This window comes from Oncorhynchus mykiss, chromosome 8 (genome assembly GCF_057628025.1).
Source record: "Oncorhynchus mykiss isolate SJ-2025 chromosome 8, ASM5762802v1, whole genome shotgun sequence".
NCBI lineage: Eukaryota > Metazoa > Chordata > Actinopteri > Salmoniformes > Salmonidae > Oncorhynchus > Oncorhynchus mykiss.
Genome location: NC_143029.1, coordinates 17,974,670 through 18,118,848, shown reverse-complemented (window position 1 = coordinate 18,118,848; position 144,179 = coordinate 17,974,670). Strand labels below are relative to the sequence as shown.

At 42.2% G+C, this 144,179-nt stretch overlaps 1 protein-coding gene across 5 annotated transcripts; it reads left to right on the top strand.

Moving 5' to 3' along the window:
- Nucleotides 1-48,361: 48,361 nt before the first annotated feature.
- Nucleotides 48,362-128,194, top strand: LOC110529510 (ephrin type-A receptor 7). Of its 5 annotated transcripts, none has more exons than XM_036984909.2 (17): nt 48,362-48,602; nt 50,313-50,377; nt 51,391-52,060; nt 68,881-69,036; nt 76,664-76,999; nt 107,292-107,416; nt 108,510-108,678; nt 109,336-109,447; nt 110,328-110,383; nt 114,056-114,169; nt 114,613-114,798; nt 116,325-116,386; nt 116,560-116,769; nt 117,094-117,243; nt 119,264-119,457; nt 123,816-123,971; nt 124,250-128,194. In XM_036984909.2, the coding sequence occupies exons 1-17, from the start codon at nt 48,509-48,511 to the stop codon at nt 124,362-124,364; spliced, it is 2,970 nt and encodes a 989-aa protein (XP_036840804.1). In that variant the 5' UTR covers nt 48,362-48,508; the 3' UTR covers nt 124,365-128,194. The 5 variants fall into 5 exon arrangements, with proteins under 5 accessions (XP_036840804.1, XP_036840801.2, XP_036840803.1 ...); XM_036984906.2 differs by having other exon boundaries at nt 117,028-117,243; XM_036984908.2 differs by having other exon boundaries at nt 114,044-114,169.
- Nucleotides 128,195-144,179: the final 15,985 nt, after the last annotated feature.

Genomic DNA, 144,179 nt, shown 5'->3' with positions numbered 1-144,179 from the left:
GAATGAGGAAAAACATGTTTATTTACACACTGAAAGCAAGGATCTTTGCATTCTAAGCTGTCCCAATATACAAGACGAGAAAATGGGTGCTTGTGCATATACGTGAGGGAAGAGTTTATTTCACCTATCAGGGGACGTCTGTGTGTACGGAGGGTTCCAAACATTCACCCTGCCTGGCTGTAGGACCTATTTCCATTCCAGACTGGCCACACAACTCATAGAGGTGCTGATAATGGAGCAAAAAAAATGGACAAATCACTAATCTACCCTATCTGAGGCAGATTCCGGTGTTGAGTGTGTGTCTCCATGTGTTAAATTGGCCTTGCCCCAGCCTTCCCAAACGTCCCTGTAATCCTGATAAGCGGTACTAACTCCCACCTACCACCCCAGGCCATTCAGCCCTCCCAGCAGCACTCACCCCCTGCCGGTGGTCATGTATTAATCGTCCCTAGTGTTCCATTTGAGAGGAGCGTCACTCCCACAACCCTCCTAAACCCAGCCCCCCCTGCTCTCCTCTGCTCTCCTGCTATCACTCTCACAATAATGTGTTCCCCCTCAGTCTATCTGTCGGGGAATTGCACTCTCTCCTGGTGACAGCCTCTTCCAAATGGCTCCTTGATAGTTGGATATCTCTGTGCCCAAATACGTCCCCCCACACACACTGTTGTGGCCTTGCCTCCAGCCCACAGCTCGACGCTGGTCATCTGTCTTCCTCAAATCTATCTAATGGTGTTTTTCCCGGCCTCTCCATGCCACACCGACAGGTCTTTGAGGGGCTGAGAATCCGATGTCTCGTTGTATTTTTAGAGTTGCGCAGGAATAGATGAGGAGCCATGAGTGGGAATGGTTGCAGGGTGACAGTTAAAATGTGCAGAATGGCTTCCAAAATGTTAATGATCTCCCAGAGAAATTTAGAGCAGTTTACAAGATGTGGACACATCGAAAGTCAACACGAATAAAGAAATAATCTGTCACAAAGGCATAATTCTGGTGTTTCAAGGAGGCACATTCATTTTTACACTGTGAGTATATATATATATAGCTCGACTTGGGATGGAGAGGAAATTCATCATTCATAAGCAAGCAGGTAAAATGGACTTTCCATGTAGATCCATATGATATGCGTCAAAGGGATGATCTACAACTAAAAGTGTTACATTAGTCAGCAGAAATGAAAATATGAATATGTCTCTTAGGAAGGGACTGTAGCTGCTGGTTTCCTTGTGTTGCAGTTATCCACCAGACCTCTTCTTCTAATCTAAACCACAACACAATCTGTCTGAGACTCAGGCCAGACTCCCAGTGACATCGCTAACAAATACATCAACGTCTGATCGTTTCACAAAGAGGAAGACAGGAGAGAAAGGAATAAATCAGCAGATGCAAATATTGACCTAGCTCCACAATTGCAAATCAGTTGCAAAATAGAATGACAGTCCCTACTATAATCTTTCTGGTAACCCCAGAAGGCAAAATAACTATCTTTACATTTCAAGCAGTAACCTTTTATCTAGAACAAAAATCTAAACACAGCATGTAAAATGTTGTTCCCATGTTTCATGAGCTGAAATAAAAGTTCCCAGAAGTGTTCCATACGCATAAAAAGCTTATTTCTCTCCAATTTTGAGAATTTTGTAAACAAATTTGTTTACATCCCTGCTAGTTGGCATTTCTCCTTTGCCAAGATAATCCATCCACCTGACAGGTGTGGCATATCAATAATCTGATTAAACAGCATGGTAATTACACAGGTGCACCTTGTGTTGGGGGAAATAAAAGGCCACTCTAAAATGTGCAGTTTTGTCACACAGCACAATGCCACAGATGTCTCAAGTTTTGAGTGAGTATGCAATTGGCATGCTGACTGCAGGGATATCCAACAAAGCTGCTGCCAGATAATTGAATGTTAATTTCTCTACCATTAGCTGCCTCCAACGTTGTTTCAGAGAATTTGGCAGTACGTCCAACCGGACTCAGACCACGTGTAATTGTTATGCGAATATTTTTATTTTTTTCCAGTCTCCAGAAAATATATTTGACTGTGCATCATGTTTATGTCTTGGTAGTGCCTCTAGCGTGTTTGTTATGGGGAGTGTTGTGTTGTAATGAGAGCACCGGAATGCTGCTCTCTGGTACATTGGAATGTTTATGTGAAGATATGACTGGATATGGAAAGGTCAAAATGTCAGTCTCTCCAGGGGAGCTTCCAATAATAATTTGCGGAGATGGTTGGATTCCACTCAGGAGCAAGTTGAAAGGAGAGAAGGGGGCAGAGGTCACACACACGATGAATAATCAGTTAAAGGTGAATTACAAGCGTTACACATATTTGCCAAACAATATAACTTTCTTAATTGAAAATTGCAGCATGAACATACCCTTGCGAGGGAGTTTGGAAATGGCCTACTTCTCTCTGCTTGAGTAATGGATATGAGAGTGGCAGGTTCACAAAGGCCAAACAGTTATCGGAGCCTGCCAGCAGTAGGTAAAAAGAAGCCATTTTTAATTGAATGTTAGAGTCAAGCAAACTGAAGATGACTTATGATCTAAACACTTTTGAATGATTTTGTTTTGCACGTTTAAATTACTTAAAGCCTGTCTCTAGCCTATCGAGTTAAATATGAATTATCTGCCTTGGGAAAATCACCTATCAAGCTAAAATCAAACACTTCAGTTACTCCGTTTGGTGACAACAGAACATTTGGCTACCCGTTGTTTTCTTGGAGTCATTGGAACTGTGGTGTGTGGGTTGAGGTTATGACGAGCTGCTGTCCCTCAGGCAATGAAATGCACTGCAATGAAATGCACTGACAATCTCCAAAACAGGCATTGTTATGTGGGATAAAAAGAGGTTCTGGCAGGCATTTCATGACACCGAAATGGATTTCCTCTAGCTTTAAAGAAAGAAAGGATTATGTAAAGCAGGGATGGGCAACTGGCTCCTTTTGTAGGCCGGCCGATCAATTTCCCAAATATTATTATTGTTATTTATTTTTGGGGAACTCATCATTCGGGGTCTCAACTTACTGTGAAGAGTTAGAATAGTAGAATACACAAGGTGCAATTTCGAATTTAGGTTGTTCATCAGCAGTTTTTCTCTTGTTATGTCAGTCACTGACAGTCACTCAATTAGCCCACATCGGTCGACATTTTTTAGATTGGTAAACTAGTCTCACCAGCTATCCAAACCTGTAGTAATCATGGTCGAATTATCGACCGGGGGCCCCCATTGATTTTGTTTGCACTCTCACTCAGATATCATATTAACATGGCATAAGTCTGGGAAAAATGTGTGTGTGTGGGGGGGGGGGGGGGGGGGGGGGGTCAACAAATGAATGTGGCTACGCAGACTACTGTGGCCCCACATGATGTGTTCAAATTTTTTGTGGCCCGACCCCCATCAAAGTTGCCCATCCCTGATGTTAAGGATATCTAGCTACAGATACAAAAGATGTTCAGACAGAATTGATCATGTCATCTTCACCTCTATTCAACTTTTTGGAATCTTGGAATGTCCTCTGAAATTCTTGTTTTTTGGTTCCAACTTGAGACCGCTGAAGGGTCAGGGAGACGGAGATACTTCTAGGATAAACTATGTGACTAATCAATCTCAAAGGACTGAAGATTACCATGGAGGAATGTTTCTCTGTTTCTTAATGATGTGATAATTGATATTACCGTCCTTTTTCAAGGTGACCTGGAAAACACATACATTTATACATGTGCAAGCACATGCAAGCACACAGGCACACACATACACATAGCAAGTCACATATAAAAACATGACATCTTTTGTGCCTTTCAGGCCTGGACATCCTTGACATTCTGATGCTCTTGTTGATATGATGATTGTGGACTATATCGAATGGCATGTTTGTGTGCCCACATTTCAATAACCCTACAGAGGACCGGATGGCAGTCGCTCACATCTCATCTCGGGGACTTGCTCTTCGCAATGTCATTGCCGTGTTTATTGTCAGTTCCGTGACTGACCCTGAAGCTCATCTACATGCCTCTGCTTTGCACATCATTTGTGTTGACAGGATAACAAGCGTTCGTGTCCATAGTAAACTAGCCTCCACTTCAGCCCTATGAACGACATAATGTAACAGACAATCTGAGGTAAGGTGAGGAGATGGATGAAGAGAGGAAGGATTCTCAGGTTGACAGAACAGAGACGTCGGCTCATACATTATTTTTGATATAAACAAAGTTGACATGTGAACTCCAGAAGGCTGAAGCTGTCAGTCAAACCTATCGGATCCTTGACGTTTGCTGTGACAAGACACACCGACGAGGGGACATCCAACACCTCACACCATCTTTAGCCTACACTCACTTTCTTCAAGCCGCTAACCCTACATTCAACTTAGTCATGAAGTAAACAATGCAGTATTGTGCGTCCTCATGTAACGCTTACCATAGCATAACGACAAAGATGATTGTTATTGATTGTGTTCGAAAAGGGCTGTGCAGCAGGAGGACCAGTGAGAACACCTATAGAACGGAACAGGGAGGCTTCCTCGTGAATAAATCAATCTGGCTCACACTGGGAGCTGTTGTAAAGCAGTCAGCTTCAATTTCATTCACAAGGCTTCCCGGCTGACCCCAGGCCTGTGTTTACCTGACTGCTAATTGGAAGACCTGTTTAAACTGCTGCAGAAATGATACATGACCCTTCTCAGAGCAGCTACAATGTGCTTCTGCAGAAACTGCTCTATAAGCACATACTGTATAACAGGTGTGGATTGCTTTTGTGTTGTTGTTGTTGTTGTTTTGGTAAATCCCTTACATTGGCTACATAGAAAGTGCTCCAAAAGTATTGGGACAGTTTTGGCTCCGTACTCCAGCACTTTGGGTTTGAAATTATACAATGACTATGAGGTTAAAATGCAGACTGTCATCTTACATTTGAGGGTATATTCATCATACCGGGTGAGCCGTTTAGAAATTACAGCACTTTTTGTACATAGTCCCCCCATTTTAAGGGGCCAAATGTGTTGGGACAAATTAATGTATATGTGTATTAAAGTAGTCAAAAGTGATTAGAAACATATTCTATTCTTACTTACAATAAAAGTGACTCCAAAATGACACATTATTTACCATTCATTTCTATTGTGCACAAAATAATCTGACACACAACCATAACCAACAGAAAAATGTGCATCTAACAAGTTTTTAGAGTCACAAGCTTGATATAATCAATGCTGTGAATATGGGACCAAATACTTAACTTTTGATTACTTTAACACACATGTAAGGGAATTTGTCCCAATACTATTGGTCCCCTAAACTGTACAAAAAGTGCTGTAATTTCTAAACAGTTCACCTGATATGGATGAGAATACACCCAAATTAAAGCTGACAGTCTGGACTTCAAATCCAAAGTGGTGGAGTACAGAGTCAAAACAACAACAAAATGTGTCACTGCCCCATTACTTTTGGAGCACACTGAATGTGGAGCGCAGTGCATTCGGAAAGTATTCAGACTTTGTCCACATTTTGTTACATTACAGCCTTATTCTAAAATTAATTAAATAAAAACAATGCCTGCCTCTAAGGTGTATAGAAGGCCATATAAAGTTAGTGAAAATCTTGTCAGTTGAAGATGTGAACATATGCTTTGTACATCTGAACTAGACATGAAGGGCCAGTGAGGATGGAGGGTGGATCTTAGAGTCCTGGGGGCATCATTGACAGCAAGAGGGAGAAGAAAATGGCTGCATGGTACATCAAGAGTCTCTGGTGTGAAACATGAACGTGTCTCGGAGTGTAAACTGAGATTTTCATGTTTCCTGTGACCCAGGCTTTCCCCCCGTCCAGCCACACTCAATCACCGCTGAAGAGCGAAAAGCAGAGGGGAAAATCTGTGGAACGAGTATATTCATCCTCCAGTGAAGAGCACCGGGCAGGGAAGGGTCATCTGATGGCGTGCCCATCCATAGTCTGCTGGGCTGGGTGGACATACATTCCTGAGTCCGAGCAGGAACCTGCCTCTGTCCATTGAATCTAGGATCACTTGATAGACACCGATTTTAAATACAGTAGTTCCTTGGCACATGGGTGTCCACATCACTAAGGACTTAACATGGTCCACACACACCCACACAGTCGTGAAGAAGGCATGGCTGCACCATTTCCCCCTCAGGAGGCTGAAAAGATTTGGCATGGGCCCTCGGATCCTCAAAAAGTTCTACAGCTACACCATCAAGAGATCATCTTGACTGGCTGCATCATCGCTTGGTATGGCAAGTGCTACAAAGGCTGGTGGGGACAGCCCAGTACATCACTGGGGCTGAGCTCCCTGCCACCCAGGACGTATATATCAGGCGGTGTCAAAGGAAGGCCCAAACAATTGCCACCCAAGTTTCTATTCCCAAGCCATAAATTTGCTAATTAGCCAGACTGCTAAATAGTTAATTAATGGTACCTGAACTATTTCCAACGACTATCTTGAACTGACCCTACGCACACTCACTAGACAATATATATACACCATATACACACTCACCAGACAATATATATACACCATATACACACACTCACTCACTCACTCATTCACTCACACACACTACATTGACACTCCCACAAAAAACCCACACGCATCCACATACACAACATACGTTCCACACACCAGTGGAGACTCCTCAGAGGAAGAAGGGAAGGCCCATCATCCTCAGTCAATTTCATAAAAATAAACATGGTAAAACATTGAAAAAGTTATCCTTTTTAGATAAAACTATACTAAATATATTCACATCACCAAATAATTAAAACACACTAATTTGCAGTGAAGGTCTACACTAGCCTCAACAGCACTCTGTAGGGTAGCACCATGGTGTAGCCAGAGGACAGCTAGCTTCCATGCTCCTCTTGGTATGTTGACTTCATTAGAAAACCTAGGAGGCTCTTGGTTCTCACCCCCTTCCCTAGACTAAACAGTAATTATGACAACTTCCGGAGGACATCCTCCAACCTATCAGAGCTCTTGCAGCTCTTACATGTTGTCCACCCAATCAAAGGATCAGACAATTAATCTAATACTGAAAGCATAAGCTACAGAGCTAACTAGCATTGCAGTGCATAAAATGTCATGACTAGTAAACTCAAAGTGGGAAAAATACAATAGTTTAATAGTTTTCAATAAATTAATTTATTCAAAAATGAAAGAGAAGCAAGAGAGAGCGAGCGAATGAGACAGAGAGATTTCGTCATTTTTTTTTCACTTTTAGTTTCACTCACTTAGCTAAAAAATGCAGGCGGCTAGTTTAGTTACTTAAACAGAGGGATGCTATGTTAGCTAGCTGGCTATGACTATCCAACAAAACACTGGAACTCTTCCAAGTCAAGGTAAGCTTTTGGTTTTATTCATTTATTGCCACGGGGCCCGCCGGTGTAACTGCTTACTGACTATACACTGTAATGTTACTGCATGATTGTAGCGGGTTTACAAATGCATTAGTTATATTAGCTATGTTGACTAGGACATTACTTTAGCTAATAAGGGGACAATGACGTAGGCTGTGTGTAGCAGTTATGACATGGTTTGGCCTGGAAAGGTTTTTTCACCTGTTCACATACAGCTGATGTGTTGTTCATTGAAGTCCACAAACAAAGGACAAATATAAGAGGAGGAGGAGAGTGCATAGAGGTGCGAAGAAACTACCTGCCCTCCAGGACACCTACACCACCCGATGTCACAGGAAGGCCATAAAGATCATCAAGGACATCAACCACCCGAGCCACTGCCTGTTCACCCCGCTATCATCCAGAAGGCGAGGTCAGTACAGGTGCATCAAAGCTGGGACCGAGAGACTGAAAAACAGCTTCTATCTCAAGGCCATCAGACTGTTAAACAGCCACCACTAACATTGAGTGGCTGCTGCCAACACACTGACACTGACTCAACTCCAGCCACTTTAATAATGGGAATTGATGGGAAATGATGTAAATATATCACTAGCCACTGTAAACAATGCTACCTTATATAATGTTACTTACCCTACATTATTCATCTCATATGCATACGTATATACTGTACTCTATATCATCGACTGTATCCTTATGTAATACATGTATCACTAGCCACTTTAACTATGCCACTTTGTTTACATACTCATCTCATATGTATATACTGTACTCGATACCATCTACTGTATCTTGCCTATGCTGCTCTGCACCATCACTCATTCATATATCCTTATGTACATATTCTTTATCCCCTTACACTGTGTACAAGACAGTAGTTTTGGAATTGTTAGTTAGATTACTTGTTGGTTATTACTGCATTGTCGGAACTAGAAGCACAAGCATTTCGCTACACTCGCATTAACATCTGCTAACCATGTGTATGTGACAAATAAAATTTGATTTGATTTGATTTGATTTGAATACAACATGGCTGCTATGAAAGTGAACTGTGTTTATGCATGATCAGGGGTATATTCATTCTGCCCATTCTGTTGAAAAACATTTCTTAAACAGAAGCAAACTAAACAGGGATAAAAATACCTGAATTTGTCCAATAGAAACTCTAATTTGCAACTAATGATTACACCCTAGAAAAGCTAGATGCAGGTAAGAGTGTACAAGGCGGTATTTAATGTGTTACTGTCCGTCCATGTGTCACTGTCTGTCATCTCAAATTTTTCTCTCGACCTGTGTGCACCTACGTTGTAAACTTTCCTTCATAGGCTAGATTGTTGCAACCTCATGAAGGGTATAAGGAAAACTAGAGTATCATGTCGTAGCCTAAATCTATCACTGTTACATTGAACTGGGTGAAAGGAATATGAATAGTCATCCAACATGCTGTAATAGAAATAAGGCCATGCTCATGAACAAAAAAAATGTGCTTCTTCATCATAAGAGGCACTGACCACCACTGACACACACACATAACGTATACACGTATACCGACACAACACACACACACACACACACACACACACACACACACACACGTCTTGCTGCTACTGCTACTGCTCTGTTCTTTATTTTACTTTCATTATTATCTATCCTGATGCCTAGTCACTTTACCCTGCCTTCATGTACATACAGTGCATTTGAAAATTATGAAGACCCCTTCCCCTTTTCCACATTTTATTATGTTACAGCCTTATTCTAAAATTGATTAAATAAAAACAATTATCAATCAACACACAATACCCCATAATGACAAAGCGAAAACAGCTTTATTTTACATTTTGCAAATGTATTAAAAATAAAAACAGAAATACCTTATTTACATACAGTACGTATTCAGACCCTTTGCTATGAGACTCAAAATTGAGCTCAGGTGCATCGTGTTTCCATAGATCACCCTTGAGATGTTTCTAAATCTTGATTGGAATCCTACTTGTGGTAAATTCAATTGATTGGACATGATTTGGAAAGGCACACACGTTTCTAAGTAAGATCCCACAGTTGACAGTGCAGGTCAGAGCAAATTGGGGGAGAAGTGCCTTGGTCACTCCGACAGAGCTCCAGAGTTTCTCTGTGGAGATGGGAGAACCTTCCAGAAGGACTACCATCTCTGTAGCACTCCACAAATCAGCCCTTTACGGTAGAGTGGCCAGATGGAGATTCTTGGAGATTCTCTGGTATGATGAACCTGCTCCAGAGTGCTCATGACCTCAAACTGGGGTGAAGGTTCACCTTCCAAAAGGACAACGACCCCAAGCACACGGCCAAGACAACGCAGGAGTGGCGTTGGGACAAGTCTCTGAATGTCCTTAAGTGGCCCAGCCAGAACCATGACTTGAACCCAATTGAACATCTCTGGAAAGACCTGAAAATAGCTGTGCAGAGACACTCCCCATCCAACCTGACAGAGCTTGAGAGGATCTGCATGAAATAATGGGAGAAACTCCTCAAATACAAGTGTGTCAAGCTTGTAGCGTCATACCCAAGAAGACTCAAGGCTGTAATTACTGCCAAAGGTGCTTCAACAAAGTACTGAGTACTGACATCAGCCGATGTGACAAAGTGCAATACAGAAACCCAGCCTAAAACCCCAAACAACAAGCAATGTAGACGTAGAAGCACGGTGGCTAGGAAAAACCCCTCAGAAAGGCAGGAACCTAGGAAGAAACCTAGAGAGGAACCAGGCTCTGAGTGGTGGAGATTATAACATTACATGACCAAGATGTTCAAACGTTCATAGATGACTAGCATGGTCAAATAATAATAACCACAGTGGTTGTAGAGGGTGCAACAGGTCAGCACCTCAGGAGTAAATGTCAGTTGGCTTTTAGCCGATCATTCAGAGTTAGAGACAGCCGGTGCGGTAGAGAGTTGAAAACAGCAGGTGCGGGACAAGGTAGTATGTCTGGTGAACAGGTCAGAGTTCCATAGCCGCAGGCAGAACAGTTGAAAATGGAGCAGCAGCATGACCAGGTGGACTCGAGACAGCAAGGAGTCATCAGGCCAGGTAGTCCTGATGCATGGTCCTAGGGCTCAGGTCCTCCAAGAGAAGAGAAAGAGAATGAGAAAGAGAGAGAAAGAGAGAGAGAATTAGAGGGAGCATACTTAAATTCACACAGGACACCAGATAAGACAGGAGAAATTCTCCAGACACAACAGACTGACCCAACTGTAACGGTCGTCGTATGAAGGAGAGGACCAAAGAGCAGCGTTGTAAGTGGTCATCTTGATTTTTAATACGAATAGTGAACACTGAAACAAAACGACAAACGAACAGTCCTGAACGGTGAAATAAAACACAGAACAGAAAATAAAAGAACTAAGGTCAGAACGTGACAGTACCCCCCCCCCCCCCCCCTATAGGGGAAGGTCTGGGTGGGTGTCTGTCCGCGGTGGCGGCTCTGGCGCGGGACGTAGACCCACTCCTTCCCCACGTAGACCCACTCCTTCTCCTTCTCTGCCTCTTTACCCGCCTCCGTGGCCTCTTTAACGCAGCGACCCTCGCTGCCGACCTCGGACTGGGGACCCAAGCCACGGGTCGCGAATGGACGGGAGACTCTGGCAGCACCGGACAGGTGGGAGACTCCGGCAGCCCCGGAGTGAAGGGTGATTCTGGCAGTTCCTGGCTGACGGACGGCTCTGGCAGCTCCTGGCTGACTGATGGCTCTGGCAGCTCCTGTTTGACTGACGGCTCTGGCAGCTTCTGGCTGACTGGCGACTCTGGCAGCTCAGGACAGACGGGCGACTCTGGCAGCTCAGGACAGACGGGCGACTCTGGCAGCTCAGGACAGACGGGAGACTCTGGCAGCGCTGAGCAGGCGGGAGCCCCTGTAGGAAGGAGATGGAGAGACAGCCTGGTGCAGGGGGCTGCCATTCCTGGTTGAATGCTCCCCGTAGCCAGGCCAGTGCGGCAAGGTGGAATAGCCCGCACTGGGCTGTGCTGGCAAACCGGGGACACCATGCGTAAGGCTGGTGCAATGTACACCGGCCAGAGGAGACGCACTGGAGACCAGATGCGCTGAGCCGGCTTCATGGCACCTGGCTCGAGGCCCACTCTAACCCGGCCGATACGAGGCGCTGCTATGTATCGCACCGGGCTATGCCTGCGCACCGGGGACACCGTGCGCCTCACGGCATAACACGGTGCCTGCCCGGTCCCTCTCTCTCCACGGTAAGCACGGGAGTTGGCACAGTTCTCCTACCTGACTTCGCCACACTCCCCGTGTGCTCCCTCCCAAGAAATGTTTGGGGCTGCCTCTCAGGTTTCCAGCCACGCTGCCGTGCTACCTCCTCATTATGCCGCCTCTCGGCTTTCGCTGGCTCCAGCTCTGCCTTGGCTGTACCCAGGGTCCCTTGCCATCCAAGATCTCCTCCCAAGTCCAGGAGTCTTGAACCCGCTGCTCCTGGGTACCACGCTGCTTGGTCCCGTTGTGGTGGGTGTTTCTGTAGAGGTGTGTAATTTTCTGGACTTGGCACCCTGTGTTTTGGGTAGTCACATTTACTCTCCACGCCCTGTGTTGTTGGGATTGTCTATTTTTGTGCCATATTAAAGAGCACTTTTTCCCAGTGGAACTCTCTGCGCCTGATTCCTTCCTCACCCACCTAGTCCCGCGTGACACCAACCCCCTGCCACATAAACTATTGCAGAATAATTACTGAAAGCTGAGACAGGAGGGGTCGAGAGACACGGTGTCCCGTCCGACTATGCCCCCGGACAGGGCCAACCAGGCAGGATGTAACCCCACCCACTTTGCCAAAGCACAGCCCCCACACCACTAGAGGGAAATCTTAAACCACCAACTTACAACCCTGAGACAAGGCAGAGTATAGCCCATGAAGATCTCCCCCACGGCACGAACTCGAGGGGGGCGCCAAACCCGGACAGGAAGATCACGTCAGAGACTCAACCCACTCAAGTGTTGCACCCCTCCTAGGGACGGCATGGAAGAGCACCAGTAAGCCAGTGACTCAGACCCCGTAATAGGGTTAGAGGCAGAGAATCCCAGTCGAGAGAGAGGAACCGGCCAGGCAGTGACAGCAAGGGTGGTTATTCGCTCCAGTGCCTTTCTGTTCACCTTCACAAAAGCCCAGAAAGCCCTGCCTCCAGCTGTTTGCTTAGAATTTCTAGGGACAATAAGGAGGCCTGCATCTTGTGACCGTAGCGGACGTGTAGGTATGTACGGCAGGACCAAATCGGAAAGATAGATAGGAGCAAGCCCATGTAATGCTTTGTAGGTTAGCAGTAAAACCTTGAAATTAGCCTAGCCTTACAGGAAGCCAATGTAGAGAGGCTAGATTCTAGCAGCCGTGTTTAGCCCAAACTGAAGTTTATTTAGTGCTTTATCCGAGTAGCCAGAAAGAAGAGCATGGCAGTAGTCTAATCTAGAAGTGACAAAAACATGGATTCATTTTTCTGCATCATTTTTGGACAAACATATTCAGATTTTTGGACAAACATTTTCTGATTTTTGCAATTTTACGTAGGTGGAAAAAAGCTCTCCTAGAAACAGTAGATCAGGGTCCAGAGTAACGTGAGGTCCTTTACAGTTTTATTTGAGACGACTCTACAACCATCAAGACTAATTGTCAGATCCAACAGAAGATCTCTTTGTTTCTTGGGACCTAGAACTAGCATCTCTGTTTTGTCCGAGTTTAAAAATAAAAATGTTGCCTCCATACACTTCCTTATGTCTGAAACACAGGCTTCCAGCTTCCAGGGAGGGCAATTTTGGGGCATCACCATGTTTCATGGAAATGTACAGCTGTGTATTGTCTGCATAGCAGTGAAAGTTAACAGTATGTTTCCGTATGACATCACCAAGAGGTAAAATATATAGTGAAAACAATTGAGGTCCTAAAAAGCAACCTAGAGGAACACCGACATTTCCAGTTGATTTGTCAGAGGACAAACCACCCACAGAGACATTCTGATATCTTTCTGACAGATAAGATCTAAACCAGGCCAGAACTTATCTGTGTAGACCAATTTGGTATTACAATCTCTCCAAAAAGAATGTAGTGATCGATGGTATCAAACACAGCATTAAGATCTAGGAGCACGAGGACAGATGCAGAGCCTCGGTCTGACGCCATTAAAAGGTCATTTACCACCTTCACGAGTGCAGTTTCAGTGCAGTGATGGGATCTAAAACCAGACTGAAGCGTTTCGTATAAGACTGAAGCATTTTGTATACATTGTTTATCTTCAGAAAGGCAGTGAGTTGCTGCGCAACAGCTTTTTCAAAAAATGTTGATAGGAATGTGAGATTTGATATAGGTTGATAATTTTTTATATTTTATAGGTCAAGGTTTGGCTTTTTCAAGAGAGGCTGTAATACTGCCACTTTTAGGGAGGTGTTTATTATGTTCAACATAGGATGGCCAAGCACAGGAAGCAGCTCTTTCAGTAGTTTAGTCGGAATAGGGTCCAGTATACAGATTGAAGTTTTAGAGGCCATGACTATTTTCATCAATGTTTGAAGAGATATAGTATTAAAAAACTTGAGTGTCTCCCTTGATCCTAGGTCCTCACAGTTTTGTGCAGACTCAGGACAACTGACCTTTGGAGAAATATGTAGATTTAAAGAGGAGTCTGTAATTTGCTTTCTAATGATCATGATCTTTTCATCAAAGAAGTTCATTAATTTATAAAGTGAAGTGAAATCTATCCTCTCTTGGGGAATGCTGCTTTTTAGTTAGCTTTGCGACAGTATCAAAAATAATTTGAGAATGGTTCTTATTCTCCTCAATTAAGTTGGAAAAATAGGATGATCGTGCAACAGTGAGAGCTCTTCGATACTGCATGATACTGTCTTTCCAAGCTAATTGGAAGACTTCCAGTTTGGTGTAGTGCCATTTCTGTTCCAATTTTCTGGAAGCTGGCTTCAGGGCTTGGGTATTTTCTGTATACCAGGGAGCTAGTTTCTTATGACAAATGTTTTTGGTTTATTGGGGTGTGACTGCATCTAGAGTATTATTCAAGGTTAAAATAAGTTCCTCAGTTAGGTGGTTAACCAATTGTTGTACTCTGACATCCTTGGGTAGGTGGAGGGAGTCTGGAAGGGCATCTAGGAATCTTTGGGTTGTTCGAGATTTTATAGCACAGCTTTGATGGTCCTTGGTTGTGATCTGAGCGGATTATTTGTTGCGATTGCAAACACAATAAAACGGTGGTCTGATAGTCCAGGATTAAGAGGAAAAACATTATGATCCACAATATTTATTCCACGGAACAGAACTAGGTCAGGAGTATGACTGTGGCAGTGAGTAGGTCCGGAGACTTTTTGGACAAAACTCACTGAGTCGATGATGGCTCCGAAAGCTTTTTGGAGCGGGTCTGTGGACTTTTCCATGTGAATATTAAAGTCACCAAAAATGTGAATATTATCTGCCATGACTACAAGGTCCGATAGGAATTCAGGGAACTCAGTGGGGAACGCTGTATACGGCCCAGGATGCCTGTAAACAGTAGCTATAAAAAGTGATTCCAGTGAGATTTATTCCAGTATATCTTTATTCCAGTGAGATTGCTAAGGTGAACACCGCCATGTTTAGTTTTGCCCAACCTAGATGGGAATAGCTGAGCTGACTACACTGACTGTGCTAGTGGCAGACTCCGCATCGTTGGGAAGGGCTCTTAAGCAAGCATTTCACGGTGAAGTCTATACCAGTGTATTCCGCCCATAATACAGCACATCCCATTAGCATCAACCCTGATGATGTGCACGGTCAATAAATGTAAGGGTTTTCCTCCTCCTCTTCGTCTGAGGAGGAGAAGCGAGAAGGATCGGAGGACCAATGCGCAGCGTGGTAAGTGTCCATGGTTGTTTATTTAAGAAAACATAAACTGAACACTATGAATACAAAAACAATAAACGTGAAACGAACGAAAACCGAAACAGTACCGTGTGGCGAACAAACACAGACACGGAAACAAACACCCACAAACAAACAGTGAAACCCAGGCTACCTAAGTATGATTCTCAATCAGAGACAACTAACGACACCTACCTCTGATTGAGAACCATACTAGGCCGAAACATAGAAATCCCAAAATCATAGAAAAAACAAACATAGACTGCCCACCCCAACTCACGCCCTGACCATACTAAATAATGACAAAACAAAGGAAATAAAGGTCAGAATGTGACAATAAATCAGATTTGCAAATATCTAACTTAATCAGCACCTTTTTGTATTTCTACAGGTAAGTCAATTAAGACTCAATTCTTATTTACAATGACGACCTGTCAGGGAGAGGGCGCAGCATGTATAACACACAAATACAGTGCCTTGCGAAAGTATTCGGCCCCCTTGAACTTTGCGACCTTTTGCCACATTTCAGGCTTCAAACATAAAGATATAAAACTGTATTTTTTTGTGAAGAATCAACAACAAGTGGGACACAATCATGAAGTGGAACGACATTTATTGGATATTTCAAACTTTTTTAACAAATCAAAAACTGAAAAATTGGGTGTGCAAAATTATTCAGCCCCTTTACTTTCAGTGCAGCAAACTCTCTCCAGAAGTTCAGTGAGGATCTCTGAATGATCCAATGTTGACCTAAATGACTAATGATGATAAATAAAATCCACCTGTGTGTAATCAAGTCTCTGTATAAATGCACCTGCACTGTGATAGTCTCAGAGGTCCGTTAAAAGCGCAGAGAGCATCATGAAGAACAAGGAACACACCAGGCAGGTCCGAGATACTGTTGTGAAGAAGTTTAAAGCCGGATTTGGATACAAAAATATTTCCCAAGCTTTAAACATCCCAAGGAGCACTGTGCAAGCGATAATATTGAAATGGAAGGAGTATCAGACCACTGCAAATCTACCAAGACCTGGCCGTCCCTCTAAACTTTCAGCTCATACAAGGAGAAGACTGATCAGAGATGCAGCCAAGAGGCCCATGATCACTCTGGATGAACTGCAGAGATCTACAGCTGAGGTGGGAGACTCTGTCCATAGGACAACAATCAGTCGTATATTGCACAAATCTGGCCTTTATGGAAGAGTGGCAAGAAGAAAGCCATTTCTTAAAGATATCCATAAAAGGTGTTGTTTAAAGTTTGCCACAAGCCACCTGGGAGACACACCAAACATGTGGAAGAAGGTGCTCTGGTCAGATGAAACCAAAATTGAACTTTTTGGCAACAATGCAAAACGTTATGTTTGGCGTAAAAGCAACACACCATCCCCACTGTCAAACATGGTGGTGGCAGCATCATGGTTTGGGCCTGCTTTTCTTCAGCAGGGACAGGGAAGATGGTTAAAATTGATGGGAAGATGGATGGAGCCAAATACAGGACCATTCTGGAAGAAAACCTGATGGAGTCTGCAAAAGACCTGAGACTGGGAGGGAGATTTGTCTTCCAACAAGACAATGATCCAAAACATAAAGCAAAATCTACAATGGAATGGTTCAAAAATAAACATATCCAGGTGTTAGAATGGCCAAGTCAAAGTCCAGACCTGAATCCAATCGAGAATCTGCTGAAAACTGCTGTTCACAAATGCTCTCCATCCAACCTCACTGAGCTCGAGCTGTTTTGCAAGGAGGAATGGGAAAAAATGTCAGTCTCTCGATGTGCAAAACTGATAGAGACATACCCCAAGCGACTTACAGCTGTAATCGCAGCAAAAGGTGGCGCTACAAAGTATTAACTTAAGGGGGCTGAATAATTTTGCACGCCCAATTTTTCAGTTTTTGATTCGTTAAAAAAGTTTGAAATATCCAATAAATGTCGTTCCACTTCATGATTGTGTCCCACTTGTTGTTGATTCTTCACAAAAAAATACAGTTTTATATCTTTATGTTTGAAGCCTGAAATGTGGCAAAAGGTCGCAAAGTTCAAGGGGGCCGAATACTTTCGCAAGGCACTGTAGGTTAAACAATATGATACAAACAACAGTCAAAAATGCACAGTCGGTAAAACAGTCAGTAAGACGTTCAGTAATAGGAGTCACATGCAGTTATCAATTAAAACCACAGACTGTTTATTTTTTAAAGTATGAATGGGCACAAAAGAGCTTGGTTCCAGTGATCAATACAGTAGCTCAGTAGAACCTGATCAATAGAACTCTAGCGCATTCTCATTCTCACTGTCACTCTCATTTCCTACCTCTCTTGCTCTCTCTCTCCCCCTCTCTCGCCTTCTTTCTCTCCTACTCCCACTCTCTCTCCTTCCTCTTTCCCCCACTTCTCTCTATTGTTGTCCGGTGGACGGCCTGGAGAGGTGACTTGCTGCAATGGCACATACACTACATGAAAAGTATGTGGACAGCTGCTTGTCAAACATGTCATTCCAAAATCATGTGAATTAATATGGAGTTGGTCCCCCCTTTGCTGCTATAACAGCCTCCACTGAACTGGGAAGGCTTTCCACTAGATATTGGAATATTGCTGCGGGGACTTGCTTCCATTCAGTCACAAGAACGTTAGTACGGTCGGGCATTGACGTTGGGCGATCAGGCTTGGCTCACCGCAGTCGTTGATCCAATTAATCCCAAAGGTGTTCGATGAGGTTGAGGTCAGGGCTCTGTGCAAGCCAGTCAAGTTTTTCCACACCAATCTCGACAAACCATTTCTGTATGGACCTCGCTTTGTGCACGGGGGCATTCTCATGCTGAAACAGGAAAGGGCCTTCCCCAAATTGTTGCCACAAAGTTGGAAGCACAGAATTGTATACAATGTCATTGTGCTGTAGCGTTTAGATTTCCCTTCACTAAAGCTAAGGGGCCTAGCCCGAACCACGAAAAACAGACCCAGACCATTATTCCTCCTTCGCTAAACTTTACAGTTGGCACTATGCATTGGGGCATAGCATCTGTCGGACTGACAGATGGTGATTCATCACTCCAGAAAAAGCGTTTCCACTGCTCCAGTCTAATGGCCGTGACCTTTACACCACTCCAGCCAACGCTTGGTATTGCTCATGGTGATCTTAGGCTTGTGTTCGGCTGCTCGGCCATGGAAACCCATTTCATGAATCTCCCGATGAACAGTTCTTGTGAAGATTTCGCTTCCAGAGGCAGTTTGGAACTCCGAGGACAGACGATTTTTACGCGGTATGTGCTTCAGCTCTTGGTTGTCCCGTTCTGTGAGCTTGTGTGGCCTATCACTTCGCTGATGAGCTGTTGTTGCTCCTAGACATCTCCACTTCATAATAACAGCACTTACAGTTGACCTGAACAGCTCAAGCAGGACAAACTGACTTGTTGGAAAGGTGGCATCCTTTGACAGTGCCACTTTGAAAGTCACTGAGCTCTTCAATACGGGCCATTCAACTGCAAATGTGTGTCCATGGAGATTGCATGGCTGTGTGCTCAATTATATACTCTGGTCAGCAAGGGGTGTGGCTTAAAATGCCAAATCCACTCATTTGAAGGGGTGTCCACATACTTTTGTATATATAGTGTAGCTGTGTTGCGTTGTGGCTGTGGGGAATGGGCCTGTGCCAGGGGTGTCTCTGTGACACACAGAACAGATGTCGTACACTAACAAACAGCACAGTGTGGCTACAGCCTCCTGCAGCGCACCGAACCTGTACTGCTACAGCAACAAGAACAGGAAGCCCCCAGACCTGCAGCTGCTGAAGGGGAGACTCAATCCCCTCACTAATCTGCAAAGGTGATTTGTAAATCACTTCAGATGTTGATGTGTGTGCACGCAAATATGTGTGTGTGTCACTTACATTGTTTCTTCTTTTACAGGTTTGATCATTTGATATGTGCTTCATGTGACTTTTTATGTTGGCATACAGAAAGGAAAGGAGACATTGCATGTAGCATGTAGTTCTTTCAACCAACAGTCTTTTGTTACAAGCATATTCAACATATTCCGACTTTGAAGATGTGCTATTGATGTAGTATGCACTGTGAAGTGTATAACCTACTATAACCTACCAAAGGAAAAACACACTTTTTGTTGTTCTTTTGATCTTTTTGCTACTCACACCATTTTTGTGGTGCACTTTTAACTTTTAACGAAGTTGAAATAACAAGCAATGATGTTAGTCACCAAAGAGCTAAAGACCCGACTTCAATAGTAGATCTAATTTCATCAACATCACCCCCACTATGCTGAGGTTGTTTGTTACTTTAATTGTGGGGTTGAACTGTAGTTAAAACAAGCACAACACACAAACACACCCCACACATAAACACACAAACTGATCTCCCTGATACAGACCCAAAGTAAAACGACTTATTGAGTATCTTTGGGTTCGGCCTAAGTGCATAACAGTGCCATGGGCTTTAAATTAGACACAAACAGGCATTTCATTTCATACCATGATTATTTCAAAGTCACATCCCTTTAAAGCAGGATTATTATTGGAGTTTATGGATAAATTACTAATAGAAACGGGTGCAGCTTGCATGCATTTGAATTATTCCCCCGACAGCAGGGGATATAAAAACGACTAATCATCCGCTGCCAAGGGGTCTACCACCTCCAGTAGTGGAGCTTCTTCCTCTCCTCACTGATTAGTGGAGCTCTGCTGGCTAACGTGCCATTCCACATTGGTACTTGAAATGTGGCATGCAGCACGGCAGTTTAGCTCTATAAAGCAGTGGTACGTAGGCTGACTTGTAATTGTGTGTTTCGGCCTCTCTCATTAGATAATGTATACAGGAAAAAACATGATGGCTGGCCTGAAGAGCATCCCATGCTTTGATCTGATACCAGTGCAGAGGCGGAGTGCTTGCCGGTGCTTGTTAGATGTGTGCTGTGGGCAAGTTGGTGCATTAAATATGTGTCAAGCTTTTTGTCTTCCTGTGTATGATCATGATATAAGCATCATTGTAAACTGGGTGGTTTGAGCCCTGAATGCTGATTGTCTGACAGTCGTGGTATATCAGACCGTATACGGCAGGTATGACAAAACATTTATTTTTACTGCTCTACTTACATTGGTAACCAGTTTACAATAGCAATAAGGCATGGGGGAGTGTGGTATTTGGACAATTTACCATGACCAAGGGCTGTTTTAGGCAGGACGCATCGTGGAGTGCCTGGACACAGCCCTTAGCTGTGGTATATACAGTTGAAGTCGGAAGTTTACATACACTTAGGTTGTAGTCATTAAAACTTGGTTTTCAACCACTCCACAAATTTCTTGTTAACAAACTATAGTTTAGGAACGTCGGTTAGGACATCTACTTTGTGCATGACACAGATCATTTTTCCATCAATTGTTTACAGACAGATTATTTCACTTAAAATTCACTATATCACAATTCCAGTGGGTTAGAAGTTTAAATGCACTAAGTTGACTGTGCCTTTAAACAGCTCAGAAAATTCCAGAAAATGATGCCATGGCTTTAGAAGCTTCTGATAGGCAAATTGACATAATTCGAGTCAATTGGAGATGTACCTGTGGATGTATTTCAAGGCCTAAATTCAAACTCAATGCCTCTTTGCTTGACATCATGGGAAAATCAAAAGAAATCAGCCAAGACCTCAGAAAAATATGTAGACCTCCACAAGTCTGGATCATCCTTGGGTGCAATTTCCAAACGCCTGAAGGTACCACGTTCATCTGTACAAACAATAGTACGTAACTATAAACACCATGGGTCCACGCAGCCGTCATACCACTCAGGAAGGAAACGCGTTCTGTCTCCTAGAGATGAACGTACTTTGTTGCAAAAAGTGCAAATTAATCCCAGAACAACAGGAAAGGACCTTGTGAAGATGCTGGTGGAAACAGGTACAAAGTATCTATGTCCACAGTAAAACGAGTCCCATATCGACATAATCTGAAAGGCCGCTCAGCAAGGAAGAAACCACTGCTCCAAACCCGCCATAAAAAAAGCCAGACTACGGTTCTCAACTGCACATGGGGACAAAGATTGTACTTTTTGGAGATATGTCCTCGGGTCTGATGAAACAAAAATATAACTGTTTGGCCATAATGACCCTCGTTATGTTTGGAGGGAAAAGGGTGAGGCTTGCAAGCCGAAGAATACCATCCCAACTGTGAAACACGGGGGTGGCAGCATTCTGCTGTGGTGGTGCTTTGCTGCAGGAGGGACTGATGCACGTCACAAAATAGACATCATGAGGGAGAAAAAGTATGTTGATATATTGAAGCAACATCTCAAGACATCAGCCAGGAAGTTAAAGCTTGGTCGCAAATGGGTCTTCCAAATGGACAATGACCCCAAACATACTTCCAAAGTTGTGGCAAAATGGCTTAAGGACAACAAAGTCAAGGTATTGGAGTGGCCATCACAAAGCCTTGACCTCAATCCTATAGAAAATTTGTGGGCAGAACTGAAAAAGCGTGTGCAAGTAAGGAGGCCTACAAACCTGACTCAGTTACACCAGCTCTGTCAGGAGGAATGGGCCAAAACTCACCCAACTTATTAAATTACATTTTTTAATTTTTGACCCAAGTTAAACAATTTAAAGGCAATGCTACCAAATACTAATTGAGTGTATGTAAACTTCTGACCCACTGGGAATGTGATGAAAGAAATAAAAGCTGAAATAGATCATTCTCTCTACTACTATCCTGACATTTCACATTCTTAAAATAGAGTGGTGATCCTAGCTGAGTTAAGACAGGGAATTTTTACTTGGATTTATTTTTAGGAATTGTGAAAACTGAGATTAAATGTATTTGTCTAAAGTGTATGTAAACTTCTGACTTCAACTGTATGTCATATACCACAAACGCTGAGGTGCCTTATTGCTATTATTAACTGGTAATCTGTCACATTCTAACCATAATTATTTTGTGTTTTCCTTGTTTTAGTGTTGGTCAGGACGTGAGCTGGGTGGGCATTCTATGTTGTGTGTCTAGTTTGTCCGTTTCTATGTATGGCCTGATATGGTTCTCAATCAGAGGCAGGTGTTAGTCATTGTCTCTGATTGGGAACCATATTTAGGTAGCTTGTTTTGTGTTGGGGTTTGTGGGTGGTTGTTTCCTGTCTTTGTGTTCACCAGATAGGACTCTTTCGGTTTTGCCACGTTTGTTATTTTGTGGAGTGGAGTGTTCACGTTATCGTCTTTCATTAAACATGTTGAACACGAACTACGCTGCATTTTGGTCCTCCTCTCCTTCGACGGAAGAAAGCCGTTACAGAACCACCCACCACAACAGGACCAAGCAGTGTGGTAACGGGCAGGAGCAGGAGAGGCAGCGATGTCAGGATTTCTGGACATGGGAGGAGATCCTAGACGGGAAAGGACCCTGGGCACAGCCAGGAGAATATCGCGCCCCAAAGAAGAGCTGGAGGCAGCGAAGGCGGAGAGGCGCTGGTATGAGGAGGCAGCATGGCAGCACGGATGGAAGCCCGAGAGTCAGCCCCAAAAGTTTATTGGGGGGGCACACAGGAAGTGTGGTGAAGCCAGGTAGGAGACCTGCGCCAACATCCTGTGCTTTACCGGAGGGCGAGAGAGACCGGGCAGGCACCGTGTTATGCTGTGGAGCGCACAGTGTCCCCAGCGCGGGTGCATAGTCCGGTGCGGTACATACCAGCTCCTCGTATCGGCCGGGCAGAGTGGGCATCGAGCCACGTGCCCTGAAGCCTGCTCTATGCATCTGGTTTCCAGTGCGTCTCCTTGGGCCGGCATACATGGCACCAGCCTTAAGCATGGTGTCCCCGGTTCGCATGCACAGCCCAGTGCGGGCTATTCCACCTCGCCGCACTGGCAGGGCGACCGGGAGCATTCAACCAGGTAAGGTTGGGCAGGCTCGGTACTCAAGAGCTCCAGTGCGCCTGCACGGTCCGGTCTATCCAGTGCCACCTCCACGCACCAGCTCTCCGGTGGCAGCCCTACCGGTGCTCCCGCCTGTCCAGCGCGGCCAGAGCCTTCCTCCTCTCCAGTGCTGCCAGAGTCTCCCATCTGTCCAGAGCTGCTAGAGTCTCCCGTCTGTCCAGAGCTGCCTGAGTCTCCCGTCTGTCCAGAGCTGTTAGAGTCTCCCGCCTGTCCAGAGCTGCTAGAGTCTCCCGCCTGTCCAGAGCTGCTAGAGTCTCCCGCCTGCCCAGAGCTGCTAGAGTCTTCCGCCTGTCCAGAGCTGCTAGAGTCTCCCGCCTGTCCAGAGCTGCTAGAGTCTCCCGCCTGTCCAGAGCTGCTAGAGTCTCCCGCTTGTCATGAGCCGCCAGAGCCGCCAGTCTGCAAGGAGCCGCCAGAGCCGCCAGTCTGCAAGGAGCCGCCAGAGCCGCCAGTCTGCAAGGAGCCGCCAGAGCCGGCAGTCTGCAAGGAGCCGCCAGATTCGCCAGTCTGCAAGGAGCCGCCAGATTTCTTTTGTGTTTTCCTTGTTTTAGTGTTGGTCAGGACGTGAGCTGGGTGAGCATTCTATGTTGTGTGTCTAGTTTGTCCGTTTCTATGTATGGCCTGATATGGTTCTCAATCAGAGGCAGGTGTTAGTCATTGTCTCTGATTGGGAACCATATTTAGGTAGCTTGTTTTGTGTTGGGGTTTGTGGGTGGTTGTTTCCTGTCTTTGTGTTCACCAGATAGGACTCTTTCGGTTTTGCCACGTTTGTTATTTTGTGGAGTGGAGTGTTCACGTTATCATCTTTCATTAAACATGTTGAACACGAACTATGCTGCATTTTGGTCCTCCTCTCCTTCGACGGAAGAAAGCCGTTACATAATCATCTTATATCATCGAAATGAAAGTCATGTTGGGGTGCTTGTCTTGGGGCGGCAGGGTAGCCTAGTGGTTAGAGCGTTGGACTAGTTCAAACCCCCGAGCTGACAAAGTACAAATCTGTCGTTCTGCCTCTGAACAGGCAGTTAACCCACTGTTCCTAGGCTGTCATTGAAAATAAGAATTTGTTCTTAACTGACTTGCCTAGTTAAATAAAAGTCCCCTGTTTTAAGATGATACACAAGCAACCTTAATCTCACTGAAACGGGGGCTCCCAATCAGCTAGGTAATTTTCTCCGAACACAGATATTTAAACAAGCTAAACGGTCTGGGGTTTAAATCAGTAGATATAGATGTGAACTTCAAAATAGCCTGCGGTGTATCATGGTCCCAATGTGATCAGACGTTGCCATCAACGTTGTAAGACTCTTTGCTCGCAAAGGGATAAAAGACATCTGACAATGCAGCATGAAAATTATCATTTTTCTTAAAATATCTGAACTGGATAAAAAAAAAGAGATTCAATAGCTTCCGCATGTCTCAAGGACAAATTCAAAGCCTCCGCCAACATAATAGTTGAGAATGCTCTGGGAGAAGTCATTGAATCCAATACATATGCATAAAGTGAAAGACACTCAAACTGTTTGTGATTCACTGTGACCTTGAAAAGGCAGCCTGTTTAGAATCTGCCAATACTTAACAACCTCCAGCTAAATAAGGTCAGATGGTGTGAGCTTGGCATTGTACTGTACGTAAAAGACTGCAAGAAATAAAAGACTGAGGAGGTTGTTCAAAAGTTTGAAAAATCTCAATTCAAGTAGTTTATTGTGAGTAACAAAAGAGAAGTTATACAATCCTTTCTATTAATTCAACATCTCCCTATGTGAACCTTGATATTGTTGATATGACTTTGTAACAACCCCCACACCTAGTTCCCTCAGTTCACTCTTTGTACTGATCTTCATAACTCTGATCCTGAAACAAACTTGGTGACATTGTGCTTTGTTTCCTCAGGGGCACGCTGAGGGGACATATTCTATGCTATTTCAGCTCTGCATGTCTCCAGTGCTGAGGCTGGGTGGGAGGCTACCTGCAGGGCAACAGATGAGATTGCTGATATGCTGTTCCAGAAGGCCCATGCACCCCCCTTTGAGCCACCAGCAGACCCCTGTCCTCTCTCTGCCCATACATTTTGAACGGTTGCAAGGGATTATGGGTTCATTTGGCCAGACATTTAGCTCTCCAAAGCCGCTCCGTCCTCGGACTGGAGGTGCCTCGAGAACATGAGCCCTTCTGTACCAACCCTGCATGCTAAATGGGGATGGGGACTCAGGAGGCAGCTCTACTCCATGACAATCCCTGCCCCGGAGCTTGACGGGGTGTCAGACAGTCAGCCCAGGTGCCACAGTGGCTCAGCCCCTCTCAGAGCTCCAGACAGGGCCGAGCCAGGCCTCTGACATCCTCAGTTTATGTGGAGAGGCTCGGTCCAGACACACAGCTGACCCCATGCCCTCCTGTCCACTATTTACCTTCAGGTGGCCACACTTCCAAGAAAAAAATGGGATTTAAAAAAAAACTCACGTCTGCTTTCTTTTAGGTTTTCAAGACAGAAATGTGAAATTGACAACAATGGGTTAGAAAACACCTCATCTGACCCTGTGGGCCCAGTGGGGCTCCCAGACTCTGACTGGAGATTTATTTTATTTAACCTTTATTTAACTAAACATTTTCTTCAGGCCAACTGAGCACACACACATTCAGTATTACCTGGATGGGATGGGGAGAAAGGACACATGAATCACCATTGAAAATATTAATGAACACTGCTCATGGGAGAATAGCTGAATTGGCACCTTTTTCCACCTTGAACTCCTTCTTTACTATTAGCTTAATTTTACATTATTTCAAACATTTTATTATACAACCTCACATGCAAAATATATGAAAACACAATATAATATATTTAAATAAACTTGACCTTTGAAGATGGGTTTAAAAAGAACGGACAGCAATTAAAGACAAACACTTCTGGTTTAGTGAATAGTGTGCTGTTCTTGGTGCGCATTAGTGCATGTGCAATTATGGAGAATTATTCAATGGGAGCGTAATTATGCAAAGCCTTTTAAATGACAGCCAAATCTGTTGCATTATGTTCATTGTTTTGCAAATGTGGTTCATGATTCCTTTCTCTGTCTTTTGCTTAGCAACACCTATTTAGTATAATTTAAACAAACTTTGACATGGGCTTTTGACAGTGGCAATCTACATAATCACAAATGTCCTTCTGCACTGGGTATTGGCTGGGTAATAGCTGTCCACTGGTGATATTCCATATGTGCATTCTTCAATAATAGCTCAGCTATAATACAGATCTACTATACCCTCTTGTTTTGAAAAATATATTTATAACAAACCTAGCATCATTTTGCCATAAGCTGTAGCTTATCCAGACAAAATGCTTATACTAGTTAACATGGCAGTTTTCCAAAGAAATTGTAGGCTACTGTAAATGTTGTTTTAGAAAATGTAATGTTTAGGTGGATACATGAGAGATCTCTCGAGGTTGGATTTCACTGTCATTTAAAAAATGGAATGGAATCAGTAATTACGTTGGTACACAAATTAAAGGATGCAATTGAGAAAACTACAAAGCTGTCATAACACATTTAAATGGTATTTGTGTTTGAACAATAATTGTAGAAGTATGTGTATTTGCGTTTATGTCCTGATCTGTCTGAGATGCACAGAAAACTAGAGCATAAATCAAAGCCAAAGCAGTAGATACGCCTATATGGGCTCTGAAAGCAATTTGTTTCACCCTTAAACGAGAAATGTTTCAAATTGATTTCAAATTGTTAAACAGATGAAAGGGAAGGTGAAAGAATGAAAGTAGATAGGAGTATTCTGATTGTCTCATGGCAGAACTGAAATGTAAGTCAAAAGGGATCACCAGTGTCCTCAAACGGTGCTCCCAAGGGGTCAAAGTCAATAACGTATTACATGAATTAAAATAGCCTCCTCCGTCCCTCACTGTTCTCTGCTGGACAACAAATAGCTTCTGATTTTTTATTCATTGGTTTCTATCAGAAAGAGATAGTTGGTAAAGAACGTGTCAGAAACTCTCTAGTAGGACATACCTTCCCCACAGAAGGAGAGACCCATGCTGAGACCCACTGCATTGGACTTCAGAAACTCTCTAGTAGGACATACCTTCCCCACAGAAGGAGAGACCCATGCTGAGACCCACTGCATTGGACTTCAGAAACTCTCTAGTAGGACATACCTTCCCTACAGAAGGAGAGACCCATGCTCAGACCCACTGCATTGGACTTCAGAAACTCTCTAGTAGGACATACCTTCCCCACAGAAGGAGAGACCCATGCTGAGACCCACTGCAATGGACTTCCTACCTCACAAAGAGAGAGAAAATCCTATTTCATAGAAAATCTTAAGCAAAGAGCACAAAAATCCCCATGATCAAGCGGCATGGTGTGAAAAAGAAAAACACTCTCTGGTTATGAGCTGACAACACAGTGCCTTTATTTAACATGGTTTTCATCTGTGACCGATCTCACCATTTATTTCAGAGTTGCACCTCAGATCAGATTGTGTCTAACCTGAGCAGCGAATCCTCGTGAATTGGCAGCTTAGAACGTTTTACACCATCGCACCATGAAATGGGATGGGTGCCATGCTTCCAATCCACCACAGATATGTTAGGTTCTGCCTGACAACATTTTTACCACCCAATAGGGGGACTTCAATGGCAGACTTGACTACCATTACACCTGCAATTCGAAAACCTTTTGTACCTTGTTGTGAACCAACCCATGGTTTAATCAAACTGCTTACCTGTAACCTTTTGAGTTTGCATGGACAATACAAAGGGTGTATATAGCACCCTTTTGGGAACCATACTTGATACTCCATTACAACTATGTTATAAGAATATGAATGCCAGTTCTCTATACAAAAACATGTAAACAATATATGCGCAAGTTAGCATTCTACTACCACTAGCAACTCCATGATAAACTAAGACAATTGTGGTGAAGTGACCTAGCTATGTTTCACCATTACGTTTTAATTACCTGGGTGATTTGATTCACACTGCCCATTGAGTTCCAGACTTGTCCCCGACACAGAAGTTGTTAAAGGCCTGGCTGTGATTTATTTAGCCAATTAAACTTGGGGATAATTAGGCAGAGACAATGAGAGAAGTGGGCAGGGAATTTGTCCAGTATGCAAAGGTTAATGATAAGCCTCTTTGAGATAAGTGCCATGTGACCAGTTAAGACTTCAGTGTAACGTCTGATCCTACACCCACAGACATTGTCGTTGTCGTGCTCTGGTCTCCCAGCTCTAGCTGTGGATCTATTAGCACTGCTGCACAGGTCAATAGTTGCTTCATTGAGTTACTGAAAATGCAAGGGTCCAGACAGAGGCAATAGAATGCCAGATCCAGACTACTGTAGTACTTCCACACTTTATTCACTCACACTTATTTGGACCTCATAACTAACAATATTTTTTGAATAATGCAACCTGAAAATGTAATTACTGTGTTAAGAGTATCTTAAATAACTCTCACGGTACATCAGACACACCCCCTACCCATTCCAACTGGCGCTGGCTTTGCTGATAAATACTTTGTTGAGGGTAAATGTACTTGATATGATTGTGATGTGTTGTTGTCTCAAGTAGGTATCTTAAGATGAATGCACTAATTGTAAGTCGCTCTGGATAAGAGTGTCTGCTAAATGACTCAAATGTAAGATACGTAGATGTTACTGATCCATGCTGTACGTGTTGGAATTCACCATCACCAGACACGTGCTCTGCTGTGATGGTTCCCTCTATGATCATGGTGTAGAGTGAGACTGAACACTGAACACTGAATCAAGGAGAACAGGCACCGTAAAAGTGGGACAAATATTGTGTGGTTGCATGACATACATTAAAAATAAACTGTTACCATTTTATTTCTCATCCTGCTATGGTAATTGGTAATAGTCTGTGAAGGAGCTCTGAAAATACAAGTGACAGATGTGAGTCAAAGCCAGGTCTATGTCTGAAATAATCCCTGGGAGCGCTCTGAGACCTCTCACCACTTGCCACCAACAGATGGATCTGAATTAGAGAAGATAAATGAGAAATGACTTGTACTGTATGAACACCGTCCAGCACACAATACAACACAGAAATGTTATCCATGGCATGAGAAACAGACCTGGAATGCTGGTTCACTATGGGGAATAAGTAAACCCACATTATTCTGATATGAAACTCAAGCCCTGAGAAAAGAATAAGATCAATCATGTCTTTCATGCTTTTCTCCAAATGCAGGATGTTACTAGTCTGGTAGGCCAGTGTCAATGACAGGTTGTATACTATAAAGCACTGGTAGCATGTACATTGAAACAACACACAAACCCAAGAACAGGAACAAAACGTCTACACTGCGTCATGGCTCAGGAGCCGCTGGGAATGCAGAGGGGGATGGCAAGAGAAGAATCCCTGGATGGGGAGAAAAGAAAACTGGGCCTGTTAGTCTGTCCATTTATACCTGCTGGGAGAACTGGTGAGGGAAGTGATCCTGTAAGTCTACTCTGTTTTGCCTGCACCTCCCACCCACATACCTCCCTCCAACCTCCTCTGATAGAAGCAGCAGTCTTTGCAGACCTGTGCTAAACAGACAGCCTATTGTAGCCCCTTGCCCTTCAGGCTACGAGCTTTCATCGGTGGGTTTGTCGTGCCCAAACAAAAAGGGGAAGTTCTGGGGTCGTTACACACAGAGACACAAGGCTTTGTTTACTGTATGACTTCCTAAAAGCCTCCCAGCAGAATTGGGTCGACCACCGTATTCCAAGTCAGTGGCAACACTCCAAAGATAGAGAGGGGCTTCTTCGAGGACAACCTATCATTGCCTCATCATTGCTCAGGGTGTATTACTGTAATTCACATTAGCACATTAGGCTCTCCTGATTTCAGTCTAAAAGGGGATAGACAATGAGTAGCGTTTTCGTGAATAGAGGAAATCAGAAATAAATTGTTCGAATTCCCCCCAAAAAACTCTTTACTGCATAAATTTCCGTGGAATCATCTGTGTCCGTGGAATCATCTGAATGTGAGTAAAAAATATGATTTGTGCCAGATGCCTCCAATAAAATGATAGGGGATTTTTTGCCATTTTGTAGCCTACAGCAATCTACTCTAAGTATTCTGTTGGAGATTCTGATTATGACGGTCATTCAATTAGGTTTGAAGCCACCGATATTTCATCAACATCTCAGTGGTTTAGCGCCATATTCCCAGGTGTGCTAACCATACACAGTACCAGTCAAAAGTTTGAACACACTTATGCATTCAAGGGTTCTTCTTTATTGTTACTATTTTCAACATTGTAGAATAATATTGAAGACATCAAAACTATGAATTAACACAAATTGAACAATGCAATAACCAAAACAGTGTTAAACAAATCTTCAAAATAGCCACCCTTTGCCTTGATGACAGCTTTACACACTCTTGGAATTCTCTCAGCCAGCTTCATGAGGAATGCTTTTCCAACAGTCTTGAAGGAGTTCCCACATATGCTGAGCACTTGTTGGTTGCTATTCCTTCACTCTGCAGTCCAGCTCATCCCAAACCATTTCAATTGGGTTGAGGTCGGTTAATTTTGAAGGCCAGGTCATCTGATGCAGTACCATTACTCTCCTTCTTGGTCAAATAGCCCTTTCACAGCCTGGAGGCGTAGGTGTGTTTTGGGTCCTTGTCCTGATAGTCCCACTAAGAGCAAACCAGATGGGATGGCGTAACGCTGCCGAATGCTGCGGTAGCCATGCTGGTTAAGTGTGCCTTGAATTCTAAATAAATCACAGACATTGTCACCAGCAAAGCACTCCCACACCAATACACCTCCTCCTCCATGCTTCACAGTGGGAACCACACATGCAGAGATCATCAATTCACCTACTCTGCGTCTCACAAAGACATGGCGGTTTGAACCAAATATCTCAAATTTGGACTCATCAAACCAAAGGACAGATTTCCACCAGTCTAATGTTCATTGCTTGTGTTTCTTGGCCCAAGCAAGTCTCGTCTTCTTATTGGTGTCCTTTAGTAATGGTTTCTTTGCAGCAATTCGACCACGAAGGCCTGATTCACGCAATCTCCTCTGAACAGTTGATGTTGAGATGTGTCTGTTACTGTCAGGTTCGTTGGAATGAATATCGGACCAAGGCGCAGCGTATGTTGAGTTCCACATAATTTTAATGAATGAAGTGAAACTTAGCAAAGACAAAAAACAAAATAAACAATAAACTAACAATGAACCGTGACTACAGAGATGCTACGTGCAATAACTCAAAACACATACATTCAAACAATTGGGAATCATACACAAACCCCAACATAGAAAATTAAACCTAGAACCCCACATAGAAATAATAAACTAGACTAAAACCCGTAGTCACACCCTGACCTACTCTACCATAGAAAATATAGGCTTTCTATGGTCAGGATGGGACAGTTACTAAAACTCTGTGAAGCATTTATTTGGGCTGCAATCTGAGGCTGGTAACTCTAATGAACTTGTCCTCTGCAGCAGAGGTAACTCTGGGTCTTCCTTTCCTGTGGCGGTCCTCATGATTGCCAGTTTCATCATAGCACTTGATGGTTTTTGCAATAGCACTTGAAGAAACTTTCAAAGTTCTTGAAATAATCCGGATTGATGGACCTTCATGTCTTAAAGTAATGATGGATTGTCATTTCTCTTTACTTATTTGAGCTGTTCTTGCCATAATATGGACTTGGTCTTTTACCAAATAGGGCTGCCTTCTGTATACCACCCCTAACTCATCACAACACAACTGATTGGCTCAAACACATTAAGGAAATAAATTCCACAGATTAACTTTTAACAAGGCACACCTGTTAATTGAAATGCATTCCAGGTGACTACCTCATGAAGCTTGTTGAGAGAATGCCAATAGTGTGAAAAGCTTTCATCAAGGCAAAGGGTGGCTACTTTGAAGAATCTCAAATATAAAATATATTTTGATTTGTTTAACACATTTTTCGTTACACCATGATTCCATATGTGTTATTTCATAGCTTTGACGTCTTCACTATTACTCTTCAATGTAGAAAATAGTAAAAATAAAGAAAAACCCTTGAATTAGTAGGTGTGTCCAAACTTTTGGCTGGTACTGTACATTACATCTTCAAAACCATTTAGCACATTTCATAAGATGGTGATCATGTAAGTTTGATCCTGTTGAATGCCCTCTAAAAATCCAGAAATTAATGTGACATGAACATGAAAATTACATATTTAGGTTACACTGAAACTATGGTTATATATGTAAATATTTGTTATTGCTGGTATATTTTTTTAACAAGGTAGACGTGTTTGTAAATGTGCTTAAAATGCACTTCATTAAGCAAGATGGAAATATGTTACTGGCTGGATATTGTATCTGTGTTTTATACTACCCTGCATAAAAATGTTGCTGAGTTGCAAAAAGCTTGTTAGAAGGTCTACCACCTCCACATACTGTAGCATTCCCACTGGAGAACTAGCCATCTAGGCTGTCGTCAGTGTCAAATAACCTACCCTCTACACTCATGCTTTTCCTAGCTTCATGCTACCAACGTACAGGGTCACAGTGAGTCTACACAGACAGTACACACAGAGAGTTGCACAACTTTTTGGCCACAGAATTGTGTAGCAGTTCCCTGTGTCTGAAGTAGGCTGTGCTGCTTAGCTTGTAAGTCTTCCTAACACGTTTTAATATTCCATTACAGCTTTCTATTAGCAAATGATTCCTTACGTACCAAGAGCCATATATTTAGAGAGTTAGGCCAACTTTAAGAATTTGTAATATTGTACTAATTGTAGACTTTCAGGTACATTGCATTGTTTAAACATTCCCCATATAATGTTAATGAGGAGCTAAGATGGCTACCATAGAATGTTGAAGTGTCATGTAAATGCATCATAATGTAGAAACCGCTTCGGCCCAACTCTCTAAATCCATGGCTCTGAGCATACCCTGTTTGGTATTTGTTAAGAAAACAATCCCAGCAATTAAATGTAAGGAGAGGGAATCAAAAAGACCACACTATGATTTTCTGGTTTTAACTAAGAAAACTACAGTTGAGATGATATGGGCAGGGTTCTAACGGAATGTCTAAATTGTTTCGTTTTCCAAGACATTAAGAAGATAAATGATTGTGCGTGTCTGTTGACGACATGGGATATGCGGTATCCTGACCTGAAGTCTACAGTTGCTATTGCCAGAAGAAGTGAAAGAAAAACAGGGAATGGAAAACCTATCTGAGTGTGTGATTGCAGTGCATCCTGGGTAAGTAAGACAACAACTGGACCCCTTTGACAGCTTGCACTTTTATATCTGACAGGCAAAGAAAGGGAATTATGTGGAAAGAGAGAGATATCAGGAGGTTCTGAAAGATGAGGAGATATAACAAATCAAATGCAGAGAAAAAAATAATAAAGACAAAAGATAAGACCAGAATAATAAAGATAAAAGATAAGACCAGAATAATAAAGATAAAAGATAAGACCAGAATAATAAAGATTAGATGTAAGACCAGAATAATAAAGATAAAAGATAAGACCAGAATAATAAAGATAAAAGATAAGACCAGAATAATAAAGATTAGATGTAAGACCAGAATAATAAAGATAAAAGATAAGACCAGAATAATGAAGATAAAAGGTAAGACCAGAATAATAAAGACAAAAGATGAGACCAGAATAATAAAGATAAAAGATAAGACCAGAATAATAAAGATAAAAGATAAGACCAGAATAATAAAGACAAAAGATAAGACCAGAATAATGAAGATAAAAGGTAAAACCAGAATAATAAAGACAAAAGATAAGACCAGAATAATAAAGACAAAAGATAAGACCAGAATAATAAAGATAAAAGATAAGACCAGAATAATAAAGATAAAAGATAAGACCAGAATAATGAAGATAAAAGGTAAGACCAGAATAATAAAGACAAAAGATAAGACCAGAATAATAAAGATAAAAGATAAGACCAGAATAATAAAGATAAAAGATAAGACCAGAATAATAAAGACAAAAGATAAGACCAGACTAATAAAAAAGGTAAGACCAGAATGTCCCGCTCATGCTCTTTCTTTCTTTTCAATCAATGAACCTATAAAACTAGAGCTTCCAGTCCGGCATTATTGAGACCTATGAATACAGAGGCAATGTAATCATGTAGATTACATTGGTGCATACAGACAGTATGAAGTTCAGCAAATAACAGCAACACATTCATATTGACCTGGCACCCTGGCACCATTAAGCAATTACCAGCTAATGACTATGTTTGTGAAGGCCAGAGGGTTAGCATCATTATGTGTGTAGTCAGCCGCAACGGTCAGCTCTGTCTGACCAGTGAGGGAGGTGTAAATAGATGTGACCTGCATATACATATTTCAGAAAGATGTTCTCAAAACAGAGGCATTAAGGAAAAGCAATACACTATAATCCACAGCATGCCTGTGCAGGACAGAACTTCTGCATGTTCAACTGCACAGACTTGATTAGAGTCATCAAATAACGGAGATAATAACAATACATTTAGGATGATCCTCATGCCCTAGCATGTACTCTATGATGAAAGGCAATCAAAGTATTTAAATATAAGCCATAGATAGCCTTACATCACATTCTGCACATGCATGAGCCTATAGCGAAATGTTTATACAATCTTATACTGAACAAAAATATAAACACAACATGCAACAATTTAAATGGTTTTATTGAGCTACAGTTCATATAGGGAAATCAGTCAATTGAAATCAATTCATTAGGCCATAATCTATGGATTTCACATGACTGGGCAGGGGCGCAGCCATGGGTGGGCCTGGCTCCCAAATGGATGGCTCCCAAATGGATGGCCCTCCCAGGCCCACCCATAATTTTTGTTCAGTGTATAAAGTCTAGAATTGCACCACTATGTAGCTGAGTGGGATTATATGAGTTTCATGTGGTGATACGGCACAGACACTTACGACTTGCCCAGGGGAGTAGAAAACAGTTATTTTGCAAAAGCAGCATGGGACAAGGAACATTCCACTAAACAATGTCTGTTTTCCCCTGCATCTTCATACTCTACATGAGGACATTTATATACTGTAAGTGATGATTAGGAGGGAATGAGGTCTAATAACTGTCTTAGAATGTCACTCAAGTGTCACCAACTTGACAGTAAGTACGTTATCCCCCCAAGCCAGGGAGACATAAATGTCTATTGAGCAGACCCCAAGCTGGTGGGGCAAATCCCCATGCCATATCTATTACTAGGAATTTCAATTTAACCGCAAATATAACTTTACATCCATTTAAACCCATAAAGTGCACTTTAGAGCTCCCTTTATTATACAGTGGCTATTATTAAGTGAAACGCTCGGAACAGGGAATAATTGGTACTCTGGTTCTTCATAACGTTGAGTTTTCTAATCCAGTAATGTTGAGCTATCTCTGGGAATTAAAAGTGTGTCTGTTCTTTTTGTGCTTTGTGTCTTAGAGTGCCAGTTTAGATTTCACATGTTGAATCAAACATTTAAGAAGATGTGAAACACAATCGTCGCGTGATTTAATTATCTGATAACATTGTATAAGCTATGCTTTTCCAGTTAAATCCATGTATCTGGATCTGTCTTGTCAATCCTGACCAGTGCCCGACCACTATCTCCCCCTTTTCCCAACAGTCCTCAGGGTCATAAAGTTAAGCTGTCTTTTGTTTATCATTTGATGCTTTCTCTGGTTTCTTCCCTTTTGGTCACATATGATAATTTACTGATTTTTCTCTCATTTTGGTCACATATGATAATGTCTGTTTTGGCTGTATGTCAACCTCTGGCTACACATTGAAAGTGGGTTATTATGTATTTCTATATGTATCTTATTTAAACAATATTTTGTTATGTGTTTTGTATCAACGTGTTTGTGATCTGAGACAGAGGTCAAATGTGTGTCAGAGAAAACAGGCCCCATAATTGTTTTCTTCTCTAACAAGATCAGCTTTAAACCATAGCTCTCTGATTATTTTCTCTTTGATGAGATGCAGACCGTTGTTTAGTATCATCTCTTGTTTTGTTGCTTTCTTGTGTGTTAAAATATCTTTATTTCATATTCAATAGGATTTGTTTTGCTAGTTTTTGTTATTAAAATCGATGATTAACATTAATAAAATCCTTAACATCACATTTACATTTCATAATACAAAAGGGATTGAGAATTGATTATAAAGAAATCAAAAAACAAGAATCTCCCATTGTTCACCCCTTCCTCGTTTCATTTCAATAGTTCTTCTCCCTTTTAGTTCCATTTAGTTCCGTTGCCTCCCGGTTGTTAGCTTGTGCTACGGTATTCATTTCACTTCCTATAATGAACAAATAAAATGTATAAAAGTTCCACCACTGACATTCCTTTTACTCATAGCCCACGTTTTAAACTTGGTCAACTTCTTTTAGATTTTTCAGGCAGAATTTTTGTACAAAAATAATATTGGCCTTGTCTTTTAAAAGGGTCTCTATTTCTCCTTCCGATTACTGCTCAACTACTATAAAGGCCATGTAGATTACTTCAGAATGTTAATTTAGTGTGGCATCATCAACAAATACAGGGTGAAATGCTATGTAGGGGTAGGTTTCACTCCTTTCTTTTTCCATTACATGTACTGTAGAGTGACTTCGCTTAGCAGGTTGAGCAGGCCGCATTGATTTTTTGGGGGACCGTTTTTGTTCACCAGAAGCAATTTGCAGGCCAAATTGCTGGGCGATATGGACAAAAAGTCATACCACAATAAATTAACCCATTGTATATACCATATACAGTGGGGAGAACAAGTATTTGATACACTGCCGATTTTGCAGGTTTTCCTACTTACAAAGCATGTAGAGGTCTGTAAAAAAACGAACGAAAACGAAACAGTTCTGTCTGGTAAAGACACAGAGACAGAAACAATCACCCACAACTAAAATGGGGAAAACAGTCTACCTAAGTATTATTCTCAATCAGAGACAACAAACGACACCTGCCTCTGATTGAGAACCATACTAGACCAAACTCATAAACACAACATAGAAAAAAGAACATAGACTACCCACCCCAACTCACGCCCCGATCAAACTAACACAAAGACATAATAAAGGAACTAAGGTCAGAACGTGACATTCAGCCTCATTTACTGCCTTTAAGTTATTTTTATAGTTCACTAATATGGAATGGCATTCCCATAGGACATCTCAAGTGTTGAAAATGTACTGGTATTGTTGTGGGGCAGCTCACAGACATATGCATCTGACACCGGTTTGTTGATAAAATCACATTTCTGTCTCTGAGAGTCTGTCTCTGCCCGGGTGAAGTAAAAAAAATGCAAAGCACTGAAGAAACAGTAATCATGCCACATAATTTATCCCATGTTTAAACAGTAGAAGGCTCTTATTCATGCCTTGGGTCAAGTAGCGAGAAAAGGAGGGAAATCGTCAGAAAAACCTTAATATGCAGTGATCCAATTAGTCAGTTCAAATAGAGTGATATGAAAACTTATCTTTACTAAGCATTTTCCTATCTGTTGTGTAGTTCTATTCAGAGATAACAGAGAGGAAGGATAGCAGGAAGGATTGTAGGCATATGTAGAGAGAACGTATTGTATTGCGGTGTTCTCGGCTACTTGTGTAGGCCATTGGAACCAGAGTACGATGATTTGTCAGTGTATAAAGGCAGGCTGTTTTAAGCTTGAGTAATTGTCATAGCAATAATTTTAAAAAGTACACTTTTTTATATTTCATTTAATTACACAAAGAACAGAAGTTGGAATGGAAAATTATACACAATTGAAGACTAATGGAGCCTCAAACGACACAACAGAGGAAAAAACAAGCATTGATTGATGTGCTCACATTAAAGTTAAGCTACAACGATACTTGTGCTTTCTATTCAAGCATGTTATTTCATAGCAAGTGGAAATTAATTAAAGCTTTCAAACTATCTGCAGTATGTACCAAAAAACACTGCCTTTATGCACCGATTTCAAATTAATCTGCCGTTTTACCCATTGCAAATGGGGATAGAGTCGGTTTGCTTTCCGTCCATAATTTTCCTTTAACATTGAAGTTCCAGTACTTTTCAGGGAAGCCCTTCAGTTCTGCTTGTGTCGTGTAAGTTCGTCCTCTGCGTGCTGGTTCCTTAGAGGTCTGCCTTACTAATGACTGGGTCAGTGCCTGTGTCATGGGTCTTTGGGCTACCCCAGACATGGCAGGATTCTTGGAGTGACAGATGAAGACATCCAGACACCCATATGTATGGAAACCATGTGGTTACTCAGTTCCTCCTTCGTGCTTCAGGAGAAGCAATTTGATTGGCTGAGACAGGATCATTAACGTCTACCTGTATATTTTGGAATGGTGAAAAAGACCCGCCTACATAACTTCAGTTGTTTAAACAGCTGTCACTTTGTACCTGGAAAAATTATGAACTATAGGGTCACTTTGTCCAAGAATAATATCACAAATCAACCGTTTGCATAAACTGTACAAGGAAGGGTAGGTCATTCTTGCAGTCAATGATTAAGTCATTGAGATGTAGAGATACATAAACCTTTTCCTCCTTATACCTGACTATAAATGTGATCTTTATATCCTCTGAAACACAGATGACAGCACATGGTGAGAACTGACATTGACAGATTCCCGCGCAAAGATCAGACTTCTGATATAATCTCATGATATGCTGTGGAGTTTCAATGTTAAGACTGAAAGAATATGAAAGGATGAGGCGTGACAATGACACTAAGAACCTATAAGCCGCCAATTACTGTCCATGTCTCATGCAGCCACTGTTCAATGAACAGTACATTTACAACACCCTATTCGTTATCACTTTGCTTGCCACCCAGTGTCATATACAAGGATATAACCATGTCATAATATGTCATAACAGCTGACATCAGTTGTCATAACCTGACATCATTTATATTTACACCTGTTGTGACATATATTGCGTTATTTTATGGCTGGTTATGACATACTGTAAGAGTGTCAAAACCCACATTAATTCAAATTTGTTTTTTCCCTGCTAAGAAGTTTCCTTTAAAAAAAAAAAAGTTTTTATCTTAGATCCTTTGTAGATGTTGTAATGAATTCTCTACAGTCATGTTTTTTTTCGTCATATTTTAAATGACTTCTAGAAAATACACTTTATGACACTGTCATGATCCATTACGACCATCCTGTGTCGCTTTACTTGGACTAAGAAAATACACTTTATGATACTGTCATGATCCATTACGACCATCCTGTGTCGCTTTACTTGGACTAAGAAAATACACTTTATGATACTGTCATGATCCATTACGACCATCCTGTGTCGCTTTACTTGGACTAAGAAAATACACTTTCTGATACTGTCATGATCCATTACGACCATCCTGTGTCGCTTTACTTGGACTAAGAAAATACACTTTATGATACTGTCAGGAAGGATTATGAGCATCATAACTATATAAGCCAGGCCTATCATGTACATTCCCTTATTTATATCAGTCAACAGTCAACAAGAGGGTGTCTTGTCCTGCTCCTGAAATCTGCTCCTGCATTCATTCCAGCAACAGAGCATTGGAGTAGGTGCATGCCTGACATCAATGTGTGCTCAATTACAGTGATAATTTAACATGGTCAATGTCAAAGACGGTTATAATTTATATCATAAACATACTGTTGACACGTATTGTTACTCACCTGGAGGCCCGCGGGTGATTTTATTTGGCCCCCCAAGTTTTCTGAGCAAAAGATAAATAGATAAATAAAATACGTGTTGAATTTTCATTGTTGGACATAAAAAACGGTAAAAACACCAGGAAATCAGCTATAAGTGATTTTAATTTGGGAAATCTGACAAATGTAAGATGTGATCACATACAAATGCAAGCAAAGTTTGAAATCATAATGTTTTAGTCCAATATTATGTCTGTTTGGGCTTCTTGCAGTCAATTTGCAGTCAATTATTTGTAATTATGTTCCAGCTCCCCTACCATGCGCTCAAAAAATAAATCGTCCCCCAGGTGAATGATCCCTGGTGTAATGGAATGTTTTACCTTGTGTGGTAAGTTTTGTGGGTTTTGACGGTCTTATGGAGGTGTCATAACCAGTCATAAAATAACACAATGTAAAACTATGTTTGTCTGAATTATTGCAGAAGAATAGTGGGTAACACTTTATTGACACCCAGCGTCGCAACACGTTATGACACGGTCATAACCATGTCATAATATGTCATAACAGCTGACATAACTTGTCACAACCTGTCATAGCAGGTGGAAATATTTGGGTCATGACAGTGTTATGACATATTATGAGATTGTTATGACCTTGTTATAACGTGTTACGACGATGGGTGTCAATAAAGTGTTACCCACTATTCTTCTGCAATAATTCATGCAAACATAGTGTCTATGGTATGTATTGTATAATGTAAAGTGTTACCATAAATGTATTAATAACCTGCTGCAAGACTTCAGCACGGTATGTGCTGCAAGGATTCTGTGGTGGGGAAATACACTTCACGTATGAAAACTCATCATTTAAAGTTATCGTTATTCGGCTGTTCATGCAACGACGAATCTCATTTTAAAGACAAAAATAGGTACAGGTTGCTGGGCTCAAATCAAGGGATACGTCCCAAATGGCACCATATTTCATAGTGCACCCTACACCCTACATAGTGCACTACTTTAACTAGAGCCCATTGGGCACTCGTCAAAAGTAGTGCACTATGTAGCGAATAGGGTGCCACTTAGGACACATCCAAAGCCTCTCTCTTTCAGATATTGCAGCTCTGTCAGAGTGTTACTGTATGTGTCACCAAGATCCAAATGTGGTAACAGTATAGCATTACTTGACTGTCTCTAATAAATCAACTACCTCAGAGAGAAAAAAGCAGCCAGGGAGTCAGTTAGGATTTCCATAGCGTGAAATAGTAGTCGGTGGCCCCTCTGAATCTGAAGGATGCCCAGCAGAAAGGTGTTTTATTTGACTGTTTCTCCAGCTGCCTGCTCTGAAATGCTGACGGCATCCACTTTGGTAATGGTTGGCCTGCCTCTCCCAGCATGTGCAGCCAGCCAGGCAAACGGCCACCCACAGCCCAGACAGAACAGAGCCTAGCCCAGCTAGCCGTTGTCAAGCAGCCATTGCTCCTGAAAAATAATATATGTCCTATCCTCCAATTATGGTTTAATCAGGTCCCTGCACAATATATCGACCATTTCTCATTCCTTTAAGCATTTTTGTTTGGAATATTGCAATCGTATCCTCTTGTGAACACAACCAAGGTTATTTCTCCACTGTCTCGTCCTTATGGGACTGGTATTTGCCTTCAATGTTATTTTTGGCAAATATTTGGTTAGTTTGTCAATTGAATATGCTTTTTCATGAAGTGTAAGGGCTTACTCTGTAACGAACTTGCATAAAGCCTAAACTTGTCTGAAATGAGACATTGGGGAACTTGGTCAGTGCAACAGTAGTGTATTGATAGGAAAATCAAAGGAGTTCAGCATAAACAACAAAATAATGATTCGATAATTAACAACAAATTAACTGAAAACCTTAGTCCTACCAGAACCTCTGGTTGAGTCAAAGTCCAAGTCCAAATAAATGTTTGTATTCCAATGGAAAAACCTTTGACGGACAAAATCCAGACGGATTTAAAGTCCCAGATATAAAGTCCATAATCCAACATAAATTGAAGTTGATGGTTCTGAACTATTCAATTTACACCAAAAACAGAGGAATATGGGAGTAAAAGAGACCTGAGATCCATTTGAGCAAACAATGCTAGCTCTCATTTTCATTTTAGGCTATCATGGTAACACACGTTACAACTCTACTACTTCATTGCAATTGACACCAAAAGTGAAACTCACCGATTCGACAGACTGTAATTCTTTACTGCATTAAGCTGTGAGATGGTAAGTGTAATTTCAGAAGTTTTGTCCTAAAAAGCCAATTAGTACTTACAGTGCTCCCTATCCCTCTCTATTATGAATTGAGCGTCTTTACCCATGGAGAAAAATGGCCAAGCTCCTTCATCTGGCAAATCAAAGCAAAATAATCCTACGCTCTTCAGATTTTGCAGAAGCCCCGAGCTTTCAGATAATGAACTAGTGGCCTTGGGAAGAACCTACTATCATTAAAACATCAATTGTCTCATCAAGAGTCTGCTACTTTTTCAGCACTACTTTTTCCCTTTTCTCAGAAAACCACTATTTTTTTTACCTGTACAGATATAGGATCTTAATTTGATCACCCTGTTGCAGGATAACTTTCCTGTAATACAATAATTCAACTGTAAAATGTGTAGTGTATTTGAGGTTTCAAAATACTTCTGAAGTTTGTAATTTCAACTTTGAAATTTCAGACTTGATTTTTCATTACGAAAAACGTATCAACCCGTACAAAAATGTCCATTAATTATAATCCACATAATAATTCACACTTCCTGTTGCTGCAGGATTATTTTCATGCTGTAGAAAACTGGCTCAAATTAAGATCCTGCAACTGTATGCCTTGACTCAGAAAGGAGACAAAGTAAGAGACCAAGAAATAAATCCTTTAACCTGTGAGACACCTTAATGAGATGCCATTGGTTTGCTCCAAAGTTTCGGCTCAACTTCAGATTTAGTTAATTTTTCCTGCAGGAAACAAAAGGCATTATGTAAGCTTTAAAGGGATTGGCCCCCATCTAGCCCTGCTCTTCTGTTCCATTTCATCTCCTGATTGGGTTAATTCTTGTTTTGGGTAAAGGAGGAGGCAGAAGTGCTGAGTGAGCGAGAGAATGGCTTTGAAGCAGGGCCCGCCGTGCCATGCTGCCACTGTACATACTTTGCTCTACCGGTGTCCTTTCTCTGCTCAGAGTACACAGGCTGAGGAGCCTCTCTCTCCATCTCTTCTCTGTCTCTTTCTCCTCTCGCTCTCTTCCCCCCTCTCCCCATTTTCTCTCTCTCCCCCTTTCTCTTCTCTCTCTCTCTTTCTCTCTTCACATCACCATGTGTCCTTTGTCTCCACACCACTGTCTTTGCCTAGTTTTCCTCACCTGTACTTCTCCATTTCTCTTGCTCTCTCTCTTTTGCGCTCTCTTTTTTTCTCTGTGTGTGTGTGTGTACATGTTTGTGTGCGTATGTGCGTGTATTTTGCACCACCTCTCACTCTCTTTGTACTGCTTCGTCATTTCCCATCTCCCCCTCTGTCTATATGTACTGCATTATGTGAAACTCCCTCCCATTTTCTCCCTCTACTACTCTCTCTGTGAAGCCACACTCCTTCATTTCTCCCTGTGAACATCAGTTAGAGACAGAGAGAGAGTGAGAGAGAGAGAGAGGAAGAGAGAGAGAGAGAGAGAGAGAGAGAGAGGGGGAGAGAGAGAGGGAGAGAGAGAGAGAGGGAGGGAGAGAGAGAGAGAGAGAGAGAGAGAGAGAGAGAGAGAGGGAGAGAGAGAGAGAGAGAGAGAGAGAGAGAGAGAGAGAGAGAGAAAGCCTCACTATGCTTCTTCTGACAGCCATGTAAACCCCAAAGTCACACAAGTTAACAGTGGCATATTTTCACATGCTAATTCACGTGCCCTGGGAAGTGTTGGCATGCAACAATGACTTATCTCCGAGTTAACGTACACCACTAGCATATTAATGCCAATATAAACAATACTCCAGGGGTAAATTACACGAGTTGGGCAATACCACCTACATGTATATTTTTATCAATATGATTTATTATTATTTCACATTTGGGGTGTTTAAAATGTCCACTTACTGTAACATGAAAGGGCAAGACTATAAATGCAAGCTAAATTAAGGCAAGCAAGCCCCTAAGGGTGGTAATGTATTTGCATGTTGGTTCTAAAAAACATTATTTTAGAACAGTCATCAAATGACCTCAAGAACACTCACCTCTAGACAAGACATTCTCCTGGGACAATGTGTATGGTGGTATTAATAACAGTAAAATTAAGGGCGAAGGTGAACATTTTAACACATGCTAGACCTACCAAGCCAAAAACGTCACATGGTTGGATAGATAACAACTACAAGATAGATAACCAAAGTCATGGGCAGAGGCGGACTTACCATTAGGCAACTCAATTGCCTGAGGCTTCACAGTGGCCTCGTGAACTTGGCATAATTTCATTTATTTGGTCAATAGTAATATGCATTAACCTGCTTCTTGCAATGAAAGTATCTGTCCTGTCCCTATTTCGCTGCCTGCTCTCACTCTCCCCAATTTGTGCATGGAGTGAAGGGAGAGATCAAATCAAATCAAACTTTATTTGTCACATAGACCTTACCGTGAAACGCTTACTTACAAGCACTTAACCAATAGTGCAGTTCAAGAAGAGTTAAGAAAATATTTACCAAATAACTAAAAAGTAACACAGTAAAATAACAATAACGAGGCTATATTACAGGGAGTACCGGTACCGAGTCAATGTGAGGGGTTAGTCGAGGTAATTTGTACATGTAGGTGGGGCAGTGGCGACACGTCATTCAGGGCAGCGCCCCACCTGTTTTGAGCCCCATATTTTAAGAAATAAACAATAATAAAAAATATAGTTTTTATTTTATTTTTTAAATTGGGGGGGACTTGCCTATTTTGCATGCTATTTTGGCCTTAATACGTGTCACATATCAGTTTGCAAATAATGTAAAAAACATATATATATCATTGAGTTAATAAAGCCGCATACAAACATGGTCTCTTTTTTGTTTTCTTGAGTAAGGCAGCTCCAAAATGCAGGTGTTTCAGCCTAGATCAGTGCTTTCTATGGTGGTGGGACAAGCCAAACAGAAAATAGGAGCATTGCGCCGTGATTGGCTCAGTGTTCTGTCACTCATGGGGACACTACGTCATAACCAATTCTGAGTTCTTAGTAAGGGTAGACATTGAAATGTTTAAGCCCTTTGGGTCCTGCCATAGAGTTACATTATAAGTGCCTTTCCAAAAAGGCTCAAGGTCATTGGCCACAAATAAAATGATGTCAAATCACATGTTATATGTACAGCAGCTTTGATTGGGCTGATCATGTCAACATCTTACTTTCAACATTTCAGCTAGCAGTCATCATCATGAATCAAGTCGACAATCTGCTGGCATATCATTTTTAATCCTTGCCATATGAAGAGAAATTATAGATGAAGAGTATCGGTGCTCATTGGTCATTGGACAGTAACATGACACTACAAGTTTGCCACGTTCGTTCGTAGAAATGGACCAAGGTGCAGCGTATGTTGAGTTCCACATAATTGAATAAAGAAAGTGGGTGTTCTGTGTTCGAATCTCATCACTGACAACTTCAGCGTTTTAGCTCTTTATTAACTTTATAACTACTTACTACATTTTAGCTACTTTGCAATTTCTTAGCATGTTAGCTAACCCTTCGCCTAACCCTTACCTTAACCCTTTAACCTAACTCCTAATACTAACTCCTATTACCCAACCTTACCCCCTAACCCTGCTAATGTTAGCCACCTAGCTAACATTAGCATTAGCCACCTAGCTAACTTTAGCCACAGCAAATTGGAATTCATATCATATCATACATTTTGCAAATTCGTAACATATTATACAAATTGTAATTTGTAACATATCATGCGAAATTAATGATGGATGATGACAAATCAATACATTTAAGTGAACTATGTTACGTCTATCCCTGAGTCCAGGATGTTATAAGTAGCCAGTCACCAACTTCTCAGCAGTCGTCAGATTGCTTTTGGTGAGAACCACATAATTCAGTCCTGCAGGGAAAGAAGCTAAAAAAAAGTGTTTTGTAACTGCCTGCTGATGACGACAGTGTGGTTGGTGGAGGATCAGCTTTCACTGGAAGGGAACCAGAAAATAAATGTTGTATATAGCTGTATAATAAACTATTGCGTATGTGTCACTAAACTTGCAGTTACTCTTGTGAATTATTGGTCGCAGATGGTAATTTCTTCTCAGGCTTTATGAATTGTTTCGGTTTTGGTAGGCTACAGTACATCCACTTGCCTAATGATGTCACATTCATTTCCAATGATATCTCAACAACTAGGGGGTTCCTTAAACAGACTGAATGGGAGTAGTAAGTGTCTGTCAGTTCACAGCTTGAAAGAACACTTGGTTTTGCAGCAACAGCTGCATCTAACCCTCTGGCCACTCTCTCATTATTGTTTCCCCATATGATGGACAGTTGGACACCTGTTTCAACATAAGTTGCTATAATTTAAATATTATATGCAAAAATAGGATTTCATTGCCCAATCTACACCATTCAAAAATGATGATTTATGATTATTTATGTGTACCTTTCATCTGTCACATATATATGGGTTCCTGTGTAATAACTTATCCACACCTTATTGCAGAGGATAGGCCTAGTTGCTGCTGATAGCTTTACTAGAGCTGCGTACCAAATGGCATCCTATTCTTTATTTAGTCACAATTCACACCCTGAAAAGGGAATAAGGTGCCATTTGTGACACAATCTATTAAACAGTGAACACTACCACTACAACAATAAGTCTTCCCTTGTGAAGAGTGTCACTTCCACATGACCACTAACCACAGCACGGCTATAATAATAAGAACCCAATTAGAGAGTGCCATGGTCACAGTAAGCAACAGATAGTAAAAACAAATAGAGGTAATGCATCTTGGAAGCTTATAATGACCTGAGATCTGACCCAGAGTGACAATTCCTTGGCATAATACAGAATATGGTTCGATGGATCATGGATATTCTATGATGTATTAATGCCGGAATGTTAATATTGACATCATAAAAAGACAGCATTGTGGTTTTTGGGAAACTACTTGTAAATGTAGAAAACTTTATGTATTGTTTACTCTTTGAATATCCTTGTGATCATTTGTCTATTCTAGCGATGGGGAAGCTTTGTAATGCCTGAGCTTGTCACGTGGGAATCAAGCCAAAGATTGAGACTGAATAACAAATAGCCATGAATATTCAAATGTCTTTGAAACAAATCCAACAGACAGAGTATAATGACAGTCAGTGGTACAGTAAATAAACACAGTCAACAGGTCTGAAATGATGCCCCACTGAACATAAGAATTATTTTTCAAATCAATGATTAAAGTCACGGTTTAAATTATTGAGATAGACTATAACTATAAATAATAAAACATGCTGTATAATGAAGGTAACTTTAAGACATTTAAATGATCTAATAATGAAGGATACAGCATAATGCATTGGTGGAACACGTTTCCCAGGTGAAGAGGATTAAGACTAATTTGCATAATAAACATGTCAAACAAAAAGTTAGGTACATAAAACTTGAATGTCTCCTTACATCCATTCATGATGTACATAGTTTATTAATCAATATTTGTGGGCCATAATTACAGCTGATTTTACTTGGTAGAGGTCAATTGTGATTAATTGGTGAGCTGAAACACATGTTGTGTATGTAAAGGGTTACTGCGTTCCTCTTTTACGCTTTAATTTATCAGTGATTTTCCAAATCAACTGAGCAACGGGAAATTAACGTTACACTTTTTAATTGTGTTCTGTGTTTATCTTGATGTAGAGCGCTACTTAGAACCCCAGGATGCAGTTAGTTCCATCTTTACTGTAGCAGTTTTCCATGCAGCAACACAACACAACATAAGGAGTCAACTCATCTCCTCCTAATGCCCAGACTCCTGTCTTAAGGTGGCCTTCTCAAATCAAATTGTATTTGTCACATGCGCCGAATACAACAGGTGTTACAGTGAAATGTTTACATTCAAGTCCTTAACCAATAATACAGTTTGTTTTTCTGAAGATGATGCACCCATTGTCTTTACTCACTCTTCTAAACAAATACATGGGACATTACAGTGAAGTGGTGACATGGTGAAAGTATGGTAACAGTTTATAACAACATTATTTGCCCAGATAGCCCTTCATCTTTTTATATTTATGTTGTTATTTCAGGGTAATGCACCACATACTTTGGATTAGAGTTTTTTGGTTTAGGCTATGTTAATGTAGGCTGATAACTATTTGCTTTGTCTTGTATGGAAGGAAAGTTTCTTACCATCATCTTACCCAAAGCAAAGAGGTCCATCTTGCCCAAAGAAGACTGGACTGTAACATTGACTAAAACCATAATTCATTAAATTATCCTGATGAACAGCCTCTGCAACGAATGTATTTGTCACAATGCTTGCACAGGATACTTTTCTACCAGCCGCGAGTGGATCATTCTTCTGTCAGTCTAGTTGAGTGACATCAGTTGTGTTACAGTCCACGCCCAGCAGATGCGGATGCTATTTGAGTGAGACACGGCAGGTTCTCGTACATAGAGCTGTTTTAGCGTCGTCAATGGGAAGTGCACGCCAAGGTGGAAAAGCGAATACTGTCTAGCTAACTTCCATTTACAACATGGGTTCTACGTCGATTCCGTGTTTGTGGATTACATTTTGCCTTCATTTATGTTGTTTGATGAACACTGGAAAAGCGCAGAATGCGAAAGAAGGTATGTAATAAAGTTTGATAACCTCTCATCATCGCCTCATCCAGGCTACATCTCGAAAACTGATCGGCAATCGCGCGTAGTGACATCCAGAGAAATAGCGCGCAGTAGACTATCCTGCGATTTTGTTGCTTGCGCACGAATGATCATTCCTGTATTTGTTAAATGTTTAAAAAATACAATATGTCAAGACATTAGTTCAATGACATTACAGTGTTGTTAGTCAGTGGATTGCAGTCTGGACATTACACAGCGTTTGTGTGACAAACGACCCGTCGTAGGCTATTTTAGTAGGCTTTTACGCGTGGCACCAAATCCAAAATAAGGCTCTAAACGGACGATGGTGAAATTGTTGTTTTCAAGGCTAAAATAGTCTACATTTAGACTGTCATTCCACTCAGTCTCATATCATGACTTGGGATAAACTTCCAAGATCGATGGGTAAGCTAATACCAACCCATTCACCCTAAGTATGGTACACATTAACCCTCCTTGTCATTACAGGAGTTCATGTTTGAAAGACCTGAAATGAGTCTATAAAAACTGACATGCACATAGCGAGAGCGCACAAGGAAAGTCTATATCACAGACACGGAGAGATAGCAAGATCAAGGTATACTGTTTATATAAATGAACTAAAGGTTAATTTTGCTAATTGACCTAATAATATAAAAAATACAATTGGAAGGAGATAAATAATATTAAAGTATTGCCAAGTTGCTGACCTTCACTTTTAAGGTGATTATTGTATTCGTAAACACACTGTAATGATTCTGAAATACAAACTATTTTCGAGTCTGTCTGAAGTTTGAAACGGTCTGTGTAAATGATTTAATGCATATGGGGCTATAATATCTGATCGCATGTCTGATCAATAGATTGAAATTATATTTAGCCTATAGTAACTCTGCTATTAAACACTTTATTTCACGGCTCTGCGTTCAAGGAGAGGAATCGGCAGTACGCTCTGAGGCTCTATTCGGGTGAATGAATACAAAGTCTACTCGCTAATAATCTATTAAATGCATATATATATATAAATATTATGTTAGATAAGTGACACTTTTACACCAAATTCATGTTGCCGTTGGTAGACTACAGCCGAACAGTTTTAGGATTATATTTCTGTTGTCAGTGCGCCTGTCGCCCATGGCACAGCAAGGACTCGTGCATTGCTTTTTATTGTCTTAGATTTACGTATAGAGGCAGGTGTTCTTGTCTGACCCTATTGCACCAGTATGTATGCCTCCATACTGAAAAGACACAAACAGATAGATAGGTTTTAAAAAAAAATGCAATTTTACCCCATGTTTATGTGGGTTGTAGGCTTCATGAAACCCAAAGTTGTCACAAATAACACTTACCATTTAGCTTAATGGAGATAAAAGCTGTCCTTAGTCTTAATAGGAAGGGTAGCCTACTGTATGTGACATGCGTTTATCCAGTAGTCTTCAATGTGAAAGCAGTTCTCAGGCAGTGCCATTGAGGTAAAAAAATATTGTCATCAAATCAATACCCTATTGCACAGCCTGTAATTGTTCATTTTCATAGCTGGCTGCAGAAAATGGGTCATGTGTATAGTCATCTAGCCCTCACATACTGTATCAGGCTGTAGACTTTCATAGCTTATTCATTTAATAATATTTGTCGAACTGACAGTGGCACATACAGAGATTTAATCATCTGCTCTACCATTTTATTTCCTGTTGCTAGTGATTCTGTTGGATTCCAAGGCACAGCAGACAGAGCTGGAGTGGATATCTTCTCCTCCTGGTGGGGTAAGTGGGACACTAACTAGCCTACACCTCTGAGAACATATAATACTCCAATTAACACTATTCTTTCCAGCGTTACCATGCTCTACCTCAATGGAGGAAAATCTAGATTTAAATGTGAAATTTCAACACGGTCCAGTATTATTATGTCTTTCTGGCTGTGTCATTACCATGGATATGTGCCTCTGGGTCATTACCATGGATATGAGCCTCTGGGTCATTACCATGGATATGTGCCTCTGGGTCATTATCAGTTGCACTATCCAGAGGCAAGCTTTTTAAAATTGTCATAGTGTCGGACCGAGTTCGAGAAAGGCCATTTGGGTGGGGTGTTTGTTTATGTTAATTGTTGTTAATTGTAGCAGTCCTGAAAATCTATAGGATGGGTGGCATGTAAGTGAAGACATATTGATTTTGTTTTTGATGTAGCCCAGGCCTCAAGTCACCTTTCCATAATAGCCTGTCCGTAAAGGTTTTAAAATCTAAAATAACAACATTTAAATAATAAATAAATACAAATCTAGCAATATGACTGGAAAGTAATCGTAGTTGATCCATTTGTTTTTATGCTTATCAGATTTACTTATTTGCTATATTAGGAATATCTAACTTTAGGCTTATCTCTGTTTTCTAATCTTTCTTTAGGTCTGATTTCACAATAACACTGCAGAGGTTTATGGATTTAGTTTAATAGTTCCATACTCATTTCCAAATACTGTAAAAGCAAAATGGATGACCAATTGTTTTTAAAGTGCTCCAATAATGGAGGTCTTTTCATGCCCTATGTTTTTGTGATTTCATTTAGCTAACCCAACTTTAGACAGTGTTATTACTAGTTGTTACACCTTGTACACGTCTTTATTATTATGTTAAAACACTGTATTGACTCAACACCACAGTAGGACACAAAACCAGCCAGTATTTACATTGTTGTGTTTTGATTTCCTTGCAAAAGTATGTTGCTGTTGAGAACCAATCCATATAAATGTACCAAACTTGTGCTCTGTTCTTTTCAGTGGGAAGAGATCAGCGGGTTGGATGAAAACTACACCCCCATTCGCACATACCAGGTTTGTCAGGTCATGGAGCCCAATCAGAATAACTGGCTTCGGACTAGCTGGATAGAGAAGGGCGATGCCCAGAGGATTTTTGTGGAACTGAAGTTCACGTTGAGGGATTGTAACAGTCTACCCGGTGTGGTGGGCACGTGCAAGGAGACATTCAACTTGTATTATCAGGAAACCGATTCGGAGGTCGGCAGGAATATACGAGAAAACCAGTACGTGAAAATTGACACAATCGCAGCAGATGAGAGCTTCACTCAGGGGGACCTGGGAGAGAGGAAGATGAAGCTGAATACAGAAGTACGCATCATTGGGCCGCTGTCCAGACGAGGGTTTTACCTGGCCTTCCAGGATGTAGGGGCATGCATCGCTCTGGTCTCTGTCAAAGTTTATTACAAGAAGTGCTGGTCCATCATTGAGAACCTGGCCACTTTCCCAGACACTGTTACGGGATCAGAATTCTCCTCTCTGGTCGAGGTCGAGGGCATGTGTGTCAGTGACGCAGAGGAGGAGGCCGATAACGCTCCCAAGATGCACTGCAGTGCAGAGGGAGAATGGCTGGTGCCTATAGGGAAATGTATATGCAAAGCTGGATTTCATCAGAAGGGCGATGCATGTGAACGTGAGTGCAGTTATATTCATCTTGCTCTATCCTCTCTATACGTCATTTTCATTAGTGGCATAACTTTTTCTATCCTCTGCTACACTGCAATTTTCAATATGGAAAAATATTATTGTTTTAATTAGGGGAAATAGGAAACTTATTGGTAAGCAGAAAATGTGCCTCATTCAAATGTAAATGTTTAGACTAGTTTTTCTCTTTGATTTATGGTTTTGCACAGGGTCACCCATGCCTAAACAACAGAAAGAATCTGTTCAGTATTTGAGTTTTTAATTATACAAAACAGGCAAAGGACAATCTAGGCCACATTGAATAGTTGTGGTGGCAAATAAAATTAAATCAGCTGATTTGAGGGCCATATTAATGATGGATAAAGTATGGAGGCCTGAAAATCCTCAGCGTAATAATTGGAATCCATGTTAATTGTTTGGTTAGCAGGCTCTTAATTTATAGCCATGGTTCTGTTGACACTGGGATTAAATGATAACTTGCACTTCAGTTTAGCTCAGTGCTCCTCGGTAAGAGCACTTCCCTCTCTGGCTGGCTGCTGGCCAAGGCAATCACTTGCAGAATAGACAGGTCTGGAGGATGTCCAACCAATCTCAGTATTCCTCTGCCCCTTCCAAACAACCCTGACAGAGAGAGAAAACAAATAGCCGCCATACTGTGGCATTTAGGCCCCAAGATATTTATGAAGGGCCCTAACAGGAAACACAATTAAAGTCACTGCGGATATGCATTTTGTGTTGTTTGGTCCTAGCACCATGCCTCGGCAGTTAGCATTAAATGCTTTATGTCACTCTAATTGCACAAAAGATTATTTTCAGCGGCCACCTGACTTGTAAGATAACAATCACTGTGGATTAAAGGGGAACTACTTAAGTCACCGAGTTTAAGTGCTCTGTCTTGTCAGCCAAGCTTTTTTTCTTTCACGGAATGGGCAGTGTCCCTCTAAGCAGCTTATGAGGGGTACTGACCAGTAATAATTAAAGGAAATGTGTCTCAGGACAAACTAGAAGTCCAGGCAGGCTGGCCACTTTCAGGCAACACGTAGGCCTCCACCAGAGAGGTAGGTCTATACCTTCTACCATGTGAAGTGCACTTAGGTGATATTATCAAAAACAAACAAAAATTGGCTCTTGAGTAATGTTGCTCTAAAATGTGGCTAGAGGTTAGAGCTTGTTCAACACCCGGTGAGTCCTTTTTTGTGTAGTCGTTTATATTATTTTGGAGCAAACAATGTAGCATATATTACATCAGAGCTTTGTCTAAAAGTACCAGCTGAAGCCTGCTCTTCTGCTTGTAAAGCAGGCCTGTTAGAACTGAACTGTTGCCCATTCGAGGCAATTAACTGGTCCAACTACTGTGCCAGCTAAAACTGTCCTTAATGAGGTGGAAAACATACCCACCTGTGTATGAGTGATTCAAATCCTTTCTCAACATGGTAACTTTATAAGATATTTATTTCCATTGGGGCATGGCTGGCCATTGTATTGAGGGGTAGTTCATCTAAATAAAATGAACATCTTACTGCAGAATCAGCAGCTTCTCGCAGAGATCTGTTGATATTAAATCGCCCATTCAGTGGTTTCTCCTAGAGCAAGGGGAAAATCCAACAGTTTTCCATCGGTTGAACACCACTTCAATGGGGCCTAGAATGGAAGAGGGTTTTGTCCTCTGTAACTGCCCCTTAGCTACAGTACAGCTATAATACTTGTGTTGGAGTTTACTCAGTCTTCACCCAGGCCTCTCTTTTAGCATCCTGCTTGCGATACTGTGACTTTCTATATAGAAAATAGATACACATTCCGCTCACTGTCCTATTTTCAATATATGCAGTATCCTCCAATTGTAAAATGTCCATCTGTGAAATATTGAGCAGAAGGCTGCAGGAGGAGCAAGTGAGTTGAGCTGTCAGTCATGTCATTCGAGGACTAGGAGCCCCCCCTCTGTGAATGCAGAGGCCTCCTCCAAAACGTGTTGTGATCCACTCATTCATCACCGTCACTGGAGAGGGACTGCATGTCTTTCACTCCTCTCCCTCCCCGTCTCTGTCTCTCTTTAACTATTTTGTGGCATCTGCAGCACTATAAATACCTGTGTTTCTCTCTCTCCCAATGTTAGGAGAATCAGTGTTATGGGTGTTGAAAAGGGCACATTTTAAGTGTCCTGCAACGTGCACAGGGTTTATTTGCATAGAAGTGTGTGGTGCTAAAATAGTGGCCATTCAGAAATGGAGCCACTGAGTCGTTACGAGAAATAGAGGGCCCTTGTGGACAGACATTGGTGTCTTTGTTTTGCCAGGAATGTAGGTTGTCCAATTTTAACACATCACATAATTATACCCTAAAGCAACCGACTCTTGAGAACTGATGAACTATTCACCTGTTCAACTCTTTCTCCAGTGTGGGAGGCCTAGTCTCTCAAGTAAACAGATAAAAACACAACCTTATCCCAGCGCTATCGCTACATGCTAACTAGATGATTCATGAGAGGATACAGCATCCTGCAGACACTGACACCATCCATCTTGGTGTGTCAGGAACTCAGACAGTGGTTAGTCTACGGCTGATTGATGGGCTGAGACCCCTGAGGGAAGGACCTAACTGTGATGCGGTTGACCACACAAGCCAAGGTGTGTCTGTCTATGTGGAGGGGAGAGGGGCACCAGGCAGCCCCAGCTCCAGGCCCAGGCAAGGCCACTACTTAGCATTTCAAATGAAGCCAGGAGTCAGGGGTCCTCATGCATCTTGACGCTCCTCCTGATTGATAAGGTGTGATTTTAATAATGCTCCAAATGGCCGTCCTTTACAACCGCTCCTGAGCTTAATTATTCAAACGGTGGAGCGCACAGAATCCCCAGGAGACACAACTGGATTGAAATCACTCAAGATTGAAATAATTTGGTGATGGACGGTGGCTAGTCTTGTCATCGCCCGTGTCGGCTAGCTTCTGGTGAAAAGCTGCATTCTTCCACAGCTTCAGGGTTGTTCCTGTTTTTGTTTGTTTGACCTGGCAGGTAGCACAGTGATAGACTGTGGGGCCATTGTATCTGTTGCTTTGAAACACAAACATGGTTGACAGCTAGCATCAAGTCTCAAAATGAATTAGTTTCGTTTTTGGGGGGGATTCAAATAAATAGTATGTAGGCTTATACAAAGTGTTCACCAAGCCTTAGATATTACTAATATTTGATATGGAGATTTACATTTTTGATTTGTTAGAAGCTGGAGAGACACATATCGACAGAAACAAACACCCTCACATACTTACACACCCCATATGTATAGTCACAGCGTAATAGAGTATGTGCCTGTTTTGTCCAAGGAGAACAAGTCACTGGGAAAGAAATGGTAGGCTTTTATGCAACAGAGCACTTCTAAGCACATTTTTAAGTCCCCTCTCTGCCTGCTCGGGGTGTAAGTGGGGAAAAAAGTGTTGAGCTTATGTAATAAGTTATTGATTTTCCTCTTAAAGGAAGATTGAAGTGTAGAGCCACCGGTCTACAAAGCTCCCAGAGGAGACAACAGACAGAGCCTTCCCTCCCTGCCTCCCTCCCTCTCTGCCTTTCTCCCTGACGCACGGTAAGGTGCTAAGACCCTGGGCCGAGTCACTTTCCCCCACATGCCACAGGGACACTAAACGGCAAGACGTTGTCATCTGACATAGTGTTCCCCTGTCCGATCGGATCCCTCCCAACAGAATGGTGGCTGAGCAATTACAAAAAAAGACATCTGTGCCACAGTTTAGATAGCCAAAGGAAAATAAAGCCCGCAATCTCAAGAGGTATGGAACCGGGGATCGATGGAAGTGTCTGAACCTGTTAGTGCAAGTGGAGATGAGGGCTGCTGAGGCATGGGGAGGGGGCTATTGTTGTGCGGGGAGAGGGGGCCAGAGAGGTGACTCTTCTGATGAACAAGGGTCAACTGCTGCGATCATCCATCTTCCGTCTTGGCAGTGTTCTGTCATCCAGGGCGCTCACGTTACTAAGCACAAAAGGCAGGCATCCATTGTCCAGCCCGGCCTTGTTTGCAGCCATGTGTAAATTAAGTTAATATTCACTGACCTTAAGCGTAGCCAATGAGAGACCCCAGTGTCACCTTGGAAATAACGCCATCTGACACAAAATAGCAAAGGTCTCTCTTTTAGGGTCAACAATGTCTACCCACATATCTCTTCTTATTGTCCTCTGTTGACGTCAAAATGGAGAATGTTTACTATGATTCTGTCTATAGATGAAATTCAACTTGGGTCTCTAATTTGGCCTGACAGCTCAGATTTAGTGACAGATCTATAGATGAATAATGTGTGTCAGTTAGTTAGCCTCCATTTTGAACTAACATGACTCAGAGTGCTTAATACGAATATTAGGTATGGTTTTGCCCCATTTGATTAACTGGTATTCAGCTAAGGGGTTAAATACATTTCATGTAATGGTGTCTTCTGGGCAAGTTGGTGTGTCCCCACAAGCGTTAAGTGGATTATATTTTACTGTCCTCTGATTCATATTTATATATACATGATTTAGTTCCAGCAGCTTATCAAGCGAGGTGAAAGAAAAACCTATTACCAATGACCAGGCAGCGAGCAGCAATGTTTCAGGGAGACTTATTCCGGATATTTTTAGGTCTGGATTTTACACCCTCAATGTACCCTCAATGTAACTTTTATCTCTAGGTATAATATCTGCAAGAATGACAAACAGTAGGGACAAACGTTAAAGATAATAGAGTTTTCGTTTGATTTGATATAGCAGCAACCCAATATGCATTATGTTCGAGTAAAGACAACTAGATTCAGCCGCGGGCCGATTTGTTTCAGAGCGGATGTTCGGGGGACCGGAACATAATTATAATTTGTACACTGCAAATTGACTAAGCCCAAAAATAGATTTTATTTGAAAATAACAATAATTGTATAACCTTGATAACATTGAGACGTGTTTGTGAATTTCCCTTATTTTTTAAAAGTGAGAATACTTAAGAACAGATTTACTCAATTATTATTATTATTTTCTGAATTCCTGGTGATTTTACTGTCTTTTCTTACCCAACACTAAAACCCCCAAATATTTTAGTATTGTATACTGTATGTGTTTTTAATGAAAACTGTGGGGGCCGGGGGAAAAAGCATGGTTGCCGACCACTGGATGTGAATCAATGCATATGGGCATATTCTATTTTTGCATATGACTTTGAAACAAATATTTACCATGCCTAAATGAAATGGAAATGAGTGAGCCCCGTGAAACTGTTTTGTTTAGAAAATGAGGCATTTGTATTTCATTTCACATGTTAAAGTTTCCCGCAGAATGTCAGGCCTGGCAGCGTTGTGCAGCTAGGAGTCTTGTATCCAGGGAAACTTTGATTTTTATTATTTTATTTCTCATTCGGAAGTGGTGGTGTATATTTAAAAGGGAGAGACATTGTATCCAACATTAAAATGACTACCCTGTTTATTATAGCTCTCCACATTTACAATTTAAACCAATCTGTGCTCTTTCCAGTTCTCTGAGGAAGAAACTATGATTCAGTCTACTAATGAGAAGCAGAAGAAACTGCCTTTTTCTCATAACAAGGGATTAAAAAGAGCAAAGGCACTGCACAGAGGAATACAAGCTACTTTGTGAGGCAGGCAATGAGTGTGTTTCTGTGCTAGGTTATTACTAAATCAAAAATCTAAGCAAATTCATTGTATAAAAATGAATAAAACAGCCAATGTTCTCTTGACTCAAGCCGCCTGTTTTTCCCCACTCCAAATAATTTGATCTGCTCACGTAAGCAAAGCAGCACAGTGGTACCGCTTATTCAGATGCAAAAAAGCATGTTTGTTCTAATTATCGTGATTATTATAATCCATAAACTCATGATTAGCATTTGTTTGAACTGGAACAGCCACGGACCTGAGCTGGGTTTAGATGTGGTGTGTAGTTGGTTGTCAGGACAGGATCTGGGTTTAGATGTGGTGTGTAGTTGGTTGTCGGGACAGGATCTGGGTTTAGATGTGGTGTGTAGTTGGTTGTCAGGACAGGATCTGGGTTTAGATGTGGTGTGTAGTTGGTTGTCAGGACAGGATCTGGGTTTAGATGTGGTGTGTAGTTGGTTGTCAGGACAGGATCTGGGTTTAGATGTGGTGTGTAGTTGGTTGTCAGGACAGGATATGGGTTTAGATGTGGAGTGTAGTTGGTTGTCAGGACAGGATCTGGGTTTAGATGTGGTGTGTAGTTGGTTGTCAGGACAGGATCTGGGTTTAGATGTGGAGTGTAGTTGGTTGTCAGGACAGAATCTGGGTTTAGATGTGGAGTGTAGTTGGTTGTCAGGACAGGATCTGGGTTTAGATGTGGAGTGTAGTTGGTTGTCAGGACAGGATCTGGGTTTAGATGTGGTGTGTAGTTGGTTGTCAGGACAGGATCTGGGTTTAGATGTGGTGTGTAGTTGGTTGTCAGGACACGATCTGGGTTTAGATGTGGTGTGTAGTTGGTTGTCAGGACAGGATCTGGGTTTAGATGTGGTGTGTAGTTGGTTGTCAGGACAGGATCTGGGTTTAGATGTGGTGTGTAGTTGGTTGTCAGGACAGGATCTGGGTTTAGATGTGGTGTGTAGTTGGTTGTCAGGACAGGATCTGGGTTTAGATGTGGTGTGTGTAGTTGGTTGTCACGACAGGATCTGGGTTTAGATGTGGTGTGTAGTTGGTTGTCAGGACAGGATCTGGGTTTAGATGTGGAGTGTAGTTGGTTGTCAGGACAGAATCTGGGTTTAGATGTGGTGTGTAGTTGGTTGTCAGGACAGGATATGGGTTTAGATGTGGAGTGTAGTTGGTTGTCAGGACAGGATCTGGGTTTAGATGTGGTGTGTAGTTGGTTGTCAGGACAGGATCTGGGTTTAGATGTGGAGTGTAGTTGGTTGTCAGGACAGAATCTGGGTTTAGATGTGGAGTGTAGTTGGTTGTCAGGACAGGATCTGGGTTTAGATGTGGTGTGTAGTTGGTTGTCAGGACAGGATCTGGGTTTAGATGTGGTGTGTAGTTGGTTGTCAGGACAGGATCTGGGTTTAGATGTGGTGTGTAGTTGGTTGTCAGGACAGGATCTGGGTTTAGATGTGGTGTGTAGTTGGTTGTCAGGACAGGATCTGGGTTTAGATGTGGTGTGTAGTTGGTTGTCAGGACAGGATCTGGGTTTAGATGTGGTGTGTAGTTGGTTGTCAGGACAGGATCTGGGTTTAGATGTGGTGTGTGTAGTTAGTTGTCAGGACAGGATCTGGGTTTAGATGTGGTGTGTAGTTGGTTGTCAGGACATGATCTGGGTTTAGATGTGGTGTGTAGTTGGTTGTCAGGAACTGAGCTGGGTTTAGATTTGGTGTGTAGTTGGTTGTCAAATCTGGATTGATGGTCCTCTTTGCCTCGTTAGGTTGACCTGGCTGTTTCTCTGTGGAGCAGCGCGCACATCAGCACGGCCAACTGAGGCCAAACGGACGCCTTTGTGTGTAACTGGAGCCCACGGGGGCTGGCCCGCTGTAGGGAGACTAGTGGCTGGTTTGAAATTGTTCCTGTGTTCCAGTCCTTTCTGTCACAGCAGTGGGTCCATGGGGATTGGAGTGGGGTGGGGTAGGAGGGAAAGCGGGGCATGGGGAGAGGGGTGCGAGGCATTGGCACAATTTGGAGATAATGCTTGGTTGCTGACTGGGGACATTTTAAGCGCTGATTCGTTGTAGCTGCAGGGGGCTTTGGGTCGGGGTAGACCTTTGGGCCCTCTGCTTTTATCCCGAGAGCAGCACAGTCTCTTCTCTTCAGTGTAGAAGTCTTTCAGCAATAAGAGGTCCTCTTACATCTAGCCACGTCCTCCATTTAAAGGTAGCCAGCCGCCCGGGCTAGCTGCCCTTAAGACTTTTTTCTCCCGTCGCCATGCAAGTTTAATGAACTAAACAAAAGACGATTAGGCAGGGACATTTCCATGTCACTGGAAAGTCATTTGGAAAGCCCTTACCCTGCATGATGAATTAAAGAAGTGAAGACCTCGCTCTCTCTCTCTCTCTCTCTCTCTCTCTGGAAGAGGGTGTACTTTTGTACGGACACAAGGTTCAGTTTCTGCTCATGCGGAACCAACGCTATAAATTCTGTAATGATTTAATGTGAAAACGTCCTTCATTTTCCACCTGCAGACCCATGCGGTAAATAAGTGTGATAGCTAAGTGAGGAAACAGGTGCTGGGGTTTATTGTTGCTTATTTCAATTTCTGACAACATGCGGTAGCTCAGGCTGTAATGCACTAGGAACAGATTTGAAAAGTTTGTGAACTGGTTGTGAATATTGTTTTTTTCACACTTATCATGTGACCTTTGTTATCAATGTGACATTTACCAAAACAACTGTACATATTGATTATTGAATTTATGTATTGGCATAATTATCATCACACCCGATACAATCTGTTCTCTTCCAAGCCTTAGTTTTTAATATAGATGCCTTGGTTTTAGGTTTGACACAAAAAAATTGAGGCTAAAGATTCTTCCTTTGGTGTTGGGAACGACTAAGTGGAGCCAACAAAATGGGAATGTCAGAAATATAATGTATTCAGCAGTAATTGCACAGCTGATACATTATCCTGCTGTTTTACTTAATATAAGTTAAATCAGTTAATTTTTCTGTTATATTTCATTCCTAATTATGTGTATATTTCTAATTATAAAATGAAAATACTTTAAGATTTAAATAATATTTAGGTAGCCAGAAAATATTTTTGGGACTTTTAAAAGTTTGATCAGTAGGCTAGCTAGCTTTGATCTTAGCTCGGTACGTCCAACCAGACACTTCCTCAGGAGTTTGGCTGTTTGGAGGCCAAAGCAGTGTGCCATCCAACACAGTGTAAGGGAATGCTAATCTTCTCTTTGTTTCTCATAGTAAAGCTACTTATCTCCCCTTAAGCAAAGGTAGCACCGATGAATGGAGGCGTTGTCTAGGTGTGCTGAGTACACGCATAGCCAGGCACAGCCATTCAAGCTATGTGTGGTGTGGGCCTATGTGGGAAGAATTAGTGACAATATGATCGTTTTTAGGTTTTTCAGCCATTTAATCTGGTCTTTCTAGCTAAAATTCTTCATCTGAAAGTTTGTTTAGTTTTTTTGCTCACTGTAGCCTTGTTTCCTCTCTCCTTCTATCTCCACCCCTCCATTCAAAAGCCCACAGGAGGTGTAGGTGTTTGAAAGTAGCTTGTTTGGAAGGGGTTAGACATTGAAACTCTATCCCCGTCCCCTGTGAAGAGGGTTCCAGCAGGGTCTCAGTTCTCTCTCCCTCCTCTCCTTTGTGTGTTGTGCCACTGTTTCCAGGAGCTGGGTAGGCGCCTCGCCTTTCAAAGGTGGGAGATTAACATGTCTCGGGGCAAAAGCCCAACTGTTCAGCTTAGTTTCTCTTTCTTTTCTTTCTTTATGGATAAAAAAGAGGGAGATTTAGTAGAAAAGTGCAGTACGCTACCTCAAGATTTTTTTTTCTCACAGAGGTGGAGAAGTCTAAAAACACCTGTTGCTAGGCGGATGCTGTGAAATTACTCGCAAGATTTACTCCATGGGAAACAAGAGAGGTTGTTGAAGAAAAACCAAAGGGCATTAGCGTAAAAAAAAAAAAACAACTGTGTAGAGTACACAACATGTCAGTAAACAGAGCTTGATGGATGTCCTAACACACTACTTGCCATGGCAAAAACACCCATCTAATCAGAGCCACACAGTATGCAGAAGAACCCAGCTTCTCCAGGGCTATTGACATCCCTCTCCAACAACACAGTGTCACGTTCATAATTATATATTATGCCCTCAGAATAAAACCCAGTCATGGACCTAAAGCAATGATTCTGGAATAGAATTTCATGGCTCTGTGAACGTTGAGAAGCAGGGTGTTTTTAAATTACTAGCAAAGAATGTCCCCGGTAATATGAACATTGAGTTAGCAGTATAATGGAGTTGATGAAACAACACCTCGCAGGGTGAATAGGAGATAAATGTGTTTATGCTGTGTAGCCAGACAACGGAGCACTGAGGTCAGATCAAGCAAAACAAGGAAGAAGGAAAAGACTCTCGGAGGAAATGGATTCATAAAAACCAGCCTAGACAAGCTTCCCATATTTTGTGGGGCCGGTGTTTATAGTTGATATTTGTAAAGACATTTCCCTATCGTAGCGGCGGTGGCGACAGAGACTGTTTAAGGAAAGGCAATGGCGTTTTGAAATTAGAAAATAATCTGTTTCCTTTATCGTGTTTGACCTGCTTCACCTGGCATACATCAGTGAGCGGAGCCCGGTCTGCCTGGCTGTTGGTCCTGTCGACTGCAGCTCTCTCCCTAGGCCTCCTTTATCACTCTAATGGGGTGCTATCTCTCTAAGCTTCTCTCTCACTCCGGGTCTCTGCGGCCTCCACTCACCGGCCTGCCGACTCTCACATTCTTTCTCCATCCATCCTGACAGACACGCAGGCTGGTTTAACACATAATCAGGCTGGATGAGAGGGTGGCCAGGGGGAGGCCCGGCCCTGTCAGGGCCCTCAGACTAGCCCACACCAGTCCATCTCACTGAGGGTCAGGAGAGCTGGAGCACCACCACCAACACACACCACCACCACCATCACCACACTCACCACCATCACCACACTCACCATCACCACCACCACCACGAAAACCACCATCACCACTACCACCACCACCACCATACTCACCCTGAAGTCCCCTCTGTCCTCAGTAGTTGATAGGGAGAACTAGCCTGTTTAGACCCTGATGTCCCCTCTGTCCTCAGTAGTTGATAGGGAGAACTAGCCTGTTTAGACCCTGATGTCCCCTCTGTCCTCAGTAGTTGATAGGGAGAAGTAGCCTGTTTAGAGCCTGAAGTCCCCTCTGTCCTCAGTAGTTGATAGGGAGAACTATCCTGTTTAGAGCCTGAAGTCCCCTCTGTCCTCAGTAGTTGATAGGGATAACTAGCCTGTTTAGAGCCTGAAGTCCCCTCTGTCCTCAGTAGTTGATAGGGAGAACTAGCCTGTTTAGAGCCTGAAGTCCCCTCTGATCTCAGTAGTTGATAGGGAGAACTAGTCTGTTTAGAGCCTGAAGTCCCCTCTGTCCTCAGTATATTATATGGAGAACTAGTCTGTTTAGACTCTGAAGTCCCCTCTGTCCTCAGTAGTCGATAGGGAGAACTAGCCTGTTTAGAGCCTGAAGTCCCCTCTGTCCTCAGTAGTCGATAGGGAGAACTAGCCTGTTTAGAGCCTGAAGTCCCCTCTGATCTCAGTAGTTGATAGGGAGAACTAGCCTGTTTAGACCCTCATGTCCCCTCTGTCCTCAGTAGTTGATAGGGAGAACTAGCCTGTTTAGACCCTGATGTCCCCTCTGTCCTCAGTAGTCGATAGGGAGAACTAGCCTGTTTAGAGCCTGAAGTCCCCTCTGTCCTCAGTATATTATGTGGAGAACTAGCCTGTTTAGATGTGGGGGTTATTAGGGAAGTGGAGAGTGTTGTTTCCCTATTTCACCGACTCTAAAAGTGAGGTAAAACTGTTGCTTTTCTGGAATGGTAAAACTAGCTAGAAGGCAATGGGCCCTTTATGAAATGCGATCTGTCAATCTAAGTGGAAGATTAACCGAAGGAAAAACTCAAGTGCCCATTGCGTCACGCCGAGACATTAGGAATAATTATCATCTGGTAAGGCCACAGGAAGCGATATGTCAGCCTGTCACAAAATGTCAGCACAGGATGAGAATCTCATCTATCCTCTTTCCTTTTTCTGCCTCTGTGTCCTTTACCCAGATTGCCATTCAATTGCCAAACATAGAGAGCGTCTGGATGGAATTGAAGAATGTTAAGAAGCCGAGCTCGGAGGAAACAGACAAAGCAGTATCTTGAAAAAATTGAGAATTTAATTTCTTAGTGTGTGTCTGTTGGAGATAACGGCTTGTTGTTTCATCCTCTCGTGGCCCCGCAATGTGGAGAGTGATGTGGAGAGTGATTGAGACGTCCTCAGTATAGGGAGTCAGTCAGGGCATATTCCTCCCTAACTGTGCTCCTAGCCCCAGAGTGAGGCCTTTCCTGTTCTATCAGTACAGTGCATAAAATTCTGACTGCAGACAGTTTTCCCCCCCCCATCGCTGAATGAAAGCGTTTGACCACTGTAAGGTAAATGACAGATGCTGTCTGTTGCCCCTCGCTAAGGAGCCTGGTGGAATGTCAGACTTGTATTTTCAACCTCAGCCCTGTTCTCTAAAGACCGGCTAATTTCGCAGTGTGGTGTAAATAAGGCCTGTGTTGTCTGTCCCAGCTCCTTCTCCATGTTTTTTAACCCACCGTCTGTGTCAACAAGCACAGCATGTTAACCTAGCCTTTATCTGAGTGGTAGTGTAGGGCGGGTGGCACAAAACCAGACATTTTCAAGTAGTCTCTGTACTTTTTTCCCCCACGTATGAGTTTGTATGTCGGATTCGGCGTCAATGTAAAACGCAATGGATTATTGTGAGTCAAGAGATGGACGTGTACGGTGCTCTAATGTGTTTCCGTGTCAGTGAAGTTCTCAAATACTGTATGAGAGGCAGGCCGGGTTTGTCCTGATATTACAGACAAGCACTAGAGATTAAACCCAGGGTAATTATACAGTGATGTGTTATCCCCCCCCCCCCCAAAGAAATGTGTTGCTGCAAGGGAAAAACGAGGGGGAAAAAACTATCACCCTCTTTTACCGAATGCTTCAACATCTCCGTTAAAGAGTGTGTTTTCAGCTGATGATGCCAGGAACAGGATCTGGCCAAAAGGGCCTGGGCTGCTGGGACTGGAATGCAGGCTCTGGGATGGCTGTGTTTGTGCATGTCACTCAGTGCACTGTGAGAGAGGGCTGGAGAGGGAGAGCCAGGGCGAGCCCAGAAAATGGTTACCCATGTCACACAGCTGTTGGATTTGAGGCCCTAATTTGCCGCCTTGTTGCTTCTGTAAACATTTCCGGATGCCAAAGCCGGTCAGACACGTTGATAAACACAGGGGCCCTGATGACAAAACAAGGAAAATAATGTCTTTTTTTCATGGAAACTTTAACTTGGAGTACTATTTACTTTTCAAATCCCTGTGGTTCTAGTGGCTGAGATAGCACTAATCTGGGCCTGCTAGCTAGCGACGTGGAGGCTCAGCCTGGGAACATGGTAGCCAGGCAGCCCTGGGCTCAGCTGGGCCTCCCCTCCACACTGCTACACTACACTCAAACCTAAAGGTAAACAGACACACTGGCTTATCAGAGTGTTTAAACAGCCATGCGTGGTGAGAGAAGAGAGGAGAAAGCAGCCTTTCAAACAGCACCGTTGGCCAATCTTTAACTTGCCTCAAATGGACTGCTCTATGTGATCACAGACACGGGCCAACATGTGAATATTTACATAGTCTTATCAGAGTATGGTATAGCGCATTATGTGTGTGTCTTTGCGCAGGTACATTGTTTGCACGTAAAGTCTAATGTTATGGTAGATTGGTAAATTAGAATATGTGTGACTAATATGTTTCGGCAGGCAGCACACAACTCTAACCAAAGGCACCTCTCTCACAGCCTTAAAATCCTGTTTTCAATTACTAGCTATCTCAGCTAAAGTAATGTTAGAGCTAAAATCATGTATTTTCCCACCCTTTCTCCGAATAATGTCTTGTTTCATGAGGCTGGTGAGATAAATAGAGAGTGACAGGGCTTTTATGTTGCTGAAATGGGGAAACCCCGTCCCTCGCTCTCCTCCACGCGCTGAGACGGTGTTAGAATGAGGAAACCTGGGTTCCCTTATCCTCTCTATTTTAGATCTGTCACAGAAGTATGGCCAACGATTTTGAACGCTTGAAAAAAGAGTGCAACGGAGATCTGAAATGGGAAACATCGCCATGAAAATTTCCCCAGCAGCTCATGAAAATTTTTTATTTTTTAAATGTTTTTATATAATTTTCTAGTTTGTATGCAGAGCTATTTACAGGCGGATAGACTCCTTGCAGATTGGAACAGAAATCATGTGGGCAGAAGGCTTAGCAAAGGATCTTACACCAACAGTAGGTCACCGTGGATTAGCAGACTTAGTGTTGAGACAAAAAAAGCCAAACCTAGAATTTCCCTATTCACTAACATGGAACCCAAACCGCCTGCGTGCGTGCGCCATCGTGCATAAATGTATTTTGTCCCCCCACACCAAACACGATCACGACACGCAGGTTAAAATATCAAAACAAACTCTGAACCAATTACATTCATTTGGGGACAGGTCGAAAAGCATTAAACAATTATGGCAATTTAGCTAGCTAGCTAATTTGTCCTATTTAGCTATTTTGCTGTTGCTAGCTAATTTGTCCTGGGATATAAACATTGAATTGTTATTTTACCTGAAATGCACAAGGTCCTCTACTCCACCAATTAATCCACACATTAAATGGAATCGTTTCTAGCCATCTCTCCTCCTTCCAGGCCTTTTCTTCTCTTGACTTTAAATTGCGATTGGCAACTTTCATAAATTATGTTCATTTCCGGCACTGACCTCGTTCGTCTTTCAGTCACCCACGTGGGTATAACCAATGGGTAGCTGCTTCTATAAACCAATGAGGAGATTTGAGATGCAGGACTTGCAGCGAGATCTGCATCAGAAATAGAACTGATTTCTATTTTAGCCCTTGGCAACGCAGGCGCTCGTTGGCGCACGCAAGCGGTGTGGGTGCAATAATTGAATAACATGTATGTCTAAATTTATTTTGAAGTGCTCGCGCACGTGACGCGAGTGGTGTAGTCAGCCTGTAATGCTTAAAAGTGAATTTGGATAATGTGATTCACAAAGCCCTCTATATGAATAATTGTATTCATTATACTGGAATTGTTTCTTTGCTAAAAAAATTGTTATTATCGCTGGATTTTGTCTGGAAGTATGCCCTTTTTTGTCCCCTCATGATTTAGTTTGTGGCCCATTGCATAAAACAATGATCTGTGATAATTCAAGATGCTCATGTGGATAGATTGAATCAGCGGCTGAATTAATGAATTGTCATTGAGACATGTCAATGGACCCACACAAACAACCATGTGAACGATAGTGAATTATTCACTGTCTCCTATCCCTGGTGGACAAGCCTATTCATCTCACCTCTTTCTTTTGAAGGTGAAACATTAAAATAATCCATTTAGGATTTCTACAACCTTGTCTGTGTTCTATGGTAGCACCCCACGGAGCACTGTAGGACAACATTCTCTCTCCGACTGGGCTTTGATTAGCAAAAACCCTTATTTATTTCAAGTTTCAAGTTTTTTTTATGTCAGGTGAACAAGCACTGTAAAATGCTTTTTTGCCAGCTCTAAACCCAACAATGCAGTAATCAATAACAATATAATACTAAAAATAACAAGGTAGAACAAAAATACACAAGAAGTGAAAATAAGAAGAACACGATAAAGTAAGAAGCTTTATTCAGGGTCAGTTCCAATACTATACTTACAATGTGCAGGAATACTGGAGGTAGATATGTTTAGGGGTAAGGTGACTAGGTGTCATGATATATATTTTTTTATTCAATTTTTTTTTACCTTTATTTAACTAGGCAAGTCAGTTAAGAACAAATTCTTATTTTCGATGACGGCCTAGGAACAGTGGGTTAACTGCCTGTTCAGGGGCAGAACGACAGATTTGTACCTTGTCAGCCCAGGGGTTTGAACTTGCAACCCTCCGGTTACTAGTCCAACGTTCTAACCACTAGGCTACCCTGCCGCCCCAAAATGATAAACTGAGTAGCAGCAGAGTAAATTATTATTAGTGTGTGTGTGTGTGTGTGTGTGTGTGTGTGTGTGTGTGTGTGTGTGTGTGTGTGTGTGTGTGTGTGTGTGTGTGTGTGTGTGTAGAGTCTATAAATGTGTGTGTATGTTATGTGTGTGTTGGAGTGTCAGTGTGTGTAAGTGTGTAGGGTCCTGTGAGTGTGCATGGAGACAAAAATTAAAATAAAATACTAGGGTCAACTCAGATAGTCAGTGTAGCCCTTCTGTTATCTATTTAGTATTATGGCTTGGGTATAGAAGCTGTTCAGGAGCCTGTTGGTGTCAGACTTGATGCACCGGTACCACTTGCTGTGCGGAAGCAGAGAGAAGAGCTTGGGTGGTTGGAGTCTTTGGCGATTTTCCGGGCCTTCTTTTCACACCACCTGATATAGATGTCCTGGATGGCAGGGAGCTCGGCCCCAGTGATGTACTGGGCTGTCCGCAGAACCCTCTGTAGCACCATGTGATCGAGGGCGGTGCTGTTGCCATACCAAGCAGTTATGCCGCCTGTCAAGATGCTCTCAATGGTGCAGCTGTATAACTTTTTGAGGATTTGAGGGCCCATGCCAAACCTTTTCAACCTCCTGAAGGGGAAGAAGCGATGTCACCCCTTCTTCACGACTGTGTGTGTGTGATTGGACCATATTTAAGTCCTTATTGATTTGGACACAGAGTAACTTAAAGACTAAAGGATAAAAAATGCACCAAATATAGCCAGATTTTTCCTCTGGTTAATAAGCAGTGATTTTTCCCCATGCAGTGCAGGCTTTGCCATGGTGATATTTGTGATGTGTTTTTAAGTAGAGTTTGTTAAGCTTGTTGATGATGCCAGAGGGGCAGGTTGATCCAAACACCAGCTGTTCTGTGATGTGAGCACAAGTGTAATGCTCTGTTCCATCATGCCCTTTCTCTTTTATGGGAATTCAAGTGTGAACTAAAGTATTTTCTCTTTCTCTCTCTCTCTCGCTCTCTCTCTATCTCTCTCACTCTCTCTCTCTCTCTCTCTCTCTCTCTCTCCCTTCTCTCTCCCTTCTCCTCTTCTCCTGGTCATAGCATGTGGCCGTGGGTTCTACAAGTCCTCGTCCCAGGACCTGCAGTGTTCGCGCTGCCCAGCACACAGCTACAATGACCGGGAGGGCTTGTGGCGCTGCGACTGTGAGGACGGCTACTACCGGGCGCACTCAGACCCACCCTCTGTGGCCTGCACAAGTAAGTACTGGAGTGTTGCTAAGTAAATGAAGGAAGGACCTGTAGTAGAGTCTGCATTTATGCCCCCATTAACACATCCTCGCACACGTACAAACAATCTCGCACCCCTTCCAGATCCTTACTGACCACCCTGAGAATGTTTAATCTGGAGAAGTCTGGTGAAAACCCACTCCAGAGTCCATACCAGAGCCCTGCTTAAGCTTCCCAATATGTCTTTAGAATGATGTTAATGGGCCTGGGTGTCTGTCCCCCCCCCCCCCCCCCCCCCCCTAGCTGGTAGCTAATTTGCCATTTCCCATCTAAAAGATTGCAATTACAGTCAGCAGCAGTAGCCCTGGCAGCACCCTGTGTCTCCATTTGTCCTGGCCAATGTGGCAATTATGTGACAAGCATTGATGACTTGTTTACACAGGCCAGGGGATTCATTTTACAGGGCGGGGCTCATTTGCTCCCAAATCCACTCCTGTTGCTCCCAAACAGGTTGATTCAGGAGAGCCAAGGGGTATTTTTACCGAGAGAGAGGGAGATTGAGAGAGAGAGGGAGAAGAGGGGGACAGATAGAGAAAGAGAGGTAGATGTAGATGTGGAGGGAGAGGAAGAGGGAGAGGGAGAAGGAGAGGGAGCGAGAGAGAGAGAACGGGGAGAGATAGGGGGACAATGAAATTAGTCTTCATTTAAAGGAACAGTAGCGTGGGCAGGGTGGTACAAGACTGGGCTAATAAGGTGAGGTGGAAAAGTGGACTTCTTCTGTAAGTCTGACAGGCTGATTTATCATTAGTGAGTTATTCCAGCGTGTCTCTCTCTCTCTCTCTCTCTCTCTCTCTCTCTCTCTCTCTCTCTCTCTCTCTCTCTCTCTCTCTCTCTCTCTCTCTCTCTCTCTCTTACATTTCACTGCCCCACAACCATTCCCTAGCAACTACAGGATGGTCTCTCTCTCTCTCTCTGTTGAGCTCTTCCCATGTTTGTTCTGGCCAGTCTTAATACAGTCATTGACTTGAAACAAGGACAGGACACACTGAATGCAATTTGACCTAATTGTTGCCTGGTACCTATCCCTTCCCATCAAAAACTGGTAGAAAAAAAGCCCACATTTCCACGGTAACCAGTCTCCACCAGGGCCGTCCTGTGGCTTTTATGAAAAGACTCACTTTACTGCTCCGCAAATCCCTCTTACATTGACCAAGAGAAGAACACATCTGGTTTGTTATTTGTCGATGCCCTCTGCCTGTTCTGCTGTGAAGAATCACTTTGGAAGAAACAGGAGATTGAGCTCTCTATTTCACAGATTCACTATGTCTAGGTTTATACAACATAGAAAAATATTCATTGTATTCAAAATTACCAATATTAAGTAAAGTTTAATTCTTCCCATTCAACCAATAGAGAAGGTTAACAATGCTTTTATGCCTGCATATGTAAATTATTGCTGGATGAAGTTATTGTGACCACATCAATGTTCGTGGACATTTTCTTTGTGGGGTCTTGTATGGTCTGGGGTACAATAGTAAACGAAAGCGAATTTACATTGCTTGAGCAAACAGCTTGATTGACATATTTTGAAATGGCCGCTTGTAAACCTCCCTTATGTTAGGCTCTGCACAAACAGATAGATCTCTGCAGCAGATGGATTAGACATCTAAGATGAAGATTGGACGAAGGGGAATATAAAGATGCAACATCACGGGAGGTAATTCACTGCAAGAGGCAAAAAGCCACGCAGAACAAAAATTAGGACACTAGTCAAACAATATATTTTGCATTATAATTGTTGCAAATATTGCATGTTGGGAGAGAAGGGAAAAAAAAACATTGTATGATAATCTTTTTACAATATTTGCTCACTCCATTTTTATGCAAAGCCAAGAGATAATGAGAACTGTATGCGGGTGACACTGCAGGAATCCTGCAAACATTTTTCCAAGCAGAAGCTGGGGCAAAGACTTGAAGCTGTTGACTGGTTAGGGAGTGGGCATCAATCATGTGACAGCTGTGAATAGTGCTGGTGGTAGTAGCATCTGAAAAGGGCAGTTGTGATCAGCCATCTCACCCCGTCCTCCCCTCCAGCCCCTCTCCCCCATCTCCCCTTTCCCCCCTCCAGCCCCTCTTCCCCATCTCCCCCTTCCTTCCCCCCAGCTCCTCTCGCCCCCCGTCCCACTCAAATTTGCCACCTCAACAAGTTGACATCTCACAGAGGGAGAGGGAAAGGGAGTGAGAGAAACAGAGAGAAACAAACCATTCTGATTCCTGCCTGTAGTTGCTAGGGGGTGTTCGGGTGCCAGTGAAATGTAAGAGCCCCACTCCTCTTCTCCTATCACAGCCCCCCCTCTTTTCTGCATGGCTTCACTCAGCCAAGTTTTAATCACCCAGGTCAAAGGTCATGACACGTGTTTGTAGATTAAGGATTACTGCTTGGCTGATTTGAATACCAGCCTCCCCTTTCTCCTTCCATCCCTCCAATTAGTGAGCTAATACAGATGTATGATTTTAATTTGAGACAGTTTGCTAAAGCAGGGAAATCATTTTGCAGCAACAGAAAATGTTAATTATTATGTGGATTATAATTTTTGTTGGGGTTGATACATTTTATTTAAGGTCAAATCAAGTCTGACATTTCTAAACGAAAATTACAACCTTCTTTTTAAACTCCAAAGTTGTACATTTCCCGCAACAGGGTGATCAAATGAAGATTGTACATCTGTAGGGCAGTGGAGGGCTGAGACAGCCTGGAGCACTTCTCTCTCCCAGCGCAGCTTTCTCTCACACCAGATAAGCACAGGATTCTTTTCTCCTAAGCCCTCTGACTAACTCAACTCTAAACAGACAAGCGACAGGCTCAGGAAGATGACCTAATTATCAACTAACCGCTATTAACCAAAATAGTCAGCCATCTTGATTTATGCAATATAATTCAGTTGAGAAATGTCCATTAGATTCTGTTGACACTTTGGGGGAGTGAGAACGTGCTGTCAGAGGCGGTTATTCATCAGCAATATCACAGGTTCACCCTGTCTCTGGAGAAATAGCTGCATTACGCTATGAGAAGGAGGTGGCAGGACACACATGCACACACTCACACGCACGCACACACACACACGTACGTGTGTGCTGACACACACATATGCGCACACAACACAATGCCGTGTTGGAAGGAAGAAGCTAGCATGTGACTGAGACATCTCAGACTGTGAGGGCTATGGAAGGCCAATCCGTGAAATGAAACTTCACCGGGAGGAGGGGGTGAGAGAGGGAAATGAAACTTCACCTGGAGGAGGGGGTGAGAGAGGGAAATGAAACTTCACCTGGAGGAGGGGGTGAGAGAGGGAAATTAAACCTCACTAGGAGGAGGGGGTGAGAGAGGGAAATTAAACTTCACCGGGAGGAGGGGGTGAGAGAGGGAATAGAAATATCACCTAGAGGAGGGGGTGAGAGAGTGAAATGAAACTTCACCTGGAGGAGGGGGTGAGAGAGGGAAAGGAAACTTCACTGGGAGGAGGGGGTGAGAGAGGGAAAGGAAACTTCACCAGGAGGAGGGGGTGAGAGAGGGAAATTAAACTTCACCTGGAGGAGGGGGTGAGAGAGGGAAATTAAACCTCACTAGGAGGAGGGGGTGAGAGAGGGAAATTAAACTTCACCGGGAGGAGGGGGTGAGAGAGGGAATAGAAATATCACCTAGAGGGGGTGAGAGAGGGAAATGAAACTTCACCTGGAGGAGGGGGTGAGAGAGGGAAAGGAAACTTCACTGGGAGGAGGGGGTGAGAGAGGGAAAGGAAACTTCACCAGGAGGAGGGGGTGAGAGAGGGAAATTAAACTTCACTGGGAGGAGGGGGTGAGAGAGGGAAAGGAAACTTCACCAGGAGGAGGGGGTGAGAGAGGGAAATTAAACTTCACTGGGAGGAGGGGGTGAGAGAGGGAAGGAAACTTCACCAGGAGGAGGGGGTGAGAGAGGGAAATTAAACTTCACCAGGAGGAGGGGGTGAGAGAGGGAAATGAAACTTCACCAGGAGGAGGGGGTGAGAGAGGGAAAGGAAACTTCACTGGGAGGAGGGGGTGAGAGAGGGAAATGAAACTTCACTGGGAGGAGGGGGTGAGAGAGGGAAATGAAACTTCACCTAAAGGAGGGGGTGAGAGAGGGAAATTAAACTTCACTGGGAGGAGGGGGTGAGAGAGGGAATAGAAATATCACCTAGAGGAGGGGGTGATAGAGGGAAATGAAACTTCACCGGGAGGAGGGGTGAGAGAGGCAAATTAAACTTCACTGGTAGGAGGGGGTGAGAGAGGGAAATTAAACTTCACCGGGAGGAGGGGGTGAGAGAGGGAATAGAAATATCACCTAGAGGAGGGGGTGAGAGAGTGAAATGAAACTTCACCTGGAGGAGGGGGTGAGAGAGGGAAAGGAAACTTCACTGGGAGGAGGGGGTGAGAGAGGGAAAGGAAACTTCACCAGGAGGAGGGGGTGAGAGAGGGAAATTAAACTTCACCTGGAGGAGGGGGTGAGAGAGGGAAATTAAACCTCACTAGGAGGAGGGGGTGAGAGAGGGAAATTAAACTTCACCGGGAGGAGGGGGTGAGAGAGGGAATAGAAATATCACCTAGAGGGGGTGAGAGAGGGAAATGAAACTTCACCTGGAGGAGGGGGTGAGAGAGGGAAAGGAAACTTCACTGGGAGGAGGGGGTGAGAGAGGGAAAGGAAACTTCACCAGGAGGAGGGGGTGAGAGAGGGAAATTAAACTTCACTGGGAGGAGGGGGTGAGAGAGGGAAAGGAAACTTCACCAGGAGGAGGGGGTGAGAGAGGGAAATTAAACTTCACTGGGAGGAGGGGGTGAGAGAGGGAAGGAAACTTCACCAGGAGGAGGGGGTGAGAGAGGGAAATTAAACTTCACCAGGAGGAGGGGGTGAGAGAGGGAAATGAAACTTCACCAGGAGGAGGGGGTGAGAGAGGGAAAGGAAACTTCACTGGGAGGAGGGGGTGAGAGAGGGAAATGAAACTTCACTGGGAGGAGGGGGTGAGAGAGGGAAATGAAACTTCACCTAAAGGAGGGGGTGAGAGAGGGAAATTAAACTTCACTGGGAGGAGGGGGTGAGAGAGGGAATAGAAATATCACCTAGAGGAGGGGGTGATAGAGGGAAATGAAACTTCACCGGGAGGAGGGGTGAGAGAGGCAAATTAAACTTCACTGGTAGGAGGGGGTGAGAGGGGGAAATTAAACTTCACTGGGAGGAGGGGGTGAGAGAGGGAAATTAAACTTCACCTGGAAGGGGGGTGAGAGAGGGAAACATAAAGAGACAGAGAGGCGAGAGCAGCAAGCCCTTGAGCTACCAGGATCAGCAGACAGACGGTGGACGCTCGGGATGTGTCGCGCCTCCGAGTTGCAGGTGAGGCGGGGGGAGGACAGTGTCACCTCACCCTACAGTGGCTTGGAGAGGACTGTGTCGAGGCAGGGAACCAAGCCAACCCAGTGAACAGGAAGCACTATGTCTAGCCAAGGACAAAGAGGGGAAGCTTGCACCGTATTGCATGTCTGCAAAAACAAGACCAAGACCAAAACACAGGCCACTCAAATTCTATTTCAATATCCTCCTCCAGCTGTTATCTCTGAAATCACTGCCCTGGTCTTTGTCACTTGAGACCCAATGAGAGTGGCTGAGTAAAACTAGCTATTATCTGTTGGTAACCGTGATCATTGTAATGCAGTACCAACAGACCCCAGAGACGTGTGTGTGTGTGTGTGTGTGTGTGTGTGTGTGTGTGTGTGTGTGTGTGTGTGTGTGTGTGCGTGCGTGCGTGTGCTTGTTTGTGTGACTCTCGCTCTTTGTCCCTGAAGATTCTTAAGGACGCAGGTTGAGTGTCGGCGACAGTGCTGAAGTTGTGCCTTGGTGCTCGCTAGAGTCACGCCGCCACTCCTCTTCACCTGCCACAGGTGTCTCTTTCATCTTCAGAGCCCCGAGTCTCACCATCTTCTCCCTCTGGGAGGAATGAGTAAAATAACAAAATGTGCAGTATTTTTGACACAGACGATTGTAGTTTTCGCTCTAAGCATACCTATTACCTGTTTGTAAATACGTCTGTCTCATTAAATGGGTTGAGAAGCTCCTTGCGAGGGTTCACTAGAGGAACCATTCTGATGAAAATGGAGTCGTTTACAATTTTAGATGTTTTTTAAAAATGCTAATGAACAAAGATTACAAATCATAATCTACAGATGTAGGTATTCAAAGTTGAAAAAGGCTTCTAAAGTTTCTAATTTCCACTTTCAATCGTCAGACATTATTTGCCCTAACGGAAAATGTGTCAACCCCTACAAAAAATGTCCAGTAATTCTAATACACATTTCCTGTTGCTGCAGGATTATTTTCTTGTTGTAGCAAACTGTGTATGATTAAGATCCTACATCTGTATGGTGCATTAAGGGGGCTATAAAACGAGAACTCAATTTCAAGTGTACAGTATGTAAACATCTGGGTCATAAAAACAAGGGCTGGAATTTGAATGATAAAAGCAGCAATTTGTAAATCATTGTTTTTATGAGAGGAATGTCATTCTTTGCCATTACACCCCCTGTTCAGAGGGCAATGGTTTGTGTAGTGCAGTTTGGAGACTTTCTGGAACTGATTGTTATTCTATAGGCTGTTGTGAGGCTGTTGTGAGATTAAATTTCACTTGTAAATTCTGTGGTGAGTCAGACTTGTCTGTCTGCCTATTTTACTCAAATGTTTAGTGTCTCTGCAATTCATTGGAAAGGAAACCCTTTGTCTCACCATGGGATAATTCTATTTTGGGGAGGACTGAGGGAGAGCTAATAATGCCCCTTTATGCCTCCCTTTGATCCTCCATTCAGGATGAATAATTATACAATGTAATGAATGACATCTTAATCATTTCAAAATGGGATATTCCTACAAATCTTACATTTTTCATATAGGCCTATTCCATGTTTTAATGTAAACACTGATTTGTGAATTGTGGATGCATGACCATCGAATGAAGGGAACGGGCATCCAAAAAGGGTCTACCTTGTCCTGGCATGAGCCATTCACACCCTTCAATAGGTCAAATCTCTATAAAAGGATAATCACACTCAAAAGTAAATGCTGTTGCACACTTGACATTACAATGTTGAATACTTCAGACATTAATAATTCATAATTGTTGCTGATTAACAATGAAAACACCCCTTAAATGGGAGAAAACAAATGACGTTGGGCACACGACCAGTGGCTAACGATTAACATTCATATTTAGCATGCACAGCATCATATCAGAGTGGTAGTAATGCAGCCATTTTGCATTATAATGGTCTCCATGGGTTATTTCTATTTCAGCACCTCCTCTACATTGACCTTACTTGTATTTAACTTCCTCTGACGACCTGCACTAGTTTTTCTTTTTAGATCTGAGTTCTGTCATAATTGTGTGTCAGGCTTAGAGCTGGCATGTCCCGTGGAATTCAGTCTGAGGGAACAGAACAGAACGGTGAACCACAGATCCAGTCAGTGCACACATATGGTTGGCTGTCACTTTCCTTCCCTGGCACTCTGTTATTTAACTCTCCCTCCTCTTCCTCATTAAATCGTCTCCCGCCTTTCCTCCTCTCCCTCCTCTCATTGTCTTCCCTCCTGCCCTAACAGGACCTCCCTCGGCACCACAGAACCTGGTTTACAACATCAACCAGACCACCGTCAGCCTGGAGTGGAGCCCGCCGGCCGACATGGGCGGTCGCAACGACGTCACCTACAGGATTATGTGCCGGCGCTGCAGCTGGGAGCCCGAGGAGTGCGTGCCGTGCGGGGGGAACGTGGGATACTCCCCCCAGCAGGCGGAATTAGTGGACACCTACGTAAATGTGGTGGACCTACTGGCCCACGCCAACTACACCTTTGAGGTGGAGGCCGTCAACGGGGTCTCTGACCTCAGCCGCACCCAGAGGCTTTTTGCCGCAGTCAGCGTCGCCACCAGTCAAGCAGGTAGGCTCGTAGAGTTACAGTATTCAGTTCAGTTTAATTGCCTAGAACACTGAGAGAAAGTAGAAGTGCTGGGGAACTTCAATATTCCTCTGATGTGGGATGGTGTGGGCTGGTGTGGGCTGGTGAGGGCTGGTGTGGGCTGGTGAGGGCTGGTGTGGGCTGGTGTGGGCTGGTGAGGGCTGGTGTGGGCTGGTGAGGGCTGGTGAGGGCTGCTGTGGGCTGGTGAGGGCTGGTGTGGGCTGGTGAGGGCTGGTGAGGGCTGGTGTGGGCTGGTGAGGGCTGCTGTGGGCTGGTGTGGGCTGGTGAGGGCTGGTGTGGGCTGATGAGGGCTGGTGAGGGCTGCTGTGGGCTGGTGTGGGCTGATGAGGGCTGGTGTGGGCTGATGAGGGCTGGTGTGGGCTGCTGTGGGCTGGTGAGGGCTGTTGTGGGCTGATGAGGGCTGGTGAGGGCTGGTGTGGGCTGATGAGGGTTGGTGTGGGCTGATGAGGGCTGGTGTGGGCTGGTGTGGGCTGATGAGGGCTGGTGTGGGCTGATGAGGGCTGGTGTGGGCTGATGAGGGCTGGTGTGGGCTGGTGTGGGCTGATGAGGGCTGGTGTGGGCTGATGAGGGCTGGTGTGGGCTGATGAGGGCTGGTGTGAGCTGATGAGGGCTGGTGTGGGCTGGTGTGGGCTGATGAGGGCTGGTGTGGGCTGATGAGGGCTGGTGTGGGCTGATGAGGGCTGGTGTGGGCTGATGAGGGCTGGTGTGGGCTGATGAGGGCTGGTGTGGGCTGATGAGGGCTGGTGTGGGCTGATGAGGGCTGGTGTGGGCTGATGAGGGCTGGTGTGGGCTGATGAGGGCTGGTGTGGGCTGATGAGGGCTGGTGTGGGCTGATGAGGGCTGGTGTGGGCTGATGAGGGCTGGTGTGGGCTGATGAGGGCTGGTGTGGGCTGATGAGGGCTGGTGTGGGCTGGTGAGGGCTGTTGTGGGCTGGTGTGGGCTGATGAGGGCTGGTGTGGGCTGATGAGGGCTGGTGTGAGCTGGAATTGCTTTCATGATTGCGTTACAAAGAAATGTAAGTAATGTTCATATGCAGCATTTTTTGGTCTTCTAGATGTTCAGGATAAGTGAGTCAAATATGGCCATTTTAGGATACAATATAATGTTAAAAGTTTGCTCTTTAGTCTCAGCACATTCTGACAGAATTATATGGGTATTTTGCACTGAAGTCATTAGTGAAGTTCAATTGAGAACATGCACCTTAAGTACCTTAAGCATTCTACTTTGGCTTTAATGATCATAGGCTGATATTATCCACAACATTTACAGTTTGCATATTCCCCAGATTAATTTAAAGTGTGCGTCAGAGCTATGGTGGCAAACATTATTAATGTAGCAAGGCTTGCTGCCAGTTTTACCATAGGAAACAGTGCGTGTCGCTAAACGCCCCTGGGAACCTACCATAATTAAAATGCTGTATTTTTTGGGGTGACACACTCCAACTCAAGGCTGCACTAGATCTTTTTATTTGTTCATTATTTCTATGGATCCACCAAACAAGATTTGTCTATCATGCTCAAGCATCCATGAAATCCAGTTGGCGTAAAAAGTACCTACCAACTAGTGTTATTGAAAGAGGACTGCACAGGTCCCTGTTTTTGACCTCGTGGGAGAACTGTCGACGTGCCCTTGAGCAGGGTGTTGACCCTGATTGCTCCTTTGGATCGCTCTGGATGGGAGTCTGTTAGATGAATGAATGTAATATAAATGTTGAGCGGCTTCACGGCAAGTAGATTGTATGGTTTAATCATTTTAAAAAAGAGGATTGCATAGCCATTGTGGCATATAAAGAGGGTATGGGGAATATTATCATCATAACCATGTTGCTTACCAGTGTCTACAGATGTAGGATCTTTAATTTGAGTCACTTTTCTACAGCAGGAAAATAACCCTTCACCAACAGGAAATGTGAATTATTATGTGCATTATAATTCATGGACATTTTTGTAGGGGCCGATACATTTTTCTGAAGTCCGACATTTAAAAGTGGAAATTACAAACTTCAGAAGCATTTTTAAATCTTGAATACACTACCAGTTTTAAATGTTTAAAAGTTCTCCTGCAACAGGGTGATCAAATTAAGATCCTACATTTGTACGAGCATTCTGGGACTCATGTGGGGCACTCATAGGCTATTGTGGTATACGTTTAAGTTTTACTTTGAGGCACCTTTCAGATTACTGGCTAACTGAAATGAGGAAAGGGATGTTTTCTTTTGGGGTTTAGTATCACCCCTACCCAACCTTATACATAAATGGAGAAGAGCTGCAAGTCTTTGAATTCTTTGCTGAAAGATTTGGGTTAGTCCTGCACATCCAGCCATGTCCTGTGGTGCTATGATACTCTCCTAGTAAGATGAAGCTTCATACAGTATCTGTTACATTCTGCAACGTTTGATTGCACTATACAAAATTGTACCACATTTGGCATGTATTGAGAAATGAAAAGATCAAATAAACAAAGTAGAGAAACGAATATGGCGACAACCTCCATTCTTAAATTGCCAGAAGGTTACAGAGAGAGAAATGGGTGGAAGAGGATGGTAATTGCTGCCAGGCAGCAGAATACATTTGGGATGAACTGTAGGGAATGATGTATGTTCTGTGACACAGTTGATGACAGAGACACACGCTGGATGGTGCTGGTGGTTGCCTTGCCAAGGACACATGGACACTGCAAGGAGGGAGACCTGCAGGAAAACACAGGGAAAACAATTAACACATGGCTCTCTCAAAGCCTCTTATAATTACATGTTGACAACAGACAATTACTCTGCTCACCCTGAGGAATATTTAGCCGTCATAAATGGAAGGAAATAAAGGGACGCATTTTGATGAGGAAGGAATTTGAAGCTATGTAGGCTACTATTTGAAGCTATGTAGGCTACTATTTGAAGCTATGTAGGCTACTATTTGAAGCTATGTAGGCTACTATTTGAAGCTATATAGGCTACTATTTGAAGCTATGTAGGCTACTATTTGAAGCTATGTAGGCTACTATTTGAAGCTATGTAGGCTACTATTTGAGGCTATGTAGGCTACTATTTGAAGCTATGTAGGCTACTATTTGAAGCTATGTAGGCTACTATTTGAAGCTATGTAGGCTACTATTTGAGGCTATGTAGGCTACTATTTGAAGCTATGTATGCTACTATTTGAAGCTATGTAGGCTACTATTTGAAGCTATATAGGCTACTATTTGAAGCTATGTAGGCTACTATTTGAAGCTATGTAGGCTACTATTTGAAGCTATGTAGGCTACTATTTGAAGCTATGTAGGCTACTATTTGAGGCAAAGCTAGTTTAAGATGCACTCCACTATTTATTGTAATGAGATGTGTTGATATATGTTTTATTAACCTATAGCCTAGATACATGATGACTGATTTCAACATTATGGATGTAAGAGATTGTTTGGCTTCAGTTTGATGATGGGCAAACACATATTGTTAGTGAGATCTTCATGTGAGAGAGCAAGAAGAATCAGAGTGTTGTTGTGCACGTAGAAGGCCAGACATTAACCCCGTCCTGCTCAGCTCTTAGCACTGGCCCCTCACTGTGTCCGGCTGCTCTTCCCGGAGCCGTTAGGGAACGCTCCAGCGCTTTGTAATTGGAACGTCGGCGCTTCCTAAAACAATGGCCCCTTTCCGAGCAAGCATGCATGGCCACATCGTTAAAGAATGACTGCATTATTAAACCCTTTACGGCTCATCATCCAGAATTGATTAACCTTTCCTGGGGAAGGGGATGGAGGATGGGGGATGGGGGGGGGGGGGGGGGGAGAGAGAGAGAGAGAGAGAGAGAGAGAGAGAGAGAGAGAGAGAGAGAGAGAGAGAGAGAGAGAGAGAGAGAGAGAGAGAGAGAGAGAGAGAGAGAGAGAGAGAGAGAGAGAGAGAGAGAGAGAGAGAGAGAGAGAGAGAGAGAGAGAGAGAGAGAGAGAGAGAGAGAGAGAGAGAGAGAGAGAGAGAGAGAGAGAGAGAGAGAAAGCGAGCTGTGGTTCAGAAAATGTCTTAAAGAGAGGAGGGAGAGGAGAAACCCTCTAGCGGGTGGTGCCTCTCTCTTCTCCTGCATGATAATCAGCCTGTGCAGAAGAGAGGAGAGGGAGCTAGAGGAGAGGAGTAGAGGGACTGACTGGGGGAAGGAATGCTCCGCAGTGCTGCTCGAATGCAGATGGTGATCCATCTGACGAGGAATTCACACCTCCCCTAATTATACCAAAGGAAGTGTGTGGAGTGAGGCTGTGATGAGGCAGGCTGCAGCCGTGGAGCTGGGGAACTGTACAAGGTGCTGAGTGCTTATTGTTCCAAGTAAAACCTAATTACCTCTCATCTCAGTGTTTAAATAGCTACTGTTGGAGACACAGTGCAAGTTCATCATCTTGATTTCTATCCGACTCCCCCCCCCCCTCGAGTCCTCACCATCTCCTCCACAGGTGAATGAATAGAAATGTGTCATCACATCTTGATGATGTGGAGTTTTTCCGGAAGGTCTTTTCGTGGAAAGTTAGGCTAGCTAGACAGAGAGTGCATTTCAATCAGGGCTCTATTGTTGCTGGACAACTCTACAGAGCCATCCTCGAAGGTCCTCCGTGCTCCGCCTGCTTTCATGCCGCCACACTTGTAAACAAGGCCTTCTGTTCTGTCAGGAGCCAGTGAGTGGGAACCTTTCATGGAATAACCATTCATATTTATTCAACAGAGTGTGTGTGCACATCTCAGACAGAAAATTCACTGGAGAACAAGGTAGAAATAAGATTGGAATTGGTTAAGTGGAATGGCTATAGGAGTGTTGTGGTGGCGGGACACTCAGCCACAGATGATGATGCTGTTGAGGTACGAGCAGCAAGAGGCTTAAACAATATCATAAAGAGAGAAAGGGAAACGCTGTGGGAAATGATTTGAATGCTGACTCCTCATATTAGCCAGGAGCAGCGATCAGAAAGAAACTTCTACTATCGCTGAGCAATGCTGTTTGTGTTCAGAGCCCTCTAGCATGCATGAGTCAGAGTGGGACTGGGATATACTGTAACTAAGCAACATGTATTATTTACACCTAGATGAAGATTGGGGTTGTCTTTTTTTCTTTATGACATCATCTTTCATGGTGGAACTGTTGAGGTGAAGTGTATGGAAAATATAGGAAGCCTTTCTTTAATAAATTGTTATAGATGAATGGATTCAGATAAAACAATTGCTTATTTGTTTATTTTGAGAGAATCTCCTTCAGGACTATTGTTTGATTAACTTCATTGGTACTATAAAGGAGATTGGAGTGCCCTCGTGAACAAACCTATTTAAACATTCAAAGGGAAGAACACGCTATTCCCTTTGCTACCAATTCACCCAGGGAAATATGCATTCTAGCACGCATGAATGTAAGTTAAGCATTTCACTTTGATCTGAAAAGCCTCTCTGCTCTGGCTTTGCGTGAGAAACAAATATCCCCCTTTCAACAAAGTTGTTGGCCCGCTAGTGTTGTCAGGACTACTTGACTGTCTGATGTCAGTCATTTGTATGAAGGTGTACAGCAACATAAAAGTATTAGTGTAATGATTGGATAATCAATCTCCCTTAACACAGTGAAATTAGTTAGATAAATGTTGGGAGTGTGAAGTATTTGGACTTCTAGGGCAACCATGCAAGCCGATACTCTCAGGTTCTCCAGCGGTAATCTATACGGTCACTTTATCCACACTTCATCACCACAAAATGGATATTGCTGAATGCATTGGTGAGAGTAACACTTTTGGGAACAATAAGGCCCATTGATTGATTCCTAATCTGTCATGGTGGCCTTAAACAGAATGGATTGATTGATTCGGAAGATTCCCCACTGACTTCCACCACCCGAGCCGGTGTAATTTTCTACTTAAGCGGATACTCCTTTCTAGCGTTTGTCTGTGGTTTTACGTTACCTGGGAGCCCATTCTTTTCTCTCTCTTTTTGCTCTGCCCCTCCACATGCAGTAATTTGATGAGAGCCGGGCAAAGCAGTCCGATTCAACAGCTGCAATAAGACAGCGCTGGTCTCCCCGAAGCACAAGCTCTCTGGCACTTAACCTGTTGCTTTCTGTAAATGCCTCCTGATTTGTCTGTCACCCAATCCGTCAGCAATGAATAATTTTCATGGAAGGTGCACTTTAATTACTTTCCCATTTAAATGGCATTATCGTGGCCTATCTAGGTAATTAATCTCCCAAGTATCCTGTTTCAGTCTTTTATTGCTGGCAGACGAGCCACCTAAATCCCCCTGAATCTGCCGTGCATGACTGAGCTTTAGCTCACAGTAGCCCCACAGTGTTCCGTCTTTCCCCTTGACTTGGTCACCCACAGTGGACAGCCCAGTGGCAGAGGGGCTTTTCTATGGGAACACACAGAGTTTAAGCTCTCTGTGCACCCTGTCAGAATGACAGTCCTGTTTCTCTTTCTCTGCCTTGGAAAGGACACTTTTACAGACACCGTTGCAGACCGACTGTGTGGAAGAGCTGTGAAAGACATTTCCCAGTGGGCACACACTGGTTGAATCAACGTTGTTTCTACGTCATTTCAATTAAATTACGTTGAACCAATGTGGAATAGACATTGTATTGACATCTGTGCCCAGTGCGTTGTTACCGTCCACTAAATAGCATTTAAAAATAATAATAACTTTGTATTCCTTAGTCATTCTAAACTGTGATGACGTTGATGAAAGCAATATCTATCAATCTCTCAGTCTAGGCTTTTGTGTTTGTGTGTGTCTGAGAGTGTTGTGTTGTTATGCGTGAACATTTGTAGAAAATTGTGTTATTTGCCAGGAACTGCAACTTTTTCATGATTATGTTTTTTCCCCAACTGGGAATCTTGTCAAAGTTAAAAGGCTCCGGTGCCCATTCCTATTCAGTTTCATCTTCTAGCTGGTGTCTCCTTGCAGAAGTCAGGATGGAGACCAGTTAATTATTTAGACGCCTGCGAAACTGCAAACAAAGTTGGAGGCAAAGTTTTTCCCAGGCTGCCTATTGTTCACCGTAGCAACATAGCAACTGAACTTTTTACTGGATCATTCCCTGATCATCTTCCGATCTTCACTGTTTATGTCAAGGACCAGGACTCAATCATTCGTTTTACCTCACATCTCAATCCTTTAAGACCATTGGCATATATGACATACTGGCATACAGGACAAGTCCATGTAGTGCAGATTACGAGCTCAGTGAAATAAATGTCCTTACAAAGAGTAGGACAAAAATGGAACACTAATATAGTTCATTCAAAATTGGATGGACTCTTATTAATGAGTTTCTTTGACTGACAGGTCCTAATTGAAGTAGTTGTTGGCTGGGCGGACATACCAGACGAGGGCTGGGATAACTAATAGCATGACCCGGGAACAATGCAACGTTAATGAAAAATTATGAAAATATTGTTAGCACTGATAAAAATGACTCAACACAGGTTCAGAGACAATGCTTGCATTGTTATATAGAGGAATGGATTTGGCAATGCATAACCCTTGCTTTCAATGAGGTGGCACTTATTGTGTACCTCTGAGTTGTTCAAGAATGTGTTCAGCATTAGTATGTAACGCTTGTCTGTAACGCCAAGTGTGTAATTACCTCCGGCGCTTTCAAGATGTATACATACAGTAACAGTCAAAAGTTTGGACACACCTACTCAGTCCAGGGTTTTTCTTTATTTTTACTATTTTCTATGTTGTAGAATAATAGGGACGACATCAAAACTATGAAATAACACATATAGAATCATGTAGTAACCAAAACAGTGTTAAACAAATCTAAATATATTTTATATTTGAGATTCTTCAAAGTAGCCACCCTTTACCCTGATAACAGCTTTGCACTCTTGGCATTTTCTCAACCAGCTTCATGAGGTAGTCACCTGGAATGCATTTCAATTAACAGTTGTGCCTTGTTATAAGTTAATTTGTGGAATTTCTTTCCTTAATATGTTTCAACCAATCAGTTGTGTTGTGACAAGGTAGGGGTGGTATACAGAAGATATCCCTATTTGGTAAAAGACCAAGTCCATATTATGGAAAGAACAGCTCAAATAAGCAAAGAGAAATGACAGTCTATCATTACTTTAAGACATGAAGGTCTGTCAATCAGGAACATTTCAAGAACTTTGAAAGTTTCTTCATGAGCAGGCGCTAAAACCATCAAGTGCTATGATTAAACTGGCTCTCATTGAAGACCGCCACAGGAAAGGAAGACCCAGAGTTTCCTCTGCTGCAGAGGATAAGTTTATCAGAGTTACCAGCCACAGAAATTGCAGATCAAATAAATGCTTCACAGAGTTCAAGTAACAGACACATCTTAACATTAATTGTTCAGAGGAGACTGCGTGAATCAGGCAATTTCGTTGTCGAATTGCTACAAAGAAACCACGACTAAAGGACACCAATGAGAAGAAGAGACTTGCTTGGGCTAAGCAACACGAGCAATGGGCATTAGACCTGTGAAAATATGTTCTTTGGTCTGTTGAGTCCAAATTTGAGTTTATTGGTTCCAACTGCCGTGTCTTTGTGAGGCGCAGAGTAGGTGAACGGATGATCTCCACGTGTGTGGTTCCCACCGTGAAGCATGGAGAAGGATGTGTGATGGTGTGGGCGTGCTTTGCTGGTGACACTGTATGTGATTTATTTAGAATTCAAGGCACACTTAACCAGCATGGCTACCACATCATTCTGCAGTGATACGTCATTCCATCTCGCCAATGACCTAACATACCTCCAGGCTGTTTAATGGCTATTTGACCAAGAAGGAGAGTGATGGAGTGCTGCATCAGATGACCTGGCCTCCACAATCACCCGACCTCAACCCAATTCAGATGATTTGGAATGAGTTGGACCACAGAGTGAAGGAAAAGCAGCCAACAAGTGCTCAGAATATGTGGGAACTCCTTCAAGACTGTTTGATAAGCATTCCCGGTGAAGCTAATTGAGGGAATGCCAAGAGTGTGCAAAGCTGTCTTTATTTAACGAGGCAAGTCAGTTAAGAACAAGTTCTTATTTATAATGATGGCCTACACCGGCCAAACCTGGACAACGTTGGGACAATTGTGCACCGCCCTATGGGACTCCATATCACAGCCAGTTGTGATACAGCCTTGTTTCGAACCAGGGTATATTTAGGGACGCCTCAAGCACTGAGATGCAGTGCCTTAGACCGCTGCACCACTCGGGAGCCCCAAGACAAAGGGTGGCTACTTTGAAGAATCTCAAATATAAAATATATTTTGATTTGTTTAACACTTTTCTGGTTACTACAAGATTTCATATGTGTTATTTCATAGTTTTGATGTCTTCATTATTAGTAAAAATAAAGAAAAACCCTTTAATGAGTAGCTGTGTCCAAACCTTTGACTGTTAATGTACATATTCATGGTGATAAATGGATACATTTATAAATGTTTGGCTGAATGAAATTATGTTGTAACAACTGTATTAAAGGGATAGAGTTCAGATTAACTTGTAAATACCATTTGTATGTCTCTGCGTTCAGTATGAAGTAAGTTAGAGGTACAATGTCCTCAGAAAGTATTCATACCCCTTGTTTTTTTCTCTACCATCTATGCAGTACCCCATAATGACAAAGTGAAAACGTATTTTTGAAATGTTTGCAAATGTATTGAAAATTAAATACAGAAATTCCTAATTTACATAAGTATTCACACCCATGAGTCAATACTTTGGCAGCGATTACAGCAGGGTAAGTCTTTAAGAGCTTTCCACACCTGGTTTTGTGCAACAATTGCCCATTTTTATTTTCAAAGTTCTTCAAGTTCTGTCAAATTTGTTGTTGATCATAGCTAGACAACAATTTTCAGGTAGTGCCATAGATTTAAGTCAAAACTGTACCTAAGCAACTGAACAAGTTTTTCCTCTAGGATGTTGCTTGTCCATTCCATTCCCCAGTCCTTAAAGATTACAAGCATACCCATAACATGATGCAGCCACCACTATGTTTGAAAATATGGAGAGTGGTGCTCAGTAATGTGTTGTATTGGATTCGTATTAATGACACAACTTCATTGTTTGCCACATTTTTTGCTGTATTACTTTAGTGCCTTGTTGCACTAAATGGACAATGACCCAAAGCATATTTCCAAAGTTGTGGCAAAATGGCTTAAGGGCAACAAAGTCAAGGTATTGGAGTGGCCATCACAAAGCCCTGACCTCAATTCTATATGAAATTTGTGGGCAGAACTGAACAATCGTGTGTGAGCAATGATGCCTACAAACCTGACTCAGTTACACCAGCTCTGTCAGGAGGAGTGGGCCAAAATTCACCCAACTTCACTCAACAATTTAAAGGCAATGCTACCAAATACTAAATGAGTGTGTACACTTCTGACCCACTGGGAATGTGATGAAATAAATACAAGTTGAAATAAATCATTCTCTCTACTATTATTCTGACATTTCACATTCTTAAAATAGAGTGGTTATCCTAACTGACCTAAGACAGGGAATTTTTACTAGGATTAAATGTCAGGAATTGTGAAAAACTGAGTTTAAATGTATTTGGCTAAGGTGTATGTAAACTTTGTTGAAGTCGGAAGTTTACATACACCATAGCCAATTACTTTTAAACTCTGTTTTTCACACTGGCAGCTTGCGGCTGTGTTTCCCTTTGTTGTCTATAATAGTTTTCAAGCCCTGCCACATCCGACGAGCGTAGGATTCAACAAAACATCGAACAAAAAACAAACAAAATAGCATAGTTAGTTGGGAGCATGTAAAACGTCAGCCATCCCCTCCGGTGCCATTCTTTCCTTCCTCTCCGGCAGCTGAGTTAGGAAGGACGCCTGCATCTTTGTAGTGATTGGGTGTATTGATAAACTCTCCAAAGTCTAATAACTTCACGATGCTCAAAGGGATTTTCAATGCCTGCTTTTTAAAAAATCTACCAATAGTTAGTTGCTAGGCATTGAAAAGCCTCCCTGGTCTTTGTGGTTGAATCTGTGTTTGAAATTCACTGCTCGACTGAGGGACCTTACAGATAATTGTATGTCTGGGATACAGAGATGAGATAGTCAAACAAAAATCAAGGTAAACACTATTATTATTGCACATTTTTACTCCTGGACTTATTTAGGCTTGCCAGAACAAAGGGGTTGAGTACTTATTGACTGAAGACATTTCAGCTTTTCATTTTGTATTAATTTATTCCACTTTGACATCATGAGGTATTGTGTGTAGGCCAGTGACAAACAATCTAAATGTAATCCATTTTAAATTCAAGCTGTAACACAACAAATTGTGGAAAAAGTCAGTGTGAATGATTTCTGAAGGCACTGTAGTAGCTATTCTCATCGAATTCTAGTCATTGAGCTAAGGGTAGTTGGCAATTGCGCAAACGCTAGAAAAAAATTTTATCCACTAATTAATCTGACTGTGGAAGTAGATAAAAGGCCTCATTTCCAAAATCCCGAACAATCCCTTTAAGATATTCACCTTTTGCTTGAAACACAAATTTAGTTTACGATGAACCAGGGAGATCCTTTGGAGAAGTTGCAACTCACTGCTCAATCCAGTTGACCAGCAAAGGGCCCTACACACCCTACGCAAACAGAGCGAAGGAGCGTCCTATACGGTCTGTTCCAACATTTTTACGCCATAAAAAAGTACATAGAGTACTTAAAAAACACTGCTACATCGCTTTGTTTGTGTAAAGTTTGTAGTGGCTTTAAGTAGAGCAGACTGAGTGAGGCTGGCCTTTGTGTTGGTATGCAGAGTCTGTACGCCCCTTTGCTGCCCATGGGGGTGACTGTGAGGCCCCAGTAAACACTCATATACTCTCTCTTTCTCTGAGACACACACACACCAGCTCAGCATGCACCTGTGACTCCCAGACACTGTGTTTATATGGAACACATGCTCGTCCATGCTAGATCCCCTGGCTGGAAAGGGCTCCAGCAGTTTGCAGCGTAGGCATTCAAGTGTTTCATTTCCTGTCGAAGAACTTAAAGGAGTTTGGAAATAAAACCTAAATAGTGATGCATGTCATAGATGCCTGATAGTGACCAAATCCCCATCGACCAGAGAGAAAAAAACACACACTTCCACGAAGCCAACCACCAATTTCAAGACCTTCGTGGATTGTTTCTTTCACAGAGGGAATTTTCCCAGCACTGCTCTGGGTGCAGACTAGTGGGATAATTTACTTACGATCCAGACAGTTTAACCCAGGTTGACAGGGAAAACTCTATCTACTAGACTGCCACACACTGGAAAACGGTTCCGTCAGCCTGAGGTTAGACATTTGATATCCATTTGCAGTCTATTTCAGCTTGTCACCATGACTTTTATACAGAGAGAAGAGTTGAAGAAAATGAGCTGCAACGTCTGCAACAAGAAAACAACTACCTACTTTTCAGAGTTTATTTTCTTCTTTTGAATTCAGCTTGGGAAAAATCACAGATTGTCTTATGGGATGGGCTTTGGCAGGACTTGTATGTTGTATCACACAAGAATGTATTTTGGTAGCAGCGAGAAACCGAGATTTTTTTCCGGGTCTGTGAGCATTACTCACTGTTGTTTTGTGAGATAAAAAGAAAGGAGGCAGATTGACAGGTCTGTTTTTTCACTCTTTCATTGTCTCATCAGCACACTGTCTGTCTCCTGCAGTGAGGGGAACTAATTATGTCTTCAACCCCCTGCTTCACCCCCTCCCCTTTGTTCAGATCATCACACTTGGAAATCATAATGAGTTTGAGTCAGACGACCACTTCGGCACTGAACGCAAAAAACAATATCAAAATCCAGAAATCCTCCAAAACTGCAGTTGCTACCTCTGAAAAGGCCTGCTGGTAATTGGGGGTGACCTCTTGACCCCCAAAGCTGTCGCCTTATAGCCTGACCACTAGCCACCTGCTTGTCTCCTCAGCTGTGCTAGCTGAGCTCTTCACCTTCCCAATGTACAGCAGCTCAGTACCAGAAACACATTGTCTTTTAGCAAAGGACAGGGAATATTTGACAGCCATCTGCTACGCTGCTTTTGATGATTTGGTATAAAAACAACAGTAAAAAGGTTTATATCATCCATGGAGTCCACTGAGTGTTGGTTACTGGTTGTGAAGCAGATGGGACAAACATCTGGGCTGGAAGAATTTAGCGAGGGGCAGGAGGGAAGCTGGGTCTGACTGAGAAGTGGCCTTCCTTGGGCTTTCAAACCTACCTCCCTCCCTTCCTCCTTTCCTCAGTATCCATGCCCAGTGGTGAGGGTGGAGTCATCTCTGTGGTCATCTGGGTTAGTCTGTAACAAAATCCTTGGACAGTTCTGTAAGAAGTTCTAGAGAAGGACTTTTTTTTTAAGTGTTCCTTTGGTGTCCTATTCTAACTAGGGAGTCATGTAGTTGGGAATTTAATTGCCTGTTTAACCTTGTGCATCAGTGCAATTTTATAATTTTATACTTGGATGACAAAAACATGTTTTTACTTAATACTGGTGGAGAAACGGCTTAATTACTATCTTGGTGTCTCAAAGGATATTTCTTCTGGTAGTAGACTAGACAATAGTCTGTGTTGGGGATACATTATCCTTGCATGATCAGATTCAGCCTTTTTGCTATTATTTGTGTTTGTTGTCTGTTGTGATAGTGTGGATGTGCACAAAGCTTTGGTGAAAAGGTGCTTTCTAGGTTCCTCATGCATAAAACCACCTTATTTCATAGTGGAATTATCAATATACATGTATTTTTATTTGAAGAGATCTTGGGATTGTTTTCTGAAAGTATTCTCTGAAGAAAAACGATATAAAAAACTTGAAAGAGCCGATATCCCCAGAGACTGCAATAATGAAATGAGTTAATTAAATTCTCCTCAAATGCTCTCGTTGTCACGCCACTGAATAGCCATAGCCAGCAATACTGTCACATAGCAGCTAGACTAATACACTTTGGCAAGACCATATTGTTTCATGCTGTGGATACTCTAGATTAGAGGTTACTGGCTGATACTGTAAGACATACTCCATGCACGGTAGCTTCATTGGGCTTGCTGCTGCAGGTGGGAGCAGGCTGAACCCCCAGACTGTCAATACGGTTTTGTTAGTTTGTTACCTCCAGATAATTGAAAGGTAGTTCATTTTAAATTGTGTGAACATTCCTGGTATTTACATAATAATACGGCAACATCCTCCAATTAGCTGGTGATTTGTGGATTTGCTAAAGAAAACAGTGTGAAACAAAGAGAGGCAAAATCTTCTGTCTGTCAGTGTGCAGTGCGGGTAATTGGGAACAGGGTTTGGGACAAGCTCAACAAACTGAAAGCAAACGATAGTCCAGCCCTCCCACTAGCCCTAAGCCTGTTCCTTACTGTCTAACAATGCCCAGAAATCACCAATTACTGTAATGGCAAATCCTGGCCTCAATACACAGGCTGAGAGAAGTGACACCTGGTTGATCTTCATCAACAAGGTTTACTTGATCTCTCAATACAGAGCTGCTCAGTCACTAACTCCCCTATATGCACAGCATTTAACCGTCTTAGTCCAATTTCAGGTTATTTTGTTATCCCATTGGGTTCATTGTTAGGAGAATGTTCTATCTGTGTAAAAGCTGTTTGTGTGCTCTCTGCATTGCTGGTGGTCCTCCCGGTTGTCCTCCCAGTGTAGAATATCACATCACAAACAGCCCCACCCCCTTACCCTTCACTCCCTGCTGCCGCCTAAACTAAATCCACATCGAGGCTGCATGGCCAAAATGGAGAGTGCATGGGATATGGATATGAATGGCTGGACTAACTGTTCTTTAGTTTAATAGTGAAGGATTAAGGCAATTCAGACTGATAAACAAAGAAAAGGCTGTGGCAGCTTTTTAATTGTGCTGTTTGATAAATGGCAGCTGCGTTAGGCCAGGCATTTTAGGAGACAACACAATTAAAAGTGATGTAAAGCATTGACTACTGATTAGTTCCATGTGGAGGGCTGAGAATTTGATTTGACCAGAACACATTTTCATTTGTAATAGATTAAGGGAAGTCTTCCCCCCTCTTCTAAAGACGAACAGGTCCACAGAATCTTGTGCTCTTACTGTACTGGCGTTCTCTTTGAGAAAATAAAATGACAATTCCGAGAGAAAATTTGAAGTAAGTCAAGATTGGGGTTTTTGTATCTGGCAAAGCTCCAAACTTTAATCAGGCTGACGACTTCAAAGGCCTTGCTGCCGGCCTTTCTATTTTCACATTTCAATACATTCCACTGGCCGTGTTCCTCCTTTCATAAATCCAGAGAAACGGATTCATCTGCCAAGCCTAGCTGAGTTTTATTGGGCCATTCCCTGGGTTTGTCATTTTAAGCAACTTGCAATAACTTCACCACAACGCCATGAAAAAGTCTTGCTTTGATTCCCAAATGAGAAAACATTATCCAGCTAATGGAGCTATTACAAAAAGTACCCTCAATGATTATTAATGAAACACGGTATGCTACCTACATCATGCTATATTTCATGAATACCGTTAGTCCTGCTCTTCTGTGGGCACATCAGAATCAGTCTCTATAGATGTAGCTGGGCTGACCTCTACAAGAATGTTTCTCAACTTTGAGTAAGATCTTGATTAGTAGCTTTTATAACATTTACCATTCAATATTTATCCTATTAGTCTGTGACTTACTTGTATTGTTTCAAAGGGCCATAGATTATTATGTAGTTGATCAATTGTTTTTAGGGCTGTTGGAGTTAATCAGTTCATCAGTTAATCAGTTAACTTTTTAGTCGTTTTAGTGCACCATTTTGTTTTTGTGTGATTATTTGCATTGTCTGAAAGTACAGTACCAAAATGCATAATATATACAGCTAAAATCTACAATGTGATGTAGAAACTAGTTGACATTGAGGTTAAAGAAAGTGTGCATTTTAAATGTACCTGATTTTGCTAACCATTACTTTAGACAGAATTAAGACATTAATATTCTTGTAATATTATTTTCTGAAAAATCCTTAAATTATACCTCACTTTGAGCAAATTCTGACAATGCGATTAATCACATAAAATTCTGAGAATAACTCATTTAAATCATTTGACAGCTCTAATGCTTGCTTTATATCAGAGATGAATTGCAGTCATCTTTTTCCTACATTGAGGAAAGAAGAAAGAGTCATTACAAAGTCAGTTAGAAGAGTTAGTAACCAAATAATGCTCTTATAAGACAAACTCTGAAGAGTTCATGGAACTGTACAGTGTTCTGAGGGATAATTACCTTAGATAATGATGCCAGTGTAACTCATCATGATCCTTATGTCAAAATGTGAGAACGTATTCATATTCACACACTCACACCTGCTCTCCCTTGTATGAGCAAAATGTTGATCTGAATATCAAAAAAATACTACATTTATAATACCCCATTACTATTTACCAGACTTGTGTAGCAGCAGAATCATTACAGCTGTTGTGTTGAGAGATCCATTGTTTTCCTGAGAGCTGCGGTCTGGGGGAATGAGTCTAACCAAAAGCAGTTCAGGTACTGAATACAAACAGAGAGGAAAAGACGGAGCGCGAGGATTTACTCCGCCCAAAATCTGTCCGCATGAGATAAGCCTGTTTTTGTATGGAACTCTAAGAGAGAGTGTTGAATTACCTGAGGCTTATTTGATCTAATAGAAGTTTCGTAATGTTTAGTCTGTTACAAATATACTGATATAAGTGGATGCACATGGCATTCTGGCAACTTTAAGATAAACAACTTAGCTGTGCCTGTTGTTCACACTTGTATCTGCCCTCTCATTGGCTAGGATGGTCCCACCTCATCTCGCCTACCTTCAATCATAGCGGACTTGTATTTCCATTGTTCGAGCGAGCGGTCACTTGGTTATCTTGTCAATATAATAGATCATCTTTGATACAAAACAACAACAAACAGATCATATCCTCCTACCTCAGCAGATATAACCTCCTGTGGTTCTATTTCCTGGGTCAAGGGTCATACTACTGTATATGGTATAGCTTAGCCAATATCCACCAGCTGAAAGGTTGGGGGCAGCTGCCTCCAAACCCCTCGCTTTATTGTTATTGTCATCCCACCCAGAACAGTGTTGAAAAGACTTAGGGGGGTGCTTTCTAGGGAAATGGAGCTGACCTGGCTATCTTCTGGGTATTATAGTGGTGTTGCGCTTCTCACGGCAAACTGAAGCCGATTTGTGCCCAGTGATTATGGCCAATCACATGCTCTGGAAGCTGGCGTAGGCGAGGGGAGTAGGGCGGTGGAGGGACAAAGGACAGTCTCACTGGTCTTTGTAGGGTAGAGAGAGAGAGAGCCTCTCTCAGCAGTTCAGGGTTCAGCTAAGCAACCTGAGAGAGACCCTTGTTTTAGAAGGTAGGATATCACTCAGCACAGTTTAGGTTGAAATCAGTGAGTGTTTCCATGTAAGGAGAGAGAAGACAGTGGTGGGAACAATCAGCTCTTTCTCATTCTGTTCAATTCATTCCCAACCTAGGGGTGGAAACAACGTAAGACTTCAATGAGTTTTAGCACGCCAAAACAGGTTTTACCTGACACTTTATAATAAATCATGGTTACAGTTGTGATCAAAACAGATTGTTGCGAGCTGGGGAAATGTGGCAAACCAACTCTGAAATTGTCTCCAAAGCCAGGAGTTGTAATGTTTTGCAGTGTGATGTGAGAAAGCCCCATAGACACAGAGTCATTGGATTTCTCTTATATATGGTAATCAGACATGACTCATAATCAGTTATTGTTTCTGTTTAGCTAATATAATACATCATGAATAAATATGGCTGGGTGGGCGGTCACATCTAAGATCATCAACGCATCTACATACTTTATTCCCTGAAGGAACTATGTTTGGAGTATGTGTTGAAGTGTAAATTGAGCACACACTGTCAATGTAAGTGCACACGTCTGATTTTCACCATGCCCTGTCATTTTGTTTTTGACTGAACATAAGACATCAAGCTTGCTTCACATCACACAGATGAATGATAGCTCACCGGCGATGACACACAAAAAGCTGACCTCTAAAACTATACTGTGACTAAGCAGACTGTTCCGCGCAATCTGTGTCTTAGCTGTCTGTATGGCTCAGTGGAGGGCGGGTTGAGGGCTGTGGGCTGAGTTTGTCTGGGTGTCCGAGGCAGGGTTTACTCATCATGACAGCTGCTGCTGCTAGTATGTGGGCCTTCCCCATCATGTCATTACTGGCTGCTTGGAGTTTGGTGGGCCTGCCAGCTCTGTCCCTCAACGCTCGGCACACTAAGCAGATTTTTCTCCCGCATGGACAGGCACGCTCACCTGTCACGGGCGGACTGAGTTCAGCTCCATCCTACACCCACTTGGAGTATTCCTCCCACTACTATGTTATGTCATCATCACCCGGTTTGCGACAGAGGTAGAATGAGGTGGCAAAATAGGAGGTAGAATGACGGAGTTGTGACGTGGGCATTTATCTGATTTGTGATTTACAGGCAGACATAAGAGAGCTAAGAGGCAGCATACCTCCCCTCTGAGAGCGTGACTGTGACCTGTGGCTTGAGAAACATAAAGAGTTGCCAGTAAACTGAGAGGGTCAGAGTTGTAGTGAAATCTACTGTGGTCGGCCATGTCGTTAAATGAAATGACTTTCTACTCTTTTTTTGTCCGTCTTTTTCAGTTTTTTTGTTTTGCCTACGCTACAACAAACATTCAATAGTTTGTTGAATAGAACCATCTCCCCACTTATCTCACTCTGTGAGTCTGTGATGTCAAGTTTGTTGACTGATCATTTCCAGTCTGCTTGCCAAACCAGAAAAAACACTTCAACCTCAAATCCGTGATGTTCAAAAAAGAAAGTCTTGATTATTGTGCTGCTCCTGCTTTATCTGTTGACAGACTCAGGTAGTCACTCAGTACACTGGCCACAGCAGCTCCAGGGGTGATGATGATGTCTTTATTTTCCAACATATCGCACCCCTGTAGCTTTCCAAAATGTTTCAAGCAGGCAGGGTTATTTTCCACACTGGGGAGAGATGGTCTGCCTTTGGCCTGGAATCCACAGGTATGGACCTGACTCGGTGTTCTTACACAGTGAGAGAAAGAGAGACAGAGAGAGGCAGAGAGAGAGAGAGAGACAGAGAGAGGTCTGCCGGCTTGGCTTAGAGCTGTTGGCAGTCAGCAGAGTGCGTCCAACCAGACTGCTCAATGCAAAATTACAGACTTGGCTGGAGGGGCTCTGGATATAATTTCCCTACTATGGATGCTGTCCAAGACTGTGATTAAAGAGCATATGAGCTCTGATTAATATGATCATCTTGGTGATGACAGAGGTATTTCTATAATAAATAGATCTTTATGATGCCAACCCTCGGTGATCATATGTTCCCCCGATTCCTGCGAAATGGTTTTGTAGTGGTTTCATTTGGCATTTGTATATTCGCCGTGCCGATGCCAAACTTAAGATTTATTCACCGCTGATCAGGAAATGAGGATGCGGGGTTAAGGCAGTCTAAGACAAGCAGAGCTGCCGTTGTAGGAAGGCATAGATAAGTGGCCATAATGCTCCAGACCCCAAAAAAATAGTCGTGCCTCGGGATTCCGACACACGCTAGCCCCATCACCCTCCAGCACACTGCATTTTATGAATTCTCTCTCATTTCAATCCCCTTATGGCTCGGTTGTCCAATCAAGGCTTTAGATGCCTGCGCCGGGGGCCTGGGGCTGTGCTTTGACATTTAATAGAAGCGACGAGGAGGTGGAGGGCCTTGTGGCTGGTTAGCAGTGGATCCTGTAAATGTCCACAGTCACAGTCAGACCTACTCTTAGGAACATTCTGCCGTGTGCGCCGCTGCTGTAATCTGCCTCTGTGCTTTTTCAACCCAGAGCCTTTGTTTTATTAAGATAAATGATAAAGCCACTCTGTATGCAAACACATAGGCTTTCTCTGCTTAGGCCTGTTGGTGGATTTGAAAAGACAGGCCTTGCAGCTGCCTGCAGCAGAAAGGTCATTGAGGCAGGCGATAAGCAGATCCAGGTGTGTACATTACTGCATTACCACCTGTCCCACTACTTTCATTTCTCATCAGTTGTTTCATCACCTGATTCCCTGTGATATTCAGTGTGCTGAGCAGGATTTAGATATCATCATTAGAATACGACTCACAAGGGATTTGGATGAGCATGGCCGTGGCGTATTTTTTCTGCCTTGAATTCCATGGATCTGGCCCTGTACATCTTTCAGGGAGGTTCTGTTCTGTACTCCGACTGGGATTTACACTAAGTGAGTTCAGATGGAAAACGGACTGGAACAAAAACTAGATTCATTTACAAAGCCACAGAGATCTCACTCTGTTTTTTACCTTACATGTATTTCCGACGACCGCCCCTAAAACAGGTTGGTATTTAGCATCGTTTACATTCTTCTCCTCCCACATCCAGGCATGCTGTTTATTGTCAGTCAAATTTGGATTGCCAACATAAGTCAACAAAAAGCCTTATTTGGCAGCAAGTAAAATGTATTGCATTAAATTGGCCTCTTGTATTCCCCTTGGTGTGAGCAGCAGAGGATTTGACAGAAATACGGAGCTGAATTACACATTTTATGACGCTGTTATTGCATGTTAAGAAGCCAAATTTGACTTCAGAGGTGAATGCAGGGTCTTTGTGTTGTGTTGTGTTTTGTATTGTAGTATATAGGGCAGGGACAATACCAGTATCGCAATATTTTATCCATTGCCGAAATTATTTGGTCCTTTAAAACCTGCTGTGAGTAAAATATTGTGTGCTATAGCTTGGAAAATAAATTCATGTGACTCTGGATGACAACATAATGATGTTTGTTTCCAACATTACGGTTGTTTTCCTAAAGAAGTAGGAATCCGCTTCGTGTTTTGTTTCCTTGCTAACGAGTATCGTGATACTGGTATCGTCCCGGGCCTAATAGTACATGAACCATTGTTTACTCTCTAATAATACATGGAACATTGTTTACTCCCTAATAGTACATGGACCATTGTTTACTTCCTAATAGTACATGGACCATTGTTTATTCCCTAATAGTACATGGACCATTGTTTACTCCCTAATAGTACATGGACCATTGTTTATTCCCTAATAGTACATGGACCATTGTTTACTTCCTAATAGTACATGGACCATTGTTTACTCCCTAATAATACATGGCCCATTGTTTACTCCCTAATAGTACATGGACCATTGTTTACTCCCTAATATTACATGGACCATTGTTTACTCCCTAATAGTACATGGACCATTGTTTACTCCCTAATAGTACATGGACCATTGTTTACTCCCTAATAGTACATGAACCATTGTTTACTCCCTAATAGTACATGTACCATTGTTTACTCCCTAATAGTACATGGACCATTGTTTACTCCCTAATACTACATGGACCATTGTTTACTCCCTAATAGTACATGGACCCTTGTTTACTCCCTAATAGTACATGGACCATTGTTTACTCCCTAATAGTACATGGACCATTGTTTACTCCCTAATAGTACATGGACCATTGTTTACTCCCTAATAGTACATGGACCCTTGTTTACTCCCTAATAGTACATGGACCATTGTTTACTCCCTGATAGTACATGGACTATTGTTTACTCCCTAATAGTACATGGACCATTGTTTACTCCTTATGTTACAGCATCTTTCTTTTTCTTGGTTCAGACTTTTATTCACATTTATTTACATTGAAGTAATTTAGCAGAGTCTCTCATCTAGAGCGATTTACAGTAGTGAGTGGATACATTTTTGTACTTTTTTTCCATACTGGTCCCCCGTGGGAATGAAACCCACAACCCTGGCATTGCAAGCGCCATGCGCAACCAACTGAGCCACACGGGACCTTGTTATTGGCTGTGGTTCATTAGCCTAGTTGACTATTATAGCCAGGGAAATGTCCTTATGAAGACAGAATTATTTGGGTCCCCGGCCTTGAAAACAAAACATTGACTTATCTTTCTCAGACCATTAATGCGTACTATATGACTGGCAACCAAAAAGACATTTAGGCTATCATTCTTCTATTTACATCATCATGATCCTGAAGTTGATGATACAATTTTCCTTTTACCTTGAAACATGTCATTATAATTGTTTAATATTGTCAGCGGGCCACTAGGGTATAAATAGGAGCTAAATGCAATGGTCTGGTCACTCTGAGGAAGACATCAGCTTGACGTCGAAACATCAGTCACTTGTCCGCATTCTGTACAATGGATTAAAGTGAGCAATAAGAAATCAATCTCTGCCTTTTTTTGTTGCGTGCTTCAACTCCTTTTAACCTGGAATAGGCACTTTAGGATTTTTTTTCTTGGTAATCCAGTCTCTTGGTGACACATTGTTTCTCTCTTATAAATCACTCTCATTTTAATAAGTTTTTGTATTTATTTAAATGTTATTTTATCTGACCTTTATTTAACTAGACAAGTCAGTTAAGGGCAAAAAGGCCTCCTGTGGGGACGGGGATGGAAAATAAATAAGGGATGAAAAATAAATCTATACAGTGCCTTGCGAAAGTTTTCAGGCTTCAAACATAACGATATAAAACTGTATTTTTTTGTGAAGAATCAACAACAAGTGGGACACAATCATGAAGTGGAACGACATTTATTGGATATTTCAAACTTTTTTAACAAATCAAAAACTGAAAAATTGGGCGTGCAAAATTATTCAGCCCCCTTAAGTTAATACTTTGTAGCGCCACCTTTTGCTGCGATTACAGCTGTAAGTCGCTTGGGGTATGTCTCTATCAGTTTTGCACATCGAGAGACTGACATTTTTGCCCATTCCTCCTTGCAAAACAGCTCGAGCTCAGTGAGGTTGGATGGAGAGCATTTGTGAACAGCAGTTTTCAGTTCTTTCCACAGATTCTCGATTGGATTCAGGTCTGGACTTTGACTTGGAAATTCTAACACCTGGATATGTTTAATTTTGAACCATTACATTGTAGATTTTGCTTTATGTTTTGGATCATTGTCTTGTTGGAAGACAAATCTCCGTCCCAGTCTCAGGTCTTTTGCAGACTCCATCAGGTTTTCTTCCAGAATGGTCCTGTATTTGGCACCATCAATCTTCCCATCAATTTTAACCATCTTCCCTGTCCCTGCTGAAGAAAAGCAGTCCCAAACCATGATGCTGCCACCACCATGTTTGACAGTGGTGATGGTGTGTTCAGGGTGATGAGATGTGTTGCTTTTACGCCAAACATAACGTTTTGCATTGTTGCCAAAAAGTTCAATTTTGGTTTCATCTGACCAGAGCACCTTCTTCCACATGTTTGGTGTGTCTCCCAGGTGGCTTGTGGCAAACTTTAAACGACACTTTTTATGGATATGTTTAAGAAATGGCTTTCTTCTTGCCACTCTTCCATAAAGGCCAGATTTGTGCAATATACGACTGATTGTTGTCCTATGGACAGAGTCTCCCACCTCAGCTGTAGATCTCTGCAGTTCATCCAGAGTGATCATGGGCCTCTTGGCTGCATCTCTGATCAGTCTTCTCCTTGTATGAGCTGAAAGTTTAGAGGGACGGCCAGGTCTTGGTAGATTTGCAGTGGTCTGATACTCCTTCCATTTCAATATTATCGCTTGCACAGTGCTCCTTGGGATGTTTAAAGCTTGGGAAATCTTTTTGTATCCAAATCCGGCTTTAAACTTCTTCAAAACAGTATCTCGGACCTGCCTGGTGTGTTCCTTGTTCTTCATGATGCTTTCTGCGCTTTTAACGGACCTCTGAGACTATCACAGTGCAGGTGCATTTATACGGAGACTTGATTACACACAGGTGGATTTTATTTATTATCATTAGTCATTTAGGTCAACATTGGATCATTCATGGATCCTCACTGAACTTCTGGAGAGAGTTTGCTGCACTGAAAGTAAAGGGGCTGAATAATTTTGCACGCCCAATTTTTCAGTTTTTGATTTGTTAAAAAAGTTTGAAATATCCAATAAATGTCGTTCCACTTCATGATTGTGTCCCACTTGTTGTTGATTCTTCACAAAAAAATACAGTTTTATATCTTTATGTTTGAAGCCTGAAATGTGGCAAAAGGTCGCAAAGTTCAAGGGGGCCGAATACTTTCGCAAGGCACTGTATATATAAATATAGGACAAAACACACATCATGACAAAAGAGACAACACAATACTACATAAGATATACCTTAGACAATAACATAGCAAGGCAGCAACACATGACAACAAAATGGTAGCAACACAACATGGTAGCAGCACAAAACATGGTACCGACATTATTTGGCACAGACAACAGCACAAAGGGCAAGAAGATAGAGACAACAATACATCACACAAAGCAGCCACAACTTTCAGTAAGAGTGTCCATGATTGAGTCTTTGAAGAGATGGAGATAAAACTGTCAAGTTTGAGTGTTTTTTGCAGCTCATTCCAGTCGCAAGCTGCAGCGAACTGATGATGGGGATAAGAGTGATCGGCAGTGCATCTCCAGGTAGGAGATGATTCCATTCATGCTCTACATGAGGGTAGAGGACAAATATCTCCATGACAACCAAGCAGCCCCAGCTACTCTCCTATCCTCTTGGAGGAATCGGGGTGTGTGTCTCAGAGCTGCTGATGATAGGCTGCCAGCCCTGTTAGCCCTACTTCCTAATTTGGCCACTGACACTGAGCAGAAGAGTGAATTTTCAATAAGTGGGGTCCCTGCTGCCTAAACGATTATGTAACAAAGCTGACCAGTGATTTCTGCATCTGTTACACAACTATTTGGAGATTAGAACAGAGTTCACACAGCATGGGACAACCATTGAGGGGCAGGTTTGAACGGATCGGACTGATTGAGGGGCAATGATGCACACGGCACTGTCCATGTCAGTGAGTATGAATATTAAAGGGGTCTGGAGCAATTTCCCCCCCACTGACCCTCACACTCACGGCACAGTTCAGCACAAGACTATAGTTATTTTGTTATGGTGGGTGACACACAGGAAACCTGCTGAAACGCATTGAATTGAATTCATTTGCAGACATAAAATTGGCCAATCGAGAAGTTATTCATCATTGATTCAAATTTTGGTCAGAAAGCTTTTATTCGATGTTTTAAAGATGTAGACACAGTATACCATTGTTACCACAGTATACTGATGTAATATGAAAGAGCCAACCTCCTCTAAATCAGTTTCTGCTAATTACTTTGAAGCAGAGGCCCCTTTGACCTCCCTGCATGCCCAGCAAAGGTGCCCCTAGTCCAGCATTGTCATTATACAGGTAGTGGTCTGACTAGCTAGCTAGTCTCTTGCTAACTCTATTTTGAAGCACACCACATCAAGGGTAATTTGATAAGGGTATTTATATAGGGATATTTTCACAAGGGTATTTTACAAGGGTATTTATGTAAGGGTATTTTATAAGGGTATTTATATAAGGGTATTTTTATACGGGTAATTATATAAGGATATTTTTATAAGCGTAATTTTATAAGGGTATTTTTATAAGGGTAATTATATAAGGATATTTATTTAAGAGTATTTTTACAAGGGTATTTTTATAAGGGTATTTATATAAGGGTATTTTACAAGGGTATTTTATAAGGGTATTTTATAAGGGTATTTTATAAGGGTCTTTTTATAAGGGTAATTATATAAGGGTATTTTATAAGGGTATTTTATAAGGGTCTTTTTATAAGGGTAATTATATAAGGGAATTTTATAAGGGTATTTTATAAGGGTATTTTAATAAGGGTATTTTATAAGGGTAATTATATAAGGGTATTTTATAAGGGTATTTTATAAGGGTATTTTTATAAGGGTATTTTATATGGGTAATTATATAAGGGTATTTTTATAAGGGTATTTTATAAGGGTAATTATATAAGGGTATTTTATAAGGGTATTTTAAAAGGGTATTTTAAAAGGGTATTTTATAAGGGTAATTATATAAGGGTATTTTTATAAGGGTATTTTTATAAGGGTATTTTTATAAGGGTAGTTTTACAGACACTCTTTTATACGTAGCACTCACACTGAATTTGAATCAGGGTAAATATAGAGATGATCAAATGAAATATAACTCACAGATGAATAAAGACATTCTAGCTTTGGCTTATTATCTATATTTAATGACTTGTTTGAAAAGAGAAGGAGATTGCCAAGTGCTGGGAGTGAAAGGAGAGAACCCTGGTTCTGCTGTAGGTGCTGAGCAGAGCTTGGGAATTTCTCTGTTACAAAGGACTCCACTCAGCGATGTCATCCACATGAAAGCTGAAGCCTTGATCCTTCTACAAAATGAAAGCGTTACTTAACGGGGCTGAACAATTTACGTCTGCTGTGGTCGCTCTCACCATCTCCCTCCCCGAACTCTAAGCGGAGGTGACAAAGCTGTGAGCGGTGGTGGCTGGGAAAGCACATTTCCGTGTGTGGCTCGTCGCGGCAGGCAGTGGAGCGGGCGGATGAAGGACGCACACCAGTGCAGATCGAGGCCCACTAGCCAATCCCGGCAGTTCCCCTCACATTCATCAAAGGCTGGGCCTATCATTGTCTGAGGTTTTTATTTTCTGAGTCACTGAGCCTCTACTGCTTGCTCTGAACACAAAAGGTGAATTCTCCTTCTGTCTTTTTTTCCATGTCTGCTCCCAGAGTGATTGAAGAACCTTCACTACTAGGCTGGTAGACCCAGTCTGCTGTTTCCAGCCCAGGCAAGACTACACTGTCTCCCAGCCAGTTAGGCTATAGCTGGAAAACTAGTTATAACAATGAGGGAGTACACCCACCGCTTACACACACACACACACACACACACACACACACACACACACACACACACACACACACACACACACACACACACACACACACCATCTCTACTTCCCTTCGTCCACTGCTTCAACATCCCTCTCTCTCCTGGGTGCCGCCAACATTTAATACCAGGGAGTTTTTCCTCTCCTACGTGAGTCACAATGTCAAATGGGAAGTATTGGGGATTATGTCATAGCTCATTAGTGTCAACCCTGGGACCATACTGTCGCCGATCTTGATGTTTTCATAGAGGCTCCCAATCTATTAAAATTGAGATCCTTAAGTGGGCCATAAATATCAAGCTTGTGGTCATGACAGATTGAAATCTAGAGGACAGACCAAAAACAACGTACTGTGTGTAAAACATGTCTGAGGTGGTTCCTGTCTGTGTGACTTCACACCGGTTTCCTTAGCCTAATATTTATATCATAGGCTAACCCAAAGTATGTTATCTGCAGGTGTTTAAAGTGTTGAAATTACCTTGTTGTTATTAGATTTCCTGTCTACTGTGCAGAGCCTGTTAGATGCAGCAAACTCCCACTCATTTTCTATTTAAATGCTGTTAAGGAACCATGGCTTTTAAGATAGTATACGTCATCGAGTACACTCAGTCAATAATGTGGGCGTAAGATACTCAAGCTTGACTTCAGTAGTTTGGTAATTAAAAGCAGAGTAGTTTATAGAGGAGCAGAAAGAAAGGAGTTTCTATAATGAACTGACATTTTCTCTGCCACTACTTCCGCCACTGTAGACTTACTCAGAACCAACCGGCTGAGTGAAAGAGAAGCGGATATTAAAATATTCCAGCGTAATGTATTCATAAAGGTATTCAAATGCAGCGCATGACAGAGAGTGGGCTTCCGGATGAGTTAGCTTTACAGGGGGAGGTGTTGGGGGTCACTAATACATTCTCTAACATTGCAGACTGAGTGATTGCACAAACGCTTTCCCCCAAACAGTCACTTTGAGACGGGCATAACAATTAATAAATGTTCTGGTACACTAAGCCCCTCGGGTTTGTTAAAAGTCTTGTGGCTGTCTGGGTTCTGGTCTCTATAATGTTTAGTACGTCATTAATGGTTGTCACAGGGTGCTGCCTGAGTAATCCACAGGGGAGGAATAGAACCGTTTAAAGGAACATGCCTTGTCCGTATTAATAACCAACCCAGCTCCCTCACTCATTTTCACCCCTCAAACATTTGAGATGTTTCAAGGCCACTGCTACCCCTTCCTTTTTTAAATGATCATTGGAGAATTCACTTTTTTCTCTCCTGTGGAACAGATCTGCAAATGGTGTGCATTGATCTAATGATGGCACCTAGTGAAAACAAAACATTGCAGATGTGTGTCACCTGTGGTTGAGTTAGGGAGGGAGGGAGGGAGGGAGGGGTGAAGTGGAGGAGGGAAGTTTGGATGGGCTGCTGGGTGACTGACAAGAGTCCTAGCAGAAGGCTCAGGGCCAGAGGGGGGTAAATGTGGAGGATCTGATGATGAGGCCTGCCTGAGCATGTGTCCCAAATGGCACCCTATTCCCTACATAGTGCACTACTTTTGACCAGGGCCCTTAAGTGTCCAAAAGTAGTGCACTATATAGGGCAGGGTTTCTCAACTGGCGGCCCGAGAGAGAGACATGCTAGAGGTGTCTTGAGGCTGTTCTAAACTCAAACCAGAACATCCATCGATCAGGAGAAAGGCGGTTGTCTGTACTTATAAAAGGACCAGTCACAGGGCAGGGTGCAGAGAACAGGCATCCAAGATGGCCCAAGTTAGGCTGCCTAACCTTTTGTTGTGGAAACTTAATTGTCCCAGTAACTGCGAGGCCATTGTGAAAAAGATATATTGTTACCTTGCTTTGGTTGGATTGGTAGGATTATATGTGACATATCAAAACAGGGAGTTTGTGACAGGGTCTCTGGTGTCGTGTGCGTTACTGTCAGGAATGCAGATGAGCCCTAACAAGGTTTAAATCCAGCAGCAGTCATTAGCGGGGAGATCATCTTAAAACAAATCTGGGGTCAGGCCCTGTTGGGGCCCAACAGCTCCGGGAGCTCCTCTTCCACTGGGTCACTAAACATCATGACACATAGAGACATCAGCACTTTATCCGCTCTGAGCTCCAACTTCAACCTTCCTTCCCACACAATCAGGGCTCCCCCTCCTCCTTCCTATGCGAAATCCCTTTGTCTGCTTATTTCATAGACATTCTCATAGGATATAGGATAATAATTATTTATTTATTTATTACATTTATAAAACGCTTTTCATTATACAGAATAATCTCAAAGTACATAAAATAATAAATAAAGAAAAAACAAGTGGAGACAGCTAGACATTAAGAACCCAGCTGACACTAGCAGGGACAAGGACACCAAGGAGCACAGATATCAACAGAAAGCCCCGAGTCTGTGGTGCCTTCAGGTGGTCCGGGAGGGCAAGCTGAAAGCTGAAAGGATATACTCTACTGTATATTCATAACTTCAAGTTCAATTAGTATTTTCCATTTTCTGTGGAAGTTCTGGAGTTAAACCTTATGTGTCATAATTTGTGATTCTGAGAAAATAAAAGCATTGTTTCATTCAGAACCTAACTGGCCTTGAGTCATGACTGTGTGGAAGTAAGAGTATCATACACCAATCTGTCCATCTTCCAGCTCACACCAGCAATGAGCAATGCACGCCCCAACTGCACAAAGATTTGAATTCATTACCTTGAGTTTATTATCTTTGCTACAAAAAAACCTGCCTATGTTTACTTCTTCTTGCTTAACAATGGATATTCAAACGTGGGAGAATTTAAATATTCAGAACTGTTACAATGTACAATTACAAGCTTAACTTCACAGCTCTTCACACCCGGTGCAGTAACAAAACACTTTAATTGTGCTGTAGAAGGGGAAAAAGAGACTGACTTTCAGAGTTTATGCTCAGTGCAACAGATAATTACTCTGCTATAAACCAGGTGTCGCGAGGTTACAGGTACATTTCACTAAAAGGATTTTTGAATGCCTCTGTCATTAGGGAGAATAAGTGCTGCCGGTTCGACCTCCATCTCACTGGAATTTATTTTACTTCATTGTAATATTCAGTATAATAATATATGCCATTCAGTAGATGCTTTTATCCAAAGTGACTTGCTATCATGTATGAATACATTTTACATGTGGTTGGTCCTGGGAATCAAACCCACTACTGTGGCGTTACAAGTGCCATGCTCTACCAACTGAGCTATGAAGGACCACATGTATAGAGAACCCACATGTTGAAGTTTTACACTGGCTGGGATAATGCTATCTTACGCTGTATGCACTGTAATTAAGAGGTGTAAACATTTAGGAGCAGCCGTGTGAATAGAGTGTGTGTGTGTGTGTGTGTGTATTTGTTTGTGTGCGTGCGTTTGATGAGTTTGAGAAAGAAATACACATTTAAACATGCAACCAATTGCATGGAGAAAAAGTTTATTTAAAAAAGACTGTGTGCAGAGTGGGTTCGCCCATCACTTATTGACATGTCTTGTTCCAACAGCTCCCTCCCAAGTCAGTGAGGTCATCAGGGAGAGAGTGCAGCAGCGAAGCGTCCAGCTCTCCTGGCAGGAGCCTGAGCAGCCCAACGGAGTCATCACTGAATATGAGATTAAGTACTATGAAAAAGTGAGTGTGTTTGAGAGAGAGAGAGAGAGAGAGAGAGAGAGAGAGAGAGAGAGAGAGAGAGTTGAGTGTGTTGCCTGTCCGTGTGTATGTACCTGTGTGTGATTGTGTTACAGCTTTGAACACAGACAACTTTGGCTCTCCCAAACCCTACCCCCCATCCCCTCCCTATCTCTATCCTCTCCTTTTTAGTTTCATTTTGCCTACTCTTCACTTCACATTCTATCTGCATGCCGTTGCGAGTGGGATCGGCTGGATTCTGCGAGGAGATCCTTTGTCCCATAATTGCAATAATGAATGAGACGCTCATAAGATTTTAATCAGTCCCTGGTTCTTCACAGCCACTCACACACACATACCAGGCAGCACACACTTTATCATGCTACTCTGCCATCATTAACAATCTGTTTCTGTATCTTCCCTCTCTCCTTTCCCCCCTTCACCCCCTCATATATAATATAACCTCAGCTCTCGCGTGTCCTAAGTCTGAGCAGATGAACAAGGTAGCGATGGGGTTGAGGAGGTTGAGAAGAGTGGGTTTAACACAACAAATCAAAGGGCTAGATTCCATGACTCCTGATGTTCCAGGCCCTGTTGGCCATGGCCTCTCAGGCTGCCAGGAATCAGTCTCCTGTGTCACGTACTGTAGCTATAGTCTGCCCAGCTGTAAAATTGGAAGCAAGCATGACTTCACTCCTAACAGGCTTTGGCATTCCATTTGGGTTTTTTTGCAGAGCAAATCATTTACAGATCAACAACAAAAGACACAGTACACGCAGTCTGTAAATTCTAAACGGATTCTGAGCCTGGCATCATAGCTTTTTTTCTTCCTATTGGTTTGAGCTAGAGAGTCTACACAGAGAGTCATTATTTAACACCAGATAGGGTTAAATAGTTCATTAATAAATCTTCTGAAATCATATAAAAACACCAGACAAACTGAGGCATTCACACATTTACAGACACATTCTGGCTGTATCTTGGTGTCTCAGATGGAGTCAATTCATTCATCATCTAGACATACTGGTGTCTACTGTCTACGGTTGCAAATTGACAGGATGATTATAACACAAATCCTGTTTGTTCCTCTCTATAGGACCAGAAGGATCGTATCTACTCCACAGTGAAGTCCAGATCCACGTCAGCCACAGTGAACAATCTGAAGCCCAGCACAGCCTACGTGTTTCAAATCCGAGCCTTCACCACGGCCGGCTACGGCACCTACGGACCCCGCCTGGAGATCACTACCAAGGAGGAGGCCTCAGGTACCAGCAGAACACATGCACAGGCAGAGATGATTAGTGTGTAGACCTTCATCAAAATGCCACTGATCTCATAGCTCCATTTATCCCATTTAGAAATATGGTTGAGTATCGTCCACAAGGAGCAGTAGGTCCCAACTAAAGTGCCAGGGCTCAGAAATCATTACTCTTCCTCTCTCACTGGTGTTTATATAGCAACTGAAGTGACTTGATTTAAAATGCATGAATTCTCCCAGTCATACACCATGTGCACTGACAGTATAAAGTGCCTTAGCACCATTCTTTTGAGCAATTGGTGGTTTGTCAATGCAAACAGTCTAACAGCATAATAGGCTCTGAACGGGAGACAATCCAAACTGAATGTGTCATTGTTTCAAATGAAGGGCACCAGCATTACCATCTGGGACCGTTAAGCCCACTTTCTGAAACAGTGGAGCCGTGCATGCAGAGGGCCCAGAAATAGAACTAGCCTTCCGTGTCTCTGTGGTAAAGGGTGAGAAGGGGGTTATCAGTCTCCCTGCTCGCTACTCATTGGTTCTATTATGTCCTGCAGATTTCAATGCCTGATGTGCTGAATGTTCACACTGTGTGCCCTTTGTCTGTGTGTGTTTGTTTGTGTGTGTGTGTGTGTGTGTGCTTACATGTGTGTCCCTCTCCAAGCATCCACCATTGTCTCCAGCGAGCAGAACCCCGTCATCATCATCGCGGTGGTGGCCGTGGCGGGGACCATCATCCTGGTCTTCATGGTGTTTGGCTTCATCATTGGGAGAAGGTACGCTCTCGCGGGCCCCATTGACTCTCCACTGCTGTGAGTCTCTGCTTGTCAGTTAGCCTTTCTGTCACTCACAGGCCTCCATAGCCGTGGAGTCAGTCCACCACACACCACAGGCACCCATCGTCTATGGCATGCTGTGCTAATGGATTGTGATGCATCATTTTCCAGTCCTCACACTGTGAAGAACAACTGACTCGGTTTTTTGCATGTTTATTTTTTGTAATGGATCCATTATAGAGACAAAAGTACTCTAAAATTAAAGCTTTTGTCTCCTCTTTGTGCGTGTGTGTGCGTGTGTGAGTGTGTGCGCGTGTGTGCCTGCACGTGTGTTACATCATTGGCGTTAAACAGTAATACACTCATGACACTGCCTGTAGCCGTCTCCTCCCAGATCAACCCTCCTGTGTGTCAGTCACCACCCTGCTCTCCTCCAGTGGTCCTTCATTTCTATGTGGATAGCATTTCATCACAGCATGCCTTACATGGGGGTAGAGCCATACACATGTTATTTCTATATCCATTTGACATTAACCTGCATGTCAATCATCACTCCATTATCAGTTCAGTTTGTTGGCAAACCATATTGTACAGTGCTATAGAACAACCATGTACTACGAATTACCGGCCCGAGGATGCATTCAATACATCAATGTTACACATATAACAAGGACTACTAAACAGTCTTTTACAGAGTATGTATATGGAATACCAGAGGTGGGTACTTTAGTTCAACATCAGCACCCAAACAGTGTTCCCATGCTTCTCAACTGTATCTGTACCTGCAGCATTGTGGCGCTGCATTAAGATTCTAGTAAAACAGTCTTCTGCCTCGGCCCGATCAATTGATTGTGTGTTCCTCCACCTCTCTCCCTGTCAGGCACTGTGGCTACAGCAAGGCAGACCAGGAAGGAGACGAGGAGCTGTATTTTCAATGTGAGTCCCTTCTTTCCTCATCAGCTCACACACACATTGAAACATCTCACTTACAGCATGTCGCCTCACAGGAAGTGGGTCCAACAACATTCCCCCAACTGAGTTTAAAAGTAATTGCCTAAGGTGTATGTAAACTTCTGACTTCAACAAAATGTACATACACCTTAGCCAAGTACATTTAAACTCAGTTTTTCACAATTACTGACATTTAATCCTAGTAAAAATTCCCTGTTTTAGGTCATTTAGGATCAGCACTTTAGTTTCAGAATGTGAAATGTCAGAATAATAGTAGAGAGAATGATTTATTTCAGCTTTTATTTCTTTAATCACATTCCCAGTGGGTCAGAAGTTTACATACACTCAATAAGTATTTGGTAGCATTGCCTTTAAATTGTTTAACTTGAGTCAAACGTTTCAGGTAGCCTTCCCACAATAAGTTGGGTGAATTTTGGCTCATTCCTCCTGACAGAGGTAGTGTAACTGAGTCAGGTTTGTAGGCCTCCTTGCTCGCACACACTTTTTCAGTTCTGCCCACACATTCTCTATGGGATTGAGGTCAGGGCTTTGTGATGGCCACTCCAATACTTTGACTTTGTTGTCCTTAAGCCATTTTGCCACAATTTTGGAAGTATTCTTGGGGTTGTCCATTTGGAAGACCCATTTGTGACCAAGCTTTAACTTTCTGATGTCTTGAGATGTTGCTTTAATATATCCATATCATTTTCCATTCCTCATGATGCCATCTATTTTGTGAAGTTCACCAGTCCCTCCTGCAGCAAAGCACCCCTACAACATGATGCTACCACCCCCGTGCTTCACAGTTGGGATGGTGTTCTTCGGCTTGCAAGCCTACCCCTTTTTCCTCCAAACATAATGATGGTCATTACGGCCAAACAGTTCTATTTTTCTTTCATCAGACCAGAGGACATTTCTCCAAAAAGTACGATCTTTGTCCCCATGTGCAGTTGCAAACCGTAGTCTGGCTTTTTAATGGCGGTTTTGGAGCTTCTTCCTTGCTGAGCGGCCTTTCAGGTTATGTCGATATAGGACTCGTTTACTGTGGATATAGATACTTTTGTACCTGTTTCCTCCAGCATCTTCACAAGGTCCTTTGCTGTTGTTCTGGGATTGATTTGCACTTTTCACACCAAAGTACTTTCATCTCTAGGAAACAGAACACGTCTCCTTCCTGAGTGGTATAGCGGCTTTGTGGTCCCATGGTGTTTATACCTGCGTACTATTGTTTGTACAGATGAATGTGGTACCTTCAGGTGTTTGGAAATTGCTCCCAAGGAAGAACCAGACATGTGGAGGTCTACAAAGTTTTTTTCTGAGGTCTTGGCTGATTTCTTTAGATCTTTCCATTATGTCAAGCAAAGAGGCACTGAGTTTGAAGGTAGGCCTTGAAATACACCTCCAATTGACTCAAGCTTCTAAATCCATGACATAATTTTCTGGAATTTTACAAGCTGTTTAAAGGCACAGCCAACTTAGTGTATGTAAACTTCTGACCCACTGGAATTGTGATACAGTGAATTATAAGTGAAATAATCTGTCTGTTAACAATTGTTGGAAAAAGTAGATGTCCTAACCGACTTGCCAAAACTATAGTTTGTTATAGTGGTTGAAAAACAAGTTTTAATGACTCCAACCTAAGTGCATGTAAACTTCCGACTTCAACTCTAGCTTCTGGTTGGTATTTGATAGATACATCTATTGAGAGGAGGACAAGAGGCTCCAAACTGCAAACACATGAATATGAGAGTTGTCAGAGACAGTGATCCAGGGCAGAGCTGAAAGAGAAAATTCTTCATAAAAAATGTAAAGGCCCAACTTTTCAGCCACTTTGGTAGGATAGGAGGATGCTGTCGACCTCCTGGTGGTACTCGGAGTAGAGATGTAGAGATGTACACACATATTTACTCTATCCCAAGGTTCCTCTTCTAGGCTCCTTTAACCAATACACACACACGGACACACACCACCCCATCCTAACGATGCCCCTAGAGATGCAGCCACAGACATCTTCCCAAGCGAAGCCCAAATGATCTGTTGCTGTAGGCAAACTGCTGATTGTGAAACAAAGGTTCAATGTGTCACATGGCCACAGTGGTAGAAAGAGGGCTGTGTTGGCTTTTCGCAATCCTCGGCTGATAAGTACCTGACAGATCAAGCTGCAGGAAGGCACAGGTCCTTCAGCTAAAAACACTGGGAGATGGAAACGCAAACAAGAGCTCTCCGCTGTGTGTTGTTGGGCCTAATAGAGGGACTGGCAGGGTGACAGAAGCCAGATAGTGCGTGAATTCAACATGTAGGCCCAATTTGTCCTCTGTCTAGTGCCCGGAAGTCGTGGTAAGATGTCTCCCTATCAGATCCAGTGACAGCTTGGATGGACAAAGCAATTATAGGATGGATTGGAGGGAAATATCAGCTGCCATCGCTGGAGCTCCTCGCTGGAACACAATGTGTTCGTGTTTATGTTACTGGATAGGCCAACATGGCTTTCCAAGATGTATGCAGAGGATATTATAACATTTATGTTTGTCATTATTGAGCCTGGAGCTGATTAGTCATTTAATGATGGTGTTTGGTGTGTCTGTTTTCCTTGTTTCTGTCTGTACTGTGTTTTCGCTGTGTGTTACTCTTCCACTATGTGCATCTCATTAAATAGCTTGTGGTATTGAAGTTGGCAGGTTATGTTATAATTAGGTATAATTTGATATGAACAAATTAGGTCAGTGGAACACAGTCATGTACTATAACCCTGTAATTTATTAGTGTGGTGTTATATACATGGGAAGAACTACACTGCTTCTTTCTCAGGCAGTGGCTTTTTTTTACTCTACAGATGTAGGATCTTAATTTGAGCCAGTTTGCTACAGCAGGAAAATAATCCTTCAGCAACAGAAATTATCTATTATTATGTGGATTATAATTAATGGAATTATTTATAATCCACATTTTTCGTTAGGGCGTCAAGTCTGACATTTTAAAGTTGAAATTACAAACTTTAGAATCCTTTTTAAAATTTGAATACACATTTCTGTTTCTCAGCAAATTGTGAGTGATCAAATTAAGATCATACATCTCTATGTGCGCATGAATATGTATGAACCTTTCCAGTATCATTGTGTTATAATCGTAATATTGTACTAGTTGTGATAGAACTAAAGTCACCATTATCTGGGTAGCAAAATCCAGAAGGTTATCAAGTCACAGACCATAAGAAAATAACTGTCTTCTATGACTCGTATTACAGTATATGAGGGATTGCCTTACCAGACTTTTAAATTCACTGGCAGAGCTTGAGAGACTTAGCTAACTCAAAACCCTGCTCAGTATAGCAGACAACTTTCGCAGCAAATCCCATTCTAGGCTGCTGAAATCCTTGTCGCTCCTTTGTGAGGAGGTTAGGAAGAAAATATAACGTTTTCATTTCTATTGGAGGAAAATAAAAAAGGAGTAACATAAAATAATAAATGTCTGGTTTAGGGTGTTTGTAGAAAGACCTTTTGACATGGATGCTTTCCATCAGCTGGCTGTTTAGCAAGTCCTTCTGAATGGATGCCCTTGGTAATGGTGTGCCTGTCAAGCTCCCGGCCAGCCTGGTGCTCTGTATGCATATTTAATCGTAACAGTAATCCCCTTACCTTTCTACAGTTAAATTTCCAGGCACCAAAACATACATTGACCCTGAAACCTACGAAGACCCGAACAGGGCTGTCCATCAATTTGCCAAGGAGCTGGACGCGTCCTGCATTAAGATTGAGCGAGTTATTGGAGCAGGTGAGTCTGGCTGGTGTCTCCCAGCTCTCTCTGTTTAGTCACGTATACTCATACATCATAATGACAACCACATATTTACACCTTGAATGGGTGACACGGTTTATCCTCACCGTATATTGATAGTGGGGAAAAGTTCATTGCAATTAATGTGTGGCCCTGCTACTTTGTAAAAGGCAAGACAATAGCAAAGCAGCTCACAGCTGATAAATTGCTGCCACAATAGTTTTAGAGATGCAGTCAATGAGAGTATCTATATATCCACAGCTTGTCTTATTATGTGTCTCTGCTACACTCCCCAGAGCAGAACAAGATGTCCTACTCCAATTTGTTTTGTCCTGCAGCGCAGCTGTTTTGTCTGAAAACACACTAAGCGCTTTGTCAAAACATGAAATGCAAGTTTTTCTAAAGGGTCATGACAGGTTATGTCTCTGTCTGTCTCACAGGAGAGTTTGGGGAGGTGTGTAGTGGACGGATGAAGCTCCCAGGGAAACGGGACACGTCAGTGGCCATTAAAACCTTGAAGGTGGGCTACTCTGAGAAACAGAGGAGAGACTTCCTTTGTGAGGCCAGCATTATGGGCCAGTTTGACCATCCCAATGTTGTCCATCTGGAGGGAGTGGTGACCAGAGGTAAGGACTGCATTCTCTTACATGCACACACACACACACACACACACACACACACACACGCATACACACACGCACACGCACACACATGACTAAAGCTCTAGCAAGGAATTAGAGCAAATGCACTCAAAGACCATGCTTTAAGGTCACAGAAAATGTCAATATTTCTTGTTTTTAGCTTGCATTTCAAGTGTTAAATTGCTACAGTCATTATAAACGGAATGTACAAAACATTAGGAACACCTGCTCTTTCCATGACATAGACTGTCCAGGTGAAACCTATGATCCCTTATTGATGTCACCTGTTAAATCCAATTCAATCAGTATAGATGAAGGGGAGGAGATAGGTTAAATAAGGATTTTTAAGCCTTGAGACAATTGAGACATGGATTGTGTGTGTGCCATTCAGAGGGTGAATGAGAAAGACAAAACATTTTAGTGCCTTTGAACGGGTTATGGTAGTAGGTGCCAGGCGCACGGGCTTGTGTCAAGAACTGCAAGCCTGCAGTTTCCCGTGTGTATCAAGAATGGTCCACCACCAAAAGGACATCCTGCCAACTTGCCACAACTGTGGGAAGCATTAGTCTACATTGGCCAGCATCCCTGTAGAACGCTTTCGACACTATAAGAACATTTTGAAGATAAATACACATCCTAGAGGATGAGAGGACGAGAGTAATAAACTAAATATAGTACTAATGGTCAATAGGGAATTGTCGATGTAAATAGTTGGTCTTCAGTTCAACAGCTGTTTAGAATCTGTGGAATGTCAGTCCTGAACTCAGAGCTACATTTGCTACGTGTGCTACGTTCTGTACATTGAGTCGGGAGCAGGATACTTGTTATTTGGCCATTGGCCCAGTCGTACTGCAAGGACTTTCTGATTGGTCAACCCCAGGCTAGGGTGGGGGGTTATAAATGGCATCCTGTTCCTTTGTTCGGTGGAGAAAAGCTGAGGACAGGGGAGACTAAACATCTACCTCCCAGCATAACATCTTGATTTGTCCTCAAATAAACCTATTTTTCTCCCCCTGATTTGCTTTGGAGTTTGTGTTATTGAAGAATAACATCAATTGCTAACAACACCTTGTAGTGTCCATGCCCCGACTAATTGAGGCTGTTCTGAGGGTGAAAGGGAGTGCAACTCACATATTAGGAAGGTTTTTCTAATGTTTTGTACATTTTGTGAATCACGTGAATGTGTGAAAAGGTTAAGTTGCCAGACCAACTGCGAGAGGAAGACATGAGAGGAACATTTTACAACATATTTTGCTAGCTGTACAATGTGAAAGTGCTCCAGTCAAGAGGAATGACATTGAGAAGTATCTGATTGAATTAGCCTTGCTCCCTGTTTTATTTTTTCTAATTTAGACAGCCTAATATAAGGGGCAGATGTTAACACTTAATTACAAACAAACGGCTCAAAATAACACTGAGGCGGAAATGTATTTTTAGCAGGCCGTCATTAATAAACACTTGAAAGCCATATTTATGAGTCAATTAACGGAAAGTGTCACCTTTGTTTTCAGGAAAACCGGTGATGATTGTGATTGAATATATGGAAAACGGCTCATTAGATGCTTTCCTCAGGGTGAGAACCTTTCAATGCATTCAAATGCCAAATCCCTTACCAGTTATACATGTATAATACAACATGTTCCCAATAAGAGCTTCTTATTCTATGAATAAAAGCACTGCAATAGCTTTGTGACCTGGATCTCACTGGATCTTGATTAGCTGACGGTTGTCCTCTGTTGTGTACAGAAACACGATGGTCAGTTCACAGTGATCCAGTTAGTGGGAATGCTGCGGGGCATAGCAGCGGGGATGAGATATCTCTCTGACATGGGATATGTCCATCGAGATCTGGCTGCACGAAACATCCTTGTCAACAGCAATCTCGTATGTAAAGTATCTGACTTCGGCCTGTCAAGAGTGATCGACGATGATCCCGAGGCTGTCTACACAACAACGGTGAGTCAATTAAGCCAGCCCCGTATTACTTTCCCTTCCTAGACACCTTGCGCTCTCTCTGAATACTCAAATCCAGCCAACAGCCAATGCATGAAAATGTAGTATAAAATATGGATGCATGCCCATGCATGCCTGTGCTAGCTAGCTATTCAATATGCAAAGCATGCAGTCTATGTGGTAGAGTTTTTGCTTTGAAAGTTTTCAAGTTTTGCTGACCCTGTGTGCAGAGTTATAACTGAATTTTAATTTATGTTTTAGGGGAAGATGCAGGATATAATGAATGTGATCTTTACTCCAGCCATTGACCTGCATTTTACTGAACAGGGTGGAAAGATACCTGTTCGATGGACAGCAATGGAAGCCATCCAGTACCGTAAATTCACTTCCGCTAGTGATGTGTGGAGTTATGGCATTGTCATGTGGGAAGTCATGTCCTATGGGGAACGGCCTTACTGGGACATGTCCAATCAAGATGTGAGTTGCTCTCTTACATAAAGTCAATTATACACCAAATGTCATGTCAGGTTTCACATGTAGCTCAGGGACTAGCTACCATATTGCCCAGGGGTTAACAGAATTAACAGAATTCTTATAAATGATTTAAACATGGGCCACAATTACTATTCAGAGTTAAATGAGGTGTATTGTTAGGTTTTAATTGATTCCGTTTTAATCAGAGATTGATATTCATAAAATGTATATATGATAATATAAAGAAAAAGAGTAGCTACCCAGCATACAAATAATTTTCTGACTTCAAAACGGCTTTTAACCTTTATAATGAGTTAGGATAATGAAAACCAAATTTGCCATTAGCTGAGTTCAATAATTCCAGAGCTATTTACTTAGTCATGTAGAGCCTTTAGTTTGAACTGCAGTCATTGCTTTGTTTCAGCTAAATTGGAACAGATGAACATTGCATAGCTGTTCATCATGCTGATCGGAAAAGTGGCTTTAGAGGAGTTTGGCCGCCAATTCAAACACCAGTAACGATGATACCTACAGATGTAGGATCTTAATTGAATCTAATTTTGTAGCAACTGAAAATGTGAATTATTATGTGTATTAGAATTCATGGATATTTTTTGTAGGGGTTGATACATTTTTTGTTAGGGCAAAACAAGTCTGATATTTTAAGGTGGAAATAAACTTTAGAAGCCTTTTTAGAATACACTACAAGTTTACAGGAACAGGAACATTCTCAGGAACGAATGAGAGTGATCAAATTAAGATACTACATCTATAAGTAGTAACATTTTTACATTTTTTATTTAACCTTTATTTAACTAGGCTAAGAACAAATCATGATTTTACAATGACGGCCTACCCCGGCCCGGCCCAACCCTCCCCTAACCCCGACGATGCTGGGCCAAATGTGAGTCGCCCTATGGGACTCCCGATCACGGCCGGTTGTGATACAGCCTGGGATCAAACCAGGGTCTCTAGTTACGCATCTAGCACTGAGATGCAGTGCCTTAGACTGCTGCGCCACTCAGGAGCCCAAAATCCACCAATGTTTGCGAATACTAGTCTGGGAGATGCTCCAGTGTTAGTTGTCTCCCTTGGCAAAGTTAAAGATTATATAATCCAGTAGGACAAGCATTCTTCTCCTCAGCAGAAAAAACTAAAAAGGATTATATTACTCTCAACTCCTCCTAATGGGAAGCCTGCTGATTGAACAATCAGCTGGTAGAAATACTAAACATGATTAGCCATTTTAGTGCTTGACAGGCATCAATGTCAGGGATTTCAGTTCCTCTGTCAAGATGTTGGCAAACAGCTCCTCTGGGATACACAAAGAGAAATATTTACATTTCCTCAACAGTTTCAGTGTTTCGACACTTTTCCTTCCGTAGTTCAGTGTTGTTTGAATAGCCCTGACAGGAATAACAGATTAATATTTGCAGAAAACAAATCCTAGAATAGAGGAAGAGACTGTTGAGTCTCAAGTCAAAGTTTGCCATTGCCCCTAATGTTAAATGTTCTCACGCCATAGACTTTCAATGGACTTGGTTTTCAACTATTGACACAGTGAGAATATATGTAGCTTTAAGGATATGCAGATGCCCCCCTATTGATGAGACAAACAGTATAAAGGATTCATCTAAAGGAAAAAAGTGCCACTGTTGGCTAAATGAATTACAATCATGTCTATTGGTTCTTTATAACAGACAGGAGCAGCTCTTCCAGTGACTAATCTCAGTGCCATACAGGGACATACTATTGCTACTCTCAATAGCTCCTCATTTGGGTCCTGCTACTCTGTGTCCTTGTGTCTCACCATCATCTTTACATGCTGACACTGAGCGATGAACATCCGGTTTGGCTTGTTTCCCCTCGATGTACCACGTCTGTATATAGGGAACCACAAAAGACTTATGTACGGACACTTCCTGTTTATCTTGATTAGAGGATGAAATGGTAATGAACTGTAGGAAGTGGTGACTTGTGTTTATGTGGTGGTAATGACTCTCCTGTGTTTCGGTTTTCCCAGGTGATAAAGGCAATAGAGGAGGGGTACCGCCTCCCTGCTCCCATGGACTGCCCTCCAGGCCTGCACCAGCTAATGCTGGACTGCTGGCAGAAAGACAGGGCTGATCGACCCAAATTTGATCAAATAGTTGGCATCCTTGATAAGATGATTCGCAATCCCAATACCTTAAAAACCCCTTTGGGAACATGCACAAGGTAAGGAAAGCTTGTCTCATTAACCCTATGACTGAGCACTACAAAACTCTAATGAAATAAATTGAATGTTCAGCTTCATTCATTAGATTTGACCATGTTTGCTACAGATGTAGAATCTTAATTTGACCTACAGGTAACTGCCAAAATAATAGAAACACTTGAGTAAATGAGGGATACAAAATAAATTGAAAGCATGTGCTTCCACACAGGTGTGATTCCTTAGTTTATTAAGCAATTAACATCCCATCATGCTTAGGGTCATGTATAAAAATGCTGGGCAAGACATTATTTTGGCTACCATTGCTATGCCCCCATAGGATGACAATGCCCCGATCCACAGGGCATGAGTGGTTACTGAATGGTTTGATGAGCTTGAAAACGACCGCATGCCATATCTGTCTCAGTCACCAGATCTCAACCCAATTGAACACTTATGGGAGATTCTGGAACAGCTTTTTCCACCACCATCAACAAAACACCAAATGATGGAATTTCTCATGGAAGAATGGTGTCACATCCCCCCCCAATAGAGTTCCAGACACTTACACAATCTATGCCAAGGTGTATTAAAGCTGTTTCAATGCCCTAGTAAGATCATTTCTGTTGGTGTTTCCTTTATTTTCTGGCAGTTACCTGTATATTGTCACAGCAAAATAATCCTGTGTTTAGTTCACAATGTTGCTTGATTGGTGCTTAGGCTGGAAACGTTGTCAATAAAGAGGTGAATTGGGAGCTTTAAAAGTGTGCTGGCCTTCTTGTTTTATACTACAATTTTAGCCAGCCAAAAGTAGGCTACATGATGAGTGCTATATTGTTTATATAACTGTGCGTTTTCAGTGAATTTATGTCAATCACGAAGCTCATCTAGATTTCCTGCCGAGCAGGAAAATTCTCAGCAACAAAAGAGTGATCAAATTAAGATCCGCCATCTGTTTAAGACTCTGGAAGTATGTATTGTTTCTTCATATTTCATTCCTATGGAACTACATTAGTGGACAATTCAGAGCATCCAATGGTTGATTTATCCATAGGAGTTCACAGATGAAAGATAAATCCCTGAGAATCAATAAGCCAAAGCAGCTTCCATGGCTTTATGGTCAATAGCAGGGCTTTTAAATCAATCGCTGTAATGAGTTCCTGGGACTTTTAGGTGCTGTGGGAACTCTGGACCCCACTGTGACATTTGTCAAATTAATTATATTTACAGTCTGAACACAATCTCTCTGGGTGAGATTGAGAATGTAACCCCCCTGAAAATGTAAAAAAAACCTCTTCCGTTTCTGGGGGCCATTGTGGAGGTTTGAAGCGAAAATTGCCATCCAACTGATGTTGAGGGTTTTTGATAGTTACTTAGCACACATATTTGCCTGAAAAATCAAATCATCAAATCAAATCAAATCAAATTTTATTTGTCACATACACATGGTTAGCAGATGTTAATGCGAGTGTAGCGAAATGCTTGTGCTTCTAGTTCCGACAATGCAGTAATATAACAAGTAATCTAACTAACAATTCCAAAAACTACTGTCTTGTACACAGTGTAAGGGGATAAAGAATATGTACATAAGGATATATGAATGAGTGATGGTACAGAGCAGCATAGGCAAGATACAGTAGATGGTATCGGGTACAGTATGTACAATGAGATGAGTATGTAAACAAAGTGGCATAGTATAGTATAAAGTGGCTAGTGATACATGTATTACATAAGGATACCGTCGATGATATAGAGTACAGTATATACGTATGCGTATGAGATGAATAATGTAGGGTAAGTAACATTTATATAAGGTAGCATTGTTTAAAGTGGCTAGTGATATATTTACATCATTTCCCATCAATTCCCGTTATTAAAGTGGCTGGAGTTGAGTCAGTGTCAGTGTGTTGGCAGCAGCCACTCAGTGTTAGTGGTGGCTGTTTAACAGTCTGATGGCCTTGAGATAGAAGCTGTTTTTCAGTCTCTCGGTCCCAGCTTTGATGCACCTGTACTGACCTCGCCTTCTGGATGATAGCGGGGTGAACAGGCAGTGGCTCGGGTGGTTGATGTCCTTGATGATCTTTATGGCCTTCCTGTGACATCGGGTGGTGTAGGTGTCCTGGAGGGCAGGTAGTTTGCCCCCGGTGATGCGTTGTGCAGACCTCACTACCCTCTGGAGAGCCTTACGGTTGAGGGCGGTGCAGTTGCCATACCAGGCGGTGATACAGCCCGCCAGGATGCTCTCGATTGTGCATCTGTAGAAGTTTGTGAGTGCTTTTGGTGACAAGCCGAATTTCTTCAGCCTCCTGAGGTTGAAGAGGCGCTGCTGCGCCTTCTTCACGATGCTGTCTGTGTGAGTGGACCAATTCAGTTTGTCTGTGATGTGTATGCCGAGGAACTTAAAACTTGCTACCCTCTCCACTACTGTTCCATCGATGTGGATAGGGGGGTGTTCCCTCTGCTGTTTCCTGAAGTCCACAATCATCTCCTTAGTTTTGTTGACGTTGAGTGTGAGGTTGTTTTCCTGACACCACACTCCGAGGGCCCTCACCTCCTCCCTGTAGGCCGTCTCATCGTTGTTGGTAATCAAGCCTACCACTGTTGTGTCGTCCGCAAACTTGATGATTGAGTTGGAGGCGTGCGTGGCCACGCAGTCGTGGGTGAACAGGGAGTACAGGAGAGGGCTCAGAACGCAACCTTGTGGGGCCCCAGTGTTGAGGATCAGCGGGGAGGAGATGTTGTTGCCTACCCTCACCACCTGGGGGCGGCCCGTCAGGAAGTCCAGTACCCAGTTGCACAGGGCGGGGTCGAGACCCAGGGTCTCGAGCTTGATGACGAGCTTGGAGGGTACTATGGTGTTGAATGCCGAGCTGTAGTCGATGAACAGCATTCTCACATAGGTATTCCTCTTGTCCAGATGGGTTAGGGCAGTGTGCAGTGTGGTTGAGATTGCATCGTCTGTGGACCTATTTGGGCGGTAAGCAAATTGGAGTGGGTCTAGGGTGTCAGGTAGGGTGGAGGTGATATGGTCCTTGACTAGTCTCTCAAAGCACTTCATGATGACGGATGTGAGTGCTACGGGGCGGTAGTCATTTAGCTCAGTTACCTTAGCTTTCTTGGGAACAGGAACAATGGTGGCCCTCTTGAAGCATGTGGGAACAGCAGACTGGTATAGGGATTGATTGAATATGTCCGTAAACACACCGGCCAGCTGGTCTGCGCATGCTCTGAGGGCGCGGCTGGGGATGCCATCTGGGCCTGCAGCCTTGCGAGGGTTAACACGTTTAAATGTCTTACTCACCTCGGCTGCAGTGAAGGAGAGACCGCATGTTTTCGTTGCAGGCCGTGTCAGTGGCACTGTATTGTCCTCAAAGCGGGCAAAAAAGTTATTTAGTCTGCCTGGGAGCAAGACATCCTGGTCCGTGACTGGGCTGGGTTTCTTCCTGTAGTCCGTGATTGACTGTAGACCCTGCCACATGCCTCTTGTGTCTGAGCCGTTGAATTGAGATTCTACTTTGTCTCTGTACTGGCGCTTAGCTTGTTTGATAGCCTTGCGGAGGGAATAGCTGCACTGTTTGTATTCGGTCATGTTACCAGACACCTTGCCCTGATTAAAAGCAGTGGTTCGCGCTTTCAGTTTCACACGAATGCTGCCATCAATCCACGGTTTCTGGTTAGGGAATGTTTTAATCGTTGCTATGGGAACGACATCTTCAACGCACGTTCTAATGAACTCGCACACCGAATCAGCGTATTCGTCAATGTTGTTATCTGACGCAATACGAAACATCTCCCAGTCCACGTGATGGAAGCAGTCTTGGAGTGTGGAGTCAGCTTGGTCGGACCAGCGTTGGACAGACCTCAGCGTGGGAGCCTCTTGTTTTAGTTTCTGTCTGTAGGCAGGGATCAACAAAATGGAGTCGTGGTCAGCTTTTCCGAAAGGGGGGCGGGGCAGGGCCTTATATGCGTCGCGGAAGTTAGAGTAACAATGGTCCAAGGTCTTTCCTCCCCTGGTTGCGCAATCGATATGCTGATAAAATTTGGGGAGTCTTGTTTTCAGATTAGCCTTGTTAAAATCCCCAGCTACAATGAATGCAGCCTCCGGATAAATTGTTTCCAGTTTGCAGAGAGTTAAATAAAGTTCGTTCAGAGCCATCGATGTGTCTGCTTGGGGGGGGATATATAGAGGATCAGATGGCATAGTCACTTTTGAATTTGATATTGAAGTGTAAAAAATGTGTTAATTTATTTTTCACCTGCAATTTACTGCACCCCGGGATGTCTTTGGCTGTCTTTGTGTTTTGTTTCCAGCTGAATTTGTATTTTCTGTGGGAATGTTTTTGCATAAGATGTTCATGTCTTTGTCTTGCTCATCCCACAGACCGATTAGTCCCCTGTTAGATCAGAGCACACCAGACTTCACGACGTTCCGCTCGGTGGGGGAGTGGCTGGAGGCCATCAAGATGGAGAGATACAAAGACAACTTCACCGCCGAAGGCTACAGCTCACTGGAATCTGTGGCCAGGATGTCAATCGAGTAATGAACTTTAAAACACTTGTGGATGCCAAAGCCACCATAGCCAGTTCTGGAGAGTTATTTTATAATTATTTTCTCATTCAAAATCCTTGGATATGCCCGAACTGAATTTAAATGTAATCATTTTGATTCATGAACACGCCTGTCGAGTTTTACATGTATTTTTTTTATCTTCCATTTCTCCTTTAATGAAATACCTAGTGCTATAAATCATGAGACGTTTTGAGCATCTTTGTGGTACAGTGCTGTGATTTATGATTGGTTGTCTTGTCTTGCAGGGATGTGATGAGCTTGGGGATCACTTTAGTGGGACATCAGAAGAAGATCATGAGCAACATACAGACTATGAGAGCCCAGATGCTAAATCTCCACGGCACGGGCATCCAGGTGTGATGATAGACTACAGTGCCCCCTGTGGACAGGGGGGCAAAGAGCTATATAGAGCAGCGCTAGGGCAGAACTTCCCAGGATAATCATAACAAATCATGTGACGTGACGTCGTCTCCTGTGTCTGACTCTGTTTTTCCGGATGTTATCGGAATTAAAATCATTCCTTTGTTCCTTGGCAAAGGATTTAACCCCTCTTTAGAACGGGTACTAAGGAGAGATTGAGAGAATACTCCCTGGACATGATGCCGCTCTGAGAAACTCAACCGCAAATAGAGATGGAGCTTTGGAAAAGGAGTTTTATCCATATTACCTTGTTCTTTTAACCTAATGAATTTTTGGGGGGGAGGGCACCAAGAAAATGGATTTCACTTAAAAAAGAAAAGAAATCCCCCCAAAACTTTTTTCCCTTGCAGTGTTTAAAAAATATATTTTTTATTCTAGTTTGTTAATTTTGTTAGTTTCAGAAGGCACAGTGATATGGTCTGGTACGTAAAGTAATCTAACATCTTTCTTTCGCTTTACAATTTTTTCCTCCTTTTATTTTGGACTTGACAACAGGGTAAACGTTCCCATCAAAAGGACAGGGAGGATGAATATGGTGTCTGAACATTTTGGTGGAGATGATTTCGACCAGTTTGTCTTGAGACACTACTGCCTGTTTTAACTGTTTGCAGTGAGTTGTGTTTTTTCTCCCTGATGTTTTTGAAGTGGAAATGGCATCCATCCTGCACCTCAGATCAGTGACTTCAAGGATAGTAGTATTCACTTGGTTTTTTCAAGCTTGTAAGAGTGGCTTGTTGTATGAATTTTTCTGAAGACAGATGCTCTCGTTGTATAATGAAAACATTTCAAATTTGTATGTAGGAATTACGAAACAGTATGACACCAACAAGGCAATTCGATTTCAGATTGATCACAACTTTTATATCTAATATCAAGCATCAAATTGGCAATGTTTATGTTTACCACATGAATTATTTTACCTTATTGTCCAATATACTTTCAATCTGAAATGTTTTGTTGTTTAATTATTTATTTGAACGTTTCCGCAGACAGCACTATAGAAAGAAACGTAAAGAGACTTGATCCACCACAAAGGGTTTGAAATGCCTAAACAAACATATTATTTGTTGTTGCAGCAAATGGTTTTCGTTTCCTATTTTGGTGAAAACAGTTGTCAAGGGTGAATCTATGAAAGGCGGTGTATGTTCGTTCTACAAGTAATTGTCCCTTAAAACGAATGTATTCCCATTCTTTTTCGGCACTTCTATGGCAAGTTTTTTTGCGATTCACCGAGACAGTCTTTTGTAGGGTTGAATGGACAAGTTCCCTTTTTTCTTTGTGGTATCCTGTCATCCTGAACTTGAATAGATCAAATCAAGTGCATGCACAGTGATGGTTAACACAGTCAGTGTAGGGTAGAATATTGAACAGAGCAATAATTAGCCCAGGTGGAAATGGTCCTCTGAGATTTTAAGGTGCTAGGTTTTACACTAATATCAGTTGTGCTGGGAAAATTCTTTGGAAACGTTCTGTCACCAACAGGAAAAAGGAATACGTATTGACCTTTTTCCTGTTGAAGATGACCTGGATTATAGGGCTGGGACGATAGATTGGTACAGTACCCCGGAATACCGAGTTATCAAATAATGAAATAGTAATGCCACTTACGAAATGGTATACCGTGGCATGCTAATGACTTAATAACAATGTCACAGAGTATGTTTGGAATATATGACTGTTACAGTGGAGTGAAATGACATTCAACCAGCGGAGAGTCGTACATATTAGTCATGACATCATCTTTTCCATTGCAGCACACTGCATTTGCAGGCGTTCAGTTCGGTGTGAGGTACCTACACTAACTAATATTATCATAATATATTGAAAATCCTAATACTCCTTATTATGATGCTCATACTCTGAAAATCACATAGCGTCCCAGCCACATGTTTATTAATGTGTCTCTGTTCAAACCTTTCCAGGCAAACAGGGTGATGTAACATGCATAAAAGTGTTTTCTAGGCTTTTTTCCTGAACTTACCTGGCCCTTCGCATGTTAATCACGGCACAGAGATAAGGAATGGGCTCTGCAAAGATGTGCTAAAGAGCCAACCTAATGGTGCCATTGCAGTCTTCTCTTTCTACAACAAAATGAATGTTATCACGTTGAATATGACTCCAGCACTCTGATGGTCGATTCACTAATTTCTTTGTCATTTAAAGTAAAGAAAATATAGGTATTTCCAATTGCAATTATATCCAAGGCTGTCTTTATGGATTGATCATTGATTCAGATTTTCAAAGCTGCAGCTTTTCCCAATGGTTTATTTAAGACGCCTTTTAATATGCCTGTAGATTTAATTGGTCTTCAGAAAACCAACCTTGAAACACTATCATGGACTATGGCTGCAAGCTTAGTTTTTGTAAAGCCATTAGTGACTTTGTCTATTTTTCCTAGATTAATTTCCATTGTGCTCGGTCCAAAGGGACTCACACCTGTGGGGGGGTACCCAGGGAATCAGACCATGCCCAGCCCGCTCTGGGCCCCATGTCACAGACAGACCCATTCTTTATCCATACAGCAAAGCTCAGCAATTGGGAACATGCCAGCCCTTTGAATTGAATACCAGCGTAAAGTCATTCAGTCAGCACAAAACTCCCCAGTTCACAGGAAGGCAAGCAGGCTCCCTCTTTCTCTCTCTCTCTCTCTCTCTCTCTCTCTCTCTCTCTCTCTCTCTCTCTCTCTCTCTCTCTCTCTTTCTCTCTCTCTCTCTCTCTCTATCTCTCTCTCTCTCTCTCTCTCTCTCTCTCTCTCTCTCTCTTTCTCTCTCTCTCTCTTTCTCTCTCTCTCTCTCTCTCTCTCTACTTTCCGCTGCTCTGATCTCCAACAGCGGGCCCCTAGGGGCCTTCACACCCCGGAGGTGGAGGCCCCCACTCCCCCTCCTCCCTCTCTCTCTGAGTCTGGGGTCCTGTAGAGACAGCAATTTTGAGCCAAATTGAGATTAAGACCTGGATACAATCGATCTGCCATATAAATAATCTGTGACCTTCACAGGCCTTCAGAACCTTCCATCCTCATGGTTTCTCTCCGCTTTTACTTTGTTTCTTACCCGTTTTCTTGTTGAGGATGTTCAAGTGAATATATGGGGATGTTGTTCTGTTTCAACAAAGCTGAATGCAGTTTGTGTGGTGAGTTGATTGGATTCAGGAATGAGAACACATTTTAAATACAAAGTAGAATGGTTATTATTTTCAAACCTTTTGGACAAACTGTTGGAAATTGTGGACACGCCTTTGCAATGCATAGGTGTTGGATGATTCCAAAGAGTTCAGCACTGTTGATTGTGTCAGAAAGATCTGAGGTCCGAGGGGAACTTTGTATATGTTCTAATTGTAAAACCTGTACATTTTTATTTATATAGTTGTCTTTTTACACATATTACTCTGTAGTGAGCTCTGAATACATTGAAAATGCACTATATTTTTCTATCTCACTTGCAGATGATTATTGTCACCCAGAAGATTTCAGTTGTACAGACTTTCTCATTTAGGACCAAAGACAGGTTTTCCATCTAGAATTGTATTTTGTTTTTATTTTCTCTTTTAGTTTAATGTACAGTTATATGAATTGTCAATGTATTATTTATTTTTTTCTGTGATGAGAGTATTGAGTATTCATCGGTCAAGAGTATTTTCCCCAAACAGCAGAACTTTAAAATCATTACTTCTTAGACAATTTCCTGTTACATAGGACATTTCTTTTTTGCTTTGTAACCTTTGTAATAGACTGTACATATATTTTTGGAAATATAATACAATCTCTATAGAAATCTTTTGTTTCTCATTGGATTCTTTTCCATCATAAATAGCTACTATTATAAAGGATTTCCATGTAAACGTGGTACAACCTTTGCTTTTAAACAGTTTCAAAGAGTTTAATATATTCATCAACACACACCATTTTGTAAATCATTAATCCGTGTTCTTTGAAAGTTAAAGTAAGAATACAATCGAAGTAGTTTTGATTCAATCTAAGCAAATGTGATACATGACTGTTTGTGTTTTTGTGATAGTGAGTGTGAGTGTGAGTGTGTGTGTGTGTGTGTGTGTGTGTGGGTGTGTGTGAGACTGAGTGACATGGGAGGGTACAGTCTATATGAAGAACAATAGCTGGGATGGTGTCATTAAGAAGACATTACTAAACCTCCAACATTGCACAAAACATCTAATTAAGCTCCATCCTGAGGGATTTTATACAAAGGAATTTTAATCGATTTATAAGGATTATATCTCCTGTTATTCTAATATTTATTTTATTAAGTTGGAATGGTATCAACATCTCGTCCCACGGGCTGATGGACTGCAATCATTATTAAGGGTTGCACCCCAAATAGCACCTTATTCCCTTTATAGTGCACTACTTTCGACCTGTGCCCATAGGGCTCTGGTCAAAAGTTGTGTACCATATAGGGAATAGGGTGCAATTTGGGATGCATTCATAGTGTATATTTCTAGGGGTGTTTGGCCCCCATACATGCATTTTTGGGTGAGTAGGAGAGGCTCTATGGCTACTCCTCTGTCACCACTAATCCCTACAGTACACTACAGCCTGCTTATCGTCCTGCCATCTGACATGGACACAGAAATGTTTGAGTATTTTGATATACACAGTAGAGTTGGACTGATTTAATAGCAACACGAGAGTGTTATTCCATCCTCATGGTTCCTAGTTTGGCAGATTTATGCTTAGGGTCCATTGGTAGGGTGGTTGTATGTTATCGTGTTTTTTTCTCACGACTGCAGGCTGATTGGACATAGTATTGACATTGAAAATGTGAACTCCAACAGAACAGGTATAGAAAAGAAGCTCTGCAAGTTTTCCTGTAAAAGTTGGGTTTTATTTTCAATCAGTTGCTTGAGGCGTTGCAATACTTATCTTCTCTATAAAACCCTTTTCTCAATGTTTGAATAGGAAACGTTGATATCTCCCAGATATGCTGCACTTAACTCAACCATCAGACAGAGAGGGAGAAAAACTGGAAGACTGCCAATAGAGGATTAAGGGAAATAAATAATTTATATTTTGGAATTCTGCAAAAATCTGAAGCACTAGTTTGCCATTATTCATACAATTCACATCTAATACCAAGGTCAATAGTGATATTGTTGAAATATATAAGAATACACTTCGCCTGGATTGGATAATACCAGTCTGCCTCAACAGGTTAAAAAATCATGACCCTTTTAAATAATGAGGGCTCATCATCCAATGGCCAGCTGTGTTCTGCTGGGCAGTATGCTGTACATGGAAATCAGATGAATGGTAACCCACTGGGGACAGAAGTCAATTCAACATCTATTCCACGTTGGTTCAACTTAATTTTATTGAAATGACGTGGAAACAACGTTGATTCAACCAGTGTGTGCCCAGTGGGAAGGCTTAGCTAAACCATCTGACTTCCTGCTTTCTATAACTCACTTCCTGGTTTGAAATATGACTGCTGGAGCTAGTGGACTTGTCAGCACGAAAAGCCAAGGACAGATATGCAATTTCCACACATGAAAAAATTGGATGTTGACTGGTTACGTGACTATTTATCATGTCTGATCCCAAGGTGAGCAGTAATGTTTAAATATGACATGATGACCATGCAAAGGTGTATATTTGTTTGTGGGGGTTTTATGGCAGCTACGAGACTTTTAAAAAGCAATTCTGGATTTGACTTGAGGATTCAACTCACATCTGTCCAACACACTATAAATTCACGATGTCTGTTAAGCAAACCTGCAGATGGGGCGGCAGGTAGCCTAGTGGTTAGAGTGTTTGGCCAGTAACCAAAAGGTTGAAAGGTAGTGAACCTACTGTTCACTGGTAGGCTGTCATTGTTTTTAAATTTTAAAAAAACTTTTATTTCACTAGGAAAGTCAGGTAAGAACAAATTCTTATTTTCAATGATGGCCTAGGAACAGTGGGTTAACTGCCTGTTCAGGGGGAGAACAACAGATTTGTACCTTCAAACTTTCAACCTTCCAGTTACTAGTCCAATGCTCTAACCACTAGGCTACCCTGCCGCCCTGATTGTAAGTAAGAATTTGTTCTCAACTGACTTGCCTAGTTACATTTAAAAATAGATTGATAATATAGCATTGATTGAGCATTTCTTTTTCCGCAAAAAAAAATACTAATATACAGTTGAAGTCGGAAGTTTAATTACACTTAGGTTGGAGTCATTAAAACTAGTTTTTTAACCATTCCACAAATTTCTTGTTAACAAACTATAGTTTTGGCAAGTCGGTTAGGACATCTACTTTGTGCATGACACAAGTAATTTTTCCAACAATTGTTTACAGACAGATTATTTCACTTATAATTCACTGTATCACAATTCCAGTGGGTCAGAAGTTTACGTACACTAAGTTGAATGTGCCTTTAAACAGCCTGGACATTTTCAGAAAATGATGTCATGGCTCCTGATAGGCTAATTGACATCATTTGAGTCAATTGGAGGTGTGCCTGTGGATGTATTTGAAGGCCTACCTTCAAACACAGTGCCTCTTTGCTTGACATCATGGAAAAATCTAAAGAAATCAGCCAAGACCTCCACAAGTCTGGTTCATCCTTTGTTATCAATTTCCAAACATCTGAAGGTACCACGTTCATCTGTACAAACAATAGTACGCAAGTATAAACACCATGGGACCACGCAGCCGTCATACCGCTCAGGAAGGAGACGCGTTCTGTCTCCTAGAGATGAACGTACTTTGGTGCAAAAAGTGCAAATTAATCCAAGAACAACAGCAAAGGACCTTGTGAAGATGCTGGAGGAAACGGGTACAAAAGTATCTATATCCACAGTAAAACGCGTCCTATATCGACATAACCTGAAAGGCTGCTCAGCAAGGAAGAAGCCACTGCTCCAAAACCGCCATAAAAAAGACCTACCACGGTTTGCAACTGTACATGGGGACAAAGATCATACTTTTTGGAGAAATTATGAAACATAAATAGAACTGTTTGGCCATAATGACCATTGTTATGAATGGAGGAAAAAGGGGGATGCTTGCAAGCCGAAGAACACCATTCCAACTGTGAAGCACGGGGATGGCAGCATCATGTTGTGGGGGTGCTTTGCTGCAGGAGGGACTGGTGCATTTCACAAAATAGATGATTTCATGAGGGAGGAAATTTATGTGGATATATTGAAGCAACATCTCAAAACATCAGTCAGGAAGTTAAAGCTTGGCCGAAAATGGGTCTTACAAAGGAACAATGACCCAAAGCATACTTCCAAAGTTGTGGCAAAATGGCTCAAGGACAACAAAGTCAAGGTATTGGAGTGGCCATCACAAAGCCCTGACCTCAATCCTATAGAACATTTGTGGGCAGAACTGAAAAAGTGTGTGCGAGCAAGGAGGCCTACAAACCTGACTCAGTTACACCAGCTCTGTCAGGAGGAATGGGCCAAAATTCACCCAATTTATTGTGGGAAGCTTGTGGAAGGCTACCCAAAATGTTTGACCCAAGTTAAACAATTTAAAGGCAATGCTACCAAATACTAATTGATTATATGTAAACTTCTGACACACTGGGAATTTGATGAAATAAATAAAAAGCTGAAGTAAATCATTCTGTCTACTATTTTTCTGACATTTCACATTCTTGAAAAAAAGTGATGATCCTAACTGACCTAAGACAGGGAATTTTTACTGGGATTAAATGTCAGGAATTGTGAAAAACTGAGTTTAAATGTATTTGGCTAAGGTGTATGTAAACTTCCGACTTCAACTGTATGTAATTGAAAACAGTTTTGAAACAGGTATTTCACTGAAACTCAAACATCTCCTTTTAGCCTTAATCGTCAGTCTGGTTTGATCATTAGGCCTACATCTGGAAGCATATTCACAAGTAAGAAATTCATCCTTTGGTTGACAAATATGGACAAATGAACAGGATCTTATGCAAATGAAAAGCTTCAAACTCAAATATAAGGACATTTGAAAAACACATTTGGCTTTAAGATATATAGGCTGAATAATTATGTGCATATTTGAACATTATTTGCATATTTGATTGTATGAATCGAAGAGACAATCAGCCTAACTGATCTACCTCAGACAAGACCTTCCTTCAGCAGACAAACAGAAAGGTTATTCTTTTTTTGCTTGTGTCATATTTTATGTAAACGCAGAGAAATAATTGGCAAAGTGCAGGGAAAGGTTTACGCATAATAATTACAGTGTCTCTGCACTCACCTAAGATGATGACATTGACAGCAGAGTCATTTCCTAGCTTGACATTCAAACATGCTTAAAGGTAAGAATCATCAGTCCAGTGTGATGCAAATAAATACATAAACTCTGCAAACTCACACAAAGCTGATTGAAACCCGTTTTGCTCAAGGCAGATACTGTGAATGGATAATGGTCATTTGTGATTCAAATCTGACATTCGTCTTACCCCAAAGAATACTAAATCATAAGCCTTTTTATTTGAATACCTTTCAAAATATCTCCCTTTTTTTATGAAACGCGCTGGCATCACTCGAGTTAGACACATTATCTCTTTATGAAAACCCTTTCAGATGCTTTTCCCATACCAGTCTACCACGGACAATTTGATTGGGAATAGCCTGGATTCACGCTGATTCCTTTTTATGGCCTGGCACATGGCACCTTGCAGCATTAAGTATTTAGGGGCTAGTAAAATATGGCTCCCCTTCTCCGGACTGCCATCCCCTGGGCAGATGATCAATTTCACAGGCTGGCAAAAGCCTCTGTGGAGAAGGATGATGGATTTGGCCGATCTGATGGTTTCTTTAAAGACACAGTAAGTTATGCGTATCTGCTATTAGCTGGCCAGTAGCAGAGAAGGAGACCGCTCATTTGGCATGAGCTAGCCGAGGCTCTTTTTCTAGCCCCGTAATGGCCGACTGTGAAGACGAGCCTCACAAATCCATGTACCTGCACATAGTATCAAGGAATATATTCATGATAGCATATTTGGGCTGAGGAAGGATTTGAAATGCCATTTATGTTGAGCTGCTCTTGTTATGAAACCTGAAGAATCAGAATTCTTGGGTTCAGAGAAGTCAATGGTGTTTACTCGCCATCATAGATATTCCATATCTATCTCCTTGCCTTTTACTAGTCACTGCTGTGTAATGAGAGAGTATGATGATGACTATTGCATAACATTGTGGAAGGGCCAGTGCAAAGATCATTGATTAAAATCCAATTCAATCTCAGCGGGGTTCTAAGCAGGGAGGAAAGAAATAAATCAAACCTGGGAAAATAACGATGCAATAAAGGTTTCTTCCTCAAGGGAATCATGCGAGGGAGGAACCAAAGCTAAATAAATCAGTGAAGTCAGACCTACTCCGCACCATCCACGGCACGCAAAGGTCAAGTAGTGTGAACTGCGTGGGTGCCACTCTACTGAGAGTCAAGGGTCAATCATGCATCTTCTCTGCAAATCGCCCTCTCATTGGCCAGCAATGTGAGGGATGAAGAGGCAGGGAAATCAGAGTGTAGCCAATTGTCAATAGAGAGATGTGTGCCAGCATTGTGACACCATTGTCTTTCCATCTCACAGGAGATGTACCACATTATTAATGGGAAATGAATACTGTAGGAGATGCCAACAACTCAGGCGGTAGTGAGGTATCTGGGTAAACGTGCTAGAACAGAGTTTGCATAACCACTATAGTGATATAGAATAAATATTGCTTCACGACTGTTTATGAACCGACACATGCACAATACCCGTCCCTATCGAAACAATTACCATACATTCCTGTGAAGATTTGTTTGTCTGATATGTACATTAACAGCAATTCCCCTCTATCCCTTTTGTAGTGGTATGGCGCTGTACATGAGACCCTATGCATGTGAAAGACAACACTAGAAAATCTCCACAAGACTAAAATTAAATGAGCCACAATTCATTGACACCTGAATTTGATACAATGTGAACGCATAGTAGTTCAGCAGAAACAGTGGCCAACAGCTGCTTGGCTGTCCTCTAGCAGGATGCTTGATTTTGATAAACACAGATGACAAACTCACTCCCTCAGTAGCCAATATTCACAGCTCATAATAACACTGGAACCCACTAGAATAGATGAGAGGCTGCCATTCGTGCTGTGTACCTGGAAGAGGGAGCTGTGGTATGGCTGGAGAGAGGAACTAGGGCCTGATGGATGAGTGCCGCAGGGCTTGGAGGGGCTCCCCATCCCCACCACCACCACCAACAACACCGCTAAGAGCAGCAGCCAGGATAGGCCATTCAATGCCCAGAGCCCATCCTCCACGGGGGTACCTAATGGGGCCTCTATTGACCGAGGGCCCAGTGCTCTCCCCATGGGTCTAATGGGAAATACTGTGCTGAACTAGAGGAAAAGAAAGACACATGGTTCTGTTTTGGTCCTTGGAAAAGGTACAAAGTACTACTTACTGTGCCCCTGACACATTGTATTTTCCCTCTCACAGATCGATTCTCAGTTGATAAATCAACAGTTCAAAGCGTATTTAAAATGGCACCTTGCAAGATAACTCTTGTCGGACTTGTATCAATCATTTATGTTGAATGAACTTATGATGCATGAAAAAATTGCTACAGTTGCATATCACAATATTATTTTTGGATGATGTTATATCGATATTTGACTCCATGTATTGATTTATGAAAATACTAAAATACGAATTAAAAACCCATGCTTCTGTAGGTAGCATAAGTCATCGCTTGTCCGCTGTTTCTGCAACAAAACTCTGGTATTTTTCATCCTATAGCTTGTTCTTCATCTTCTTCTTAAATAGTTTTCAGCGCTTTTATTTCCATGACTGAAAAACAAACTTTCTCATGCTCTGTCTTGTCTTTCTGTTGCAAACATATAGCCTAGTGAGCAATATGTTTGGAACATCGAATCGCAATACATACACTATAGAATCAGGGGAATCACAATACATATCATATTGGCACCTAAGTATCGTGATAATATCATATCGTGAGGTCCCTGGTAATTCCCAGCCCTAATGGAGTACAGTAAGCTGCCCTCTATGGTGTACTGCCTTTGTTTGAATATCTGCTTATAGCTCCAGCCTCTGATGTATGGAGTACATATCCCCTAATAACCTTGGTGTGGTGTTATTCAATGTAGACTAGGTTAGATATCAGACACATTTTACAATGAAGTATGGTGTGTGGTGCAAAGGGTCATGGGAAATTGTAAGCCCAGACCAACATTCATCATGCCCTGATTCCAGCTTGATCAGCCCTCCAGGGTTAAGGGGAGAGATGTGGGGAGCCATTGATATTTCTAATATGACTTAGATGAGGGTAAATGGTACTTCAGTACAGTCTCAGCTAGGGAACTGTCTGGAAAAGAAACTAAATCAACTAATGGCAATTCACCCTGACCTATATGGAGAATTTCTACAGGAAGTTAATTACTCCCTAGCACTGGGAATGTTTCCATATCGATGTTTTATTTTGGTTATTTTGGTCTGTGCTCAAAGGTTCTATAATCTGAGATGACAGTTGCGGAGGCATGTTTCTTGTCTACTTCCTCGCCTTCCTCAACCAGTTTGTAAGGGTTTTATTTCTATATGAATAACCATTTTGGGAATCACATCCTGTCTTACTTTTCAGGGAGAATGCCTCTAGTTTACATAATTCATTACTTATCCCGTTTATGCAGATTCAATGATTACTAGATTAACCTCCTGGTCTCCATTCAACAGTAATTGTTAACAAGAAATTGAGCTTTCATTTGCAATTGTTTATTCTATTTCTGTGACTAACGCAGCTGTCAGCTGTAGCACACATCTGCAGCGGGAGATTTGGGTATATGGAGGAAGAGCACAGCTAAACTAAGCCAGAACAGAGATGCTTTTGAATACAATGAAATGCATCCATTTCCCCCCATATAGAGCTGGATGGTGGTGTGGGGATTCTGATAAGGATGGGAGAAAACTCACAAATGAATCACTAATTTGTATAACAAGACAAACAACAGATCCCCCTTGAGTGCTAAAACAATTATCTCTATAGATAACAGACTAATTTGGGGTTGGAGTTCAGTGGCTGAAGTGGAATGGTAGTTTTGACATGTACAGGGGCATCATTAGTGTTGTTGTTACACATGCACGGACCCATATTTCACTTGTCTGACATTGGATATACATGGGGAGCAATTATAGGGTATGAAATGAGAGGATTAGTGGATTCTTTCCAGCATGGTTCAATTAGATCCAGTTTGACATTCATAAAACCACTAGTCCTGTTCTTTAGACGTCTTTCAGAAGACAGACGGCACAAATACAGCCTTGTGGAATGTGATTTTTTTTCAGAACTATATTCTTTGGAAAAGGATTTGGAACCAGTGAGAAACTATAAATCCGATTGCTTGGTTTTGAGAAAGTCAAAATGAAGTGTCTGAAATTTATAACGAAAAGGTGCAGGTGAGGATTTTCAGATTTGTTATTTTTATGATTTACATAGATAAAGACATTGTTATTATGATGTAGTAAACTGTGTATTTCTCAAAAAGACAAATCAGTGAATTCCATAACTTCCCAAACAAAGGTCTGATTTTTATTTTATTTTACGTGAATACCAATGCAGTGGTGAAAGGCGTACTCAACTGTCATACTTGATTAAAGGAAAGATAGCTTCATAGAAAAGGACTCATGTAAAAGTCACCCAGTAAAATAATACTTGAGTGAAAGTCTAAAAGTGTTTGGCTTTAAATAAACTTAAGTATCAAAAGTAAATGTAATTGCTCAAATGTACTTAAGTATCAATAGTAAAAGTGTAAATAATTTCAAATTCCTTATATTAAGCAAACCGGATGGCAAAAGTTTTTGACATATTTTTTTTTAGAGATTGCTAGGGGCACACTCCAACACTCAGACATAATTTACAAATGAAGAATTTGTGTTTAGTAAGTCCGCCAGATCAGAGACAGTAGGAATGACCATGAATGTTATCTTGATAAGTGCGTGAATTGGACCAGTACTTTTGGGTGCGAGGGAAAATGTATGGCGTATGGAGTAAATCATTTTCTTTAAGAATGTAGTGAAGTAAAACTAAAATTTGTCAAAAAATATAAATAGTTAAGTAAAGATACCCTCAAAAATGACTTGAGTAGTATTTTTACCAAATTACTTTACACCACTACACAAATGTTGGACTCATAAATGTCTCTCAGGACTTTGTCAGTTTGGATTTTGAGACCCTTCCTGCCATTCATTATAACATTAAAAAAAGCTATTTTTTTCTGGCTTTTTTTTTCATTGCATTTTCAACAGAAAAAAACTATGCACAACATACCATTACACACAAGCGAATGGGTCTCAAAAATCTAAACTTTGTCAACGAGTAATCAAATTCCACATTTGACAACTGAATGGAAAGTGGGGAAGACAACGCATTCAATTCACAAATATTGGTTCCATCACCATGTAATATAACCCTCAAAGGGAGGGACATGATTGATGTAGTCCAAGCAGAAGGGGGAGTGATAGGATCTTATCTGATATATGTGTCACACCCTCAGAACAGGTGAGAAATAGCTGCAATTAACACAATGTCATTGGTTGCATTATCATAAATATTACAAGGTGAGAGGTAATTTGCATGATTGATAGGAGTAGTCGTTGACAAAAGGATCCTCCAAATAGTATTCTCCCATAAGGCTTTGCAGTATACGGCTTTGCAGTTGATGTTCAGTGAGTGAGTACTATTGTGTCTCATATAATAGCTATCAGTATGTATTCAGTTGATACATCTCAGTTTGGCCCTCCCCAGGCCCAGTCCATTGTGCTAATGTTCTGTGTATGGTCACATGAAGGATGGAAGAGTAATACAGGAGTAGCAAAGACAAATATCTCAGAAACATCATCTTCTCCAGTACATCACAACACTTTGACAGCTTTCCATGATGTGTTCCTCCCAAAATGTATTTTCAAAATTTGTATAAAGATGACTTTACTACCTACCTGTGTTAATTGGTTCATGGTGTGGTGAGGGAGTGGTGCAGTGTGGATTGTGCTAAGGCAAGCAGCTTGTTTTTAAGGGAATTACATTGAGCGATAGATAGAAGGGTTGGCTCCGATTTAAAGTGATGCTTCCTCTTGGGCTCCCGAGTGGCGGAGCCGTCGAAGGCACTGCATCTCAGTGCTAGAGGTGTCACTCCAGACACCCAGGTTTGAATTCAGGCTGTATCACAACCGGCTGTGATTGGGAGTCCCATAGGGCAGTGCACAATTGACCCAGCATCGTCCGGGTTTGGCTGGTGTAGGCCGTCATTGTAAATAAGTATTTGTTCTTCACTGACTTGCCTTGTCAAATGAAAAAATTACAATTCCTTCTTTTACTTGAGGTGCTGGGAAGGTAAGACTGCAGTGACTCTCAATGGAAAGATGTTGTTGACCCTTGTCAGACTCTACTTATGAGGTCGCGCCAACGGTAGATGCAAGATCAATGTAAATGTAAATAATGCTGTAGTGGGTCACTCCAGTTGTCACCATACACTAACTCAGCCATGTGACTGCTCCTCTGATCTCATACCCATCCACACATCCAAGTCGTTTCTCCCTGTTTTTTCTGATTTTTCTGCATGACACTTGTGCCCTAAGACCAGACCATGCCAAAGATAAAAAATTATTTTTTTTAAGAATCAGGTTCAATTTAAGACATTCTTTCAATTACCTTTTAGTGCTTCTGTAAGAGGATCCTTGCTGAGTAGTTTGGCTTTAACCTTTTATTGCAGTGGACTAAATCAGGGTCACACGGAGTGTTTCTTGGAAGTCTTAACCAAACATAATTTGAAACAAAAATATCCACCTCACACACATGGTTATGGGCTTAGAAAAAGAAGACACCTGTACCATGTCAGATATTGAGTTGAAATGTATTACATTTTGAGTTTGCACCTCAATATTACACTTTATATACAGTACATCACAGAAGACTGAAATATAACAGAAGCGTTTGACATAGAAACACCGGGTTTTCTGGAGGTTTTTGGAAATAATGCTTATTAATTATGGAATGTTTTAATAATATTCCACCCATGAGGCCACTAGAGGGTGATTTGGACATTTGACTGTAGTAAAGGGCTACAGCGTAGTGGAATTTAATGAATTTAATCTGCACCTTTTATGTCACTTAGGGGGGTCACTGATATAGTATTTGATGCCTTTATGATGATTCTATATGAAATTGTATGTCCCCAGCAAACAGGGGACGTCTTAAGGACGTCCAGTGGTTCATGATACAACCTGACATTCCAGGTACATCCTAACGACTCATTTTTGTTTGCAGGGGTATGACCATATGGGCTATCCATAGCACCTGATTGCGTAAGTATGCAGGGAGCATAACAAATCAATGGAGACATTTGGCGTGTTTTTTTCTCAATGGAGAGCTGCTCACTGATGTGTGACCTGAGGTTGCAGGCAGATTGGGATATTGGAACAGATGAGCGCCCCCTGCTTTGGTCTAGTCCCTTGTCAATACATCTCTTCTGATGAGGAAAAGCGACCAGCTATATAAAATATGCAGAGGACCTAGCTAAGAGATGAAGAGAGTGAAGGCCTTAGCTTTAGGTTCAAAGTGCTATATGAAGCCCTGGTAAATGCTGCAGACACATAGAAGAATAATAACATATCTGGGCTTGCATTGCATGTCTTCTGGCCTGTGTAAAGCAAATTCAATTTTTCTGAGAATACAATACGAGCAGTTCGATCAGTATGCACCGCGGCATCCCAGAACGCAATCTGCTGATCTCTGTGCCATTTCTGTATTTCACCATGTGTAAAGTTGACTATCTTTCTGAAGGGACATAATCTTTTGTTTGCTGACTGCAGGTCAGTGGCAGTATTGAGTGGAAAATGTTTGCACGTACAGTAAATCTAGTGGTAATTCTTGAGGTCATTGCTTGGAGATGTTCTTGCTTCCATGTCAGAGCGGATTTTAATACATTTTGTGAAAAATCAATGAATTTTCATTTGCTAACAGGATTTCATAACTGCAAATCACTGTAACTGAGAGAGTGAGAGAGAGAGAGAGAGAGAGAGAGAGAGAGAATATAGCCACTTTTTCTAATTAAGACGATAGAATCCAGATCAAGTTCAGAACATGTCATTTATTAATTTTCTCACTTTCCCTTACTTTATTTTCCTCTAACTGAAGTTAATGCATGTGGATTTAATGGACTCCCATTAAATGCATTTCTGTTCAATCTAAAGCAAACGGGTAAAATACAGCAAGGCAATATACGGTCTTGCCAAACAGCCAATCGGTGATGTAGTGAAGGGGAATCCATGTCATTTATACTGAAAGAACTTCATTGGATACACACAGTTTATTCTGGATACAGATGCTAATTGCATTTTAATGTGTCATTAAAAATAAACCCATAAATCAACTAGTAGCAGTGTAATTGGGGTTTAGAGATTTAATGGCCCCTTAGGAGACATAATCCCACTTCCAGAGGAGTGGTGAGCACAGTGCAGTGTGGGATTTCAGGGCAAACAGATAAATGGCCAGCTTTTCAGTGTGACCACAAATATGTCCAATGGTGCTATTCAGCTCTGAGGCCCTGATTTGAGCAGCCAGCACATGACTGAAACACAGTGGAGGGGATCCAGAATACAGGATTGATTCTTAGGTTCAAAATTAACTTAAACACAACCATTGACTTGTGATTGTACTGACAATTCTCAGGATGCTAAATCATTGCTTTCATGCAGAGGTTACTCTGTACAATGAAGGTGATTTTTCATGACACATACTTTAAGTTAAAGCCCAAATGCAGTCTTTTAAATGTAACTGTATGTCTATTAAATCACTGTGTGCTTTCATTTCATGAAAATATCTCCAAATAAATGTATATGAATTTATTTCCCTGAGCCTCCTTTTACCATTGAAATGCTCAGTCTGATTGCGTGGAGGTGTGTTGATACACATTTTAATATATTTACATACACAGGCCTGATTGGCAGAGAGGACCCTATAGACTCTTGAGCCTACCTGCTTACCAATTAAAAGTAGGAGACATATACAAATAAAAGATGACTAGTCATTGTTCAAAATAATCAGATCAGATTGTGATGTCTTTATCTGGGCCAAAAACTCCATCCCACCGGAACAAGCTGAAATTCCAGGAATTTCCTCTAACACAAAATCGGTATATCATCATTTTTATTATTATTATTCGACCTCAAAATGAAACATGAAAATCATGGTCTTGACTGCACTGCCCCTTTTAACCATAGAAAAAAAAACAAGTAATCAGGTGAGATGTCTGTGAACAAAACACTTGTTCATTACATCCACAAACCCTCCAATAATCAATAAAGAATAGGATTTCTAGAGGTTGGGAGAATAGGGCAGAAAGTAAGTAAAGGAAAGGTGGTCAAGCTTCTATTGTTGGTGGATGAGTGTGGGTTGAATTGGGGGGTAGAAAGAGAATTGTTTGAGTCTAAATTTCTCTCTTACCCTCTCTCTGTTATGTAAAATCCAAGAGCAAGCTGAAACAAGAGGGGAAAACAATGAGGGAGAGAAAGAGAAACATTTGAGTTATTTTTAATTGTTGTCCCACAGCGATATGTAATTGTCAGATGCTTTATCTGTCAGCTGCACTCCTGCCAATATACAGTAGACAGCTCTAGGCCCTCTGGGAGGTTTCACGTGGGTTTTTTCTCACCCCACTCCCTCTGGCTGTGGCAGGTGTAGAGTCATTACAACTCTGTTATCTCCACCATGGCAATAAAAGCACATTAACCTGCTAGCTGGAGATCCCTGCTCATTACCCTAGTGAGGCCCAGTAAGGCTCAGTGGACCATGGAACCAGGGGAGAGGGGCTGGGGCTCTGTCCAGAAGGGCCCGGCCCAGACCTGCTGCTTTCATCTTTCCACTGGCTCAGAGACACGGAGCATGGTGAGGCAGGGAGACAAGAGGTCACATGAATGAAAGCATCAAACACTGCTGGATTCTGATCACATTCCACTCTAGCCTTCACAGGCCATGGCCCTGTCTCAGAATGCTTAGAATCCCCCACATGCTCCCCCATAGTAACCATCTCTCAACAAAAGACAGGGATAATAGGTGACCACTGACAACACACTCCACCCAGCACACGGCCCTGGCCCTTCTGCGGTCAGCCATCGTGGCAGGCAATCTCCATTCACACCCGGATAAAGGCCTGCTGGTCGGGCTCGCCTGGTTGGGGCTACCTCGCCACAGGGGCGTGTCCGCCTCCCTCTTTCCACCTTACTAATCCAAGGCTAGCCTACCAGAGAAGACCATTGAGAGCATACCTGGCAGGCCCCTCCATATCCATCCAGCTGGTTCTGAGATAATTAGCCTGTAGATTTCTCTTATCCCCACTGCCTGTGCATCCCTGAGAACAAGCCCTTTGTGCAGGAGACATTTACTAAGGCCTCAATGGACTCCTGGAGGTGTGAGGTGGTGGGGGCCAGTGTCCCAGCCCCTCAAGGAGATGGAGAAATGTTGACCCTTTGTTTTCCCTGTGGAGCTTTTCTCTCAACCTGGAGGTTTGGAGATGATTAAAAACTCTGTAACATTGTTAAAGGAAACCAGATTCATTCAAATGTTTTGTTTTGTCTCTATCTGTGTACAATAATGTTTGATTCTGTTCTTTCCTTCCTTCTCTCTACAACCTAGTCTAAGAGCATTTCGTATTATTCTTAATCCGTACACTCCATTCAGTATGATATGTTATGTTTCGTATGGTATGTATTAATTTGTGGATGTCCATCATCCATTTCGTATGATATGTTACGAATTACAATTTGCATGATATGTTATAAATTTCCAATATATACTATATATTACAAATTTGCAAAAAGTATGATATGTTATGATTTCCAATTTGTTGTGGCTAATGTTAGCTAGGTGGCTAGCACTAATGTTAGCTAGCTGGCTAAAGTTAGCTAGGCTAGGGGTTAGGTTTAGCGGTTGGGGTTAAGGTTAGGATTAGGGTTAACTAAATGGTTAAGGTTAGGATTGGGGTTAGGGGAAGGGTTTGCTACCATGCTAAGTATTTGCGAAGTAGCTAAAATGTAGTAGGTATTTGAAAAGTTGCTAATTAGCTGAAATGCTAAAGTTATCTGTGATGTGATTCAAACACGGAACCTTTGGGGCGACGTTTGCGTTATACGCCCACACATCCACCCCGACCAACCACTCCCTTTTTGTTTCTGCCTTAACTTCTTAAGGTATAGGGGGCAGCATTTTCACTTTTGGATAAATAGCTTGCCCAACTTCAACTTCCCGGCTACTCATGCCAAGAATATAAGATATGCATATTATTAGTAGATTTGGATAGAAAACACTCTGAAGTTTCTAAAACGGTTTGAATCATGTCTGTGAGTATAACAGAACTTGTGTAGCAGGCAAAACCCAGAGGACTAACTGTTCAGATGTTCTTTTTTTGAGGTCTCTGTCTGTTCAGTGAGTTCTCATTGGGAAATGATATTTCTTTGGAACTTGTTTTCAGTTCCTTCCACAGTTCCTTCCACTGGATGTCACCAGTCTTTGGAATTTGGTTGAGGTTTTTTCTTTGTGCAATGAAGAAGTATGGCCATCTAGGAACTGTGTCTCAACTCTGTTGAGCGTTGCGCAAGACTTGAAAAGTAGCTTGGTTTGTTGTCTTCCTGTATTGAACACAGATAGACCCGTCTTCAATTTGATCATTTATTAACGTTTAAAAAATCCTAAAGTTGTATTACAAAAGTAGTTTTTTTGGAAAAGTTTACAGGCAACTTTTGAAATATTTTGTAGTGACG

Excerpts from the sequence above, each read along its gene's own strand:
- LOC110529510 (XM_036984905.2), top strand. The coding sequence starts at position 48,509 with ATGGGTTCTACGTCGATTCCGTGTTTGTGGATTACATTTTGCCTTCAT. Across the intron at positions 50,378-51,390 it reads TATCTTCTCCTCCTGGTGGG|TGGGAAGAGATCAGCGGGTT; the intron begins GTAAGTGGGACA and ends TGTTCTTTTCAG. Across the intron at positions 109,448-110,327 it reads GGCTTCATCATTGGGAGAAG|GCACTGTGGCTACAGCAAGG; the intron begins GTACGCTCTCGC and ends TCTCCCTGTCAG.